The 144,179-nt window shown below is 42.1% G+C and overlaps 1 protein-coding gene across 4 annotated transcripts; it reads left to right on the top strand.

The window, feature by feature from the left end:
• Window positions 1-32,104: 32,104 nt before the first annotated feature.
• Window positions 32,105-140,015, top strand: Tbx15 (T-box transcription factor 15). 4 transcript variants are annotated; one of them, XM_026413701.2, is made up of 9 exons: window positions 32,384-32,472; window positions 35,084-35,215; window positions 90,149-90,362; window positions 95,010-95,111; window positions 96,889-97,060; window positions 98,125-98,292; window positions 109,363-109,427; window positions 125,776-125,873; window positions 137,566-140,015. In XM_026413701.2, exons 3-9 carry the CDS (start codon window positions 90,262-90,264, stop codon window positions 138,348-138,350), a joined length of 1,491 nt encoding a protein of 496 aa, XP_026269486.1. In that variant the 5' UTR covers window positions 32,384-32,472; window positions 35,084-35,215; window positions 90,149-90,261; the 3' UTR covers window positions 138,351-140,015. The 4 variants fall into 4 exon arrangements, with proteins under 4 accessions (XP_026269485.1, XP_026269486.1, XP_077659815.1 ...); XM_026413700.2 differs by lacking the exon at window positions 35,084-35,215 and having other exon boundaries at window positions 32,105-32,472; XM_077803689.1 differs by lacking the exons at window positions 32,384-32,472; window positions 35,084-35,215 and adding an exon at window positions 32,599-32,678.
• Window positions 140,016-144,179: the final 4,164 nt, after the last annotated feature.

Raw genomic sequence — 144,179 nt, 5'->3', positions numbered from 1 at the left:
AGTGGAATTCCCTGCTGATGAGTATGCATCCACATTTATGCAGAATGGTTCACGTGCTTCAGCCTCTGGGGCATCCTGAACTCATTTTTCTTCCCCCTTCCATTTCTAAGTGATGCCCAATCCAGCCACTGCTTCTGCTTCCTCTACCTATGACTTCTCTATTACCTATTAGCTTCTAGAGAAACAAAACAATGCTCCTCCCGAGACCTTCTCAGCTTCAATCCTCTTCTAGCTCAATGCTTTGAAACTCTAAGTTTATTGCTGTTAGTCACTGTATAAAATGCTCTTGCCACATTCTTCCATGACATCTTTTGGGTTTTATTACAGCCCTCCACAGTCTGCCCCACCATCGCAGCCAAGGCTCGCCTCTCCATGTGGCCACATGTGTAGGATCCTCCCTGTGCCTGTTCCATCCTCCCACCATTCTGCAGGAACTACCACTGTGTGCCTCACTCAATAGTGACAATGGTGTCAGCCCATTGTCCCTCTGCCCCAGCCACTGTTATCATGACTTCCATGCTGTTTCTTGCATCTTCTACAACTGCATCAAGCCATCTCTGCCTCCACATCTCTCTACTGAGGGAAGCACATTCTGATGCCCATTTGATATACTGGAATATGGACATGTTGCGGTGAACAGAAAGGTTCTTTGATCCATAGTACGAGCCAACTAACAACCTCAGTATTAAAACTTAATTGCCGGGCTGGGGATGTGGCTCAAGAGGTAGCACGCTCGCCTAGCGTACGTGCGGCCCGGGTTCGATCCTCAGCACCACATACAAACGAAGATGTTGTGTCCGCCGACCCAAAACAATATGTACAAATGCAAAGAAAACCCCTCTGTACCTAATGCTCAGATTTTCATCACTTTATTCATAGATGGGTCATAAAAGTTTGTAGCAGAGATTTCTATCTAGTTCCCAGTATCCAGTCTCTCCTTCTTCCTTTTTAGTAAAGGAACCCTTATTCTGAATTTTAGCAGGGTAGAGACTACATTTCCCAGCTGGCAGCAAGGGAAATAAATAGTTCTAGCCAATGGGAAAAGAGCAAAAGTGATGTGTGCAAGCTAGGGGAGGTTGTACATGCCTGTATTCTAGTGGCTCAGGAGACTAAGGCAGGAGGATTGCAAATTCAAGGTCAGCCTCAGCAATTTAGCAAGGTCCTAAGTAACTTAATGAGACCCTGTCTCAAATAAACATAAAAAGGGCTAGGGGTGTGGCTAAGCTCCCCTGGGTTCAAAAAAACAAGTGATGTGTGCAATTTCTAAGTTGTATCTATTTTAAAGGAAACTTCTCCTCCTTTCCCCCATATCCTGGAGAATGTTCAACCCATTGATGGAAAACACCAGGGAAAGACGGGCAGAGCTGACTTCCCAGCCTGGGTTCCTGGACTCAGCAAAAGGTGCTGCCTTGCTGCCCTGGACTGCCTGCCTACCTCTGAACTGTTGTGTGGTAAATAACTTTTAGCATATTTAAGCCACCTTCTCTTGGACTCTCTGGGTTCCAGCACCTTAGCCTCTACCCCAGCCAATACACTAACCTTACCAGCCTCTTTGTCTAATGTTGTCCCCTGCAACTGGGTTGCTTTAATCCAGTGCAACCAGCCTTTGCTGAGGCTGTAACTATGATCCCCAGAGCAGTAGCATTGGGGTCACCTGGGAACTTGTTAGATACTCATATCCAGACTCCACCCCATGCTGACTGAATGAGGAACTCTGGGAGTGGGGCTTGGTAATAGACTTGAGCCTTCAGGTAGACAGATTGTACAGACGTTGAGAACTGCTGCATGGGAAATAAGGAATAGAACAAATGAACCACAACCAGTCTCTGTCCTCGAGGAGTTTATTTGGACAGAGAGGTATAAATACATAATCAGGCACAAAAACATAATTATTATCTTGACTTTCTGCTATTTCCTGTCTGCTGTCCGGACCTTCCCTTTTTTTCCATCAGATTAACCAAAAATAATTTAGCTCAGATTGTTTTGGTTTATGTATATGATTATTTATAAAGACCTTGAAATGTAGGTCATTTGGGTCTGTGCAAAGCACAAAAGCAGAAATAATTTCATTTCTAAAATGAACAGAGATTAGATCACCAATATTAGAATTAATAAGGATTTCCTGAAGCCAAGAGAGACAAACAAGAAGGGGGAGCTGTTTTTACACAGTGGGTAGTAAAATTATAGTACTTATTACCCTGTAAAGGGTTATATGGCCTAGAAATAAAAACAGTTGAGCATGGATTAAATTTATGAGTGAGTAAGTCATAAAAATGCATTAAACACACGTTAGGAATGTTCAAATCATTTCTGAAAGTGTCTGACACCCATATTATAGAAGGAAACTGCCATCTTGGCTGTTGGCACCCTTACTATCATAACCTTCAGTGTTCAGAACACTAGAAGAGACCAGGCTAGACGAACGTGGTATTGGTGATGGGCTGGCAAGTACATTTATGAGAATGAAGACTCTTGTTCTTAATGTATTTTCTATGAGATCGGTCGGTGCACACATCTTATTTAATGGATCATAAAGATAGAGGAAATAGGGAGATGATGGATGGAATTTGTTTAAAAAAATATAATTTGAGATTAAAAGTAAAGTGCATTATTCTTATTAACAGGAGATAACTCAGATAATTGAAATCTGCATGTAATCCTACTATAGTTTGGAAAAGTGCCTCCTAACAAGACTTAAGATCTTTGTCCCCAGCCATGAAGCGATTGGGAGATGGTGGACCCTGTAAGATGGGGAGCCGCATGGGAGATCTTCTGATCACCAGGAGCATGCTCTTGAAGTGGATATTGGTACCTTAGTCCTTTCTCCTTTCTCTCTTTCATGTCTCAGGCATGAGGTGAACAGTTCTGCCGCATGTCTCCTCCATGATGTGCTGCACTACCACATGCCCAAAAGCAACAGAGTCAATCAGCCATAGACTGAAACCTCAAAGACTGTGAGCCAAAATAAACCTCTCTTCTTTATGAGTTGATTATCTCAGGTATTTTGTTACAGTTATGGAAAGCTCAGTAACACAAATCCAAAACCTAATAAAATATTATTATTACCACACACAGCAAACTATATCTTTGACATAGGAGCTGAATGTTTTGGATAGTACAAACATAGAATTGTTTAGCACATCCAAAAACTAGTCAAACTTGGGACTTTAGTGAATGTAGACTTCTGTGATAATGAAGAGGTTGCAGTTAGCATCACACAACTTCCCCCAAAGTTTTGTGAATTTTCAGAATAAAAGGTTTAATTCTGCCATCCACTGTTAGGAACACCAGAATGACAAGAGTCATTCTGCATATCTGCCATTTGATGCTAAAAATTGTTTTTGTCCTGGCCCACATGTTTTTAAAATCTTGCGATGTCTTTAAACTGTAATCCATCTTGGTAAAATAGAGCTACTTTGTCTTCTTCCCATCCCCTTTCTTTTTCTTTTTAAAGATACTTCATCCAACTTCTTCCAAAAACATTGTCAGTCAGGATTTCTATTTCCTATAATTTGGAATAAACGTATTTAACATTCTGGAAGCAAGTGAGATTTTTATTGCATTTTTATAGAGAGTAAATTGAACTGTGTGGGCAGGCTAGAGAGGGGCTCCTCTGTAAGACTCTAGCACAACCCCTGTTGCACCCCAGCAAGGACTCATATTACAAAAATCACATCTCTGATCTGCTTCTATTGGCTGCCCAGGCTCACCAAGCCCCTGGGCACTACCAGGCACATTAACTCCTTCTTGATCCTCAGGAACCTTCCACCAGAGGGCTTATAAGGCTCTCAGAGGTCTGTGTCTTTCTTCTTATAATTTTCAAATATTTTCCTAATATGAAGAAGTGTTTGGCAAACTAAAACTGTATTTCATCTTCACATATTTGTTTAATATATCAGTATCATTATCCCTATCTTACAGTAAGTTTTCCTTGAGTACTTTGCTACCAACTAAATTACTTAATAACCTTCTTCCCCCTGATATGTGTGAGTACACACACACACACACACACACACACACACACACTTGTTTGAGTTGTTTGTAAGTATTTAGAGCATAAATTATTGCAAAAATGGATTTTGAATTTTTAATTATTATTTTTATTTTTTAAATTATTCTCGTGTGAAGCACAATACTGGGCACAGAGTAGATGCCAACGTAATGTTTTTTTTTTTTTATTGAAAACCACACTGAGAGATTAGAGGTTACAAATTCAAATGGATTCAGGAAAGAAATAGTATGTAAATCCATTAAATCCTTTTATAAATATTTATTCAAGACTTTCAAGGTTCTGGGCACAAGCTGTGAACAAAAGAGAAAAAGATCTTCGCCCTCTTCTAATTGACATTGTAAAGAAGCAATTAAAGCCATGAAATAAATAGAAAATAAGATGGTAGGTCACCAGATGTAGAAATACCAAGAAGATGGGATGGAATGTTATGAACTGAATTGTGTTCTGCCATAATTTACATATTGAAAACCGAACCCCCAGGATCTCAAGACTAGGATTCTTTAAGGAAGACAGGCCCTTTAAAGAGGTAACCAAATTCAAATGAGGCTGTAAGGATGCCCCCCAACCCAATTTGTTTGAGGTCTTTATAAGAAGAGCTTGGCGTGCACAGAGAAAGACCATGGGAGGTGCAGTGAGAAGGTCCCCACACAGAGAGGCCTCAGACCAGCTGAAACCACCGTCTCAGACCTGCCAGCTTCCACACGCTGAGAAAATAAATGTCTGTTGTTGAAGCCACCGTTGTGGTATTTTGTTATGGCAACCCCAGCAAACTAATGCAAGCACTTTGTTAATAGAGTTGTAAAGGTTGGTTTCATTGTGGTTGAATTTAAGAAAAAACCGAATGAAGTGAGGAAGGTAACAGGGTGCTATCTGGGGATGGTTAATACAAAGGCCTTGACACAGAGCATGCTTGACTCATTTAAAGAGTGGGAAGGAGACAGGCTAGATGGAGCTAAGTGGGAGGGAGAAGACAGAAGACAAAGAACAGTAGTGAGGTCAAGGCTTCACAGGCCATTGTAGGGACTGGTTTTTACTTCATGACATTGGGATGGGGAGACATTGCAGGCTTAGGTTATGAAAGGTTCGTACTGACTTATTTATTTTGTGGTGCAAATAGACAACAGTGGTTAGAGATGGAAGTGGGGAGACCAGGTAGGAGGTAAGAGGGAAGGCTTAGAGTAGGCTAACAGTGATGGCAGTGTTCAGGCAGGATCGGGTATGAAAAAACATTTGTGAAGGTAAAGCTGAGAGGATTTACGGTTAGATTCGTATCTGAGAAAGATAGAGGGGGGAAAAAGAAATCAGGTTAATTAAAATGTCTGTGACTAGAAGAATTAGAAAGATAAAGTTACTGCCTAATGAGATGGGAACTAATTTTAGAGGTAACCCATCTGGAAAGAAGAGGAGTTTGGCTTAGGATGTTGGAGATGTTAAGTGGACAATTGGATATTCGAAACTAGAAACCAGGGAGTGGTCCGGGCTAGAGATACTAATTTGGGAATCATCAATTTATAGATAGCATTTCATAAGCCAGAAGTCTTAATGAAAGTCTCCAAATGAGTGAGTGAGTATGGAAAGAAAAAGGAGGTCCAAAAACTAATCCTATTCAGAAGTTCAGGGAAATGAGAAAATACACAGGCAGCAAAGACATTGAGAAAAAAAGCCAATGTGACAGAGGAAGAGCCAAGGAGAAAACCCTACAAGCCAAGCAGAAACGCTGTTTTCAGGGGAAAAAAAAAAAGACTGGTCTCTGTCAAGGAAGTAAAAAAAGTACCATTGAGTTTAGCAATATGTGGGTCATTGATGACCCTGATCGAAGCACATTGGTGGATGGTAAGGTCTAAAACCTAATTAAATATATTTAAAAGGGAGTGGAAAGAAACTGGAGACAGTGTCCCTGATAACTCTTTCAAGGAGTATTGCTGTAAAGGGAAACAGAGAAATGGAAAAAATATTACAGTGATAATGGAGTCCAAAGAGGGTTTTGTCACTTTTTTAGGATGGGGAAAATAATTGCATTTTTAATTGCAAAATAATTATAATTCACCAGAGGGAAAAATTGATGGGGCTGGAAGAAGAGAGGCTGCTTACTAAAGGGATACCCTTGAATAAGCGGAAGGGAATGGGATCCAGAGCATATGTGAACAGATTGAATTTAGATGGGAGACTAGAGAAAAGGAACAATATAGGGATACAGAGGCAGATGGATTCCTACACGTCTTAGAAAAAGCAAGTAGAAGTTCTCTTTCTTGCTTTAGTTTTCTTAGAGAAACAAGAATCAAGGTCCTCAGTGGAGATTGAAGAAGAGGGAGCATCTGTCAGAGATTCCAGGGAAAAGTAGGAGGAGAAGGTATGAAATCGTCAACTAGGGAAAGGGAGTGGAATGGACCAGGGAAATGCAGAAGTGCCAGGCAGCATTTAAGGGCTCTCCTGAGGGCAGGGAACATGAATTTACAATGTGAGCAGTCGGCAAAGTTGACGGTGTTGCTCCAGCCACATTCTGCTGCGTGGGTGTAGGAAGAGTCTAGGCAAAGTTGGACTTCATCTAGAGCTGGACTTTGCCAGATGATTGCAATAAAGGACCAAGAGTGAAGGAGCTGAGTAGTAGGCCAGGGTGTAATGAGTCATGGCAACCAAACTGAGCAAGTGGGGAGGTTAGGCTGTGAGGAGTGCGGAGTGGGTGGAAAGATGGTTAAATCGATGGATCGGCAGACCTGATGATGTCCAAAAAAATAATAATAATAATAATTGAGAGAGTAAACTGGAAAACAAGTTTATATGGGTCATAACTTGAAATCAAGATTATGGGGGGTGCAATTCTTAGCAAGGACAAAGTTTGGAGTATGGCCCAAAGAATGATTGTTGATATAGGTTGGAAAATATTATCTGTGGAGAAGAGAAGGTCAGAGATGACCTTGTTGAGATGATTCATTTCAATGTGAAACTATAAAAACTATACCAAGCGTAGCTCTGGAGGCAGGAGAGTGAGCCAGGAGTAAAATCTCTAAGGAGTAAGGAGACATGGTCTTCAGGCTGATGGGCGTTACAAAACCTGGATAAGAAGGTGAGGAGAATAATGATCTGGAAGTATCAATGATGTGCAAAGAAACAATTCCCCTACCTCCAACTTCCAATTGCATCATCTAGGCAGCATGGTGTTTTCTCTTGGTCTTCACTTTGTCTTGAGGTCATCCAGGGACCTGTGGTTGACCACTGGACAACTGTTTCTTAAACTATAGGTAGTTTGTCCTCATTTAAATCATCACCAGACTTTTATGATTCTACTGTTTGGACCTGCTAGCATGATTTCTGGTCTAATACATTTGTTTTTTGTTGATTTATTTATCTTTGTTTGGAAGGAGGAGTTGGGAAAGGAAGGGACTTAGACCTAATTTGTTTCAATTCTTCTGAGACCTTTTTAAATTCTCAGAAACAGGGATGCTGTCCTAGAACAAGCAATCTTTGAAATAAGGTGACCCACAATATCTGGGGTTCTCTGGGCAGATGCATACCTTCTAGGAATTTGCTCTGAATTCCTGGGGCTGCTTTGTTCCCAAGATCTGGATCCCTAGATATGGTTGGGACCAGCCCACAATTACTTTAGGCCACTACATTGCTTGCTGTGCATTCTGTCACAGGGACACTACTGAAATGACACCTTTTCTTTGTGTGAAGATGCTACTCTGCAGTTGATACTCCTGATGATTGTTGATATAGGTTGAAAAATATTATCTCTGGAGAAGAGAAGGTCAAAGATGACCTTGTCAAGATGATTTATTTCAATGTGAAATTATAAAAACTATACCAAGCATACCAAGCGTAGCTCTGGAGGCAGGAGAGTAAATTTTAGAATTTATTCCTCAGCATGGGCAACGCACCCTTATTGGCAGGCAGAAGGAAAAAAATATTGGAGTGAGTGATGATTCAGAGATTTTTGTGTGGCCAGTAAACAACCCATGAAGTCATCTCTAAAAGTGGCATTCCAAAAATGTTTTGAGTGGGTTGGGATACAGCTCAGTGGTAGAGCGCTGTCTAGCATGCACAAGGCCCTGGGTTTAATCCCATGCACAAAACAAAACAAAAAATGTTTCACAAAATCATTTGGATAAGACACAGAATCCCAGGGTAACTGTTTATTTGAATAAATAAATTCTGGTATGTAAAAAAAACCCTGTAGATTAGTCCCATTACTTTCTACTCAGTTTCTGATCCTCTACTTCTTTAAAAGTTCTTTTTTAAGTCAAGTGAAAGGAAGTCTAGTAGAGAAAGGAGAAGGGGGTCATGAAGGAGGGCAGGCGGGGGAAAAGGTGGATCACGAACTGAGATCAAATTTCATGCATGTATAAGTTTGTTGGGATAAACCTAACTATTATGTATAACTATAAAGTTCTTATAAAAATACAAAATTAAATTTCTTTTTTTTCAGTAGCTATTATTTGTTTGCATTAACTTTGACAATGAACTCAAACCTCTATCAGAGCCGTAAGTTTTCTCTCACTAATTTTTTCTTTATCAAACATTTATTTTTAAAGCATTTATTACTTTATTAAAATTATACATTATAGTCCATTCATTCTGACATTTTTCTTTCTTTTTTGGGGTGTGTGGGGGTGTTGGGGATTGAACATAGGGCCTTGCACATACCAGGCAAATACTCTACCACTAAGCTACATCCCAGCCCATTGTAATATATTCATATATGCATTTAACATAAATTGTTCCATCTCAGTCCCAGCACTTCCCCTTTCCCTCGTCTCAGCCCTGCCCAATCTCCTTTCTCTATTCTACTGGTCTTCCTTCTCCTTATTTATTTTCTGAATGGCGCATTGTACTTTTTTATATTTTAGTTATAGGTGGACATAATGTATTTATTTTACTTTATGTGGTGCTGAGGATCGAACCCAGTGCCTCACTCATGCTAAGCAAGCGCCCTACCTCTGCAGCCACAACCCCAGCCCTGCATTATACTTTTACATACAATTGGGATTCACTGTGATATGATCTTACATTTACTTGGTATTATTTGATTGGTTTTATTTTGTAATTCTTCCCCATTCCATCCCCCTCAACGCCCTTCCTCTATTTTATTTGGGGGGAGATCCCCTTTTTAAAATTCCTTATTTCTCTCTAGCTTCCACATACGAAAGAAAACATTCAAACCTTGACTATCTGATTGCAGCCTATTTTACTTAATAAGATCTTCTCCAGTTCCATCCGTTTACTAGCAAATGATGTAATTTCATTTTTCCCAATGACTGAGTAGTACTTCATTGCATATATATATGCCACATTTTCTTTATGCATTTACCTGTTGATGGACACATAGGCTGGTTCCCTAACTTGACTATTGTGAGTTGTGCTGCTATAAACATTTGTGGTATTGCTATAGTATGTTGACTTCAATTCTTTTGGTTAAATACCAAGGTGTGAAATAGCTGGGTTATATGGTGGTTCTATTCCTAGTCTTTTGAGGATTCTTCATACTGATTTCCAAAGAGGTTATACTAATTTGCAGTCACACCAACAATGTATGTGTGTTCTTTTCTCCACACAACCTTACCAACATTTATTATTAGTTATATTTTTGATAATTGTCACTCTAACTGGAACAAGATGAAATATCAGTATAGTTTTGATTTGCATTTCCCTGAAGGTGTTCAGGGATTCTAAAGATTTTGAATATTTCTCCATATGTCTGTAGGTTATTTATATTTCATCTTTTGGTATTTCTTCTTTAGTTCATTTGCCCATTTATCAATTGGGTTATATGTGTGGGATTTTGGTGCTTTTTTTTTTTTTTTTGCATATTAATCCTCTGTCAGAAGAGTAGCTGGCAAAGATTTTCTCCTATTCTGTAGGCTCTCTCTCTTCATGCTCTTAATTGTTTACTTTGCTGGACAGAAGCTTTTTAATTTGATGCCATTCCCTAAAGCTCAAGAAATAAAATTTCTTAACTGATCAAAGGAAAGAGCTGCCCTTACTGGCAATTGCTAATCACCATTATGAGAGAATGGACAGGATGTGTGTCTGAGAGAGAAGATATTTGTGATTTGTTAGATTTAGGATCAAACCCAGCACCGTCTGTCTTCTAATTTAGCCAACATTAAATTTGGCTATTTGAGACTTTTTTATGTGTTAAATCACACAAGTAATGAGGAATCAAATAATTAACCATTCATTGTTTAAAAGTCCAACACTTTAAACGTTGGCATATTTCGTGCTTCATATCTATGTGTAGGGTGATAATGAGACAGCAATTCAAGAAAGCAGAAATTTTTCTGATGGGAAAGCTTAATTTCTAGTGCCTATGTTTACCATGGGGGAATTTGTCAATTAAAAAAATAAAAAAGATGGGGCGGAGATAAAGAGTTCCCTGAAGTTATGTCCTATGTCATGTTTATTTCAGTCTGACACAAGTACATAAGCTCACAGTATGACATGGCTCCTATGGGAAAATACATTGATTGGCATAGCATTTTTTTAAAAAACAACTGTCTTTGAGCATACATTAAGGATGGCTCTCTTCCAGGTCTCTTTGGCCAAATATTTATGGGAGAGGCTATCACGGATGTACTTGGAATAAGGCATACAAACAAGCTCCCATGTGGACAGAACATTTTTGATGATCTCATTAGCATTAACCCAGACCACTAAGCTAACCAATCATCACAGCTTACAAAAAAAGCAACTAGAAGAGTTGTGCAGATGATAACATGGAAGAGTCATCCTCAGTTCATCCTATTCTCTATGGCTTTATACCCTAACCAGTAAAGTGGAGAGAAAACCTTTTACTTCTGAAAGGGTTTGAACAGGAGGAGATATGATCTAATTGAGGAAGTCCCTATATCTGAACCACAATTGCCCATCTCCAGGAACACCTGGCATTATCAAAGGAAAACCCTGCATGCTAAATTTCACTTAACCTATTCCATCTTAGGCTGGTGACTTCTTCTCCTTCACTGTTTTCTAAGATGATTGATGAATGTGTAGAGCAATGCACAAAACATTGTTTACAATGTGTACAAAGTATTCCATTGAGTCTCTGATCGAAGTATGTTAATAGTTTAGTTGGAGAGACAAAACTTAAAGTCACTGAATGTAGTCTGTCTCTTATGGTCTAGCAGAAATAGTCTTTCTTTGTAGGATATGTTAGCTTAAGAAATGTATCACAGAGGAGTTTTTAACTGAATGGAATTAAATAATCAATCATTTTTGTGCTCCTTTGCGTTACATTTCTCAAGCATTCAGTCAACAAATATTTATTGTGTGTTGCCAGTTAAGAGCCGAACACTGTTCCTGGTGCTGAGGAAACCATAGTTAACATGATTACATAGCAAAGACATTAAGACTGATAAATAAACATCCTCCCAAAAAAGTCATGATTCAGTGTGGAGCATTCTGAACAAAGGATTTTCAAATTGTGGTTATTATCTTTCCTTTGCCCTCCTGGTGTGCCTTTTCAATCTTACTATAAAAACACTGAATGTATTTTGGTGGAGTGAGGTACAAAAAACCCAAGTTTGTGGTGTAAAAGAATAAGTGGAATTGGCACTCTCTTCTGTCCCTAGAAACATGAGGACTCTGTGTGCTCTGGGGGTTCCTGTTCCTTTGGAAGCCTTCAGCTGGTCTTTAGCAGCAATGATGACATAAAGGAAAATTGCATTCTGATGCAGAATTCTGTCCCTTCATCTTTCTTCTTTCTCTCCAGCATGAAGCTAGGGGCCCATAGAGGATCTAATATCAAAAGGAAGAGGGCAATACCACTACATGGAGAGAAAAAAAAATAATTACCAAATTTCCTGAATAGTAAACAGCTTAAAAAAAGAAGAAGAAAAAGCTGAACCCTTTGATAGCTTGGCCCCTGGTCTGCCCGTGAATGCCTTAAGGATTATATCATCAGACTGACTCCAGCAGCCCGTGCTATTGTTTCAGAAAGAAAAAAAATACTAGGAAGAAGGGGAGGGGAAAAAAAAGAAGAAAAGGGGATGGTTAGAAAGAAGCATGTCTGCCTGTTGGGGAGTGGAAATTTCGATTCTGAAAGTGCAGTTATCAAATGTTAACAGTAGTAGGGCTAGAAAGACAAATTGAACGAATTCTCCAAGTCTGTGGGCAGGGGTTTTCTCGGAGCCATTTCTCCTTTTCTTGGGGGATTAACCTAAACGTTTGGATTCAATAACTTTTCTGCCAGAGATGACATGAGCTCAAAAAAAGATAATGCAACCTAAAATTGCCCAGAAATGTTATTGCCGAAAACCATCACCTGGGGGCAGTCTTGCGACTGTTAAATTTTCTCTGCCTTCCTAGATCATGCTATCAAGGATCAGTTTCTTTATCTGAGGCAGAGGGGTGAGAAAACCCAGGAAGTGGGAAGTCGGATTAGGAACTCAGCCTCCACGCTATTCAATCAGCCAGCCAGGAGCGAGGCGATATCACGCAAATGCGTAGGAGATTGTTGAACCTTCACAAAAATTTTCCTTTGGGTCTTGGCAATGGAACGCCTCCGAAGCTAAGAGGCAGTGGGTTAGGAGGCCACAGACTCTAACTGGTCCCGGAATGCTCCAAACCCCGGCGCGGATGTATAGATGCAGGTTTCTTAGTTATTTGGCACCACTGCACGCACACACCTGGGTCTCCCTGACCCGCAAGCGCCTGTCCAACTCCTGCGATTCTCAACCCCCTGGCTCCGGCCCACCACCCTGCAGATCCTGTTACCCAAAAAAGCAACGAGGCGTGGACCCTAGGAGGACATTCACAAACCAGAGCCTGGGAAACGTGGGCTTCGGCCCCAGGCCTGCTGCTGCTAAAGTTTAGCTGCAGCCACAGAGTAAAGTTAGAAGCTCTCTCGTTCACAAGCAAGCGCGTTCCTTTGGTTCGCTCGGGGCAGTTTCCTAGCCCGAATCTGGGCATCCTAGCTTCCTGGGTATTCCCGACCGGTCCTGGGGACGCAGAGCCGGCCCAGGCCCAACCGAAGAGGTCAGGCGCGAGCGGCGAAGCAGGGTGTTGCTGGCTTACAGACCGCATCCAGCGCTGTCAGAGCCACGAGACCATCTGAACTATTCGTGTTTCCTATTCAAAGGGGTTAATGTCTTAGCATTAAGAGCCCCTAAAAACCTTCATGTGCTAGAGGATAAAATCCACAAAAATGAAGCAGACAGTGTGGCCTCTGACTTGCACAGCGAGCGAGTGCGGGCCGGGTTTGCCTCTTTGTGTGCTTGTGCGTTTCGGCACCCGGAGAACCCGCCGCGAGCCAGTGCAGTCGGGTCTGCGAGCTGGGACCTGTAAAACAAAACCCGAGAGCAGTAAGATCAAACCGCCAGATCCTCGCTCCCCCCAACAACGAAGGAGATCTGGTTCCTGCTCTGGGGTTTTGAGGGGAAATTTCCTTGAGTCTGTCTCCTTTTTCTTCCAAAGGTCTACCATGAAAAAGAACGGAGCACCTTCAAGTCAGGAAACGGGGAAGTTTCTTGGGGGAAACTCATAACTTTCCGAGGGGCTTGGCCTCAACCTCAACTCTGAACCGGTCCTTGAGGCTTCCTCTGGCCACCTTCCCCACACGATGTCCGCTCCCGGCGAAGTGGGCAATCAGAACCCCAAGGTTCAGTCGCAGGCTCCATCCAGCACCCCCCAGTTCTCTAGAACCTGTGCTCTGCGAGGTAGGCCCTTTTTTAGGAAAAAAGGGGAAGGATGGTCTCCTCTCAAAATCTGAAGGAAAAAAACAATGTTTATGTTCAAATTGGCATTCTTCCCCTTCCCCTCTCGTAGACAGAGAAGAGTGCAACACCCGGGTAGGGCGGACGAGGTAAAGCGAAGGCACCGTGCTTTCCCGCTTACATGGAGAAGTTATGCGGCTGGGTTAGGAAGAGGAGAAGCTCATGAACGGAAATCTAGAAACAGGGCTCTGGGTCGCGGGGCATCAAAGTCCTTGAGCATCTCCCAAAGACCTTGGGAGATCAGATGCTGATCAGCGATGTGCTGCGCGCAGGGCAAGCATCTAGAAAGGCCTAGCAGGAGCTCCGCCGGCTACTCCCCCACCCCACCCCACTTTACTGCTCTTCCCCGCAGCGCACCAGAGCTCCCAACTGCCCGTCCTGGACCCAGGCAGCTGGGCCAGCGACGGAATATCAAGGACGCGGGGCAGGGAGGGTGGGGAGATTGAGTTTGGCGTCCTCCGCTTCTCTGGGTGCGAACTGAGCCAGACGCAGAAGCTCTGGTTCTCCTCAGACGAGAGAAAAAGCGCAGAGTTGCTGTGCAGCAGCGGCAGACTGAGGGACTTCCTGGCCCGCCTAGCTGCAGCGCGCTGACAGCCTCCCTGCCTCCCCCAAAGGCACGCACCACCGCGGCCCCTGCTGCTGAACTCTGGCCAGAGGAGGAGGCGCGCGACCAGGGTTCTCCTTGTGTCTTAGAGTTCCGGATCCATAATTCGGCTCTCCGACGGTTACAAGTGTATGAACCCGTCTCACCTGTACAGGTGTCGTGGGAATAATCGAATGCATTTAAATCTGAGGCTACTTTCCCAAAGGAGAGTAGGGAAAATAAGTAGTATGCTATGAAAAGTCGTTTTGCTTCAGTAGTAAAATAAAATTGAGAATGTTTTTCAGCTTGATAAAACTGGACGATTTTCTGTTTTTTTTTTTTTTTTGTTTTTGTTTTTTTAATCTCATTAGACATAGCTAGGATGAATGCACCATCTTGTCGAGTGCAGTTTACAAGGCCTTCTTAATCCGTAAAAGGAAAGTCTTCCGGTTGCAATGCCCTCTCCTTGATGCTTTCCGCATTAGAATTCTGTCTATCGCGATGCTAGCTGGGACGTGCTTTAACTCAGCTGCTTCAGGACGAGTTCGGGTGGCACTCAACCTCCATCCTCACTTTCCCCTCAGTCCCACCAGTGGCATTATTTTCCACTGAAGTTTTATGTGGCTGGCTACATCTCTTTGTTCGACCTGGATCGCACAATGCAAATTCACTACCCGGGAATATGCCAGGACCCGCAGATGCCTAAAACCAAAGCTTTTAAGATTCCCCTTCTAGCTCTGCTAGGCAGAGTCTGAGCATTCTATAACCAAGGAGTGTGGACTGGATTTTACACACTATTCCTTGGAGCCACAGGCAACGAGGTCCTATAACTCAAGTGTCTGCTGGCTGGTTATGCACTGATAAAACAGATAAGTTGATAAGAGCACATAAAAATTACTGTTTAAAAATTAAACGACTAGTCAAACAAAACTTCAGTTAGGAGGCATGTAAGTCAAGAGATCTATAGCACAACATGGTGATTATAATTAACCATAAGTGTTATTCTTGATAATTGCTAAGAGGTCCATGCAAGACACTGTTTCAAAATTTAAAAATTAAAAGGACTAGGGATATAGCTCAGTGGTAGAGCACCACAAGATTCAATCCCCAGTGCTCCCCACATGCAGAGAAAGAAGAGATGCTAAGAGGATATATTTTAAGTATTCTCCCCACAAAAAAATGTATGTGAAGTATGCTATGTTAATTAGTTCAGTTTAGCTGTTTCATAATGTATATGTATTTCAAAACAACATATATGTACATTATTTTGTCAATTAAATAAATTACTTTTTTAAAGAACTGAGTGGTATTTTGAACCTATTTTGGGAGTTTCTGTATTCAGAAAATAGAAAAAGCTGGATATAACTTCCTCCCATTCTGCTTTTTTCCTAGTCTGATTACATTTTATAAAGTGAATTTGTATAGTCATATGTGTACTTGTGTGTACATGTGCCATTGTGTGTGCATGTTACTGAAGTGTACAATTGTGGAAATCTGTTTTTCCTCTTTTCATAATATGCATTAAAATATTGAATGCAGGGTCTATGGTTACCAAGTTCCTTAGAAAGCTCCTGGAAGAACAGGCTTTAGGAATGGAAAACATTATTTTAAAAGGATTTAGCATACTGCTTCTCAGCATTACCCCTAAAGGTAATAGGACTGGAACTCAAGTTGTCCCACCCCCACTTCCACAATTGTACAAGAGGAAAAGCGTGAACTCCTAGGGTGTCAGCAAACTCGTTACCATCTCTGGCAATTGTGTATATATCCATCCGCAAGTCTGAGCCCCATCACTCTGACGGTTTCCAGCTGAAATCCCACAAACCTACAATGAAACCAGATTGGAGTTTACTGGTTGAATTTGTATCCGCACACTCTTGTGTACACATATTTATAAAGGAGAGTCTATGAAAATCGTGTTGTAGCCAGGCACGGTGGCACACCCCTACAATTCCAGCCTCTGGGAGCCTGCGATAGGCGGATGGCAAGTTCAAAGCTAGTTCTACAACTTAGCGAGGCCCTAAGCATCTTAGGGGGACCCTGTTTCAAAATAAAAAATAAAAGAAGTGGGGATGTGGTTCGGGGGTTCAATCCCTGGTACCAAAAACAAACAAAAAACTATGCTGATGGTAGATATTTAATGATTATTTTTGAGTGAATGAATGAGCTTATGTGCATATCTATTCTGTCCAAAGCCCTGTTTATAAAACTAAGCCTATACATGTGTATAAATGTGACAAAATTATGGGCACAGAATATAGATTTGTTTTATATCTATCCCTTGTGGCTTCCCTCCTCCACATTTCAGCTATGACTCTGCAACCAGTTGGTAAACAGATCAGAACACACTCCCCAAAGCCTGTCAGACAGTCAGTAAAAGCAAATGCATTACTTTGTCATGTCCTTCTTCATAGATCACCCTCATGTTTCTATAAAAGTCCTTCAGCTGACTTCACCCTGCAAACCCCCACATTCCTGTACATACTTTCTAGGAGGTATATTGCTTGGGTTTCACAGGTCTGCAGGCAGGCAGGTGGCACCATTAGCTTACTCAGCCTCAGGCATTTTCACAAAGTGGCTGAAGTTCTCAGGAAAGCTCAGGGTCTTAATCTGGGAGATGATCTCCAGATCCAGAAAGAAGAGAAGCCACTGCCTCTACTGCTAGCTGAGACTGGTTCTGTATTCCAGGTTTATTTTAGGAAAGTATGTATTTAGTCGCAATAGAGTGTGACTTCAGAAATGAGAGACCAGATCTTAGAGCTCAGTTGGTCTTACTCTTGCCATTCAGTGGACTCCATCCAGAGATTCTTATCTCTCTGAGAAAGCTGGAGTATCCTCCTTTACCCCAGCCAGGCCTACTGCCACCTAGAGGATGCTGATACCTTCTTCTCCCTGCTTCCCCAGACTATTTCTGAAGGATAGCAGGCTGGAAGGAGCAGCCAGCCAATGCACAGGGGAGGAACAAGCTAATTCCTGTCCCTTAGAGCAAAATCGGTCTATGGCAGCCTGCAAGACTCAGGAAAACAGGATAAAGACTTTTCCCATTCTCTTTCCTCTCTACTCTTCCTTTCCTTATGTCCCACCTCTCCTTTCATATTCCCCTTAGCATTTGATAGTCCCAGAGTCCTGTGAAGATAGTAGTCTCCAAAGATTTTGCTGCCAGATTAGCTACCTGTTTAATCAGGAGGGTGATGGGAAACAGGAAATGGAGCAGAGTCAGGACTCGGAGTAGGTATTATAGGTAGGACAGGGGTGTCTCACTTGTTTCTAATCAAACCTGGTACAAAAATGCCAAACTGTAATATCCTCTAGAGCAGCCCTGAAGTGGACACCTTCTCGCCTCCACAGAGTTCACACCATTAGTCCCCAGAACAGCATATTGAAGGATCCTCACATAAAATAAGGTTAGACCCAGATAGAGCATGGTTCTAGTGAGGCCTCTGATTGGGGGAAGGAAACCTGGGAGCATCTGTTTCTTCACCCACCAGCTTCACCCACATCAGAGGGTAAAGTCCAGAAGGGCTTTGTTATTTGCTCGTGCTTTTCTGTTTATAAAGAATAAGAGTGGTGACAACCCAAAGGCGTCTAGTGCAGGGACCTCCGCAGACTGCAGACTGCTGCCTTCTTGAAGTTCTCTGGGGGCTACTTTCTGAGTCGCTTTTAAAAAGGAAACCAAACTCCAACTCAACAGTGTTGAATCAGCTGCTCACTCTACCTGGCCCGCCCCGATGTGATCTACAGCCGTGATCGCTAATGGTCACCTAGGGACAAATTAAGGAATTGAAAATGCTGAGCTTGAGAAGTAGAATTCCTTGCACTATCTGGGGTCGTTAATCACCCAGTAGAAACAGCATGCAAGAAAGTAGCTGAGGGACGGAAAGACAGCTTAAGTCTGTGCGCTGGTGTTAGCGGTGCTCAGGTGGTTGAGATCCATATGTTAGATGTAGACACGTGTCATATGTGCTCAGAAAGTGTGCTCAAATGCACAGCTGACGGGTCTCAGGAACCAACAGCCTGCCCCAATCGCCCCGATTTTATAAATGAGGAACGTGAATCTGGAGTCTTGGGCAAAGTTAGCTTGCGACTCAAAAGCCCAACGAGTCAGATCTACACCCACATCAGGTCTACACCCGCTGTTTCCCCGGGGAAGGTGGCTAGTTTCTCCCCCACCCCCCCACAACCCCTGGTGGTGACAAGAATAAAGGATTGGCATTCACAGAATCTCTGGTTCTCTCCCGAGCCTCCTCCAAGTGGTGTGTGCTGCAAGAAGTCGCGAACCAGGGAAAGTGAACCAGAGAAAGAGATTTGCAGAAATCGAAGGCAAACATTCGCGCGCGCGTGCGTGTATATTTGTTTGTATGTATTCTGTGTAGACCAGGAAGTGGGAAGATTTACCATGGTCCGCCCTCTAGGGTGGGGGTCAGGGCAAATGCACTCTCCTTGAAACACTAGGAATCCTGGCGCTGGGATGGGGGTAGCCTGGCAAGGATTTTCTAAGGTAGATGTACTCTCTACAGGCGCTCGCTGCTGAGGACTTCAGGGCCCTTTGCCATTTGGAACCAAGTACCCAAGGACAGATCCCCTTCCTCCCGGGTCCTCGACGCCACGTGCCCACCTTCCTCGCCACGGCTTGCGTAGGCACTAAGACGCTGCGCTCTTCCCTTCTCTCTGTGCCTTAATGGTGGAGGGCGTCCGGGCACACTTCTCGCCAGACAGGCTCCCGGAAAATGGCTCCATCAGAGCTTGCCAGGCCCGCTCTTCGCAGCCCTATAGTTGTAACGACAATTTGTTTAGTGAAGCTCCTCAGACAATGGAAAGTTCCGAGATTTCCTGGACGTTGTGTTCGGGAGGCGGGGCCCGGACCCGCTGACGGCGGTTTCCCCAGCCCAGTTCCCCCCTCCCCTGCCCCCTCAGCCGCCGGGCAGCAGAAGGAGGCGGCCAGCCTACTCCTGCCCCTCGGCCGGCCGGACGACTCGAGGCTGCCGCACCCCGCCACTTCTGCACCTGCCTGGCTGAGGTGAGATGCCTGGCGCGCACAGTGAGGTTGGTGCGCACAAGCCAGCGCCGAATTACTCGGGCGGCCAGGGTCGACTACCTCAAGCGAAGGTCGGGAGAAGGGAGTGCAAAGCGGGTGGAATCACTCAGGAGGAATGGGAAGAGCACGAATTTTTAGGTGACCCTGGGTATGGGGTCCTTAGAAGTTTGCCGTTTAGGAACCTATAGGACCAATCAACGAAGCTGTAGTGACTTTGGTTTCCTTATCCAGAAATGACAATAATAACATCATGCTGCCTCCTGCCTCCCAAGGGGGTTGACAAGCAGTCTGGTGGGTGGCTGGGGAGATGTGGAACCCAGGGCAGGAGAGATCAGGAGCTCGATTATTTTAATCTATCCTACTTTAGTATAAAGCTCTTAAATTTTAAAACATCAGAAATGGTCACGCAGGGACAATTTAGATCAAGTGCAACGGAGCTGACATTGAGCACTTGGTCTTTCCAGGAAAGACCCACAGCGCTTTGGGAGAAGCCGAGTGATCTGGCTGTCCTCTGGCCGTTCTCAAAGGTCGCAAGGAGCTCGGTGGGGGACGTGGGGGTCCCCCTGCGCGTCTTGCTTGAGAGGCAGGTTCCGCTGAACGCGAGAGAAAGAGCCCTCGTCCCTTCAACTTGGCTCCAAGATAATCTCCCAGCGAAAGCGCAGAAGCGGCCAGCCCCTCCCGGGGCCTCAGCTCAGTCTGCGTTCAGCTTCTTCCGCCGAAAAAACTCCCAAGCCGTGCGAACTCCGCGCGCTGCTCTGGTGGCTTCCGGCGTGGGCGCTCTGGTCGCACTTCCGAGCCCCCCGCGTGGCCCGCGTATACCCGCTCTTGGATTAAGGAAAGGGCATGGGGCCCGAGGGAACTCTGGCCTTGCCGACTTGGCCTGCCTAGTCTCCCAGTTGACTGGGTCACACAGAAATAAACCTACAATCAAGAGCTCCGCCAACCTCTTGCTGGGAGTGACCCGGATCCCCCGAATAATCCGAATCCTAACCTAGTAGTTCTCCCCAGTCCTTGTAGCCGAGCAGCCAGCCTAAGTGCCAGAAAGCTGACACGGAACGTCCAACAGCTAGATGTGCAGGGACGTGGCAACTCTGTGGCTTTTCTGCGATTTACACGGGTATTTGGTAACTCCATGGTGTGGGACCAGCACCTCCCAATCCTACCTTTGCTTCACCACGCCCCCCCCATCCCTCCGCGAGTCAGTGTCTCTGCTGGGCCTCATAGCTGAGTCCCACGGGTCAAGACAAAGTTCCTTGGAGCGACCCAACTAGTGCGTGTTTTCCTGCTCCGCGCCCCGGAGAAGTTGGAAGGGAAGAGATTTTAAAACACAATGTCCAAAACTCACTATTGAGAACACTTTGAAGTTGGGCAACCATGACTGAGCCACTCTCCCCCTTTCCCTCCTCCTGGTCTCCCCATTCCTCCAGATGCACCAGAAAGCGGCACTTTGATCTTGCAAAGCAGCAATTTATATTTAATTTTTTTCTATAAAACGATGATTGGACCGGGGAGAAAATAATGTAATTCCGCGGGCGCATGGCTGAGGAGCAGCTTTCTGGTTCGGGGCTGGGCACCGGCAGGGGCACATCTGTTCTCTGGCGTTTGCAGCACATTATTCTTCTCCAGGGTTTTTCTTCCCCTCCCCCCTGTGGACCGATTGGTGTGATTCACCCCAGGGAGGAAGCTGGGCTTTATTTGTCTTTGACTGAGATATGCTGGTATAGTAGATGTGGAATGGTGGGGAGGAGTGCTTGAAGAAAAGCTAAGGCTGAGGCTTGGGTTGGGGAGGTGATTTGGAAGAGAGGGGAGGATGACCTCTCATAGAAAACCACCTCTTTCCTTGCAGAGGAGGACTCCGATGGAGGAAGGCTGGGACAGCAGCAGACTGGGTGGGTGGAAGGTCAATTTTAGCCGGTTTTCATCTGTCTAACTCGCCACTGAGAGCTTGGGGATTTATTGAAATAAGACCAACGTGCAACTTTACTCAGCATTTTGCCTAATAACCTCAAATTGGATAAAGATTGGGGAAACTATTAAGAGCGAGCGCCAAACACTATGGCCTTCCCAGGCCTCATACCCATTCTAAGGTACCTCCCTCTTCTGCGAGGCCAACCTGGCCAAACGTACCTATTTAGGGTCTGCCTCCTGGTCTCCCAGGTACTCTGGGCCCTTTCTCCCCATAGTTGTTTCTCTAACCGGGTTCTCTTCTTTCCTCTCTTCCAAGTCCAGGGAACTCTGTACACAGCACATCAGTGCTTGAAGTAAAGGGTGCAGGAGCAGGAGATCCATCCATGCCTGTTCTTCAGCCTGAATGGAGATGCTTCTAGACCTCTCAGGTTTCAGCACCAGTGGGCTCTGTGTTAAGAACTCTTTGCCTTAGCAGGGTACTTCAGACCACAGGCAGTAGACTAGCCTGGTTCTGCTATACCCGAAATGAGATGCTTGCCCAGAAGACTGTTTTAGGACCCCCTAGTCCTCTGCCCCATTCATCTCCAGCCTGGGGAATGCCCATCTGTTTGGGGGAGTTGAGTGAGGGTTGGGGCATTGATTATATGTTATCCCAGGGTTTAGTAGTTGAGAGGCAGCAGTTCTGCCCTCTTTCCTTTCATTTTTCTTTCCTTTAGTTTTGTTTTTTCCTTTTCTTTTGTTATTTCTGTTTCCTTTCTCCCCCTTTTCTGATTTCTGTCCTCCCCCTATATTTCTTGAGCCTTTCTCAGTCCCCAAAGTCCACAGTACACCTTCCTCAGGCCAAAAGGAGGTTGCTAATGAACCTGTCCACTTGCATGGCTAGACCTAGAGAGATCTTGTAGGGGATATGGTGGGAGATGGAGAAAAACAAAGATAGGGGACGTTGAAGCCCTCAGGGGCCAGGTCAAGGGCTTGGCCTGGGGGGTCCTCCCTGTACATACCTTTCTACTCCTTTTCCCTCTAACCCAACTTACTTCCTTCTCCAAAGTCTTCCCCATCAAACACATGCAAACTGGATTTTCAGTGATATATGCAAAACTTCAGGAAAAATGGACAGAAAAACAGCAACCAGGAATCCCAGGCTGATAGGAGAGTTGGAGCAGTCTGAAGATTGGGCAAAGAAAAAGTTTATCTGTAGCAGGGAGGAAAGCTTCTTTGAGGGGAAAACACCTGCCAATGTCACTAGTGAGTGTACTAGTGAGATGGAGGAGCAGAAAGGAGCTCAGTCCAGGGGCAACACTACATTGCTTTGACAAGAGTTTTAATCTGTATCTGAAAATAGTTAAGTCCCTCAATGAAACTGGATTTGCCATCAAAAGGGGGGGGGGAATAGCCCAGGAGAGAAGTTACAAACATTCCACTGAGAAACCTAAAGTGGGGGAAAGGAGGAAAGAAAGAGGGGAGCTCTTCTTAAATTTCACCCTCTTCCTTCTCCTGGCTTCTGCAGGCCCCCAGCTGGTCACAGGGACTGGTTACCTGTCACCCAAATCTTTTAACCACACCTGGAACTGGACCTCCACAGGCCAGTGTTTGCAATGGGTTGAGGTGTGTGTGTGGGGGGAGAGTTAGGCCTGTGGTTTCTTTGAGGGAAGGAAGCTGAAGCCACTCAGAGACCAAACACCACTAAATTCAGTCCCCCAACTAGAGCCTCCTCTGGCCCATAGGCTGTGTGGGACTTTACAGCATTGCCTGGGAGGTGCACTCTGAGAAATGGGAACTCCTGAGGGCCAGTCTGTATCTTCTGCCCAGACAAGTGTTCCAGGGTTGGTCTATGGCTCCATGGGAGCCCTCCCTGAGAGCAGAGACCTCTACTTTTCTTCTCTTTTCTACCAAATTAAGCCAAATCTCCTTCTTCCAAATCCAAGAGTTTTTTTTTCTTTAGAACTCTGATATTCTGCTTCCTATGCTTCATTCCCAAGGACCTGGGGGTTTTTTCTTCTTGTTCCTTCTCACTAACAAATCTGATTTCTGAGGCCTCAGCTACTCAGAAATAAATGATTGATACCAATGAGTGTTTGGAGCCTTCAGACTCATTTCTTACTTGTAGTTTAAGTGAATGTGAGCTGTAGGAGTGATGATTAAAATATAAGTAGTTCTCCCTCAAGTTCAGATCTGTGTGTGTGTGAGAGAGAGTCAGGGGTGGGTGGGCTTGGGAGACCAGAGGGAAACTTAGTTTGAAAACATTTGAAGACCCACTATAGGTAGCAGCATCTCAGTAGTAGCTATGAAGTTGAGATAGCCCTCAAGATGAAATAATTCCAGCCACATAACTACCCTGAACTTTGCACTCACTGTCTTCTAGAAGCTTTTAATCTGAGGGTGTCTGCCAGATACTGGGTACAGTCCACCACTATGCCAACAAATTTTCCTAGAAGGACAGGTGATTTGAACTGAGCTGGAGGCTCCAAAGACTTTCCTTTTGCATTCTAAGAGATTGTTCATTTGCCAGCCCATGTGTGTGTGTGTGTGTGGGGGGGGTCATCAGGCCAGAAATTACTGGAGGATGGGATTGGGGGTCAGGAAGCCTTCAGGGAATAGGTGACTTCATGGTTGAACAGGAAAGGATCAGAGACATGGAATGGAGACTTTTCTAAAATAAAGCTGCCCAAATCCAATGGGTACTGGGTCCTCCAGGGAAGGCCAGGTGGGCACCCCAGAGTCCAGAGAGCCCAAGAAATCTTTGAAGCATCTTGTATGATGAAGTCTAGCCTTAGTCAAGAGATTGTCCTGGGTTCACTTCCAGGAAGCAGCCACTGATTCTTGTGAAGTGATATCAGTTCAGGTGAGCACAGGGCTGCACTTCCACCACCGGAGTCAAAATTTGATGGAGGCCCCTGCCTCTTTCTCCCCTTGCCCTTGAAGAAGCTGTGCTCAAACTGGGAATCACTCCTGTGTGTATTTTACATCAAGCCAGGCAATTTTCAGCTTGTAGAAGACAATTCCACCAACCCCCACCCTCCCCCGCCCTTTGGGTGTCTTGCAGCCAGAGAGAACCTAGGTGTTCAAGTTGTGTAAGTACTATGTAGAAAGAAACTGGAGGGGGGGGGTGAGGGTTAAGAATTCTGGCTGTGGAGCCAGATTACCTGCCCTAAAAGCTGTGAGATCCTTGCCAAGTTACATAACTCCTTTGTACCTCACAGTTTTCCTGTGTGTAAAATGCGGCTGGTAATACTAGTTCTTGGCTCATAGAACTCAAATGGGTGGAGTGAGGTGGTGCCTGAAAAGCACTTAGTGCAGGCCTGGCACAGAGTAAAAGGCTCAATAAATATTAGCTCTTCAGAAGTGGTGTAGACCAGGAAAAGGGGAGATACAGAATGAGACTTGGTGGCAATAGAGGAAAGCCCTGGAAATAGATAACTTCTTATCTTTTCTCTCTCTATTTTTTCCTGGAAGGTGTGGCTGCTGGATGATCTTTGCCTTCTGTTATTCTCTGAGCTGGGTCAATGGTGAAAGCAGCCAAGGATAATGATATTTGGTGTTGGTGCAGTTCCAGCCCATCCTAGTGTCTGCTTCTCAAAGTCCTCCAACCTCCTTGTCCCCTGATGTGGAAGACACTGTGAGAATTAGAACATAGAGTCATGGATTGTTCCATTCTGAGAATGCCTTTCTTCACCTGGATTTGTAGGCTGTGGTGAGGTCCTTGCAAAGAATGTGAATTACGTAAATATTTTTTCCTGCTTAGGGACAGACAATTTTCCTACTCCAGATTTTCTAGGGTACTTGACTGAGCCAGTTTCAGAGCTATCAGTGGACTGCACCACCCCATCTCTTCCCCAACAGCCTGCCCATGGGCTCTGGCTATGCCTGCCCCTCCACAGACACCCACATAAGTATCTGCTCTGAAAGGTCAATCTCATTATAAAAGAACATGTCAATCATTTTGCAGGCTCATTTGTCCAGGGCAACCAGGCTTCTGGGATGGTAATCTCCTTACCCCAACCAGTTTCTGCATCACCAGGGATACTGTGTATACCATGCAAGAATTCTGTATCCCTTCCTATCCCCTTTGACTTTGTTTTGGGTAGAAGAGGTAGCCCATGAATTATGGGCTGAAAAGAAGGGAAACTTATCCATGACCTAACTCACAAACCTACCAGCATCTCTATCCCTACCTGAGTCCAAGAGCAAAGGAAGCATAATTCCAGCCACCTAACTACCTGAACTTTGCACACAGGAAGATGTAATTCTCTGATTTGAGCTGCATGGCTATCTTATATAGAGAGTTGTATTCTGTTCTCTTGAACAGTTTATTCTTCAATTGTTGGAGAGGGGGACACTATAAAAATCTACCAGTCAGGCTTTGTGGGTGATGGCCTTTAGGGTAGGCTCCCATTGTTCCACTGAGGACATTTTGCCCTAGGTGGCCCTTTTATTGGTGACGAATGAAATCCAGACCTTCAAGAAAAAAATAAATGTCATCATTACATCAAGGCCCTCAAGCTCTTATGTTGGTTGCCTTTAGCTACTGGTCATTGTGCTGTCCTGGATTTTGTCCTAGGTGCCCCTCTCTTGTGCCTCACTTCTGTCAGCCTCAGTCTTCCCCTTCTTTATGTCTCAAGGCTGTTGCCGAGGTACACTGAGAACTGGTACTTCTTCATCTAATAACCTTTAGATAACTTTCTCTCTTGGAAAAGACAAGAAAGAAAGAGAAAGAGAGAGAGAGAGAGAGAGAGAGAGAGAGAGAGAGAGAGAGAGAGAGAGAGAAAGGAAGGAGGGAGAGGGAGGGAAGCAAAAGAACTTATTTAACTAAGCACTTGCAAAACTACCAGGAAGAAGAGAATGGAGTCACATTTGGGAAGTGAACCTGGAAAAGCAGGGAATTCTGGGATCAGAAAGAGCCTGAAAAAATTCTCTGGAATTTTTTCCCAGGATGTATCTAGCTCCTGGATTTGACTTTCTGGTCCCAGGCTTGCTATCAGAAGGGAGAAAACATTGCACATGATTAAAAAAAAAAAAAAAAGACAGAGGCTTGCTGCTCCTACTTGGTTTTACCATTTCTCCTTGCCCATCTGCCAGAACCCTGTTCCAGGTCCTGGGGCTTTGCTAAAACCTCTGACCTCCTCCAGGCAAGGGTGGCTCTCTAAATGGGTGAATCCTTGAGGCAGGATGCTCCTTATTTTCCCCTTTTTATATAGTTCAGAGACTTTGACCAAAAAGGTAACTCTATGCAGATGAAGGAGAGGTGGTTAGTGGACAGTCTTATGGATTAAGTTTTAGGATACCAAGAAAAGCCTGAGATTACTGAGGATTGGGGGCAAGAAATAAAACCGGTGGAACTACTTGATTTCTTTAGATTTCAGGGGAAATGGAATGTGTGGGCTAGAATGTTTCCCCATATGCCTATGGATAATCCCGGGAACCCAAGGACATGCTGTTTATGCATTTACGTTTGATTCTAGAAAGACAGGCATGTGAGTGTGCAAGGTGTACATGTGCACGAGTGTTGCAGGATAGATATATACATGGTTTTGTAAAATCACTCATGATACATGTATGAACCTTAACTTACAAGATTCCTATGTAAGGATAGGGTAGTGATGATTACACATTAATTTGGGGGTTCACACGGGTAGCGTCAAAACCCGGGGGCTTTGGATGGATGTCTTCTCTGGGGTTCCTAAGCAACCTTGAGCTCCTGAGAGCGTGTAAAGTTACCTTCCAGCTTCTAGCCCAAGCAAGGTGAAGAGAGGATTTGGAAAGCCTCCCAGGAAGCCCCTTGGTCCCCAGGCCCGCGGTCCAAGCTTTGGCATCCAGAGGCAGGTTACTCTCTCTCGCACTCCGTGGGATCAGCTCAGGCTTGGAGTTTCGCTTCCTGCGAAGGTTGGCAGACCAGGGCTGGCTTCCAGCAGGGCCCGCGCACACCGAAGGCGAAGGTGGAACTGCCGCTTGCGCCCAACGCAGAGGGAAAGAGGAGCTGGGCCTGGGGGAACAGGATTTCCTTGCCTCTTGGGCGCTGCCGCTCCGGGCCAGGCCACACAAGGCTCCCTTTGTGGAGGGGCCCTGCTCCTGCGCAGACCCAAGTCAGTGAACAATAGTGCAATGTTGCCGCCCGCCGGGCCCCGCTCTCCTGGCCACACCGCGGCGGCCGAAGGCGAGGAAACCGGGTGGCGCTTTTTTATAGTCACAAATATAAAATCGGGGCTTTCCCCCCTTTCGCTCGCCTCTTGCCCCAACGCCGATAGAAAGCAGATAAATTTATGAAGGGCGAGCTAAGAGAATAATTACAGGGTGAAGGCCGTTAAATTTTATTTCCAGTCCCAAAGGCAAAACCTGCGATTTTATTGCAAACATCTGGAAGGAGCGAGAGGTGGGCACGCTGCTGGTTTAAAATAAAAATAGAAGATTTTATTTCGTGAAAACAAAAAAACATCATTAAAGACCTTTTGCCCCCACGGACTTTTATTTTTTGAAAGTGTGAGGGGGGTGGTTGAATAGTCAACGACGCACGACGGTCCCGCAGCTCTCGGGCGACCTGAACCAATCAGACGACTGGAGATGCGGTCTACCGGAGTGGGCCCACGTTGTCTCGGCGGAACTGGCCTTGGGCAGGCGATTCCAGAAACCTACTCCCTCCCACTATGCCTGAGGGTCCCAGACCACTTATGCCTACCTGTTTTATGCTTTTTTTGTTGTTGGGGGGCTCCAGTTTGGGAAAAGAAGTGAAAAAAAATGGGGGATGTTGCCTTCACATTCCAAGAAGATTTCGATCACAGCGAGAATAAAGCCTCAAATGTGACCAGTCCCCCGACCAATTTAGGACCTCTTCAGTCCCAGGTCCTGGAAACGGAGGCACTGGCCTGTTAATGGACTTGCCTAAGGTCACACAGTCTGGGGCCAAACCAAGCCTGGTCCTAGGCTCCGCTTCAATTTGGAGACCCGATTGTTTCTTCCCACCCCATAGTCGCCTCATAATGTTTTATACCTCCCATGATGGCAGAATTCATTACAATTCCCTTGCCCCCACAGGGTGTCCTGCCCACGTGTTTAGGAGCAGCCTAACACATCCTGCTGGTCAACTATTTTTAACTTTGTTTTCAATTACTCAATCAGAACTCCAATAGCAAAGCCTGCTAGTGGCTCACCTTAATATTGAGGCATTATCAGTGGCGGAATTTAAGGTGGTATTTTGGTGTGGGGTGATGGGGAGGGGGGAAGACAGATATATGCAGGATGTGGGGTTTCCTTTTTTGAGTTGTCTCTATGACTTTTGCCCGGATGATACAGAACTGTTTTTCCTTAAAAAAAAAAAAAAATCAGAATATATAGTCATGGCCAGTTTTAGGTGAGCAATCACTGTCCTGCCCTTTCTTTCCTGTGTTTTCTGCTGCTAGCATTAGGCCTGGGCTTCCATTCCTTCTGTCTATGCAGGTGGTCAGTGATACCCAGTGATCTCAGACTTTCCAGGTGCTCAACACCTAGTCTTGTTCTTTAGCATCCTACAGGGGCTGGGGTGAGCCCTTGTCAATCAGTTTCAGGTCTAAAAAAGACTTGAAGTGAGCTCAACACCTACAGGATCCACAGAGGGCATAAGGTTGGTGCTTGTAGCTGGGAAACTTGGGGAGTGCCTAGACTATTAGCTTCATCTGGGGACTCCACTCATCCCTAAGGGTTAAAAGAGAAAGATACTAGGGTAATGAGAGGATATTTTGAAAACTCTGTGAGTAATCAATAGAATAATAACAGACTACATTTTTATCTTCTTACATTTAATCCCTGCAACCTTCTTCCTATCCCCAACTGTATACTATCATACACTTGAGCCATACACATTGAACCATCCCTCTTAATCTCCTCCAGACCTTACTCTCCATCATCACAGAGTTATACACTAAGGAGTGTGTATCCCCAGGGGGGAAAAAAATCTTACATAACCCCTATACAGTGGCAGAATTTCACCTTCCCATTTACCTACAGGAAATCCCTATATTCATGATTCTTTTAAGCCAGTTTGTCTTTACTTGGGTCAGTTTTTGTGGCCTAACCTGAAATTGCAGGATATGTTGGAGTGGGAGCAACCCAAGTTCAACCTAAATAGAGGAGTGTAGGAATTCTTCCAGAACTCTGAAGTGCTTATGCTCTGGATTAGGGTACTCAGGCAGACCAATGAAAGCACTGTTCTTTGTATGTTTCTGGAACATTATGTCCAGGAACTCTTATATGTAGGTTCAGGCCTCCAGATTTGCCTTTTTGTTGGTGGGTAACCAAAATTAGTGTTTCTCTCTCTCTCTCTCTCTCTCTCTCTCTCTCTCTCTCTCTCTCTCTCTCTCATTGTTGTGGGCTCAGGGAAGAATGTGTGACCTGTGAGGAAAGTAAGAAGGGGAGAAGCTGCCAGAAAAGTGGGGAGGGTTTGGGTTGAAGAAAGACCCAGGGAAGTTTAGAGGGCTTCTCTAGCCATTTCTCACCTGGCCTGGTCCAAGCAGGCTCTAATCTGGGCATTTGCCAGGCCAACAGTGGATCAGGAGTCCAGAGTGAGGCTTGAGCCTCTGGGGAAAGGAACTGCACATTTCTGGCCTTTCTTGTCTCCAGTATTTTTGCTAAAGCCAGGTAATAGTGAAAGCAGTCACTTTTGGGGACAGCTAGTGCAAACAATTCCAGTGGTGATGGAGGTTGGAGACCCTGCACCCCACCCCCCTCCCAGGTTGTCAGAGTCTGCAAGTAGAGTGGCAGAAGTCATTAAGGGCTCAGTGCATGGTTTCCAGACTTCCTGGGTTCTTTCTCCTGGGGGATCTCCAAGTTTAAAACTCAGGTTCTTGGGGGAGGCCAGGCCTTGCTGGATCTCACTCATTCAGTGCTTTTCCTCCATCATCATCATCATCATCATCATCATCATCATCTTGCATTTGCTGTTCTTCCAGCTTTCTCTCATTAAGGTTGGAGCCCAATTTGAGGGAGATCCCCAAGTAGCCTTTTACTTTCCTCCAAAGAGGCCCAAGTCATAGTCACCACACTCCAGCTGCCAGCACCAGAGCACTTATTATAATAATAGCCAGTACTGTATTTCCCCCGGCCCTTGACAGTAAGGTGGTGAATATGGTGTTTCAGAGGTCGCTTGGGTCGTCTTTTCTCGCCCCAAGGTCGCAGGAAATGTGGGATCTGGTTCTCCAGGTCCTCTAACACACCGTGGTTATCCTCCACGTGGCCTAAACTTGTAGGTTTTCCGAACCTGCTCAAGGCCTGGCTGTTGGCGGTACTTACTTGCTTGTCCTCTTAATCTGTCGCCTGCCCCAAGGACCAGACTCTTTTTGGCTTCTTTGAGCGGGGATAGAACCGTGCGTCCTGACTGGAAGGAGAGGCTGTGTCCAGGCCGCCGCCAGCGAAATCGGAGACGTTTTTCCAGCTTGGCAGGACCAATTTCTCGGCCCTGAGCTTGCCGCGCACAAAACTGCGCTCGGGGTCTACTGCCACCCGCGACCAGTTGTAGAATGTGGGTGGGAATGTGGGAAACAGGAGTGTTTGGTAAGGGCCAGGAGTGCTGGATGTTAAATTCTTTAGATATTCCTGATGAAAGTATAGTCCTAAGAGGTTAAAAAATAAAAGAGAAGGAAAATGATAAGCGGGGCGGAGAGCCAGGCTCTGGAGGTGACCCAATATGCAGAAAATTTTGAAAAAGTGCCTCCTTAATTATTGGAGTTCCTAGCTGTCCTTGCCCGGCACCCCTCCGTGGGTTCTCTGGACTAAGAGTCCGGAATAGGCGAAGCGCAGCCCAGCGTCTGCGCCGCAGGGAAAGCGAGTATTTTCTGCCTGTGGGCCTAGCGGAGAGATGCTTTCAGAGCGCGGTAAGCCAAACGCTCCACCGCGGGTCTCCAGCTCTCAGGGTGCTTGTGGATCCTCCTCCACCAGGTAGAGCTGGAAAGAAGAAACAGTGTTTGAATTTTCAGTTACAAGACCCTGGATAGTCACGGCACTTTTTTGTTTGTTTCGTTTTGCCTTAACCAGAGTCGCTCAGGAAACGTTAAATAGGAGCATAGGGACCTGTGTGACAAAAACTGGGCAGAATCGGCAGGTCCGAAAGCACCTGGGGCGAGCGTGAGATTATAACAAGAATTTTCTAGCGTTTTTGGACAGGTTAACATTTTGTCAGAGCTACACAAATTCAGGTCTGCAGCTAAAATGATTCTGGGCTTGGAGTAGCTATGAGATCCAGCAGATTTGAGAGGAAAGGGTACGGATTTGGTATTTGCAGGAGTTTGTAACGGCGCAGATCAGACCTCAACTTCCAGTTCCCTTCCCCCATCAAGTAACCTACGTGGACCGGACCGGGAAACCAGGGGTTAAAGTCGGCCCAGAAGCGTCCAGCCGACGACCCGCACGCAGCCTTGGCCCGAGCCTCAGTCTCTCCCCTTCCCTCATTGGCTCAAGCTCTCAGGGTTTCTCCTGTTCCTTTCTTGCTATTGGTTGGGGGCTGGCTTTTTCCCCCCTCAGTCTTTTTCTTCCTTCCCCCTCCCTCTCCCTCACCCCTCGGACGGGAGCGCACTGCCTGCCCCCAGTTCCTTGGGAAGGGAGGAATTTAGGAGAGGAAAAAAAAAAAAACTTTCCCAGAAGTTTGGATCAGAGGAAGGACGGGAAGACCGAGAGGGGAAGAGGGAGAGGGAGGAGAGAAAGGGAGAGGGAGGAGAAAGAGAGGGAGAGAATTAAAAAAAAAAAAAATGAAGTCCAGTCGGCACAGCCTGTGAGCGCCTGCCCGGGTGGGTGGGAAGCAGGACTCCCGCGCTCATGCAGCTAGCGGGCGGCGCTCCGGGCGCTAGTTCCTAGAGGCTGGGGCAGCTGGGGGCGCGGATCCGATCCGGCGGCGAAGGGCGGGGGAGGACGCAGGGGGAGGGTACGGAGCCGCAGCTTCAGCCTCGGCCAGCCTTGCCGCCGCCTCTCTCGGGCCGGGCCCGGCGGGCGCTCGGAGCGTGAGGGCGCGGGCTGCTCCCTCAGTAGCGGGGGCGAGCAGAGGCCGGGGTGCGGGCGGCTAAAATGAGTGAAAGGAGAAGATCTGCAGTAGCCCTGAGCTCGCGAGCACATGCCTTCTCCGTTGAAGCCTTGATCGGCTCAAATAAAAAGCGGAAACTGCGAGACTGGGAGGAGAAGGGGCTGGACCTGTCCATGGAGGCGCTGAGCCCCACAGGCCCACTCGGAGACTCTGAGGACTCGGCGGCACACGGCCTGGAGCCCCACCCGGGTGAGTGCGTCGGGCCAGAGTGCGCGAGGCGGGCAGAGAGGGGACGCCGAACAGCGTCCGCGGGTGTGGACTGAGGCCTCGCCGCTGACGCCCTGCCTGGCTCCAACACGGGTTCCTTTTCCTTGGAGCAAATGCTTTGAGCTTCCCTAAATTCGCCCGAACCAATTTGGGAGACTGGCCCGAGCCTTACATTTCGCCAACTTCAGGCAAGGAAACCTACTGACCCGCATCCCCTTCTAGAGAGGAGCTCAGAGTTTGGGTTGCCCTAAACGGAAGGGACCGCAGGCCCCTGGGTTAGGAAGTGCGGGATCTAGGAGAAGCCTGGGCTGGCTTTGGAACGCTCTGGAGGACTGGCGCGTCATTCCCGGCACCGATACTTCAGTCTTTCTCTGGAAATGCCCAGTTTAGCTTTCAGTCTCAGTCCTCACTCTTCTTCCAACTTTTAGATAGTGGAATGTAATTATATTTCTACCACGTTTGGAAACTGGAATGGATGTTAGACCCTCTTGTCCTGAGCTTGGATCAAATTTCACGGCTCATACCTGTGTAATTGGGGGGGGGGGATTCGATTAATTGGTGTCTCGATTTATGCGTATCCTATGCCTATAATGCACAGAGAACACGTAAAATGCAGGGCGGACGTCGATGTCTGGTTTTTGCAGAACCCTAGAAAAGGGAAAAACAACTTAATGTTTTGTGTTAAGTGCCAAGATTTCAACTGTGCAAAACAGCCTGGGGGAACAGCTGTTGTCAGAAGAACTTCGTGCATACGCAAACAGAACGCTGGCGGCTTGGTTTAGCGGTTTCAGAAAATTTCCAGCCCAGACTTCTATGACCATGCTGGAGGTGCTCTTGCTGACCAGCCGGGGCTGGGGAAATAGACTCAGGTCCATGTGCTGGCAAGAGCAGGGTAGCGGGGCGGCGGCCCGCACAGTGGTAGGAGAGGCTATGGACTCTGGAGCTTGGGGATCCCAGCCGAAACTCTGGCCAAACTCGAGGAGGGACAGCTGTCGCTTACATTTTCTCTTTATGCAGTGACAGTTCAATTTCCACGCTCCTGAGGCTAATAATAACGCGATTAGCAAGTGACCTGCAGAGACTGGGTTTTATGAATTCTGCGTGTTCTTGCGGCCGGTTACGGAATTTGGGTTTAGTGCTGGGGAATTATTTTTATTAGTCGATGAAAAGAAAATTAAAAGGAGGATTTATTCCATCCATCCAAGTCTTTCTCTGTATTTGGATGCGGGTACAGGTCCATGCTGCGTGAATGATTCAGGAAGGAATAGCGTGGCTAATGTGTTTCCCTTCGATGGCCAGACCCAATTTCCTCACCTAATTTATCTGTTGTCAACATCTCACTAGGGCCTTCATATCGTTAGTGGAAGTTTTTGCAGGCCTTATACAATTTGCAATTGGGGAGGTTCTCTTTGATTTTTCCCAATAAGTGGAAAAAGCAGACGTTATTTAACTGTGTATGGCAGCTGCCCTGTTCGGGAAGACTTCACTCTTGGAAGTCTGCAGGTCGCTGAGTCTGTCTAGGGTCTTATGTTCAAAAGGGCCAATATGTGGGGTCATAATAAGGGACTGAGTTCATAGTTTCTTTTTCCGGCTCTTCTCATCTGGAAAGGAGGAGAGGAAAGTGAGGGGATCTGGGCAAAGAGAGAGGGGCAAGAACATTGGGAATTGGTTTTCAAAATTCTGTTCTATAGCTCCTGCCCCATGGGGTTGGGGTTGGGTGGGGTGGAAGACCTAATATAGAACTAACTTTATGTAACAGAGTTCAGCGGGTCAGTTCCCTTACTTTATTACCTTTTTTTTTTTTTTAAAAAAAAAGATGAACATTTTGATTACAGAAAACAAAATATATTTAGGGGCAAGGGTCCAGGAGAAGGAAGAAACGGAAATCAGGAACACTTTTGCTGGCTTTCTACAGAGTCTGGCGATGGCTTGGTTAGATTGGTTGAAGGCGGAGGAGATCCCCAAGTTGGAGCCCTGGCAATGGCTAAGGCTTTCTTACAGTGATCTGTATGAAATAAAAATAGGATGAGGAAAGATCTTTCGGACTAAGGGCGCCATGGTGTCCTTGAGATGAAGCTGTTCAGGAGCAGGGGAGGCAGAGCTGCCAGGCTCTGGATTCAGACCAGGGATTGGGATCTTTTTCAGACATTTGCTTTCTCCTCTAATATAGCGCCCTAACAGAAACACAGGGCCACATTTAAAGATGTTTATATGAAGGAGTGGTGTATACGACCCATTCTGTCCATGCCGTGCTGGACCTCATAATTCTGTTCAATTTGTTCCTCCAGGGCAGTGAGGTTGCTGTGAGGCTCACAGGCCTTAGGCCCATAGCAAGCTAGGAGCAGGGGAAAAAAATAAAAAATAAAACCAAAACAGACGGGGGATAGGGAAGGACCCCTGCTCCCTGAGCACACGGACAACCGCCTAGTGTAACTGCGTTTATGATTCTCATCTCCATGCTCTTTTGACTGGTACCACCGTTTTCAGTCCTCCCTTCCGGAGCCTGAAAATCCCCAGGATCCTCAGACAACCCGAGGCTCAGATTGTAATGCTTAACTTTAATTCAAAGACGTGGCCTTTTGCTTTTTCACAGCCCCTTTTTCTTTCCGCGTCTGGACAGAGCTGGCTTTAGTTGGCGCCTGAGCACCCGCAGCCTGGGGCGCCAACCTGTAGCAGCGGGGGACCAGCCCGGCTTGCTGTAGGCACTCACCGTTCAGAGGACACAGTATGTATTTCAAAAATTTCCACTGAGTCTGGTGGCCCCCCCCAAATACCGAGGCCCGCCAGGCTTGGGAGGGGGCTTATGAGGTACTCTTACTGTCATACCCACACCCACCCTCGCTGTCTTTTGGAGAAACCTGTAGGACTCAGCCACTACTGGCTGGAGAGGGTCTCAAGTACCATTTCGGAGGAATCTGGCTCTGGAGCCTACTCGCCCCCGCCTCTCGCTAAGCAACAGGAAACTTTCGAGCCAGGATCGGACAGAACAGCTGCTGTGACTGCGGCCTTAGAAGTGTATTTTGGGCGCGCGGAGGCGCCATCTGCGCCGGGGACCCCATCCCCAGCTCCACCCAGCCTCCCCAACTCTGGCTTGGGCCTTTCTCGCCTGAATCCTCAGTCGTGCGGCCGAGTCCGGGTCTCCTGCGGAGCGAAATAATTCAAACCTTCTGCGGAAGTATTTTCCCCTTCTGAGTTTGCAGGCCAAAACCTTGCAGCCGTGGCGCTATGCAGGCCTCAAGAGGTGGCAGCACACAGGGGATGAACACGCATAGACAGGCACCCTCAGTGACACGCAGGGGGATTGGCACTTTGTGCCCAGGTGCACACGCGCAGGCTCGTGCATTTTCTCCCGTACCCACCCTCCCCTACGCTACAGAATGAGACAGAAAAACAAAACAAAACAAGCTGAAGTCTACGCTGCCTCGAGGCACTTTCTTCTTCTGAGTTCCCCGAGATCATCTGGTCACGTGAATTAATCTGCCAGTTTATATGTTGGTTCAGAGTAAAATTCTGAGATTTTAATCCTGACATTACTTCTTTACCTGCCCGACTCCCGACGGGGAAACTGGGCGAAAAGGTGGAAGCGACTCTGAATCGATTAAGTAAGGATAATAAAAAGTGTTGATTACAAGAAGCCAGTGGGGAAAACGTGTAGTGCAGGCATCAGTCAGGACATACTAGGCTATAGGCTTAGCCTTTGTCTAGGGTGGGGGCCGGGGCTAGGAACCCTAGTTCTCTGTGCTGCGTGTGCCTTGGCATGCAAGCAGGCCTCCAGGCTGCAGGGCCCCAACCCGCCAATGAGTCAAGAAAGTGCCTGATGGACATATCCAAGGTTTTGGCCTGTTAGGTCAAAATGGCCTTCCGCAGAGGGCACCCATTTGGTAAGCGACTGAATTAGTCTTCCGTAGGTGAGGATGAGTGTTCGCGGTGGGGCATGGCTGTCAAGCGCCTTCTTCGAGTGCTGGTCAGACCCGGGCTAAAGAAGACCAGGGCTAGAGTAGAGCGGGGCTGGGACAGAGCACGGCGAGGGCTCCCGGCCGTGGAGGGCAGGTTATGGAGCTGTTCTGTGCCTGGAACCGTGGCACAATAGAAACCAGTAGAAAAAGGGAAGAAATTCTAAGCCGGCTCCATCTCTTAAGAAATGACGACAGTAAACCGCTGGAGGACTGGGAATGGGGAAAACCCGGGTGCCCGCACTTTGGGCTGTGATCGGGAGGAAGGTGAATTCTGCTGTCGTTCGCACCTTCTGAGCTTTGTCCGAGCTTCAGAAGCTAGCGGGTTAGGCTCAGGGATAACCGAGGGGCGTGCGGGGGAAGGGTCTCTCGCTCAGCGGAGCCCCTCACCTGCCTCTGCCGCCCACTTAGCATTTCGGAGAGGTCCCTTACTCCTCCTGGAGTACCTCATGCGAGGCAAAGGCTTTCTTGAGCGGATCAGCCCACAGTTTCCCTGCACTTCAATTCTCAAGTTAAATCTTTCACCTCTCCACCCCCGACCCAACGCTGTTTCTCTTTGAACACTAGGTGGGGGTTCCGGCTGGCCCCTTTGGGTTTACTGGTTTTATACATGGGATTTCCAAAAAGAAAAGTTCACGGAGCGATGTTTATGCAGGAAGGAAGGAAGTTTCTTAAAGTGGATTTTGGCCTGTAATTGTATTAACACTGATCCAATGCTGTTTTTCTGACACACCCTCTTCCCTATACTAATTATTTTAAAGTTATAAAATTTTAAATTATGAAATTTAGTTAAAATATTTTTAATACATACATAGTAAGAGGATCCAGTGAAGAATGACAAGAAGTGAGGGTCAAAACTAAACTAAAAATATCGGGTATTGATGGTCTCTCTATAATTTCCTTTGCATGTGTGAACATTAATACAAGCAAGTCTCCTTATACTGAGCCACAATGAGAAAAAGACAAATATGCTTTGGTTCAGAAGAGGTAAACATGATGTTTATACAAGCCTCTACTAGGGTGTTCATTACTATTATAAAAGAGCAGAATATTCCAAATCCATCATAATCGTTCTATTGACAAAAATTTCTCATATTAATACGACGAAAAAAAAACCCTTTTCATTTCCTGATTATGGGCTCTGATGAAACTTTATTATGTTGGAGAAAAAAACCAATTACCTTTTATATCTGTGAGTGAATTCTCAGGGTGGCTTCAGATGAAAGAAAGAAAGAAGGAAGGAAAGAAAGAAAGGCAGGGAAGGAAGCAGGCCTGACTTGTGCAAATTCCACAGGGATAAAGAGCAGATTGACATGACGTTTTCCTTCCTAGAAATGCAGAAATCCATTTGATGGTCATTCTGGAAGTATAGCTGATTATTGATTTCTTACTCTCAAAAGACTTAATACAGAGAATATTTAAGCAGCTTTCCCACCTGAGGCTTAAGTTTTGACCTTTTAGGATGCTTTTCACAAAAGGGAAAAGTAGAAAACTGGTGGAACGTGGAACCTCTTTTCCTTATTTCCTTCACCAGCGTGGTTTATTTTTGGCTTTCCTTTCACTAGTTTTTAGTAAGCCTGGAGTTTTATATGTGCATGATTGTGATGCACAGGGGTCTGCATTGGGAACAGCAATTAGCAAATTTATAAATCAGGGTCTGTTTACACTTCTTTCCAGAAGGATAATCATTAGTTAATTTAAGTGAGGCCCATGCTCTGAGTGGAAAATGAGACTTGGTAGGGAGGACCCGCTGTGAAATGGTAAGAGGTGGGGAATTTAAGCAACTGGTGAGGACTAATCAACACTTACTTTGTGTCATTAATGGCTTCACTTTGAGAAAGTATACTTTGCTGACTACAAACTGGTGATGAACTTTTGATACCAAAAGTGAAAACAAGCCTTGCAACCTCTACTTTTTATCTTACATTTAAAAAACTCGTCAGTGTCTAAGTTTGTCCTTTAGGAAGAATTGTATAAAAAGTGTGTTTAGGTGTGTTTATATATAAATTTGTGCATGTGAACACCATAATACCACGAGAATGCTTTATCTACAAAATGCCCCTTTGAGTGGAATATAGATAATATTTCAGAAACAAGAAACTGCTGTGTGTGTGTGTGTGTGTGTGTGAGTGTGTGTGTGTGCACGTGAGCACATAGCCAATTTAACAAATTGGGAACACATAAAATTTGGGAGGCCAAAAATTTTGTCACCTTTGGGTATTACTTGAAAATCCTAGAGAAACCCAGCTTTGAAACTTCTCAACACTATTTTCATTTAACTCTTAATTTAGCTGATGACTTTGACTAAAACCTCAGAGAAAACACCAGATAATGAGCCTGGACAGGGACAGTTAAAATTTTTCTAATTGAAAATGAACAGGAACAGTGGAAATTTTTCTAACTAAATTAGGCATTTAATTTTTCGAATAACGCCATCTTTATTTTGGATGGACAAAATGCTGGTTTTAATTTTGAAGAGTAATTTCGTCACGCAAAAAGTAAACGGAATAAGCTAAGAGAAATCTGGACAATAATTACGTGGATGGAAATAACCAGAGGAAACATTGCGATCTGGGGAAAGTAGTTTAAAGGCATAAGAATTACTACCCCCATTTATTTTATATTTTCTCCTACCATATAGTCGCTGAGGCTCAAATAAGCTGTTTCCAGAAAGTTACTGTATTCTTTAGGATTAAAAAACAAAGCAAAAACAAACTCAATAATCATCTCTGTAGTTTCCTTTCAAAAGGGATCATTAGAGGTCCCTATTAGATACCCAGCCCGAGCCCTAGAATTTTAACGCCCACTTCTCCACTGTGGGCACTGATTTTCTTAATCCCACCACCGCTGCCTTCTCTACTGTCCCGCAGCCAGGAACTCGGTAACAGGCTCAGATAGGGTCTCAGAAAACAGCTACCCCCTTACTTTCTCCTCCCAAATTTCCTCCGCACACGTTGAAAACGTCCATCTCCTCCGCCCCCGTTCAAAAAGTTTGCAGATGATATTTCACCGCGGAAGGAACTGGGATTGCATCCCTTCCTGCCAACCCGTCCCTGGGAAAACAGGGCAGTTTTGGTGACCTTCACCAAGTCCAAGTTGGGCGACCGCTGCTGCGTCTGCCCGCGCTCTGCTCCTGCCCAGGCCTCCAGGCTCCTAGGGGCACGGGTGGGGACGGCCGGTGGGGTGGCCGGCTGCCGGCCTGGGTGCGCCAGCTGCGAGGTCCTGCTCTGGGTCCTTCCTGGAGCGCGGCTCCCCGCCTGCCGGTCCCGGCTGCGAGCGCCGGGGACTGCGGGACTGCGGTGAAGCCTTTGAAATCAGGGAGAACGGAATCCTGAGGGATGGTCTGTGCGCCTCTCAACTCTGATTACATCCTGGGGGAAATGTGGGGATGCTGGGGTAACCGGGAAGCCTTGGTAAAAGACATCGCCCCCAAAACAGACCCCCGAAAAACAACAAATCCAAAAAAAAAAAAAAATCCCTAAACGGAACCCAAGGATCTTACACCTCGAGCCCTGAGGGGAGTTTTGAGTTTTGCTTTCATCAGGCTAAACAAATTTCCGAGGAATCAAACTGACTTCAAACATTAGCAATTAGAAACCAAGAATCCCTCGGCCTGCAGAACTTTTTAATCCCTAACCATTTCCAAATGGGTAATTCTAGGGTCAGTGAATATCATAGCCAGTCAGTTAAAAGGTAAGTCATTCTGCCATTCCGGTGGGACCCAGAGGATCCGCGGTTGCCTAAGAGGATCCTTAAAGGTAGAGATGCCCCAGTCGAAACTGGGAATCACCCACTGAGGCAGAGGGAGGGTAAATGTCCGACTGTCCTTCATGCTGTTCTTGGAGACTAAAAACAAGGAAGTTATTATTTTCTTCAAAGAGAAACCACCAACTCTACAAAGTAGAATGATAAGTGACTACTAGTCACCGAGAAATGACTTAAGTTCTGTAAGAAGCCAGTGGGAGCAATCTTCTCTCTGGACCTCAGATTAGTGGGGAGAGGGAAGCCCTATCCTAGGCACCCTCCTGGCTCCAAAGCCTCAGTCTCACCACTATGCAGGTCCCAGAATTGTAAACCTAGGGGTTACTTGCTCCTGAAAAAGAAATAATGGTTTTCACAATAGGGAGGGGCTAAGCCATTGTGAGCATAGAAATGCTTTGCCTGGGTTCCAATAGTTTCCTCAAGTCAGAAACTTAATTAATAATATGGTCTTTCCTTTTTTTGACCACGAACAAGGGAGAGGCTATACCTATTTACTATTTAGAAAAATGCTTTAGTTAGAAAAGTAAAGGTGTAAACAAGATTGCATAGGAATATTGAATAGTAAAACATTTCAGAAACCTTAGTTGCTTATGTGAATAACTATAAGTCCCTACTATACTGCAAAACTTTCAACACAGACCCTTATATTCTATGTCATATCTGTGTATTATGGTAGAAGTCTGGATTAGTTTAAATAAGGAGTCCTAGATTCTTATCACTTAGCATTTAGTAAAGTGCTAACTTTACCATTAATGTTGGAATCAAGGATATAAAGGCAGACATATTAATTTTGAAAAAAAATGCTTTAAAGTTGTTTCATAGCCACTATTCTTGGTTTGTGAGATGAGAGGGCTGGTCTTAAATGAAAACCGAGGCCCCTTTTCTATAAGATTCTTTTAACTTTTATTTTGATTATGTTAACTTTTGTTTTGTTTTTGAGTATTTTTACATATTCTCCCAGTGCACCTTGGCCATTACTTGACCCATTCCTTACTCTTGTGGAATGAGGAAAGTTTTATTGTGGTTGTAGAAAGTAATAGCAATAGCAACACAAAGCCAAAACAAAACAAAAACAACTTTTTTTTTTTTTAGCTAAAATTAAGAGCTTTCATAAAGATCTTGAAAAAGATTTATATTAATATCACATGTTCAGAAAGTCCTGGATCAGTGATTTGAAGACTGTTGGTTTTGATGTAACCTATTGTCACCCACGTGAATGATGCTAAAAGCATTCTATAGCATGAGTGAATTGAAAGGAAATATAAGTTATTCATGTTTTGAACATTTTTTTGGTCCTTCCCATAAATAACTGTAAAAACTGTGTATTTGAAAAATGAGCATTAAAAAAACAACTTTGCCATTAGTGAATTGATTTAATGGGCCAAAAAGACAAATTGGTTACCCCCTATTACTATTGGAGACTGATGGAAAGCACTAGTAACTATTTTCCATGTCTAGTCTGCTAAGCCGAGATCTTGATCTGGCAGAGATGTGAGAATGCTAAAAGGATGACTTAGTAACAGGCAAAACGCTTGTCAACAAGATAGATCAGAAGACAGCTTAGCATTCAAGACCTCTATTCATAGCAGCTGAACTTGAGGGCAGGGTCAGATGCAAGACTGAGCCCAGCACACACCTAGGAGTAGGTCTCATGTTTCTGTCTTGTGAAGTTTCATTTCCTTACAGACTTCTGCAGCTGGGTTCAAACCCCAATGATGGCTCCCCACCCTCATTTGCTGATCCCATTTGGCAAAGCCCCTGTGCAGATCTCTGTAATCATGGAGTGTGTGGAGTTACTGGTTGCTTTCTCACTACTATTCTGTAAACTGCTGTAGGTCTGAGACCTAGTTGTCATTGCCTTGTTGTTATAGGACTTAGTACAAGTGGCTGGCACACAGAAAACATTTAATTAATAATAAAATATGATAATGATAATAGTACCATATGAAAATAACAAATAGCAACATTCATTGAACCTGTGCTATGTGCCAGCCATTGTGCTAAGCTTATTTTATATATGCATATATGCATTCTAATTAATAATATGTAGCAATTATATATAGTCAAACATTTTTGAAATACTCTTATATTATAATTTCTATTTGGTGAAATGAGTGCATCAATTATACAGTATGGTATTACAAGCTCAGGTTCTTGAGGTCAGTCTGCTTGTGTCTGAGCCCCAGTTCTAACACTTACTGGTTGTATGACCTTGGGCAGGTTAATCCCCTTTAGCTCCAGCTTCTGTAGCTGTGACATGGAATAATAAATGTGTTCATCAAATGGTAGACATGAGGATCAAATGAGATAGTGTGCATATATATATAAAGAAAGGATTTAGCTAGTACCTTTTATTTCTATCAGCTGAATTAATAATTACTCATCTTAGTGACTAGTTTGGATAAGAAATGTTTGCAAATTGTAATCTATAAGGAAACACTGCCCCTTTCCCTGTCCTTTGGCTTTAAGTGGGGGGGTTGGGATTTTGAATGGGATCCTCATTCTGTTTATAGGCTATGGTTAGAAGCAGTACTGAAATTGAGTATGTGTGGCTAATAAAGTGAAATAGAATGGAGATCTGTTGCTATTCAAGTTGCAGTGAGGCAAAAAGCCAGAGCCTGAGTGGGCATCTAAGGGAGGGATGGTGTCCAAGGGTGGGGAGGACATAGTAGGAGGAAGGGTTGGGCTGAAAATGGGGTTGGGGAGACTTTAAGGACTCCCCAGGGACTGGCAATTCTTGCATTTCTAAGTACTGTTGATTTTTTAAAACTCAGTCCTCAATAAGAGGACTGAGGGGGCCTTCTCGGTGGCAGGGACATGGAATAATAGAAGTAGGTTTCTCTTTGATTAGTTTCTGATATTTCTACCTGAAGCTCAGAAATTCTCCAAAGGTCAGGTTTTGCCTAATAGGAAATAGAAAGATTCATTCTTTGTTTGTAAAGCCATATTCTGACGGAACCCCAGGATTCTGGACAAACTGAACCAGCTGTATCAACTGAGTCTGTAGTAAAGGATTAGTGCATGTTGCTTGAGAGAGAGAGAGAGAGAGAGAGAGAGAGAGAGAGAGAGAGAGAGAGAGAGAAGGAAATAAATTAAGGGAAAACCTATAACTAAGCTGAAGAACTAAGGACAGAAGAGACTGGGGAAATCTTTTTAAAGAGAAACAGCAGATGCCCCAGTCTTGTGATACCCACATCTAGCTGCCTTGTTTTGCCCACTTTTCTTCCTTTTAGAAAAAAGAAGCCTGAATTTGATTATTTATTATTATTATTATTTTAAAAACTTTTTACACCCTAGACTTTGTTTGTATTTTTTTTTCTGGAAGCAGAGGGATAAGGTATCTTCCTCAGCAAAGAGGAAGAGAGAAGGAATCCTTCTCTTAGCCTCCTTGAAGCAGCCCCCTGCCCTTCATCACAAGCTCTCAGACCCCGACTCTCCACTGAAGGAAGCTGCTCTTTCTTATTGGGATTGAGATCTCAGGACAGATGTCCCTTTACGGTCCCAATCTTATAAGTATCATCTTAGCTGAGAGTGTCCAAAACTCCAACCAAGCTTTTATGGATTGAGGGCACACTCTACGCCAGGTCCTGTGCTGGTGGTTTTATTCACATTCTCATTATATCCACTCAGTGGTGCTTGGAGGGAAGTAATTGTTTCCCCATTTTACAGAGGAGGAAATTGATGTTCAATGAAATAACTTACCCATAGTCACCTAGCTCTGGTTCATTTTAAGTGATCCAGCCAGAATTAAAACAGCCTTGTGTAGCTACAGGGTGTGTGTATGTGTGTTGTCTCTCTCTCTCTCTCTCTCTCTCTCTCTCTCTCTCTATATATATATATATATATATATATATATATATATATATATAAATATATATATATAGGGGTACTGGGAATTGAACCAGGGGTACTTTAGTACTGAGCTACATCTCCATCCCTTTTTATTTTATATTTTGAGACAGAGTCTCACTACATTGCCTAGGCTGGCCTTAGGCTTTGTATTTCCTGCCTCAGCCTCTCCAGTCATTGGGATTACAGGTGTGTGCCACTGTGCCTAGCTCAGGGTAATAGTAACCATTTGAGTAGATTGCCTGCCTGAAGATGACTCTTAAGTGTTCTAGGAAGAATGCTTTGTGGATGAAAATTCATGCTTTCTGCCTGTGCTGTCCCCAGCAGAAATTGTTCAATCATAAATGAGAGCTAATTTACAGTTTGTAGATCTCCCCACTTCTCCTTGTTATTATTGGTCCTTATATCCCTAAAGTGATGTCTCCATATCTGCTAGTAGAGGGCACCCTGTGGCAGCAGTACACGGTGGAGTTTCCATGCCATGATGTTTGGAATGGGACATAAACAGCCTTCCCAATGTGACTTGCATTTCTTTGACTTTAATGTTCAGAATTCTCAGTGTCTGAAGGGCAGTGGCTACATATTGAATTTGATCTAAAATCTCTCCATCCTAAATCCCCTTGTGCAGTGAAATTCAGGGGAAACTTTAACTGCTCTGTTTTACCCATTCCCTCCTCCATTCACAACGGGATGGATGGAATCTCATTGGTAATTGATTCAAAATGGAACAGCTTAGAAACATATCAGTTGCAGTGACTGGCAATTCGTGCATTTCTAAGTACTGTTGATTTTTTCAAACTCAGCAATCACAGCTGAAATCCCTTTGCCATGGATTGAATTTACAAAGGAAGAGATTCTGATTTCCACAGTGGCTTCTTTTTAATGCCTGAGGATTAGAAAACCGCCTTGAGGACCCACGGCAAGTACACCCTCTCTTAGAGTCACGGCTTTAACTTTAACCTCTGAGTGACTGCTCTGATTCATTTATTTTTTTTTTAACAGCTCTATTTAGAGCAGCCTTTTTTGGTATGGGATCAGTTATTTGCAGAAATCTCATTCCAACAAACACTTAAACTCTGTACTCCATTTTTCTTCTATCACTGAAAGATACCAGCAGTGAGTTTCAGAGAACTTAACAGCGGGTTTCCTTTCTTTTTTTTTTTTTCCACCTGTTCACTGTCTTTCCATCACTTTTCCTCCCACTCCAAGCAACCTTCCTCTCTTAGGAAGTCTGATGTCTCCAGAAGGGATTTGGAGAAAATCTACACTCCCTACCCCACAGATTTCCATGGTGGACTTTTACCATTAATGCATCTCTTGGCTGTTAATTGTACAGTCTGTTGAATGCTTGTCTGTTGTGTCCAATGTTAGAAAAGTGGCTTTTAGAAGCTAAAAGGAGAAAGATGTAAAGTCCATCTCTGTTTTAAAGCTTTGCTTTCTCCTACTGCCAGCCCCACTCTGTGCAAGCAAGTGATTGATAGGATTTGATACACTCTTGCAGCAATAGAAGCATATGAATCTCTAAGCCTATTTCCTTTCCCAAGGAACTTATATGGAGCCAAACTCTTGAAATATAGAGTGTGGCAGAGGATGAGATCAATGCTGCAATCTTGAATGATTTACTGGATCTCATCCATGAGATCTGTCCAATTAGAAATGTAGATTCTTGAAGATGTGCAGCCAGTCAGGTCTTGGTGATTTCATTTTTTTTCCTTCAGAGTTCAGAGCAGTAGTTGCATGACCAGCATTAATCCTTGGGAACATTAGATTCCATATGGTGCAACTGTGCATTACCCAGATTAGACTGTGACATCACAGAGATTTAAGGCATCTCTGTGATATTCAGACTGGGTGGTAGGTACTGCAGGAGGCACTCCCAACAGACACAGGCCAATCTGCTGAAGGGGGTGAGCAAATAGCCAAGTCTTGGTAAGCGTGTGTGTGTGTGTGTGTGTGTGTGTGTGTGCATGTGTGTGCGCATGTGTGTGTGTACGTGTAGGGAAGGGCTGGGGGATGATGAGGAGTGTTATGGAGAGCTGGGTGTAACGGCTCCCCAGCCTGCGTGGGTGAATTGGTTCCGGATGTTAACATTTTTTCCTTGGGGCTTGACTACATTCTTCTTTTTCTTTGCCTGTCTGTTTTCCTGCCCAAATTGTTAGGCCTCCACAGCTGTGGGGCTCATTGGTGGTGAATACTGAGTGGAAAGATCTGCTTTATTCCACAGGCAAGTTTTGGGCACATGTATAGGTGTAGACTCTTGGCGGGGGGAGGGGGTGTTTCACTCAGCATCTTTTCTGGATTTTAAGGTCCTGAGGCCATTTGATGGCCTCTGTGGGGAGATGTGCACGAAATGTTCTAGGAAGCAAGTGGCTTTTTATATCCTAGAAGCAGAAGAAACTAGCTGGTGTGGAAATCCCAAACAGTGAAGGCAATGGTGTGTTGTGGGGAAATGTGGGCTTTGGGTTGAGGGGGACTTGACTTGAGCATATGGTTCTGACAGTGTGACCTTGGGCAAGCCACTTAGCCACTCTGTGCCTCTGTTGTGTACTAAAATGAGGGTAGTAACACCTGCTTCAGGACTCTTTGAGAATTAAGTGAGATACATGTAAAATGCTTGGAACAGTGCCTGATACAAGCAAAGTGCTCCCCATATTGTCATCTGTTTACCTTGCTCCTAATTATGCTTTTGGTAAGCTGAGAAAACTTAGAAACTCCTCAGTGTTTTTATGAGAGACCATCTGGAGAGTGTTGGGCACAGGATTGTTCCCAACTCCCCTTCTTACCCTATCTGCCCTGCTGCTCTATTCGTAGTTCTTCTTCCTCACAGGCCCTCTTCCTCCATTGCCACCCTCTCTTGCTGCTTCTGGAGCACTCCTCCTCCTACTGTACCCCCTAAAATGCTGAAGAAAGTTCATCCTATTTTTCAAGACCCCTCCTAAGCACTCAATATGACAGGAATATTCCAGATGGAGAAGGAGAGGTGGATGTAAATGTTAATTGACATCATGTCCAAATAAAATGTGAGTCAGAAAAGTATGTGCCCATGCAGATTTCACTTGTTTGAGTATTACCATAATGAAGGAAAATTCTTGGATGCTGCCAATTTTATCTTCACTGGGAGTCTGCTTAGGGATCTCCTTTATGAGGGGCTTCTCTGTGTCACCACGATGCCAGGGTGCTTGCACGATTTTATGATCACAAGGGAGTCCTCGCTGGGTAATCTGCAACTTCCAAATGTGTATACAAATGCCAAGGTCTCCCTTTGGCTGCCAACATTAGAAAACTCTTAATGGGGAGGTCTTTTCTGAGCAAGGCTCTTCTCCTGCTTTGGTCTTCATAGAATAACTGCAAGCTTCCCACTACCAGCAGTCGGCTCTTTCCTTGGCAATATACACACCTGTTAAATATTATTTTTTTCCTATTAGATTGGCCTTAACCTTTAAACTATTGAATAATCAATGCTGATACCCGCGGAGGCATTGGTTTGGGTGTTCTTTGTTCTGTGGCCATCTTCCTGCACATGTTAATACGTACACAAGCAGTGCTTTCCCTTGATCTTTTCAACGTTTTAGCATTGGTTCTTAGACAAGTCAGTTAATTTCTCTATACCCTGAAGTCTCCATCTATAATTGGGATGAGACCACTGGATTTGAGTAAGGAAGAAAGATTATCTAATTGTACTATTAGAAGGAATTTTTGTAGAGAGAAATTGCCGAATACTCTGCATGGCATTTGTTCTGGAGCTTTTGCCTGATGAGGTATCAGCATTTAGAATCAGTTTAGTTAAAAATTTCATTTAATTTAATATCAGCATTTAGAATTAGTTTAATTAGCACGTTTAGTTGGTGGGCGTATCTTTGTCCCATCTTTCCCTATTTTTTTCAGACCTTGTAGCCACAGCAGCTTGTTTTCTGCCCAGCAAAGAAGAGAAAGAAGTAGAATAAAAGGAAATCTGAAAATCCCCAGTGTTAAACAGAAGTGTAAAAAATATCTCTAAATGAAAGACAGATTGCATATGTTTGCTTGAGAAGCAGAGTTGGGTTAAACTCAAACAGAATGATAGAAATTCTTTTGTTTTGTTTTGTTTTGTTTTTTTTTTTCTGCCCATGAGTAGTAGGGAATATGTGAGTGAACTGACAGGAGGTCCCAGTTCAGGGCCTAGCTCCTTGACTGGGGGAAGGCAGGTTATTGGGAGAGGAAAAAAAGGAGAAAACGCCCCTGAAGCTCAAGGCTATCTTTGATCAGGCTGAGGGGCTGAGGCATGTGAGGCAGCTCTGTGAGAATGCATTTCAGAAACAGCACAGTCATAGAGAGTAAGGGGTGGGGATACACAGAGTGCCAGGTACTTTTTTTGTCCTCATCAACTATTGGGTCTGACTCAGATGGTCAAGGAAGAAAACAGTCTTGGATTTCTATTCAACTCACTGCTGCCTGTAGCTGAAACTTGCTATACAAGAGTTCTCCAAACTTGCCTTTGGACTTTTTTTTAGCTACTGTATACCCACATTGGTGGTGGATTGTTGGGGCTGATCCAGTGTCATTATGGATTCTGCAGGGCTGGTGGCTTTCAAGTCACGATTCTAAACATTGCAGAGCGGAGATAACCTTTGAGAGCCAAACTTCCACAGGAAGCCTGACAGATCTGGGGGAGCTGATGCCTTAAGCTCCCAGCATGGGAAAAGAGTCTCTCTGCATTTTACATGTAAACAAGTAGGATGGCTGAGTCTTTCTCTAGTTGAGAGCCTTTGATCCTAAATTGTAAGAATATGTCTTCAAGATGCATCTCGGATGTCTTGATATCTTTTGAGAGCGCACCACTACAAAATGGCACTTAGTCTGGATCTCCTTTAAAAGGGAACTGTGACTAAGAATCTCAACCCAAGGAGGGGGGCACATTATTACTCCTCAAGGTCTAGCTGGAAACCCTAGAAGATCCCATTTGCCCATCTCTGAAGCAGAGTATTTTACCTGCTGGAGCACATTGCAAGTACCATAGATTGTTCATAAAGATTTGAAAGTTCCTATTCATTCATCAGCATTCTGGTTCTTCATTAAATTATAGGCTTCCTTTCAGGTCTCTCCTGGTTCAGAAAGTCAGGCTTGACCCCCACAAGGAGTAACACTAGAAGGTCCCTGCCTTGGGTTCCCTATAATAACCATACAGACTGAGACCCACTTTTCTCTGATTCACAAAGATGTGGACCCTATTGAATAAGGGGGAAGATGGGATGAATCTGAGCTATCAGATTTTGAGAGAGGTCTGTCTTTTGAGCTGCGTGATGTACAGAGAGTGAGTACATTTGCTCAGGGGATTGGTGCAGATACTTAGAGGAGAGAGATGTTTTGTACGTTGTGCCAGTTGCCTTACATGACTTGCTGAGGGGCCTCTCTTTAACCCAGCTCTTTCCCATAGTCTGTGTTAGATGATTATTGATTAGGACATTAGAGCCATTCTTTCTATCATAGGAAAAACTAAAAACTGACTTCCTAATCCCACTTATATTTGTACTTTCCAAAAGAGTTTGAAGTGCATGGTACTCAAGATAGAGTTTTGAGACCTGATGTATTTATTTGAAAAGTAGTCAAGGCAAACAAGGACGCTCTGTGTGCTTATTGCAGACCACGATCCAACATCCATCCCCTGTGCATATCTTCAGGTGGCAATGGTGGCACCAATATGCTGTTTTAGGAGCCCAAATCAGAACCACAAGACCCTCAAACTAGTTTCTATGCTAAGAGCTTTAGGGTCTTTTCTTCTTTACCCCAAAATATTGGCTAAACAGTCTACCTACGTATGAGTGTGAGATATTATCAGCACCAACTCTTCTGATATGCTTAGCACAGTATTTATAAAGATATCTGTATTTTATTTTCATCTGTGGGACTATGGTTAGGTACTACTGTATCTATTTTTGAAGTATATGCATTTTTACACAACGTATACATAGAATTTTTGGATGACAAAATTATTTTTCATTGCACAAGAATATTTCTTTTTCTTTCTTTTTTTTTTTTTTTTTAGGTCATCTAGAGTGAAATTCTCTTCAGGATAAAAAACCTTTTTTTTTTTTTAATTGATAAAATGAACTCAAATGCCTGTTTAGGTAAAGCCAGATTTTTATACACCAAATTTGTTAGAAGCTATGTTATGTTGAGTTTCATATTTTAGTTCAGGCTTGAAAATTGACTAATTTTGAATACTTGATTACTTGAATTTCACCTCCTACTTTGCCAAGATCATATATTTAGTGAATTTTCAGTGTATTTCTGCTTGAAAATAAAATTGTCTACTTTCTTTCTTTGTTACAGGAGGGCCTTTTGTTTGTTGGTTCGTTTTGGTACTGGGGATTGAACCTAGGAGCACTTAACCACTGAGTCACATCTCCAGTTCTTTTTTATATTTTATTTAGAGACAAGGTCTCACTAAATTGCATAGGTTCTTGATAAGTTGCTGAAGCTGGCCTTGAACTCACAATCCTCCTACCTTAGCTTCCAGAGCTCCTGGGATTACAGACGTATGCCACTGTGCCCAGCTGAATCCAGGGCCTTGAACATGCCAGCCCTTCATGAAATTTCTTAAGATAAAATGCAAAATACTTTTTAGAGGTGAACTTCTAAAACATTGATTAAATTGCCGTCAAGGAAAAGTCCCTACTTTCATTTTCACAGTACAATGTTAAATGGGAAGGCTCTTAAGAGGAAAAATTTCAGATACCTACTAGAAGCAGGAAGCTGGCGATATATGTAAATCTTTTGCCTTCCAAGTCCTAAGCTTCCTCTGTGAAAATGGAGAGCGCAGCATGCCATGAGTTCTCTCAGTGGTAGTGGGGAATAGTATTGCATGACAGAGATGGGCTCTGTTTCTTATTGCTCTCTTTTAGACAATTAAAAAAAAACGTTTTATTATGAAAATTTCTAAACATGCAAGTACTGTGAATCCTTATGAACCCATTATCTACCTTCAATGCCATCAATATTTTTGCCATGTTTGCCTCCAATCTCTCTTCTTTTTTCTTTATTTTTTGATTCATGCATTTTAATCATATGTAATAGTGGGTTTTGTTATGCCATATTCATATGTGCATATAACATCGTGTGATCAATCCCATTCTCCAGTTCCTTCCCGCCTCTCTCTCTTTCCCCTCATCTGTTTGCTCTACTCTACTGATCTCCCTTCCATTATTATTATTATTATTATTATTATTATAATTTGTGAATTATAATTACATATAAAGGCAGGATTTATTGCAGAATATCCATAAATGGACATTTGTGGGAGCATTTTCAAGTGAACCTCAGTTATCGTGAAATTTCATCACTAAATATTTCAGTACTTGAGTAGACTTCAAAAAAAAAAAAAAGAATGGTCATTTTCTGACTGAATCATAATACCATCATCCCACATAACATGGTTAATACTAATTTCTTGATAACTATCTTAGTCCATGCTCGAATTTCCCTGATTTGTTCAGAAACTGTCAAGCACTGTGGCCACCAGCTCTTCTATTCTGATCTGCTTATTCAGTTCTCTTAAGGAGACCATTTAGGTGATGAGGGTCTAGGTTAGCCTCACCACCAAACCTACCTGAAGTTACCTGAAGTGTGTGTTGCAGCCCAGTTTTGGGGTCCTCATTTGTGCAGTATCATTGGAGGAGGTCTGGATGGGGAGGAAGGATTGAAGTCTTTCTTTTAGAAAAGTTCTTAGGTGATTTTGTTGAGCAGCAAGTTTTGGAAACCAGTATTCTGTGCCTACCCTCTTCTTAGGGGTGCCTTCGGGACACGGGACTGGAAAGTGCACGATCCGGAGTGCTCTGGAATCTGTATTTTTGAAGCTATGGTAACCGTTCTGTCAGCGCCCAAACAAATGTCCAAACTGAGAACATTCATTACTGGCAAGGTCAAAAACTTACTTTTTTGTTTTAATAAGAATGATTTGTGGCTATTGAAATAATGGGAGGCAGTAAGTAATATCTGATTACAGACTCCCTAGGCAAATGAGGCTCAGGATGTTTTTCTGGTTGTGGCAAATACAACTTGTAATTTTCTAGAGGTCATGGAAAATGAGACTCCTTCAGGGTTTTTAACATTGACAATTGAATACGATTCTGGAAGTGAATTAAATGAGAGTGAAATCTAATTGTGTGCAGATTAACTCAGGGAAATCTGCCCCAATGTTTGCAACTGTAGAATATTTAGACCTGAATGAAACACCAAATTGAATACCACACGAGTCTACAAGTGAAGCATTTTGGTTAACCTTTTCTTTTGTCTGCATAGTTCTCACAATTTTGTCACAAAGCTTTGACATTTTTATCTTCTCCCTCATCCTTGGTGCATAGAGGCGGTGGATGAGCTGTTGTTTGACAGAATACAATTGGTCACGCACACAGAGGACCTAAAACTTGAGCTTGATGGTGCCGAACACATTATTTTAACTCATTTCAGTTGAATGATTTTCTAATAATGCTGCCACTTATAGGTCATTTTTATAATTCTAATGCCCTATGAAATCTGAAATCACCTCAAATTATTGAGTCATGCTGGAATTATTCAATTCGATGCTTGGCTAAGTTGAAACAATGCTTAACAAACATGTTGATTAATATCTAGCTGCACAAAATTACTAAACAATTTGCAGATTCTGTCAACCAATAACTGTGCCCTCTGATGAACAGCTGTTATTAGTCTGTGTACCTCGATATTTGGTGAGTCTGTATGTGGAGGTCAATATTACAGGGATCACAGGCCAGTCCTTTTTTCTTCTGGAGAACTTTGCTTGTACCTCTAATAGAATACTGCAGTGATGACATTGGAATGTGACTATGTATCTGTCTATCCCCTTTACTGACTTTGTCTTCCCTACACATCAGGAGTCTGTCTTCTTTACCTGTGAATCTCTAGTTCTCACATTCCCCTTGGCTTGCAATAAACAACCAATACATATGTGTGGCAGTAAATGAATCAATCATATTTTGGGGTTTTGTTTTGTGTTGGGGTATCATATCGACTGTTTTGATTGAACCAACTGAAAGGAAAATTTAGACACACTGTTGTCTTTCTTCCAAAAAGATCATTTGTGTAATACCACTAATATCACATTTGTATAGCAGTTTATTTTCTTAAAGTACTGTTTGTCCCCGGATGGATAATCATACTAAGAATCATGTTCACACCCGTAAAAAAATGAAGCCACTAGTCATTTTATCTTAGATGTCAGAAAACAAATGAAGACTTGTCCAAAATGGCAGTCAGGTATGAACAGAGCTCTGGGGTAGATCTGTTGCTTCCCCCATTAAGATGCCCAACCTTGGGCTGGGGCTGGGGTTCAGTGGCAGAGCACTTGCCTCGAACATGTGAGGCACTGGGTTCGATCCTCAGCACCACATAAAAATGACCAAACAAAATAAAGATAGTGTGTCCATTTATAACTAAAAACAAAATTAAAAAAAAGGATGCCCAACCTTGATGTATCCTCTTTCCTTAACAAGAGTCGTGGGTGTGGGAGGTTTAATGATGTGCTGGGGGAAGTCAGAATACCATTTTATTCTCTGAGAACCTCTGAAAGTGCAATAGGTTTTCTTCTAGTTTGATAGGGGTCAAATTCAGGGCTGCAGCCATGTCATTACCTGCAGCCATGTAGTAATGACATGCAGAGTTTTGTTCACTTTTGTTCACTCTCAGTGACCATTAGGTTACCTTCTTCAGGGGATGAATCTCTGGCTGTCTTTACATCATTGGATTGCTATTTGTTTGGCAAGTGTATTCATAGGTTTTCTCTGAAAATCTGAATCAAAGCTTGAAATCACAAGATCAGTTTTATTCTTCTTTTCTATTTTTAGTTTTTATTTTTGATACTTAGGCCCAGAGCCTCCTGCATAAGTATTTTACCACTAAGCTATACCCTCAGCAATTTTTATCTTATTTTGAGACAAGATCTTGGTAATTTTCTCAGACTGTCCTTGAACTTGCCATGGTCCTGCCTCAGCCTTCTGAGTAGCTTGGATTCTAGATGTGCAGCACCACTGTGCCTGGCTGGTTCTATTCTTTCTTTTTCCTTTTCAAATACTAAAAGTCCCGCCTCTGTGCATTAGAAGATCCTGTTGGCCCGTAGGTCTCCATTCTCTAATAAGCTGTGATAGGTGTTACTTATTCAGTTCTTTTCCTTATACATTTTTAAAAATTCAGATAATTTGTACACATGTTAAAAAATTCAAACAGCCCAAACAAAGAACTCAAGGAAAAACATTAAGTGAAAATTAGTTTCCCATTCTGAGTCTCCTAGTTTATGGTCCTGGGATGACCAGTGACAAGTTTCTTTCGCATTATTCCAGGTGTATGCATCTCAGTCATTATATGAATGATGTATATGAAAAATTATATCCACACTCACATACATGTATATGTATGAATTTTTTAAAGTGAAAGCACAAATTGTGGCATGATATGTATAGTACTTTTATGGTTTAGTTTTGAGCTATTTTATTGGAAAGCCATACTTGAGACTTCTCTTCCCCATGTTTTAAAGGTCACAATGCATTACATTTTGTTGGTCAATCATAATTTTTATCAATGTTATTTTAATGAGCTTTTAGGTTGTTTTCAATCCTTTGTTTCTTTACATAAAGTTCCATGATTATTTTGAGTACTCTTGTTGTGGCATTTATAGAGTAAATTCTAGAAGTAGAGTTAAAGTTATCGCATTTAAAATTTTGATGGGAATTCCAGATTACTCTCCCCAAAGGATGTTCAATTTACACTTCCATCCATGGTGTGTGACGGACTATTTTCCTATCTGCTTGCCAATTATATATTAGAAAACATTTTCATCTTTGCTAACTAATATCCGTGTCTTTGAAAAATGCTTACAAGTTGATTTTGTCATAAATTTTCTGCTCTCTCATCAACTTTCCCATTGTCTTCCCCCAGATATTGAGCTTTAGTTTATAGAACTGTAAGGCTATTCCTTCTCCCCTTCAAATAGGCACAGGGTTTGTTTAATCTCAAATTCCCCTGCTCCTCCATTTATTAACCATCATTACTTTAACTTTATTCTTTTAGGATCCTGGGGTGCAAGTCTTCATTGCCAGAAGCCGTCAAGGTGTTGGGTAAATAAGAAATGGCAGCAAACATTTCTTATTAGCGAGGGAGAGAATAAAGGGCATGTCACTCAGAGTTTTTGGGTGCAACTTTGGTTCAATTATCTTCAGATGTTTAAAATCAAGGCTGTTTCCAGACCATTTCAAAGAATGGCAGGGCTGCCTGCTGAGACCTGTGTGAAATGAACACCCCGTTACAACTAATTAGTGTTACTGTTTTCCTTGCAGTTGGGGGTGAGAGGAAATATATGAAGGGTGTTTATCCCTTCCTGTAGTAGGAAAGAATTGGAAAAGCCTGGAGGGGACCCAGACAATGACTCCCACTGGCTGTTCCCACCCTACTCTGAAGAATGGCTGTAAGCAGTTATGAGCCTTATTGTGTGTTCCACCCAGTGCTTCAGCCTGCTTTGACCCATGTTCAAGTGCATCAGATTGTTTTTTTGAATTAAACCATTTGATTAAATTCAACAATTATTTACTGCATACTTATAGTATGTAGATGACTAAGGAATAATCCCTATTCTAAGAACTTTAAAACCTAGGTGCAAAAGATAATTGAGTAGGTCTTTAGAGCTGCTTCAGATTTTGAGGACAATAGTGGTAAGAGCTTAGGCTGAGCTTGAATTGGGTCTCTGTTCTTTACTAGCTCTGAAAATTTGATTGCTTGACTTCTCTTGATCACAATTTCCTTATCTACAGAGGTTTGTTCTCAAAAAATTATACAAAGTCACACACGGTTAACAATCCATTAATTTTAGTAAATATTATATGATTGGGGCTGCTCCTTAGGACAATTTCTGTGAGGGTAGTAAGATGCTAAAGCATGGAATGGGGGAAGGTAATAAATGGGTGGATCCTGAGGAGCAAGTCTTCATTGCAAGAGGCTGTCAAGGTGTGGGATAAATAAGAAATGGCAGCAAACATTTCTTATTAACAAGGGAGAGATTAAAGGGCATGTCGCTCAGAGTTTTTGGGTGCAACTTTGGTTCAGTTATCTTCAGATGCTTAAAATCAATGCTGGGGCTGGAGTTGTAGCTCAGTGGTAGAGCGCTTGCCTCGCATGGGTAAGGTCCTGGGTTCGATCCTCAGCACCACATAGAAATAAATAAATAAAGATATTGTGTCCATCTGCCACTAAAAAATATTTAAAAATAAATAAATAAAATCAAGGCTGTTTCCAGGCCATTTCAAATAATGGCTTAGTTAAGTTAGGTCTCTTGGCAGTGATGAACAAACCAGGAAGGCTTGGAAGCTGAATATTTAAACGCTTATTTCTTCCCCACTATTTCATTTATCAGTTGCTGCACTCAGTGACTTAAAATAGTGGAGCACAACAACCATTTTATTTGTTCCTGCTTCTGTGGGTCAGGCGTTCAGAGCACATCATGCATCTTGCTGCATGATGTCTGCAGCTTGAACTGGGGTGTCTCAAGGGCTGGCTGAGAGGGCATAATGGGAAAATGTCTGTAGTCTCAGTTTTGGCTGCTGGAGGGTCTCCTCTGTTCTCCCTGTTCTTCCCTGTTGCTAGCTTGGGCTTCCTTACTGCATGGCAACTGGGCTCTGAGGGCATGTGTACTAAGAGGAGAAGCTTTACTGTGCAAATATGTATCAAGCCTTGCATCATGTTTACAGAAACCTTATTGGCTAAATCAAGTCTCATGACCAAACCGAGTCAGCATGGGAAAGATCTGCACAAGTAGAGTTCCTTCCTAAGGAACTTCCTTATGGACTGAAAGGGGAGGATTGATTTAATGAAAGAGTCCTTTAATTGCATGATTAATAAGAACTTAGATAAAATAATACTCTAAATCTTTCACCTTTCAGGGATATATTTTTTCCCCTCATGAAAACACAATTTATATTTTTCTTCATCTCTTTAAGTTAATATTATGGCTGGGGTCTTCCTTCAAGGATGTGAAGTCCTCCTCATGGCTTATTTTCTTGACTTAGACATAGATTCTCTGTCTTTTTTTTTTTCCCAACAAATATTTAGCCTCCACAACATCAATCTTCAAAAGACTTTCAAGGATTCAACCATTTAGTGTCAAATGCGAGTATTTAAACTTTTAAAAGAACTTGATTCTTATCTCTACTTTCCAGATAGCTCATCTTCCTGAGAAGTACTCCCTTAAAAGTCTCATTTTTCTTTTTTTCTGGAAAGTTTTGGGTTTGCTTGCTTGTTTGTTTTGTTTTGTTCTGGGGATTGAACTCAGAGGCATTTTACTATGACACTACATCCCCAGCCTTATTTATCTATTTATTCAAAATAAATTTAAAAAAAATATTTTGAGATAGGATCTTGCTAACTTGCCCAGGCTGGCTTTGAACTTGAGCTCCTCCTGCCTCAGCTATCCTAGCCACTGGTATTGCAGGTGTGTGTGTGTGTGTGTGTGTGTGTGTGTGTGTGTGTGTGTGTACCCCCCATGCTCCACTGGAAAGCGTTAATCTTAATGGAGTGAAAGGACTGATATGAACTAGTTCTGCTTTTGAGATCTCTCTCATTCATGAAACAACAAAATTTATGTATCGCAAATTTATACACATAATTGACACAATCGTCAGTGTTTCTGATTCATATTTCTCTAGAGATTGACACTGACATCAACTTTACAGATTCCCTTTGAAGTAGGAATAGATATTGTGCTACCAACAAGCAAATGAGCTGAGGAAACTGGAGAGGGGTATGGAGAAATATCTAAAAGCCCAGAGGTTGTCTGTTATGGGCCGTGAAAACTTCAGTTTAGACTTGGGACCCTTCTTGTGAGCGATGCATCAGTATTTCACAGCTGTTTGGAGGTAGCGACATATCTCACGAAAATTCATGGAGCTTCATCATTTCTCTCATCTGTCTAGAAGATTCTGAGGCCTTGGGTCAAAGCTTCGTTGTCATTTGAATACACTGGGAAGGACTGGGCGTTGCTCTGGCCACAGAGACTACAGTGGCAGGCTGGTTCACGTTTGTAGGGAGTGATGATAGTCGTCCTTCTCATGTCGTCTGAATTGTCATTGTGTAGTGAGGGTGTGTGTGTGTGTGTACTATTTGGAATGGCGGAAACTCAAGGCTGCTTCTACACTTCACCTTGAAAAGCTACAGTCAATTTCTGTTCATCGGAAATTGGAGAAATAATTGTAAGCTTACAGAGCTCAAGTTTTTGGCTAGTACTGGACAACAATATTTGAACTCTGCATAATCTTCTTTACACTTCTGAAAAACAAAAATTAACGTGCCTTCTTTAGAACTCTGGCATCAACGAAGAAAAGGTTTGGTGCTGTGGCACACACTGGTAATCTCAGTGATTTGGGAGGCTGGGGCAGGAGGATCTCAAGTTTTAAGTTCAACCTGGGAAATTTAGCAAGACCCTGTCTCAAAATAAAAAAATTTTAAAAAAAAGGTCTGGAGGTATAGTTCAGTGGTAGAGTGCCCCTGGTACCTTAAATTTTTTTTTTTATTTAGTAAGATTCAGGTTTACTGTATTAGAACTTTTTGAAAATTGGCATATCTTCATGATATAAATGTTAAACACATCTTATTCCTCATAGTGCTGCAAAAAGGGAAGTAGCCCATACTGAAAATGTGGTCTTCTGAACATTACAAGTTAGATTTTCAGAGAGCCAGAGCTGGTGCCCTCTGCTTCAGCACAGGTACCATAATCTGCTGTGATAGTGGGAGTGAGTCTTAGCTCCTGGACAATACATACCTAGTCAGGGATTGAGCCACAACCATCCTTGCATTTCCCCCTCCAAGCTCAGCCAAGATTCTCCAGAGATGTTCACAGAGGTGACTCATCTTACGTGACAAAGCCAGAATTAGATAGGAGACTTAGAACAAATCACTTGATTTTCCTAGGCCTCGAGATTCTTACATGTCAAATAAAGGGAGCTAGTGAGATGAAACTTTCGGTCCTTGTTAAGTCTCTAGAGCCAAGTTCTGCTTCAGAGAGTCAGAGGGAGGGCGCAGAAATCTGAATTTTAAATAGCAACTGGGGCATTCTTCTGATTGCTCTAGTCCCCCTATGCACTTTGAATAATGATCCTTTACCACGAGGAAGAGGGCTGCCTCATCCCAACTAGTGCTGTGCAAACATGAGGCTGATCTGCAGCTCAGCAGTCCCCTCCGTTTCAGTGGAGGGAATGAATCACACTTTCATCACAAATGAGTGTCATAAGGCTAGATTCTGAGCAGCACAGGATGGAAAAATGCAATCCCTGCTCTCAAGAAGACAGATGCATAATCAAATAAAGGTATTATAGGTTGATGGATACCCCAGCAGGATATGGACAGAATCTGGGAGCGCAGAGTCTGGTCTAGGAAAGGGGAACTAAAAAGTCATTTTTAGTTTCCTGATTCCTACCAGGTTTCTCTGCAGTGGGGCCTGGATGAAGAAAGACACTCCAATCCCTGGGAGCCCTGTTGTCCTTTCAGCTCAGGAACCCCCCACCCACTTCTCACCAGCCTTGCCTGCTATTGCTGCCTGCAAGATCTCCAGCTATGGCTGCCCAGGGTTGATGACAGCAGAAGTAACAAATTGCTCCTCTCTCACACCAAGAGGATAGGTTGGACCACATCCAGGATGATTAAATTGCACTTCCAGCTATGACTGTGTTGACCAGACCTCGGTTACTGCCCTCGCTCCTCCCTTCAAAGCAACAAGCAGCAAACATTCAGGATGATTGAGTCAGAGTGGCCACTTGTCCCTATTTCCTCACACCCTCTCAACTTCAGAACACGAAGCCCCGATCCTGAGGGAACCTGCCGGCTCACTCAACAGCCTGCTTGGGAGACTGTGTCATCTCCTATAAATGACAACCTTGTGCTTTCTGCCCTGGCATGCCTTCCCCACAGTCCTTCCCCTCCTTCTCCAACATGGCCTTCTGGTCACCCTACCATGTTGTGCAAACTTTGGCACTACTTGGGACTGGCTCCCTCTTCTGGGGTCCTGGGAAGCCAGTAGCTGTGGACATCAAAGCCTGGAGAAGCTCAGTTACTGAGTCTGGCCTCCCAAGTCTCCATCACCCCAGAGGTTAGAAGTTGGCACTGGTGGTAAAGATGAAATGCAATGCAGTGGAGAGTTGCAGGTGTTCTCTAGGTCTGATCTGCATGCAGTTGTTTCCATTCAGTTGCAAAAATGTACAGAGCTCTTGAAACCAGAGCTTCATGGTGTGAATCAGATGAAACCTGAACTGAGCGGAAGGTGGCAGGTTTTCCAGTGCAAGCCTAGCGGGTGTACATTGGTGGAAAGTCACGTCAGGCCCATAAACACAGGGAGACGGAGAGGCCGCCAAAAGCAGAGGCAGAAATAGCTGGGGGTCCCTTATCCTGCCTCAGTCACACCACCAGCCTCTGCCAGACACAGTTCTCCCTTGCTCAGACCTTCCCCCTTCCTTTTCTTTGTTTCTCTCTCCAGGGTTTGTTTTTCTCCATGGATTCTTCAGCTTCCCTACAGGGCTTCAGTTGTCTTGCCAGTCCCCAGATTGCTGGACCTTTTCTTGGAATGCAGGAGAGATTCAGAGAAGCTGGTCACTAGATTCAGAGAGGCTGGTCTCCATCAAGGGCTTCTTTTCTCAGGGAAGCCATAGGAAACATGCTCCTTTATTCCATTCCCACGCAATATATTCCAGGTGTCTGTACGAGGAGGAGGAATTGGCTCCCAACTCCAATTTTAATCAGGGTGTTTTTGGATGTGTCGAGTTTATTGCAGATATTTGTGCTTATTCTGGTTTTTCAGGCAGATTTCATCCCTTTCTTATTCAGTCTCTATATATGCTCATTGCTTACTGAACTGAGTTCATTCACTACCTAATAATGATGAATTAAGGGGCTGGAATAGGACTGACATTGTTCTGGAAAATAAAGCTATTTTGCTAGTGCTCAACATGTTAAGGTGATTTTAGGAGATGGGCAAACTCAACAGTAATGAAACAGGTGCTGTGTGGCAGTAACTCCAGGGAGGGCTCAGATCAACTTGGCAGGCATATTGTGTGTTTTTTTTTTTTTTCCAGTTACAGAGACTGGAGCCCCTACAGTGCTGACAGAGGTCAGGTACTGGAAATATCAAGGACCATCATCTCTCATGCACCAGCCGAGACACCTCATACATTTCATGTTCAGATGCAGAAACACTGAACACCTGGCAGAACACAGCCTTCTGTCTTCCAAAGGAATGCTGACGTCTCTCTCACAGATGTCTATAAATACAAACTCTTATTTGCCTGAAAGCTTTCTGGCAGAGGAGCAGAGTGCATCCTCCGCAGCCTAGCATTCAGAGTTGGGGAGGATTTGGTGAGGTAATGTGGGAAGCATCTAGCATAGATCCTGGTGCAGAAGAGGTATTTAATTGTTGACCTTCCCCTCTCTCTTCCACAATCCCTTTTCTTCCTTATTCCCACCTTCTCCCACAACTTGTGACCAGAACATCCATTTAATCTATCTATCTATCTATCTATCTATCTATCTATCTATCTATCTATCCATCCATCCATTTATCTATTATCTAATTTATCTATCTATCTATCTATCTATCTATTATCTTTTTTTTAGAGAGAGAGAGAGAGAGAGAGAGAGAGAGAGAGAGAGAGAGAGAGAGAGAGATTTAATATTTATTTTTAGTTTTTGGCGGACACAACATCTTTGTTTGTATGTGGTGCTGAGGATCGAACCCGGGCTACACACATGCCAGGGAGCGCGCTACCGCTTGAGCCACATCCCCAGCCCTATCTATCTATTATCTATCTCATCTAATTTATCATCTATTGGAAGATGTTATACCATTTAATGACTGGTTGTGCTTCTCTCCAAGGTAGAAAATTCCTATTAACTAGCTTTTAAAATACTGGGACACTAATCATGATGTTCTATTCATCCCTTACCATTCTGCCCTCTTGATTACTATTCCAGCCTATATCTTTGATTCTCCGAATATGAGACAGCTATTTAATATTTTCTTTCTTTAGAACCAGGCAATTGGAAAGCAGAATAGGTATTATGGGCCAAATGGAGTTGGCTGGGTTTTGGTGAACACTTCAGCATGGCCTAACAGGATAAGACATTGGTAAACTGCAGGCCCAGAGACCATAGGGATTTGGGTACTTCTCTGTGAGAGACGGGACTGGTGGGCATACGTAAAGAAATTAGGGTGTGTATGATTGAAGCCCTTGTGTGTGTTTCCTAGGGCAAGGCCAGAAACAGGGTGAAGCAAAACTCACTTCACTAATTAAGGAAAATGATATTTTAATGCAATACTTAAAAAGTTTAAATTAGAGGCTGGGGATGTGGCTCAGTGGTAGAGTGCTTACCTAGCATGTGTGAGGCACTGGATCCCATTCTCAGCACCACATAAAAACTAATAAATAATAAAATAAAGGTATTGTGTCCATCTAAAACTAAAAAGTTAAAAAAAATTTAAATTAATGTTAACAAATCCATGATAAGCAAATATCAAAATATCAGAGTGATATTAGAGCTTGAGGTAAAAGAAGAAATAAGTAATACTGATCCTATCTGTGTTAGCTTTCTCAGGCTATAACAAAATATAATAGATTAGGTAGCTTCAACAACAGAAACTCATAATTTTGGAGGCTTAAGTCCCAGACCAAGGTCTAGCAGGAGCCTGGTGAAGGCTCCTTTTCTGATTTGTAGGCACAACCCTCTGGTTGTGTTCTCACATGGTAGAAATAGAAATAAACTCTTTGGTGTCTTTTCTTATAAGGGCACTAATTCCATTGGACCACATCCCATCCTCATGACGTCATCTAACCTGATTACCTCCCCAAAGTTCTGTTCCCCCAAATTGTCACATTGAGGGGTTAGAAATTTGACATAAGAATTTTGAGGAGACAAACACATTCAAGTCACAACACTGACTTTATTTAATATTTTGACAATTTTTTTCATCACACATTTTCATATTTGACCTTAAAATTATTGCATTAAAATATCTTTGAGTACTGAATTTTATACGCCACCCCAGTGTCTCAGTAATTTCACACCACTCTTGGCTCTTCCTTAGGAAAACCCCAACTGCTAGACTTGGGGTGGGGACTGTGGATTAAGCCATCATTCTGAGCTAAAAGGGCAAGGTCTGACCCCCTCACTGGATTCGTCCAAAACTCCCCACGTTTTTCATTTCTTTTTTATTCTTTGCTTCATTTCAAGTGCATAGTTGCATTGTCCACACAATTAGCTTCATTGTTCTATAGGAATTTACCTTTTATCCACCACTGTAATAGTTGGGCAAATATAATAGTCAATAACCAAGTCTAAGTTCTTAAAATTTCTCATATGAATAGAGGTAGGCAGGAACCAGAGAACCTAAATTTTCAGTTTTGTTAAGCAAGTGCTGTTGTGAATTCTGAAATTTTGGAATGTTAGTGTATTTAATCTAATTTAAAAGACTTTCAAAGTTTTTAAGTTCTCTGATGATATGGTTATGTTTTCAAAAATATTCTTGATGTTTTTCCAAAATGATTAAACATTTTCAAAAATTTATCTCATCCATAGTCTATATTTAAATTTTATCATTTGTCTTAATATTCATTACTAATATTTTTTTCCTGATCCAAGATCTAATCCAATAATTATTGGATGTTAATAGTCATCTTAATTCCTTTAGACTGCTATAACTTAAATTCTGTGAACTGGGTAGATTATAAACAGGAATTTATTTCCTACAGTTCCAAAGGCTAGAAAAGTCTAAGATCAAGGTACCAGCAGATTCAGTATCTGGTGAACACTATTTCTCATTTCATATCAGGGGCCTTCTAGTGGGTCCCCACGTGGTAGAAGGGGCAGGACAGCTCTCTGGGGCCTCTTTTATAAAGGCACTGATCCTATTCATGAGGGATCTGTCCCCAGGACCTGATCACCTTCCAGTAATCCCACATCTTAACACCATCATGTTGGCACTTAGGTTTCAACATATACATCTTCAGGGGACATTCAGACCATAGAAATCACGCAATGTGTTAAATTTTCAAGTTTCGTTAGCCTCCTTTAATCTGAAAGAGTTCTGTAACCTTTCTTTGACTTTATTGATCATATTATTTATTTATTTATTTGGTATTAGGGATTGAACCCAGAGGTGCTTTATGGTGATCTGGTTATAGTTTGAAGGGCAGAGACCAGTTATTTTGTAGACTGTCCCTTAATTAATTAATTAATTTTTTCTGATGTTTTCTCATGTTTAGATTCAGGTCATACATTCTGGGTAGAAATATCTGAGCAGTATGTGAGGTGTCTTCAGTGCCCCATATCAAAGCCTTGCATTGTTGGTCTATCCCGAATATGGTTATCTTAATTTGATAACTTAATTAAGCAGTGTCAACCAGTTCTCTCCACGGTAAAGGTAGTTTGTTATTGAAACTGATAAATAAGGAGGATATTTTTGGGAAATAGTTTGATACCATGTAAACGTCTTGTTCCTAATCATACTTCAGTGTCCACTGGTGTTTTTTGTCTCCATCATTCTGTATGAATTTATTAGTTGATCTTCCACTGTAAGGAACAGCTATTCCTTTGTATTTATTTCTTTGGAGTGGACTAAATCTGTTTCTATTTTACTTAACAGATTGTAGTCTTGTCTTCTTTATTTTGAGGCTCAAATTACCCCTGACTTGGTGGTAATCCTTTCAAATGACCCCCAGTGTGCTCATTTGTGACACCAACATTCTTTGAGCACTTCCTCATCTTTTGGGGCCACAAAATATTCCAGGCTCACCTTTAATTTTTCAAAAATAATATTATTACATATACCGTTTTCTTTTTATGGGAAGTTATTCGAGCAGAGAATGGGATTTGGGCAGTCGCTTGTCTGGGTTCATCTGTCATGTCCACTGTACTAGGCAGCATATTCTCTATAAGAGGCCATCGGGATCCACTTTGAAGAGGCATCATCAGTGAGCCTTCTTGGAATCTGTTGTTTTGCTTTGGTTTTGTATCACAATCCTGGGTGTGATTCACACAGCTGTGTTCATGTATCACTTTAATTTTTAAATTGTTGGTTTATTTGGGTATGTTTGTTAAGAATTGCAATAAATTCCCAGAATATGCTTCTGTTGGTTTTGGGCTCAGCCTTTGTTGATTGTATAAAGGGTAAAAACGAATCCCTGCTCCTAGAAAGTTTACATGCTGATAGGAAAGACAAGAAGAGCCTATAAGATGACAATGGCAAATCCCATCCGAGAATATATAGCTCTAAACCATATTATTTGGGTGCCAACAGCAAGTCTATATCAGTTCTGAGGAGGAGGTTATGCCTGGAGAAGGCAGGCAAGATGCACAGCCATAACCATTAGGATGAGACCTAGGATGAATTCGGTGCCCATTGCTTTGTTGGAAGGATGAACTGTTTGGTAGATGACCTTTTATAACTGTACTATAAATATTTATGGGACACTCTTAGGGAAGAGTGGGCTAGTGTAACTAAGCCTTGGGTTCACTAAATTGCTGTAGACAAACAGTTCTTGGAACTTAGAACAGGGTCATGGATTAAATCAGAGGAGCATGACCCTGAGCCATTCTCTGACTTTTTTTCACTCCCTCATGGCCCTAGAGCAGGGAGCTCTTAACTCTGGGCGGACAGCTGTGTTTCCAGAACCTAGCAGAAAGAGTATCGTGTAGCAGTAAAGCATGCCAGGATGTTTTTCTGGTCCAACAGTTTTATATTTCCACACTGTCTACACACTATATTGTAAATGCCTTGGGGGCAGGGCCCTGAATTATACTGACATTCCCCATTGTATGTGCTTAGTAAATTATTCATTGATTTTTCTGGAACAGCCCCAACTGCTTTGGGATGTGTGAGATGGGAGATAGATAGAGTGAGATTTGTTGACTCATGTAAATATGAAGTTTTTGCTGTTTTAGGTTAACCTCATAGCCCTGGGGTAGTTCTGCACTTTCCTTTATAGAATCAAAATCACTATAGCAATTCCAGATTTGCCTTTTCCTAAACAAAAATTTTTTTAAAATATTCTCCCTATTTAAAAGACAGCCATTTAAAAGAATGGGACTTCTATATATTAAAAAATCCTTTTTAGGGGATGGGGTTGTGGCTTGGTGGTAGAGTGCTTGCCTAGCATGTGTAAGGCACTGGGTTCAATCCTTAGCACCATACAAAACATCAGCAAATAAAACAAAGGCATGCGGTAAAAAAAAAAAGTCTCTTTTAAATATAAATAAAACTACAGCCTGGACGATCTTGAATCATGAGTTACAGGCAAACAGGCCATTTCTGACAACCATCACCCCTTGCAGCCCATGAAAACGGACTCTGGAAAGATGTCCTACGCTTCTGGGCCTGCTAAAACCTGAAGCGACATATCTTGTAATTCTTTCAACCAAGAAGGTGCCGGGACTCTGCCTCTTTATGATGGTGTAGGTTCTGGTGCGACTTGAGGGCTGTCCTGAATCAGGACCTATGAGATCATGCAGTGAACCCGGCTGAGGTGCCCATGTACATTAATTATGGAAACCCAACAGTTGGATTAGGAAATCCCCCAACCTGAAATGAATATCAGCTTGAGTTTTTAAATCCCAGAAATATTTCCTGTTTTTGAGATTTGCTGGTAGGTCATGCTTGCCTGAAGTTAAAGGGTCAGATTTTCCCGTAAGCACTTGAGCTCCCTTGCTATTTTGGGTACTCACCTCTCCACACACACATATGCTTAATCAGGAGCTGGAGCACAGTGAATTTCATCGACTTTGTTCTGAGCCTGCCGTAGAATCTCTTCCTGGGCCAAGTGAATGCTCAATGAGTTTGCCCCTTCCCATGATCATGCTGTAAGGCTGGAGTTGTATATAATTCCCCCCATCATGTTAACAGGCTTTCTTCCAAGTGAGGACAAAATCTGGCTCATAGATGATAGCTCTGCCCCTGGGATCTCTTAGGGACAAGCTGGTGCTTTTAGAACTGCCTTGTGCCTTGATCTTAATTTATCTGTTGTATTCAATATCATTGGAAGCCAGGAAAAGGCCAAATACCTGACCTCCGTTCCAGGACTGTGATATTGCACCCACTCCAAGCTCCCTTTGATCCTTGCTTTGGCAAGCGAAGCCAGGGAACTCCTTAGCTTTCCTTGGTCCCCAAAGCTTAATCTGACTTTGTCAGTTGTGATATTTAGTCTTCCCATTACAGTTTGATTTGATTGCAGGTGGAGGCTTTGACAGCCCATTGGAAAGTAGCTGATCAGAGCGATGCTCTTCCAAGTGTCCATGTGGGAATTCGTGTTCCTTCCAGTAACTGCCTGAATGGTGACAATTTTTGAGAGCTAGAACCTCGGCCCCATTTGGTCTTTCTGATTATGAGAACTTAGAAGGATGAATAGAGGTCACTATTGACAGCTTACAGTACTCACCTTGGGTCCATTCCCACTCCAAATACAGACAACCCCTTGATCCTGTTAATTTTAGACTATTTAGAACTACCTATCTCCTGAAATAATGTCTACCTTTGAAGGGAGCAAGAAAATATTCATCGGTATTTATCGAGAAATTTCATGTAATAGAGAATTGTTGACTTTTTTTTTAATAGATTAAAAAAAAAGAATAATAAGAAGAAGCTAAAAACTTTAAATGATCCTGTGTATAAAGTGTTAGTTCTGCATAGGAAGGCATGGGTTTCAGATAATTTCTATGGTGTAAACTTACCCATAAGCACATGACCTTTCTTTCATCTCCACTTGAAATCATATTATATGAGTCATGAAATAATGAGACTTCATTTTAAAAGTAGAATTTTGGGTAAGTCAATTTTACCTCTCTTTCTAGTTGGAGTGAAGCTCTGAGGGTCCTGAAGCCCTAAGTGTGGGGGACAGGAGGTTGGGAATTAATGAAACGGCAGAGATCCATGTTTCTACTGGGCCTGTACAGGAGTTGGAATTTGCCCCAAGACTATTTTGTATCTCCTTATTTTTATATTCTATTTTATATTTATACTACATTTTGTATTTTATATTTGGTCGGCTGACTTAATCAGGTGTTATAGAGAGTTAAAATAAAAGGGGCGCATTGAGAGTGAATTAAATTCCAGTGACTCATTTATGAGGGTAAGTTTTACAGGACAACCAAAAGCTCACTAGTCTGAAAAAATATCAGTGGCCTTAATGAATTGAATTTAGTCATATAATCAAATCTCAAAGAGAATGCCTTTAGTTAACCATACATTTTCTCCAGAAACCAATTCTCGGCAATGTGGAAAAATGTCAGTATTGAATCTATATATTAAAAAGAAAAAAGAAAGAAATGTGTCCCTTTCCTCCTGCCTTCTTTTGTAACTACTTTCCCTATTTATATACTGCTGTAAGAGGCCTGAACTGAGGGAGGATCTAAATATGGAATGCACCATTTTTTTCAAGTGCTAAAGTTGTTTGGTGGAGGACACAGTCTTTCCTTGGTGGTTTCTTACACCTCATTTTCTGAGACAGAAGAATTTCAAGTAAAAAAAAAATTATTTGATTTCTGTCTTTTGTGGGTCCTGGTGCAGGATTTTGACCATGGCATGAAGTCCTTCTTAGATTTCTGAGTCAAAGAGGAGCAATTATTCTATTTGCTGAGCCTCCTCTGGTTGGCCTGCTTGGGAGGTTGAGCCAGACTTCACGTGGGTGCCCAGTCTGGTCATTGTGGGTGTGTAGAGAGGTACATTAAGGCAGACTGTCCAGGAGAAAGGGATTAAACACCAGGAACTGATGGCTGGTCCAGGACTGCAAAGGGTCTTCTAAAAAGAGTGGGTCTGAGGCCATCGCTCTCAGCAGCACTCTGTGTGGGAGGAGAACTCATACCTAAAAGAATGGGGAATTGAGAATCTTAGTTTTAAACTGAAAACATAGCTGATTTTATCACAGAAAATTATTTTTTAAAAAAATTTCACTCCTGTCTTACCCTTGTTTCATCTTCCACTGCAGCCCTACATTTCTGAGGCACCAAGAACCACATTCAGGTTTCTGACCAGGATGGGGGCAGGGTCCTCTCACATTTGCATTGGGGGAAGGCCCAGGCCAGAGACCTACCTTCTCATGGCTGGAGATGGGGAGAAGCAGCAAGTCCCCTCTGGGGACACGGGCCGCTGACCTCCAGGGGTTGACTTTTGGAGGACACCAGTGCAGGTTGTCAGGGATGGGCACAGGAAGCAATTTCAGCCCAGGTTAACCATGACCTTTAGGTTTTGCCACCTGGAATCAGGAACAATGGAGTGTTGCAACTTAGTCCACACAAGTGGAAGCAGAAAATAGCACCTGTGGTTGTAGCAGGTGAACTTTAAGGACTGCCAAGGAGAGCTCAAGAGCTGTGTGGAGACCCTGCCAGCCAGAGAAAGAGGACTAGGGCCTGGGATTCCACAGATCCTGCCCCCGGCCCAGAGCCTGTTATTATTGTTACTCAGACCCCACACCCCCAGGGCCTTTCTTCAGCTGGGAGAAGGAGGTGGCACAGGTTACTCCTGTTCCTCAGCTGTCCCTGTACCCTTCTCGGGGGAATTGCACATTAGCTGTTGTGTGTTTGTGAAACTCCACAGAGTTGAATGGAGGACTACTCTAAGAATTTAGAATACCAAGCAATTGGGGTGGGGGGGAAATCTCCTACTGTAGAGAGATAAACTTCTTCCCTGTTATTTTATTATCCTGACAGTTGGAGTTGGAACATTTCAAGTCTCGGGTGAGCAGAATCTTTTCTTTCTTGTTGAGGAAATTTGTTCCAAACTTGGTGTTTGATGACATTATAGATATAGTCATAGTTTATAATTTCTAATTGTTTGTTTTCTAAAATGTTCTGTTTTTTTAAAACTTTTTTTAAGTTATAGATGGACACAATCTCTTTGTTTTATTTATTTACTTTTTTATATGGTGCTGAGGATCGAACCCAGTGCCTCATGCACTCAAGGCACGCATTCAACCACTAAGCTACAACCCCAGACCAAGTGTTCTGTTCTTATTGCATATCACTACTCGGCTTTTGAATTGGGTGATGATTCTATTTGTTCTTCAGAGTTTAAACTTTTGCAGTATAAAGGTGGCTCCCGTGAGTTGTGTTTTGGGGGACAGTAGGTGCCAGTGCCTTTTCAGAGTGCCACAGGAATGTGCTGGACTTTCCTATCCTCACTGCCTCATTTGGCAGGGAACCAAGAGCACACCCAGATCTTCAGTACAAACCGACTGCTTCCCAGTGAGGAATATGAAGCATATTGTGTTGCTCTACCATCGAGCATGGAGTCACTGAAGCCTTTACTTTTCTTATATTCCTTGACCATCGTCTTTGAACTCTGGCATTCTGAGTAATATTTTCCTGTTGCAGAAGGGTGAGGAGAGGCCCATCTTTATCCAGGCATGAGTGCAGATAATCATTTAATAGCAAAATAGCAACAACACAACCACATTAGAGGTCCTGCAGTGCACGCTGGAGCCGCTCGCACAGGTTTCTCTGAGAAGGCAGCCACCTGGCCCTGAATTTGGAGTTTGGCCTGTGAGAAGGTGCCTACATATTTTCTTCTGCTGATATTGGCAAATACTTCAATGGTGCAACATATCTCTTGTCCTCATTTAAGCTATATTGAAGACCCAAATGAGGCCACATCATGTGGGCTTCTGCCACGAAGGTGTCTGAAGAAGGGGTCGTCTTCATGCCAGTGCTGGCTCGTCATTAGCTGGCTTCAGCTTGGGTCCTTCTCCTCAATCCTTTGTTTGTCCCCTCCCAGGGAAATCAGACCTGGCCTTTCTCTGACGAAGCCTCAAATCAGCAGAACTGAATGACTAGATACCAAGACTGTCAGATGGTTACCCTGAAGGGGACCCTCCTTCTCCCAAGAGCAGTCCTGTAAAACTGTGAGGTTGTAACGTTTCTTCCTTCATCCTCCCTATTCATTCCTCTGAGTTATACCATCCGGCCAGAATTTTATCAAAGCTAAAAGCAAAGCATTTATTGTGCACTCATACTGGGACTGTTTTTTTCAAGCCAGTCATTGGAAGATAGATGTATTTATTTTGTGATGATGCTGGGGAAGGAAGAACCTAGGGCCTTGCTCACGATAGGCAAGTGCTCCCCCACTGAGCTACATCCCCAGCCCAGATAGAATATTTTAAATCCAGATTTATCTTGAGGAATGGGGATTAGGAGTGTCTTGAAGAATATGGGTTGGATGATGGTTACAAAAATTGGTCCCCTAAAAGAAGTTTAAGGCCATTCTTGCCTCGTTTCGAGACTTGTGAAACTCCCTGAAGACAGTGTGAGTTGCAGATCACAAGTTGAGAGCGTCTGTGTTTTCCTCCCATCTCCTCCAGTTCTCAGGGTCCCGGCAGGCTAGACCACCTTGAGCCACTGACCCAGTGCCGACAGAGTGGCAGGAAACAGCAGCTGCTTCTGTTAGCCTCAGACTTGAGGGCCTCGGCGAAGGGCCTCACGGCCAGGTTGCTGCCAAGGCCTTTGGCTTTCTTGAATGACTTGATCCCACACTGATGTTTCAAGGCTGGGTGCTCCCCAGCTGGAGCCCTGAAAATGCTTGCACGGCATCTCTAGAGAAGGAAACTCACTTGAAAGAAACTCCCATAAAGTAAATCACCAGGACTGGATGGTTTTCATCCAAGAGTTGGGGAGGAAATGAAGTGTGAAATAGCACAGATACTGATGAAGACATTAGTTCTCCATTAAAACCACAACTGTGTCAGAGCAGAAATTTGCTAACATGATGACCTTATTGCTGGAGGAGAAAGATGAGTGGCTTCTCTGAGTCCCCTGGAAAACCTGGACCACTTGGAAAGAATAGTATAAAATACGGACACTACCATAAATTATGTCTTTACTCCCTGAGATCTGGTAAGAGGAATACCATGACAATTCATGTAGAGCAGCATTTTGATAGAAACCTGAGAAGGAATAGGATAGGGAATAGTCAACACATAGGCTGCTATTCCTTCCTTCTCTGTTCATGGCAGACATCACTAATCAATCTAGAACTTTCCCCTCTAAGCTTGGATCGGGCCTCATTCTTCTCAGTTTTGTACTTTGAACTTCCACCATCAAATGATCAGAAATGACATCTATATTGAAACTCATTTGCCCTCCCTGCCTAAGATGATATAGTTTATGGACCGCATTGGCTCATAACTAAATTACAAATAATGATAAGAAGGAAGTCTTCATACTTCGCTTAAGAACATGACAAGAATCATGTCACATTCTTTCTTCTTCCAAGGACTGAGTTGGAAGAACATCTGTCTCTAGAAATAAATAGTTTTGAGAGAACTGCATCCACCTATGTCAGCCCAATCCAAACCACCGTGGGGGTCTTTCTGGAGAGAAGGGAAATCAATGTCACTCTGAGACAACAAGCAGCATTTTTCAGAAGATCCTTTTAAGAAATGAGAACCGGTGGTAACTTCTCTCACTAAGCAGACTCGGTGGGGCAAAGAAGAAGTGCTAAGACCCAAAGGAGAAAATACACGGGAATATCGGACCTGGAAAAACCCGAGTGACTTTATGGAAAATGAACCCGAGGTTCCGTGGGCTAGAGTTTCCTTTCACACTAGGGGAGCAGAACGCCAGCTCTGCTCCAGCCTGGAATCCCATGGGCTTGTCCACGGAGCATTTTGCCACTGCCTTGAGCAAAGCCTCCTATCACTTTTCGTGAGTAAAGCAGTTTGGTTAATTATAACCCAATTTTCCTGCTGCCTAAGTGACCTCTCTATAAATGGGTACATCACAGAACTAATATCTTCAAATGAATTGCCGTCTGACCATCTAAAGAAATATCTGCCTGCTCTCATTGGGTAATGGGCTATTTTTCTTAATCAGTGATTAGTTTCTACATTTATTGATTAACAGAAAATCAAAATACAGTAAAACCACATGGGAGATGGCCAGATGCTGTGATTCAGAGGCCAAAGGAACAATGATAAGACAAGGTCTGTGGGTCAGCAGTCCTGGCTACTAGTCCACACTCCACCACAAGATAACCCTTGACCTGGCTTAATTACATCTTGCAGAATCATAGGCCAAGGTGGGGAAAAAAAATAACATTAGGGAGGCTATTGTGTCTATATCTTTGACTTACAGAAGCAAGCAATGATCATTTTCATTTTAAAGACCAGCAAGAGGAAATGAAGTAGCCAATCTGAGGGAGGTGTGGATGAGTGAGAGGAGAGAATCAGGCTCCCAGGGAACAGGACTTCTCACTTCACCACTTTGTTTCTCCGTTTCCTCATCTTTAATGGGCGCTGCATGGATGCAGCACAATCTTTGCAGCCCGCAGAGAAAGTGCTGGGGGCTAAAAATGGGTCACTTGTAGTGCTGATAACTTACGTTTCTAAAGCACTTTGTAGTTGACAAAGTGCTTCCCTCTGCATTAGCTCACTCTGCTGGTGACTCATCCAGTTGGGTAGGCAGTAGGATTCCACATCCACTGTTCACAAGTGGGTCAACAGAGTCTCTGTGGGGCTAAACGGCTTCTTCACTGTTAAATGGTGCTACCGAGAGTTAGAACCAGAGCTCACACTCTTGCTTCCAGATTTTGAACCGGGGGTCTTTCCCCCATAGAATGACAAATAATGCAGAGTTGAGTCTATTTGTCATTCCCGTTAACGACAGCAGCGTGTCTTCAGTGTCACAGGGGGTGATAAAAATAGACATTTAGCTGCGAGGACAGGGAGGTTCTCACAGCAAACAAACTGAGCTCACCAAAATGTTCTCTCCCCTGGCAGGCCAGGTTGCCCTGGCCTTTAGGAAAGGCTCGGTGTGGACAGCCTGGCTGACAGGCTGTGCTCTGCACTCTGGCTGACAGGCTGTGCTCTGCACTCGGCTTTCCCCGGGGAGCTGCTTCTCTGCCCCAGGGCCAGATGCAGGCTCGGCCTCAGAGGACACAGGGCGAGGGATTTCTTCTGGGGATGGGGACTACCGACAGACAGCACTCCCCAGGGAGAAGACTGGACGGTGTGTCCCCCCCGACAGAAAACTTGCTGTGGTTTTATCCTACATAGGAAGAAATGGCCTGGTGAATGGAGGGTTTCTGTGCCACTGGTGCTTTTTCTGAGACAAAGTGGGAAGGAGAGTGAGAGACTGAGAGAGGAAAAGCAGCCAGGCTAAAGGAGAAACCCCATTTGTTATTACATATAAAAATAGATAATTTATAATCCATTGACTTCCCCAAAAGATCTGATATGGGAATCATTGACCCTATTTCTATGCACATGTATGTATGGCTATCATAAGGATAAATTGGAAATAAGGAGACATGCAGAGAAAAAGAGGTGATCTCATGTGACTATTTAACAGTCACCGTTACACAGGAAAACACAACCACTTCATTTTTACCAGGGAGAAAAAAAATGCATTTTTTTTTATTAAGGTGCACTGTCATATTCTTTATTGTTTCTTTTGAATATTTCTCCCGTTATAAATATTTGGCTGTGAGGAAACACTATATTATGGAAGAGAGCTTGGAAAAATGAACCTTTGTCCCCCATTGAAGAAAACTGGCTAAATAGTATGCTTCTCTTCGAGAATCCCATAACTCTGATGCATCCTCTTCCCAGAAAAATACAAGCTCTTACAAATGACCATTTTAGGTGACACAGACCCCATTGATTTTTAGGTTAATAACCTCTTGACTTAAATTAGAAATACTTTATAGAATAATTTTTCCTTTCAATAAATTCACTGCATCTGTTTCAGGTGATTGTAGTTAAATGCAGGTGGGTCGTCAGTGTCACAAAATATTCTGGTTTCTATGAAATAATCTCACCTATATAACATTTGTATTTTAAATATGTACCCATTGCGCTTCACTTATAATTTTACCTTAGTCCTTTATTGCTTTTTAAAAAAGATTCTATAGAGTGTGTACTTCATTCTAATTTGTATGATAACACTTGTGTAATACTCAGTATAATAAGGAAAATCTGCTTTACTGTTGGATCAATTTTGATTATATGTAGAATATAGTATATAAAGTAATACTTTAATATATACAACAGCTCATATGCCATCAATAAGATCTCATCCTCAGACTTGTGAATACTTGGAAAAAATTACTTCCACATGTTCCTAAAACTACTTAAAATATTTGACTGGTTGGTGGTCCATTGATTCTGAATATCTGACCTGTCAAAACGCCATCTTTAAACTTCAGTGATGCATAGAGACTTGGAATTAGCCAGGGCTGAATTTATTACAGAACAAAGGGAGGTGATGATTAACACACCCATCTGAGCAGTAGGGGGGAAAATAATCCTTGAATGGATTAGATGCCATGATCCTAAAACCACATTCTCTGAGTGTTGGGTCTTTGCCCAGAAATGGGAAGAGTCCAAACACTGATGCCTTTTAAATGACAGGGTGTCTCTATGGGACTCTGCTCAGGGACACTGGGACAGAGAGTTAGGGGTCAATCTTTCTGGCTCCCGTGACCTATCAGAGTTGGGAACCTGTGTGCCGTAACCCTTGAAACCGACAGCCCACCTGATTAGTGTTATACAATTATCAGTATGCCTGTCTAGGTGGAGATTCTATTAAATATAAATAGATGAGACTTAGGTTTTTGTTTTTAACTGCTAATCAGAAATAGCTTGCCATTTTTTTTTTGAGACTCTCCTAGACTACTTTTAAGACTGCCTTTGAGGCTGCCAAGAAGATGAAGTAAATTATTATCACCATCTCATAAAGTGAAACCATGGACTGGATCTCTTTATTCACTGATAATATCTGCTAGATGCCGAGCACCCCCAGAATGTATTTCTAGGGAAGTTTATCTTTGCAAGAAGAGTCCATGAACGCAACACTGAACACATTTTCTGAATGATTTTCCCAGTATTCTCTGTTTCCGTGCCGTGTGTTGTCAGCTGTATAAAAACTGTGGATTTAAAAACATAGCATGATATCATAGTATTGATAGAGATTGATTCTGAGAATAGGTCTGCAGCAGAAGACTAGCCTCCTGATAAGAAAAACAGATCATCAGAGGAAAGTCATTTTGACCCTCATTCCCTGGGAGGAGGAGTACTTGAATCACAAGCCCAGGTGCTCAGGAAATCTCCTGTCACTCTGAGATGGGTTGGAACGTGGTGCCATGTCTGAAGCTTCTAAATACAGTTCAGGCTGGGTCATCCTGCCAGATGCTGAACTGGCACCACCACGGGAATCGAAGTGGGAACTCTGACAGTGCTTAAATGCCATGGCCCCTGGGCTCAAAGTCTTCCGAGGCCGGGATGGGGAGAGGCAGGGCAGAGCCTTATGGGGAGGAGGGGAGGAGCAGCGTTGGCAGGGAACCCCCTGCTGCCTCGGTGACACCACCGCTCCTTCTGAGGGCAACAGACACCCAAGAACACACCAGCTATTTTAGAAGCTGTCAGCTTCTGAATTGCTGACACACTTGGAGGACACTGTGTCTCCAAGGGTCACCCTGACCCGTCAAGGTAGGTAGGCCTGGGGGGGGAAAAACAGAGGCATGCTCTAGCCAAGGTGTTGACTTGGGAGCAGGTGGATTATTCAAGTGACCTGGTGGAGATGAAGGGAGTTAGAGATGGGAGTTAGGAATAACATGTTGACTTTGAAATTCCTCAACCAGCCTTCTACCTACAGAAGAAGCACTTTCTACCTCACCCCACCCTGTCCTTGGCCAGCGGGGGGGGGGAAAAAAAATCTACCCTGGGTTTACCTGGGGTTAGGATCCTTTGATGACTCATTCCCTTTTGGAAAAGGTTTTAGAAAGAAAAAAAAAAAAAACAATCCCGACAAAAGACATTCAAGAGGCAGAGTTTTACTGGAGGGTCTGGGACTATAGGATGTAAAGGTGGAATTCTAAATTTTGCCAGTGTCTTCAGCTGTTGGGGTGAGTTGTGAATTAAAAGAGAATGCTATGAATATCACGAATCCAGAGTATTTCTTTCACTCGTAGGGCTTACCCTGTGTCCTGGGAGTAGGCTCCTTTCTTCTGTGAAAGCATTTGATTTTAGGGTTTCCTGAGGGGGTGATGTGTGATGGTGGATGAGTTTCTAGTTTTGGAGTAAAGAAAGACTTGGGGCCTTATTTTCTCTCAGATGTTTCTGGGTGGTGGTGCTCGTGGGCACGATAGCTTGTCTGAGTCTCCATAATCTCGCTGGTAAAAAATAGGGTTATACCACCCAATTCTTGGTCCTCCCCCTTCTGGCCCCTGGGAGCCTCACCTAAGCTCTGGATCTTTTCTGCCTCCCTCGTGTGTACTTCCCTCTCTAGAGGCAGGGAGTGGGTGCTCTCCAGAACATAGCTGAGCCGGAGTCAGGGTTCCCTACAGCCTCCCTGTTCCTTCTGGCCTCTCTGCCTCCAGGGAGAAGTGTCCTTGGGTTGCTTCTTCAGCCTTAGACACTCTCCCTGCTTCTCTGTTCAAGGCTAGAGTTTGCCTCCATCTTTCTTCTTTCTCGACATGGTTAGTTTCCTTCTCAAGCAGTGCAAACCAGGAGATAATCCCTTGAAAGTTTCACACAAAACAGGCTTTCTTATGTGGGCATTTTCATTGTGTGTGTGTGTGTGTGTGTGTGTGTGTGTGTGTGTGTTTTGTATTCTTTTTGGCTTTTTCTCCTTCTGCCTTTTTACCATGTCTACTAATGCTATTCAATTTTAATGTTTTATTTTTCCCCATTAGGCCCTGAATTATTTTTATTCTTTTTGCTTTGTGACCTTTTCCCATTTTCCATTTTATATTTTCTTTATTGGGATATGTTTTTCTTCATTTAAAAGGACACACACTTTCTTTCTTCTTTTCAGAGATGAGTAGGAAAATTGATTGGGAAAAAAAATCTAAATCTTATGGTCACCTCCCTTTCTAAACTATGGAAAAGAATTAAATGTATTCCTGTGCTGTGCAGGGACTTTCTTGAGAAGCATCAGTATCTCTTGATTATTATTATTTCCATTTTAGATGAGGAAAGTGGCTCGAAAAGGTAAGTTGCTTGCAGGGTAGTGAGTCCGTAGGATTCTGAAGATGGTCCATGCTCTTTCCCATACCCCCCCGGGGGGCATCTCTGGAAATGCCACTTCACTGAAGTCAGCAGGGATAGTCAAAGTGTGGGGGCCTGGGGTGCAGCCGCTGTTTATCGGGAGTCCCTGTGAACCTGGAGGAGGGCATCTCTTATCTTCTTTTCCCTCAGCATCACTAGCTCTCGCATTTGTAGAAGGGGTTGATCTTCTATCCATTTTATCCTCATGAGTGTAGCACCTTTTGCTTCTCAGGTGAGTGCGGAGGTGAGTTTGTGTGTTTCCTAGGTGCTTGATCATGACGGATACTCATTCAAGTGACTGAACTCACTGCACTTCATTTGAAGACCCCAAAAGCTTTCAGGGCAGACCTTGCCTTTTAGTATAACACAAATCGCAGTCTTGAAAAGAAGAGCTGGTAGGATTCCAACAGTTCACGATATGAAGTCAGGAGGCAACCCTGGGATTTAATAGGGATTTCACTGGGAACATAGTACATAATTAAGACACTTCTTTACTAGGGTCTTCTTTGTCTCCTGGAGGAAGCCTGGAAGAACAGCATTGAGGATTGTTCATGTGGCACTAGGTACCCTCCCAGCTCTTCTCCACCTGTGTTGTTAAACAGACATTTTATTCATTCAACAAAATAACATTTTATTGAGTGTGTAATAGGTGCCAGACACAGTTCCAGGTGCTAAGGAGACGAGTGATCTGGGTATATAATATGTTGCCGTTCTCTAAACACATGCTTCTGCTACAGCTTTCTTTTTTCCTGGAAGATCCTTCTCCTCTTTTCTCATCTCTGTCTTTGCATTTCAGACTTCTCTTCCTTATGCCCACAAAAGACTTCTGGAATGGAAGAGGTTCCCCTCACCTGTAAACACCATGGCATTTTGTTCCTATTTTTCTGAGATAACAGTATATGAAAAGTAGTATTCATATGTTCAAATCTTTTTCTATCTACACAGTGTTTGTGTAAATACACAAATACACACATCTTTTTGCAATTCATAAAAGTTTTCACAAAGTAGGTATCCTTATTTTACAAATGATAAAACTAAAGCTTAAAGAGGGCGAGTGATTTGCTCAAGGTTAGGCAGTTAGAAAGAGAAGAGATGAACTGTGGACCTTCATCTTTCGGATACCAAGCCCTAGTGTGCTAGGTGTCATGCTGGGTTTTAACTTTTCTACTTTTAGTATATTTTGTAAGCGCCTACTGGCATAGGTCATATATTTTTCAATTTGGTGCCCCTCACAGCACCTGTGCATTGCCAAACCTAGGCTAGATCCTCAAGCATCGACTTCATATCGTGAACTGATGGAATCCTACCAGCTTTTTTTCCATGACTGTGATTTGTGTTACACTAATAGGCAAGGTCTGCCCTGAAAGCTTTTGAGGTCTTCAAATGAAGTGCAGTGAGTTCAGTCACTTTAATGATTATCTGTCATGATCAAGCACCTAGGAAACACACAAACTCACCTCCACACTCAGCATGAATTTACTTACTGTTGTTTTAATAGGAACATTCTAACAAGGTATAGGGTAAGAGCTTTCAGGGGCTTTGGAGGAAAGCCTACTTTTCTCTTGTTGAACAAATAAATGATTGATGGAATGAAAGAACTCAGCAGGTCACTGAGGAGGTTATTATAGGTGTTAGCTATGTACTGCTTATATTCACCCAACAGACTAGTTCTCTGTTTGTATGTCAGGGTGGGTGTATTTTAAACTTGGTGTAGCTGGAGGTCTCCTGAGTGTCATTTAAAGGGCATTGTATATTCCTGGCTCTGCTCACATGTCTATCCTACTCACATGCTTGAAATTACCACCTCCAAGGACACTGTCTCCAGGAGTCATAGTTAAATTATTCTTGTTGCTTAGCAATTGACTGTTTAGTTCTTCCCCTTTCGTACATCAGCATGAATTTACTAACTGTTGTTTAATGGGAACATTCTAACAAGGTACCGGGTAAGAGCTTCTAGGGCCCTTGGAGGAAAGCCTACTTTTCACTTCACAAAATTTAAAAGACCAGGATGGCAGTTGTAATATGGTGCTATGGCAGTGGCTGGTGGTGGGAGTGGTGGTGGGAGGTTGGAAGTCAAGGTTGCAAAGAGCTAAGTAAGCACTGGCTTGGGGATGAGCTAATGTGTCACTTTGCCCAGGAAAAATGCCAAGCCCCTCAAGGAGGGGCTGTGTTGACAGTTGGTAGCTTAAAATCAACTGGTAAATTTTCAAGGCCACTCCGTTGATCAGAATCAACTTTTGGAAGGCCTCTGGTCCAAGAGGTATTTAGGTTGGCTCTATAGCCATGTGGCTGATGGCCCATTTTGATTATTTCATTTATGTGTTGTTGTGCATTAATCAGGAATATCTTTTAAACCAAAAAAAAAAAAAATGGTCTCATCATTCTTAACTTTATGGGAAACTAAAAAATATTTGAAATCAAGATGATTTTAGATAATCCATAGCTCATATTTGTCTTATTTTTGTTGTTGTTTCCCTGACTTTGGCATAGAACCTTCTATGTTAATCTGACACGTATCTGTTTGTAAAGTTCTTTGACATACATTATTATCAGCTGAATTCTCTTCAAACATACACATTCACTAAAGACCATTAAAAACTTTTGGGCCTTGACACTTTGATCTGAGTTAAGCCTCTAAACAAACAAATTTTGCACAAATAGGAACTAACTCAAAGGCCCTGTCCTGTCTTTCATTGCTGTCATTAAACATTTCTCAAAGCCCAAATATTTTCCAAGTACTGTACCTTTTAATCTTATTTGGTTTATTGATCTAGGCTAAAGAAAAAGGGCAATTTGACATCAACAGTGATCTTCAGTGTCACATTTGGATACTTGACCCAGGTTGGACTAGGGATAGAAGGTAAAATACAACAAAAGAAGCCTTTTACACTTAAACTGAGGTGTTAAATAATGTCAGGTTGGTGAAGGGAATTAAATCATTCCCCGACATAACTGCCCTGGTACTGAGAAAGGAAATCCCCCCCTCCCCGGCCCCGGCCCCCACCTTGGTTTGGATTTGCTCCCCCCCCCCAAAGAACTGACAATGTTTTTGTTTGCATAGAGCTGTCTTCCTAGCAGTCTGCAAGTGCACAGCTATTCAGTGCTAAATCTGAAAGCCAGCCGCAGTCCACAGTGGGAAGAACATCAACTCCAGTGTGAACTGACTGGCATCCCTCTCTGACTTCTCCTGCTCACATGATGAGGGAAGTCTTCTAGTCATGCCATGCCTCTGCCTACACATTTGAAAAGTGGCAGCATTAATGCCTACTTCATAGGGTTTCTGGGAAATTTATGTAAGACCATAAATAAAAGGTCTAATAGAATACCCATTATATCTTTTCCTTTTTTTTTTTTTTTTTTGTAAATTCCCTCCACCTTCAAAGCATTCTGGAATGTGAGAGGTGAAACTTTTAGTGTCAGTGAACCTTTGCCTGTTCACCCAGAAATAGATAAAAAAAAATAATAATAACCACTGCTTCACTTTATTCCAAAGCTTCTTTAAAAGGCTTAGTTCTCAGGGCTGGGGTTGTGGCTCAGCGGTAGAGCGCTGGCCTAGCACGTGCGAGGCCCTGGGTTCGATCTTTAGCACTACATAAAAATAAATAAAGATATTGTGTCCAGCTACAACTAAAAATAGATATTAAAAAAAAGGCTTAGATCTCAGAGATGACTTCAAGTCCTTGCTGTGTTCTATGTATCACTGAGAGAGGTGCTGGTTGTTAGTTAGAGAATGCTTTAGGCAGCTAAAGAGATATGAGCTCTTAGTCTCCTTAATTGGCTTATTGGCATGGGAATTGCTGGCTTCAGGTTACCAACCCCCTTTCTCCCAAATAGAACTTGGAGGGCACGGATAGCTCAAAGACTCCATTCCATTACTGAAGTCATCCACACAGGCTTATTTGAGTGTTTGCTATTATCGTAATTTTAGTTTAATCCAACTTGGGTTATAGTTCATTCCCTTGAAGCTCTCTGGACGGAGTATCAAATTTGGGCTCAGTCCGTACTCAGGATAGTGCCAAATGCTCTGCTTCGGCCATATTTAGAATTACTCTATGAAGTTTCATCACCAGCTTTCACTAAGCTATCTGATAATTTGCACTGCAGAGGTCCTCTGGAAATAGGATTCCACTTCTACTTGATACCAAGAGTGCTGCTTGTGTATAAGATTCTGAGGTTTGCCCTGATGTGAATGGAAGACCTGAGAGGGCCATGGAATTTTGGGATTGGGAACGTTGAAATTTAGGAACTAGACCAAGGAATGACTCTCCTGCAAAATCAAATAGAAAATAACACTCAATATGGTCAGGCATCAGCCCTTGGCATGAGGGAAAAAAACAGATAAAGTGTTTAGATTAAAATTTCAGTTGAGTCTTTCTCCTTTAACTGTTTAAATTCTCTTTTTCCTTGGGGGAATAGATGAGAGTTGGTGTTCAATCCTATAGAAGTGGCATTGTGCATCTAATCTCAGAAAATTCTACCTGTGCCATTGTCTTCTAGCACCCCTCTGCCATACTGAAACCAGGCTATGATATTTCATTCACACAGAAGATGTGGCAAAGCATCAGGCTTGGCTTATGGAATTCAGAGTCTGGGTGGCAGAACCATCATCACTATAATACAAGATAAAAATTTGAGTTTGTGGAGAATTGAATGTTCTGACATCCAGGATTCTCCAAACTCAATCTGGCCAGGAATCATTCGTTCTTTGATGTCCAAAGAGCCTAGAAGAATGAGTAGAAAACAGTCAATGTTCAATAAGTGGTTGTTTAGTTGAGTTGAACCTGACTTTCCACCTTCATCTCTAATTTTCTTTACATATTATAAACTTTGGCCATATCAGTTTGCTTATCAGCCCCTTAAAAATGTCAAATCCTTATTGATGTTATTTATGCTTACTACATGAAATTCTTTCCCCACCATTCCTTGCTCATTGATACTGAACTTACAATTCAACTTCTTACTCAGATGTCACCTCATGGGCTGGGGATGTGGCTTAAGCGGTAGCGCGCTCGCCTGGCATGCTCGGGGTGCTGGGTTCGATCCTCAGCACCACATAAAAAAATAAAATAAAGATGTTGTGCCCACCGAAAACTAAAAAACAAATATTAAAAAATTCTCTCTCTCTCTTTAATTAAAAAAAATGTCACCTCATGAAGTCTCCTCAGTTCTCTTATAATTGTTGCTTCCTTCTCAAAGCTTCTTAACACATTTTTTCCCACCTTTGTTGGAGCAGCTAGCATCATTAGTCTTTTTAAGTAGGTCCTTCCTACCATGTGAGTTCCTTAAGGGCAAGAACTTGGTTTAACTGTCTTGAACCATTAGTATATAACCTGGTCTATAAAAAGTCGAACTTTTGGTGAAATAAAAATGTAATTAAATATAGTCCCATGTGTCTGAAATCCTTAGGCAGTAGAACTGATGTAATCTAAACTTTGGCATAAATGATATTTTATATATATAAAGTCTTAGCAGAGTGCCTGACACATAGTAGGAGCTCAATAGATGTTACCTACTAACATTTGGGGATAGTTCTTGTGAGAGCTCATATTCATCTCACTATTCAAAGCCAATTGTATGGTTATCAACAGAATCATTAGATTGTGTTTTGTTATAGCTACAAATATAATTTTTAAAGCTGGATCATGTCTTAGACCCTCAGCTTCTAACATTAAAGATAAGGAAACAGGTCAAATGAACCAAAGAGACTTGCAAGTTTCCCACTCCTGGTGAATAGCAGAGGCACAGAACTAAATATGCTTTGTTCACTGCATTCTTGAATGATTCTTCAAAATTATCTGTTAAGTGCAGATGCACATCAGTTGGCTGACTGTAAAAATGTGCTAAAAAATGTCTCCAATCTTGATAATAACTGTTCATTAAAATCAAGTGTAGGCAATTTAGGCATTTGTATGTATGATAACCAAATCAATTTATTGTGGTTGGTTTGCTGTTGTTAGACTTGGTGGTCTCTAAGCTGCACTACTAATCCATCCATTAAACATTAGAGTTGAAAGGGCCTTTATAGCACCTCTAATTAAATGTGCATGTGCTGTGCTATAAAGATTAAGGAAATTGGGAACCAGAATAGTTATGTGACTCAGCCAAGATCAAACATGTTTAAACCATTTCAGTTGTGGGGATGGTTAAAATAGTTGAGAAGTGTTAGCAGAATTGCCAGCTGCTTTGGCCAGGGTCAAACCTAGTTTGAGCTCAGGGACATCTGATCATTTAATTAGGAAGCAGAAGGCCGGTGTTCTACCCTGTTAGCTTTCAATTTCTCTTGGTTTCAATTTCTTCATCTACAAAATGGACATAAACATATATGCTTTCTACCTCGTCAATTGGAAGGATGTATGACATGTATAAAATATAAATTCAGAAACTGCTTTGTCACTACTATTATTTATGAATAAACTCAACTGTTTATGAACTTCATCTTACAGTATCCATTTTATCAGTGGGATAGAAAGTGAGCAGAGTGCTATGAACTGATATAAGGATTTCGGGGGGGGGGGAATGGAACTGTGTTAGTTTGACCTTACAAATCACACGATATGACCGGCTCACTATAGGTTTCCTGAGTTTCTCCTTTAACTTCTTTGTGAAATGTCACTTTATTGTTTATGTTCCCGATTTACTGAAACTCCCCATGGTGAAATGCTATTCATAAAAGGCATCTGATGGCCAGCAAAGCTTTCTGGGTCATTCAAATGAGTTCTTCATGCTTATTTTGAAAGAGCAAAGGTCTTTTTTTTTTTTTTTAATCTCTAAGACTTCAAGGGATTGTTTTTTAAACGAATGACATGATTTTATGAAGAAAATCAACTATGTATTTCTTATATTCATCACTTAGGTAGCTGGATTACATATTTTAATTTAATAACTAAATTTATAAATTTGCTTAGCATAAGACATAACTATGATTCAGAAATGTGTTCATCCAAAAGATTAAACTTTTTGTTGTTGATTTTTTCTGGGTGTATTATACTTATACATAATAGTGGTACTCATTGATATATCTACATATGTTCATAGCCTAATTCAGTCTGCTTCATTCACTGTACCCCCCCCCCCTTTCTTTCCCTTCTCCTCCCTCTGAACTCCTTAATCTACTTTAGTGTCTCTCTTCTATTTTCATGAGGTCTCTTTTCTTTTTTCTATTTAGCTTCCATATATGAGAGAAAACTCATGACCCTTGACTTTCTGAGTCTGGCTTATCTCACTTAGCATGATATTCTCTAGTTCCATCCATTTTCCTGCACATGACATCATTTCTTTCTCCTTTGTGGATGAGTAAAACACTTAGTGTGTATTTACCACATTTTATTTTATCTATTCATCTGTTGACAGGCACCTAGATTGGTTCCATAATTTGACTATTGTAAATTCTGCTGCCCTAAACATGAGAATTTGTGTATTGCTGTATCGCACTAACTTTAATTCTTTTGGATAAATACCCAGGAGTGGTACAGCTGGGTCATTTGGTGGTTCCATTCTTAGTCTTTCAAGGAACTTCCATTTTGATCTCCATAGTGGAAGTTTTAATTTGCCATTGTACCAACAGCATATAAGTGTTCCAAAGGATTAAACTTTATGTTTACCAAGCCTATTGATCTTGACTCTGAGGTTACTGTTTTAAGGGTATTAGAGGGCAGCATATCTCACAGGTAACCTTAACTCTTCTAGAAATTTAAATAAACTATACATTAGTTACTTAATATAATATCAATATTATATTATTCAAATTATGATATATAATAAACAACTGGGATTGAAAAACTTCATGGCATATTCAAATTATTGCGAAGGTGGCTGGTGCCTACTATCTGTAATAACAGTCACTAGTTCTACTTTGTGATAGTGAGAATTTTGGAGGGCAGAGTATTTCTGGGGGTGTAAATAGCTGTCTTTGTAAATTCTCACCACACTGCCTTTGCTTGCATAGATGTTTTTTCATTTCCTTACTAGTACCCATGGATTATCAGGACTGTTCCAATCTCCTCAAATTCCTGTTGTTTTTTTTTCCTTCTGGATTTCTACAAGATATTTGAGATAATACGTAATGTTGTGGAAAATAGTTATTTGTGTTATTTTCTGATTATTTATGAATATACCCAGCGCCCACTTCTATTGTAAATACCTTGAAATGGAGTCCCTTTGTGGACTTGGTATTTCAGAATCTAGCACAGTGCTGGGCACATAGTAAGCATTCAATAAACACATAATTAATCAACACTAACTAGGAAACTTCTCAAGGTCTGAAATTCTGTTTCTAATTATCTATATGGTACCTCATCTAGAGCCATATGCTCACAGGTGCTTATTGATTGGTTTGATTGAAACTGTAAACCCTTAGGCATAGCCACTCAATTCTTTAATCCCTATGATAATGTGAATCTGTTTCCCTAGTCTTTTTCCTTATTTAACCTGTCTTGCCCAAACAGGTTTAAAGTTGATGCTTCTGATTGAGGTTTCCTGGGTAATCACTTGAATTTCCTAATTTACTTTCTTCAAATCATCAGAGAGAGAGAGAGAGAGAGAAGAGATTCAAAAAGTTTTCAGTTCAGTTCTTCTCACTGCACAATGAGGAAATAGGACCTTTGTGGTTAAGCGACTTATTTAAGGTTATTTGTTAATCCTTTAATGTTAAATTTTGAGTGTCCTTTTATTCCAGATGACATAATGAGTTAAGAGTCGAGTCTCCCATTTCCTAATTCTCCAGTGACAGTCCCTATTTCAATCACAGCCTCAACTAGACTACCATTAAATATTTATGACTTGGCTCAGTGATTTCTTGCCTCCCTTCCCCCTTCCTAAACATACATTAGAGAAATCATCTCTAAAACTTCTGCTGGGCTCTACCTAGGGTGTCTACTTCCAACCTTTTCATCATGGGAGAACTCTATGGTGAGGAGATTTTATAATTCTTTGCTCCAAATGGAGATTAAGATTTTTTTTTATTTTAAAAAAACTTGTTTTGAGAGGTTTATAACAATTCATAATATTTATGGTAAATGAGGAGCTCTTGGGATATTACGGAAACAAAATGAGATTTGGAAGTCCACTTCTTGGGGAATCTGAATTACTATGTTTTGCTGAGTGTGTAATGATACGGAGTCAGGCTAAGATTTGTCACTCAGAAGCAGCTCTTATCTTAGATAAGTAGCTGTACTTTTCTGTGCTTTAAGGAGACCAAAAAATAGCTCCTGTTTGGTCCTGAGACACAAAGTTATATGCTTAGACATGTAGAACTTAATTATAAAACTTTATAGATTTAAATTTTTTTTTTTTGGAGAGGATATTAGCTGGACTAGTGATTATGGATAAGCCAAAGTTTTTGGTAAGAAACTTTTTTTCTAGGAGGTCTGGTTCCATTCTGCAGCTCTCTGAAGGTATGTAGAAGTAACAGATGAGGAACGGGAGAGGATGGATGAAACTGACACTTTGTTCCCTGTGGACACTGACAAGACTGTAAGATACTCTTGCCAAGGATGCTGCCTAAGTTTGACAGAGAAAAAAATCCAGGGTTAGAAAGAAAGACAAAGAACCCATGGGACATGTTGTTCACAGGTGTAGAGACCTGTTGCAGTTGAGTAAGGGTGGTAGCAAGATGGGTGGGCATTTTGGACCTTCTTTCTTCCATTTTACTGGTCAAAGACTGACCTGCGAGAAGCTCTGAATCTTGACAGCATGACAAAGTCACTTGTCAATTCTTACACAGACGTTGCTCACAGGAAGGCAGATGAGTGGCCAGCAAGTACATGAAAAAATGTTCAATATCACTAATCCTCCAGGAGAAGCAAATGAAAATCACAATCCCATATCACCTCACTCTAGTAAGAATGTCTATGATTAAAATAGACACTGGGAAAGTGTGGATGAGAATGTGGAAGAAAGAAAACACTTGAGTGCTCTCAGTGGGAGAGTAAATTAGTACAAACCTTATGGGAAACAACGAAAAATAAACTTAAAACTGAACTCTTATGTGATCTGGCAATTCTACTACTGGCTATATATCTAAAGGGAATGAAATTGGTACATCAAAGAGACATCTACACTTTCATGTTCTTTGCAGCACTATTTCCAAGAGTCAAGACATGGGAACAACCTATGTTCATCAACTGATGAGTAGATAAAGAAAATGCTGTGCATATGTCCAATGGAATACTATTCAGCCAATAAAAGAATAAAAGTCTGTCATTTGTGTCAACATGCATGAAACTGGAGATCATTATGTTACGTGAAATAAACCAGCCACAGAAAGACAAGTACCACATGCTCTCACTCAGAGTTCACATCTAAAAAATTCAGTCCTATAAAAATTGAGAGTAGAGTATGGTTACGAGAGGCTGGGGAGAGTAGGAGAAGGAAGGAATGGGGAAGGTGGATCGATGGGCACTCAGTTATGTTTATATACAAGCAAGAAGATTTGGTGCACTGTCACACGGTGGAACTAATGTACTGCACTCTTCAGAAAACTAGACATAAGAATTTTGAGTTTTCACCACCAAGAAATGATAAGTGTTCGAGAAGACAGATATGTCTAACCTGATTTAAACATTACAAATGTATACAAACATTGACACATCATATTACCCCCACTGAGATATACAATTTTTGTGTTTTTATAGATCAAAGATAAATTTATTTGAAAAAAGAAAAATAATGTAACCTAGCAAAAGTGATAAATATTTAAGAAGATGAAAATGGTAAACGGTCTGATTTAATCATTGTATATTGTACACATATATCAGATAACCAACACTGTCCCATAATTTGTACAATTATTATGTCAATTTTTAAAAAGTTAAAAGAAAAAGAAGTCCTTTGTCAGAGTTATATGCTTTTTTTTTGAAAAATCCAAACTTCACTCATCAATATTTACTTACGGAGGGAATGTTCAGTATTGAGGCTGTGTTATAGAAACAGGTTCTTAGGCTTGGTTTGCAGTACCCTTTGGCCTGATAAGATTGAATTAGCTAATTTCAATTTGGAAAACCTTAGAATTCTTGGCATCCAGTTCCTCAGAGAAAAATGTAGAAATTCCTGAGGAATCTTCTCTGGTACATCTGACTTCAGCCTTCTCCATCTTTCTGCCTCCTGTCTCCCCCCCGGTCCACCTACACACACACACACACACACACACACACACACACACACACACACACACACTTCTCTTCAGGAGAACAGAAGACACAGGACAGGACCATCTGGCCCAGCATGCCAGCTTTTTATTTGGTTTCTCTGAATCCCACCTTCCTGTTTGGATCAACCCTCCCCTCACCCATACTTCAGAAACCAATCAAGGTGTCTCCTGAACTCATTTATTCCTTTTGTTTCAACTGCCTTCTCGAGTAACTTTTTCCATATGCTTATATCCTTGCCTCACAACAGATATTTTTTTCCCATCAAGAATGGCCTGATTGGGTTCCTAGGAAAAAAAACCATTTACTCAAATATGTGACAAAGTGCTTCTAACGATCCCAAACAACTTTTCATTACTTTTGATGACCAGGGCATACATGAGTGGAGGAAAAATTGCTGGGTTTCAAAGCAACTGACTGATGGGGCAGGGATACTGAGTGGTGGGAAATGAAAGCACACACGTCGTCTGTAGCCTTGGATCTTTTCTACCTCAAGTGAAATTGTCTAATCTAGGTCTGGAGATTCAACCTCTCATTGATATTTTCCTTTAATTTGGAATTTTTTTTTTTGGTCACCCCAGTTTGGCCTCATTCCCTTCAACACAGTGACATTAGTACTCCTTATATGGCCTGTTGTGGACCAATTTTCTTCAGCTGTTGCTAAAACTTACTGAAATGCCAGATGTCATGTTGGAAACACGAAACCTGAAAGAAGGTCGTAAATCACAAAAACAAACCATAAAAAAAAATAATAAAATACCCTGAGTGCCGTGCTCTGGAGTTCCCAGCTTCAAGTCTCCTTTTGTTCACCCCTCTGCACAGCGTCCCCTGGCCCCCCGTCTTTCAGGGCCAAGGGTGGGGGCAGCTCAGCAGTTTCTCACCTAGGGCTTGATTGTTTATTTTGCAGATTCCGAGCAGAGCACTGGTTCAGACTCAGAGGTGCTCACTGAGCGAACCTCCTGCTCCTTCAGCGCTCACGCTGACCTGGCCTCAGGTGCCGCAGGCCCTGTGCCTGCTGCCATGTCCTCCATGGAAGAGATCCAGGTGGAGCTGCAATGCGCTGACCTCTGGAAGAGGTTCCATGACATTGGGACAGAAATGATCATCACCAAAGCCGGGAGGTAAGGATGAGTTTCTTTGGATGGAGAACCAAATCTGCAGACTCCACATATTTGCAGTAGTGTCAGTTAAGCCAGTGCAACTTGCACCCCATTTCCTAAGTTGGGACACTTGGTAATGTTGTCCTATTGCATTTACTGTGATTTGCTATCTTCCTCCAAGTACCCAAATAGAAATCACCTCTATTCTCCCAAATATTTTCCACCTACAATGGACATCAGCTGATTCTGTGGACTCATGGTACCCATGGCCAAAAGACCGATTACCAAGGTCAGTGTTTACTCTCACATCCAAAGTTTGCAAGAAGTCTGCTCCCCAAACAATACCTTACATCTTATAAAGTCATTTAAAACAATCAGATGCTTGTGTAAGAATTGTGTGCGGTGTATGGTCTAAACCCTGCTGGTTGATCCATTGCACTTTGTTGTTGGTTTAAGATTATGAAATTTGAATGGAGATCTGTGGAACCTCTTGCAAAACTGTTTACCTAAAATGATACAATCTACAAAAAGCTCCTCTTGAAAGAGATACTTTTAGTTGAACTACTCCTTTATTGACATCTTTCAATTCTCCACCGTTAGGTATTTGTTTTGTGCTGGATACTCAACATATATTATGTCCTTTAAACACCACAGAAATCCTGTGAGGTAGGACATAATCATCGCATGTATGGACAAGGATGCAAAGACTGGAGGAGGTTAATTCACTGGACTAAGGCACAGGGAGAGTAAGAGATAGTTCCAAAAGTCTACATAAATTGATGTGGCTCCAAAGCAATGGTGTTATCGACTTATAACTCTATTTTTTTCTTACATTTTATTATTTAGTTATAGTTGGACACAATACCTTTATTTTATTTATTTATTTTTATCTGATGCTTTGGATCAAACTCAGGGCCGCACATGTGCTAGGTGAGTGCTCTACTGCGGAGCTGCAATTCCAGCCCCGTAGCTCTGAACTATTAAGAAATGGTTGTGGTTCCCTCCCCTTGGATTCAGGATGAAAATTATTTAGATGAAATTAAAATTGGAATAAGTTTTTGAGAGTATAGAAGTAGCTAATGGAGATAAAGCAAAACGAATTATGCTACTTTTATATTTTTGGAGTCAGTATACATGGACTCACATGTCATGGGAACAAAAAAAAGGATCCACCTCACTGTTTGCATGAACATGGTTATATAAAATAAAATATAAATTTAATAAAATAAAATGGGAAATGAAATATAAAAATAAAATGAAAATATTTGATTTGGCCCAGTTCACCCACATGCATTTAGGGGAAACCTCTCAGTACAATTAAAATCATTAAATACGAGGTTAGAATGAATCTGAAACCTTGTTCATTTTCTCTCTCTTCTGGAGCCCTCTTCTTTAAGTTTTAGTAGTGAACAAAACCATCAAAAGTCTTCTTAGGTGGAGCAACTTTGAAGACTTATTCTCAATGCCATCACTTTCTTGTTACCTGGGATTTATGTTCTCCTCTTCCATATTTTGTGGTGTTCAGGTTTGAGAGAAAACAAAACAATCCAAGGAAAAAGTTTTTATTTGAAAGTTTTAGTGTTTTGATTTTTGGCAAGAAGGCTGGTTTAGGGAGAGGTGAGGCAAATTATTGTATTCTTTGTTTTTTTCTTTTTGGTCTAGAAGCTTTCCTAGGTGTTAGTTGGTGCTTTCACTTTGCTGATGGGTCTGTGTTTTCTAGTTGCTCTTGTCCTGAGCCCACTCTCTCACCCCTACACTTCAGTGAATTCAGTTCATTTGAGCACCTACTTGACAACTCTTTGGTAGCTGATTTCACCATTTCTTCTGCACATTTCTGTTTTTAAAAATTCACCTCAATACCTGGATATACCCACATAGTCCCTAGCACATACACAGATTATTCCTAACTCCTGTTGAAATCTTTTATTTTTATTTTAGTATTTTAATCTGGTGTGTGTTGTCGGGGGGGGGGGGATTGATCTTGAGGACACTTTACCACTGAGTTACATCCCCAGTCCTTTTAATTTTTTTTTTCTGTTTTGGAACAGGGTCTCCCTAAGTTTCCCAGGCTGACTTTGAACTTGTGATTCTCCTGCCTTAGCCTCCCAAGTAGCTGGGATTACTGGTGTGCACTACTGTGCCTGGCCTTTGTTTCTGTACTGGATGGCCTCAGCTATTGCTGCATGTAACTTTCAATTCAGATTATTCTGGACAACTCAGAGACATACCAAAAAGGCTTTCTCTTCTGTGAATTTTCTTTATCCCTTCTTATCCCCCTAGTCAATTTGTTTATTCTCACTTCATTTTCCTTCCTATGAAGTATCCTTTTTAATTTTAATTCCAACTTGCATTTACTTAGTTATTTTTATTATATATGATTCTTTGTCCTTTTTACTATTCAGATCTTAGTCACCACCCATTTCCCACACCCAAATGAATCCTGTTGATTTAGAGTTACTGCCGTCTATAGAACCCCCCATTGTTGAACATACCAACGCAATCCATGCAGTCAGCACCATGGACAGAGGTGCTTCTAGGGATTATTGGGTTGAGAAGACAAAAAAACGACTGACCTAAATTTAAGCCATAAAATTAACACCAAACACAACTCCTTTTGTGAAATATGAAAGATTAATATTTCTCCAGAGTATTCCGACTCCACTTGATATTCTGTGCTAAAATGCCAAAAGGAAAAACAATGCTTGCCAAGCTGTTAAGGGAATTCAACTTTAGTCATAGAATTTTAAACAGGGAGGCACCTTAGAGATGATCTCATCCCTTGACTTTGTTTTATAGGTGACAGGGCTAGAGACTTATTCAAATTCACTCAGCTCATTTATTTTAGAGCTTGGATACTGGGAAGGGATGGGTAGCTTCTCCATTCGAGGTCGCAAGACTGTTCCAGACAAAGCAGGTATAAAACTTAAAGACATCAAACCCCTTTTCTTGAAGTCATCAAGACAAAAGCAAAATCAGTTTCTTTCAGTGTAATGCAACCTCTGTAGGTGACTGAGAGGAACCACATTTCCTTACCTCAGGTAGTAGGTGAGAGGACTTTGTCTCTATCTCTGGAGAGATGCTGTCCAATCATACATACATACAGGGCAATTGTGAGCCACTCTTACTGAGGAGGGAATTACTGATCTGTATTTAAATGTGTTAACCAAGTATTTCAAATTTTTGGAAAGAGTTAAGGTGGCTCAAACCGTCTATTGTGAATGTTAGATTTGGTCATTGAGTAGCCAGCCATCACATTTTAATAGCCCACCACAAATCTAAAATATAAAGCTTTCTATAAGGGTAGGGGAAAAAAATCTAAAATGATTTAACCCAGAAGCTTCTGAACAGTAATAAAGTGGGAAAGAAGGAATGGTTATATGTTATATTTTGCAACTATTTAAGAATTAGCCATCATCCTTATTGAAGGTGTGTGATGCCTTTTGTATCCCTCAAATATCATGATATCATCGACTTACTGACAGAGGACATTTGCTCCTGGATTGTTTTTCCTGGATAAGTAGGGAATAAGTGACTTGCATAGAGAGCATATCCTGTAATCGACCAGCATACATTTGGAAGATGGCTGTCTGAGGTCAGAGTATGGTCTATGGCCGTGAAATGGAGCAAAGCCAATTAGGCCATATGTGGATCAAGCTTGTGACCTTGACCTCATTAGCACTGTGCTTTGCCCAGCTCCACTAACTAGCCCCAGATGGTTAAGCTTAATGCAGCATTCTGTGTACAAGTACCCTACAGCATATTCAAGGCAATCCAGATTTTTGAACTGAGCACTTTTTATGTCTGGCTCGATGCAAAAGAGCTTGGTGTTTTTCTTCTTTCTTATGGATAAAGAATGGTGAACTTTATTCTAGACTTGTTGAAACCCAATACCTCTTTTGGTCTGCTCACTCTCCTCCTCTCCTCAATTATGAGAGAAGTTGTAAAGTGCCATATCCTGACCTCACCAGCTTTGGCAAGTTTAACAAGCCATTGTGGTAGAAACAAGGTAGTGCCCAGAGGCCACTAGAATTCATTTGGTATTTGCTCCTTATTCCACAGGGTCCTTCCTCTGACACACACGTTGACAGCCTGAGAACTTGCAGAAATGTTCCTACAGTTTTATGAATTGAAAGGAACTTTGGTGGACTTTTTTTGGGCGGGGGGGAGAGGACTGATAGCACCTTCACTTTTTCTCATTTCTTTTTTGAGATTATTTTTAGAGTGACGATTTAAAAATAAACTCAGTCTGTCAAACACATTTTACAATCACCTACAATAAATTGTCAAAAGTTCCCTGGATAATAAGAAGTGGGTAAATTATTGTGTTTATCTTTGTGACGATTATAGCTAATAGGAAATGTTGTGTGGAGACATGCTTATACCCTTTCCCCCAAACACATATATTACATTAAAGATTAATTAAAAATATAAAGCAGATATAGGGCATGGCAGAACCTCTTGAGTGAATGAATGAATCGTTAAATAAGGCAATTTAAACTAAGAATAGATGTTGTTTCAGCAATATCGGTCTCCACCATATTTCGTAGTGATCATTTTTAGAGCGAAAACCAAATCAACAATCTTTAAAACTTAAGAGTAGGTTAGACTTTTACTCCTGGTGCTCCCACCCCCCACTCTGAGGAGCTTATTTCCTGTTCCTTTTCACAGGAGGATGTTTCCTGCCATGAGAGTGAAAATCACTGGCCTGGATCCACACCAGCAGTACTACATAGCAATGGACATTGTACCTGTGGACAATAAAAGATACAGGTAGGAATGGTGGGAATTGCCAGCATGCCAAGACAGTTCTTTAAACTCATTAGGTGAAACATTTTAACAGTGCACACTGTACAGAGAACAAGGATATGCCAATGGCTTGTGGCAGAGTATCAGGCAGGAAGTGGTAGCTAGAGGGAGGAAATAAGAAACAGGGCTCAGTAATAGTTTGATCTTGAATCCTTTCTAGGTCTCCAGGCAGAAAAGGAATTTATAGTGTCTCTTAGGGCAGCAAGTGTTTAAATGTATCTTGAGCCTAAAATGAATCTAGTTAACATTGAAACTGATTAAATTCTCAAATAATTTGATTTGTGAAATGCTAAATGAATTGGATTGAATTATTTTGGAGAATGGAAGGGGAAATGGGCCAGTGTAGCATATTCAATCACACACCTAATATATGGAGAATTGGGTAAGACCTCAAGAAGAACACCAAGTTAGTGAGAATTATTGTCCTTAATACGGGTATGGGTTTGCTAGATACTGTTCTCTCAATGCCACTAAAATCCATCATCATCTCCATGTCTCTTGGATGACTTGTATGCAGTTCTTATTAAAAAAAAAAAGCTGCCAAGCTTCTTTAGCATTTTAGAAAGCTAGGCATGGTGGTGCATGCCTGTAATCCTAGCTACTCAGGAGACTGTAGCAGGGAGATCACAAGTCAGAAGCTAGCCTTGCAATTTAGTGAGAACCTGTCTCAAAATGCAAAATAAATAAAGGACTGGGGATGTAGTTCAGTGGTAAAGCACCTCTGGATTCAATCCCCAGTACCAAGAAAAAAAAATCCTAGTCAAATCATTAAATCAAAGCTTATTTTTAAATATCCAAAGTTGGAAAACTTGGCCCCAAACCTATGAATTTGAAGGCCAGGATAGGGGAAGAGAACTGGTCAACAGACACAAGGCCCGGATTGCAGGACTTAAAAGAGAAGATGCTTCCGGTATGTTTTAAAGGATCTTGGGGGTTGTAATCTGGACTGAGTGCCTCTGTGTGCCAAGGTCCAGGTCTCACACAGTCCTTTGGAACTGAGAAGCAAGGAAGCACCAGATCCCTGGAGATGGCTTTTCAGTACCACCGGGAAGCCGAGGGGTCTAGAAAGCTGATCTCTTCTACTGCCAACAACATTTCGTGTTCAGTGGTGTTTATGGGAAAATAATGTGGAAGATGATCAATCTCAAAATGAGGCTCCTAATAGATTTTGGTGGTATTTGTAGGAATGGTTGCACAGAGGACCTCCATTCTCCTAGAAACACTTGGAATTCAGGCTCTCAGCAAGAAAATGGTTAATGAGGAGAGACTTAGAGGGTATCTACACATGGCTGCCTTTTATAGAACAATATGGAAGATGTTTTTAATAAGGAACCAAATCCCGAACAAGTGGCCAAGGGATTATATGGTTTGTATTTGGAAGGTGAAAGGTTGCAGTAAAATACCTCTTCCCTAGCTAGACACGCGGGCTCAGGATGCCTGTGCGCACACAGGGGTGCACGGCAAGGAGAGGGAGAAGAAAGGAAAAGGACTGTGAGAACGTTTTCCCCACCAGAGATGTAGCTTTGATCATGGACCACAACATTTCTCGGCCCTCCTCCTCTCTATTCCCTTGTCCATTTCCATGTCAGTCCCATTTCCCCCGGATACCTACCTGCCTTTCTCTTTTTTCTCATTTATATTCTCTACCTCATTCCTGTTACTTCTCCATTCTTGTCATCTCTTTGTCCTCATCCCTCTCTGCATCTGTCTCTAAATTCTCCGCTCTCCCTCTCTGTCTCAGATACGTGTATCACAGCTCCAAGTGGATGGTGGCTGGCAATGCAGATTCCCCTGTGCCTCCCAGGGTTTACATACACCCGGATTCTCTTGCTTCTGGAGACACCTGGATGAGACAGGTGGTCAGTTTCGACAAACTCAAGCTGACCAACAATGAGTTGGATGATCAAGGACATGTGAGTTAAAGAATTGTAACTTCCTCTGTCTCCCTCTTCCCCTTTCTGCTTTAGAGCTGACTAACTCCAGGCTCTATCAAGTAGATCCAAGAAGAATCATTCTGCCACTTTAAGTCATTTTAAGCAAGTGAGCACAAAAATTTTTATTTTTAAATCCAGTTAAATTTCATTTATTACAAATCTAACATTTAGCAAACATCTGCTACGCATCAGCTTGTGTTTATCAGACAAAGTCCTTTTGCTCCGGGGACTTAACGGTTCAGTCAGGGAAGCAAGACAGAAACACAAGACAAATTAAACAATGGCAGAAGAAATCACAACATTCAGTAGAATAACTCACGGGGCAATAAACTAAGGGAAACAAGTGAATGACAGTTTTGGCTGATTTGTTAAGAAATTTGTGAATTTACAAGAGAACACCAAGTCTCAAGGTTTTGCAGATATAATTGGAGGAACTGATGTTATTAATTTATCTCTGGCAAGGAAACATATACTGAATTTTCACTCATTGCAAGAATCCATACTGGGGGCTATGGCAAGATTGAAGAAGCTAAAACCATGGCTCCTATCTTCAAGGAAATGATGGATTTCTGAAGGAATGAGAACACACACCATTCATACTCACATGACATGAAAGAATGTCCATAAATTCAGTAATGAGTGCAAATAATAGCATATAGGATTTAAAGATAGCATGAACCCATGCTGAAAATGTGAAACTGGAGGGAACAGCTTGTCACACAGCAGAGGTTCTGAGACCTGTTAGTGGATTGTTGTGCTCTGGTGCTAGAACAGTCATTCAGCATTTTTCCGATTAAAGCAAACAAATCGCATCTACCATCCATGGGAGGGATGCTTTGCGGCATGTTTCCACACAATGCTCTCTATTGACTTAGTCCTTCCTATGGTGGGTGAGTACATTGATTTCCAGTTTCTGTACATCTCACCCCCAATCTGTATCCTTTCCATAATGTCCCACCTTGGGTTTATTTTGCATGAGAACTTGAAAAGATAGAGGGACCTTGAAACCCAACCTAGCGTAAGGTGTCCTTTTCTCATTTCAGATCATTTTGCACTCTATGCACAAATACCAGCCTCGAGTTCATGTGATTCGCAAGGACTTCAGCAGCGACCTCTCGCCCACCAAGCCTGTCCCTGTGGGGGATGGGGTGAAAACATTCAACTTCCCCGAGACTGTGTTCACCACAGTCACAGCCTATCAGAACCAGCAGGTAAGAGGCTGCCCTTGAGTGTCTCAGCTTTTAAAGGAGCTTATTCTTCCTTTTGGTCAGAAATGCTTAGTTCTTCTCCACAGCAGTGGGTAGACAGAATGAGAAACGCTAGACTTCAGTGCACAAAGGGCCCTGGGGGTGACAATACAGCAGTGCCTGGAGACAGCAGGTGTATCTTCATTTAGACCAGAGACATTTTTTTTTTTTTTGTACTGGGGATTGAACTCAGGGGCCCTCGACCACTGAACCACATTCCCTGCCCTATTTTGTATTTTATTTAGAGACAGGGTCTCACTGAGTTGCTTAGTGCCTTGCCTTTGCTGAGGCTGGCTTTGAACTCATGATCCTCCTGTCTTAGCCTCCCAAAGCACTGGGATTACAAGGCGTGCGCCGTCATGCCCGGCCAGAGACACTGTTCTTGACCAAGAGGACCAAACCTCCTGAGATATCCTCATGTCTCTCTGTACTTGTACGTGTGCTCATGACCTCTTCCACATCCTGTCAAGCAATCCTCATCGTTTGGAATTCCTTTGTGATTCCTTCCCTCGTATCTGAAGTTTTCCGTGCATTGCTCTACCAGTCTACATCAGCCATCGAGCCCATCAAACTCTTTAAGACTCACCACTTCCATTTACACTTGAGGATTAAATATACCTCCATATGATCACCAGCCATCTCCTAAGATCTCTTTTAAGTTTTTATGTCTGCAATACACTAATTCACCCTATGAATATTTATTGAGGCGTTACTATGTTTCAGCCTTAGTAGAGAAATAGAGCTGATCAGGATGATTCTTTTCCTTAAGAAGAATTTTCAGTTGAGTGAAAGTTTATAAATACATAATGATGATACAGTGGAATAATTTTTCATGACAAACATGTGGAAGGGATGTTTCTTGGTTTGGGGAATAAGGAACTTTTCTCGGAATTGTGACACTTTTTCTGAAATTGACACACACTTAGGAACTAGCCAGATTAATACAGGAGACGGGTGGATGGGGGAGGAGCAGAGGAAGTCACGTCTGGAATTACTGTGGGCTTCTAAACATTGTTCTTCTTTTGAAGAGAATGTGGCTGGCTGGATTTAAAATTGATCTTACTTTATGAAATTCTCTACAAGTTGCATGTGAAACCTATTTTTGTGAATCACATTTTATCTTTTGGCATATTGTCTAATTAAAAGGATCCTGTAGTGAATCCTTTTCTGAAGCACAGAGATTTTTGTTTGTCTTGATTATGAATCAGCATATTTTTATTTGGTGCCTGCTCAAAGCAAAATGAACTTATACTATTATAATTAACATCATTTGTATTGGATACTTTGTTTTGTGCTCAAAGCAAGGGAGGAAAACATTTATATCCTAGTTTTCCTCAAATAAATAATTTATTTAAAAATTTGATAAATAACAAATTTAATAAATAACATTTATATACTCGTTATTTATTAAATACTATGTGCTAGACAGGTGATGGTGAGTTATGTGGTCTTTGGCTCAGAAAGAAAGAAAATTTCTGTCTTTTCTGGTTTAACTGTACAATATTCCTTAGATTTCTTTACCCTCAGAGGAATTTGATACATGATAATTCCTTAGTCTAGTAAAGGTCCCATACTCTATGAATGTCAGACTTTCTCAGGAGGTATAAAGTGTTTTCAACTTCAGATGGTCCTTGTGGTGCCACATTTGATCCAAGGTAGAAGAGCTTTAGTTTATTTCATGTGTGATTTATAAATTATTAAACACATTCTCAAACACTTTAGATAGTGGAATTTCAGAGGCCATAGGACGGCCATACAGGAAACTTTAATAATCAAGATTTTTCAAGCTCTGATACAAGACAAAACAGCAACATAGATATGGCTTTTGTAATAACAGGAACCTTGGGATTAACCCTGGCTCAGAAGAGGGAAAATAAGAGTCTAAGTACTTTGAGCCAGGTACAGTGGTGCATGTTTGTAATCCCAGCGACTTGGGAGCCTGAGGTGGGTGGATGGCAAATTCAAAGCCAGCCTCAGCAACGGCGAGGCACTAAGCAACTCAATGAGACCCTGTCTCTAAATAAACGACAGAATAAGGCTGGGGATGTAGCTCAGTGGTCTAGTACACCTGAGTTCAGTCCCCAGTTCTCCCTACCTCTCCAAAAAAAAGAGTCTAAATACTTTGAGTAACTGATTGAATTTTTCCAGGATAACCCCAGATACTATTTTAATCATTAGTTTCTCATGAGGGTAGTGATGTAGCAATAAATATTCTGACTTTAGGACTTAGTTTGTAGAACAAACTAAAACCCTGAGGAGTGGACATTGTATCACTTCAATGAGGTCAGTTCTAGAGGTCAGGGGAGGCACTATTGCAAACAAGCTAAAAGTCAGAAATTACAGCTTTTTTCGACAATGAAAGAGGACCAAACGTGGGGACTTGAAATTCCTTTCCCTTCCTGCACTTTCTCTTGGTGTAGGCCTTGAACACCTGAGTACATTCCACACAGATAAATATTTTGCCTATATCTGGGCTGAGGAGGGGGCAGAATGCCATGTTTAAGGTCATGTAATCTGGCAGCAGATAAACCTGGCTTGACTTCTGACCTTTCCAGTGACAAATTGTGTGACCCTAAGTAAGTTCCTCAGACCCCTTTCACTTGTGTTTCCTGGCCTGAAAATGTGTCTGCCTCATAGAGGCATGAGGACTAAATTCACCCACAGAGACCTGGCATACAATTAGTGGTAGTCAGCCTGCATTGCTCAGTGACTGGGGCTACCTAGGAGCAAGGCAGAGTGGCTGATAGAGGTGAGTTTAAAGGGTGAACTGCTCATTAAGACAGAAAATGGATTGTTGGGAATTGGAGGAGCTACGGTTGGCTCTAGAAGAGATTATGATCAATAGGTTAACTGGTTTGGCTTCTCTGTCCTCACGTCCTATTGATGAATTCATGATGTGCTGACATTCAAAATAGATGAGTCAAACTCAACTTTGCTCATTTTGAGATCAAGATAACAGCTTTCGCCTGTTCAACAAGCCCCAGTCCCTGGATAAATCAACAAGCACGATTGTTTAACATTCCCTTTGGCTGTGTAGATATGATTTAATATAATACATTGCCTTCTAATAAAAAAAATAACCACAGGGGTTTTCCCCCAGGAAAAACTGAGGCCTGTATCCTATAGGTTGGAGCCATTACCTAACAGTAAATTTCAGACTTGTACTAAAGACCTGGGAAGCAGCAATTGTTCCCTTTTGTGAGCTGAATTCACCGATTGCTGTGTTTTTATTCCCTTTGACATTATAGAATGTTTACTTTGCCCATTTCTTTTTAAGGGAAGGGTGAGGAGGTCTATTGAGAGTGAAGAGAATGAAAGCCAGCGGTAGGTCCTCGGTGTCCGCAGGAACTTGTTGGGAGGAACTCAGGGAAGGAAGGACAGTAGAAGGAATGGAACTGAAATAACTGGAATGTCTCCAGCCTTCCTAAGGAAAAGCAGTATCTTGTTCCAGAGACGGCAACGTACTAGACAGCAATTGGAGACCTGGGCTTTGTTCCTGAAATTTTCACTAGCTCTCTCTGTCATTCTGAGCAAGTTATATCACTGTTTCTCTCTCTAGTCTTCCAATTCTTCTAGAATAAGGAGTTGGCCTATGATTTCCAAAGTCCCTGATAACTCTGGAATTCTAATTTCTTCTTCTTTTTTTTTTTTCTGCATGATTTTTAATGAGGATCGGAAGCAATTTGTCACCCTCACACTGAGGCCAAAACACCTGTTTTTCAAATGTTGAAAATTATTAGAATTCTGTAAACATTCATGTTTCTAAACATTCATGTCTATGAACAATTTAAGAAACTCCTACAATATTCTGGACCAATACATTCTTAGCAACTCCACATTTGAAGAGGTAGGAATATCCTGTTTTGCTTCTGAGAAAAACGTTCCCGATTCTTCTATTCATTTTTGACCCTTCCAAATCTTCCTCTCATTAAAATCTCTTTTTCGGATGGCTTCCTGTTTGTCTCTCAGGTGGGAAACCTGACTTTCCATGTGCAATCTGCTTCTAGACTCTGCTTCTACTGACAGAATATATATTTTTTCCCCTAATCTTATTGCTTCTGCCCTTATCTGGCCCTGCACTCCCCATACCTTTGCCTCCCAACATCGCTTCCAATCAGGTCGCCTGGACTGCAAGCAGAATGTCTCAAGATCCATTCCATACATCATTGCTAGATGGATCTTGCTAAAGCACAGCACTGATTGCATCAATTATCTATGAATAATTGTCCATGACCCCTTAGGGCCTGGGCAGTAAAGTCCAGGATCTCAAGTCTTTTCGTGAATGTCCTCTGTACCTAGTCATACACTTAATTTCTAGGTTCATTTCCATTTCTTTCATCACTTATCTGTAGGAGTGCAGTAGTTTGATTTTTACTGTCGAACGTTGTCGCTGCTTTGCTTCTTCTCCATGTAGTTTTCTCTCCCAGGCATGTTCTTCCCCCTCATGGTTATCTAGCTGGATTCCTTCTGCTCTGGAAGTTTGTTGAAAACGCCGCCCCCTGCAACCTCGACCTTTTTCAGCTGCCCATGAGCTCTGCCTCCTTAGAACTTCTGGGGCACTGTCCTCTCTCATGGCTCCTTGTCACATTAGTGTTAGTATGAGAACCTTAGTATGTGTGTGTCCAATCTTCCTCTCAATTTTGACCTTTTGGAGATGAATGTACCTTTTCCAAAAAATATGGTGTGTGATGTGGTAGAGAATACTAATTGGGAGTTTAGAGAGTTGCATTTCTAGACCCAGCTCTGCAGCAGATGGACAGTACAGTATGGCCTTTGACAAATCACTCTACCTTGAGATTCTCATTCACAAATTGATGGCTTGGTCCGAATCAGTGTCTGTCTATGGAGAATTTTTTTATGGTACCCTGAAAAATGAGAAAAATAAAGCCAATATAGAGACTTTTTATAGATGTAAATATTCAATTTAATAGGACTAATCATTATTCTGTTTTCTGATATAGAATGTCATCTGTTTTGTGAAATAGCAGGACAGTAGAGAGATGTTGATTTCTTTATATGGTAGAACAAAAAAAAAAATTGGGATATAAATGTTGAAGCCTCAAATGTTGGGGAGGGATTAGAATTGGCCTGTGAAGTTCTAAAGCCCAGAACTATAAATTAAGATGAAGGATTCTGGCATGTCCATAATTCTAAGATACTTGCATCTGTCCCAGAGCACATGGCCCTGATACATGCTTTGCAAATGACTGTATACCTGAGTGAATGATTAGCTAACATGCCACCGCTGCTGGTTTCTGTACACATCTGCACTTCTGCTTCTTTGGATATGAAGTATGAATGAAGTGTTTTGATTTTCATGGCTATTTTATGCTTTTCCATCTTATCTTCATATCCTTGCTGCCTAACCTGTAGATCTCAGGGTTTCTAGAATTCTGAAGTTGTTATTTACTATTATTTGCTCTCATGATGCCAACTCAATAAGTCTGCGGAAGGGGGAAAGGTATACCATGTCCAGAATCTCATTGTGGAGAGTAGGTTGGTAGAGTGGGAATAAAGGTGACTTAATACCCTCTGCTTTTTCTTGGAAGACACGGATATTGTGTGTCCTTATGGATTCAGTGGGGGGAATTTCCATTGCAGTCTTTGTCTTCTCTATGGGAAAAGACTGCTCAACGTTCATTTTTCCCTTTTCCCAAACAGGAAACTAGATTTCAAAAAGACGTAGCCCCGTTTTCCCCAGGTTACAGTCTTATTTCTTGATGAGAATTGTCTACATGAACCAGATTGGAATTCTGAAACCACCGCCAGGTTTGTGGAAGCAGATCCTATAGGATTTCTGAGTCACTCATTATATCCTGTACTCTAGAGCCAGTTTTGCTTTACCTTTCCAATTAAATCAATGCAGATATATATTTTTTTGGTATAAGCTAAGGTTTTTTTTTTTTAAATTTTTTTCCTCTGATTGATGGAAAACTGTTCAAGCAGTATGGGAAAAAAAAAATAAGAAAATCTCAGAGATTGCTAATAAGGAAAGGCCCTTTTAGCCTCAGTTCTGTAAAATCATATTCAGGTTATTCAAGGTTCACTTTCTTTGGAGACTGTGCTGTTTAAGTCTGCTCTGTGCACTGTGAGAGAAACCTTATTTATTAACTGCTTCTATGTTGCTATGTAAAAATGTCAGTGACATTGATTAAAATTAGTGGTAGCAAGTCAACACCCACCCCCACTTTACACAGTCTTAAATAACTAAGAAGAAACAAATCAGTATGAAAGGTTATGGAAAGAAAATCAGTGGGGGAAAAAAAACCTTCTTCACAGCCTCTCTATCTTCTGTCTTCACTTTATCACTGGACCACGTCTGGACACTACAGCTGTGAATAGTGTTAGCTGCATGGGGAGTTGATAGACTTTGTTCTGATTGGAAGGACATTGAACATTTCTATCTCTAATGCCTGTAGTGAAAGTAAGTAAAACTAAGAGAGTTGTTAGGTCTAGACTCTCTAAATCTTGTCATGGCTTCAAGACTGCTGATCCCTGGTTCCCACTTAGTCATTCATTCTCTCAGTATTGAACAAATATCTATTGAGGAACAGTATGTGCCATAGTAGATTCTGCTTAATAAGTTGGAATCTAAAAGAGATATGGGTCCTATTTTCAGTTCAAAGGAGAGAGAGTGAGTAATATGTAAATAAAAAAAGAAGTATATGATTATCAATTAGGTCAAGAGCAAAGATGGAATTGGAGAAGGTGCACTTAAGCTGGGTGTGGTGGTGCATGCCTGTAATCCCAGCAACTCAGGAGGTTGAAACAGGAGGGTTGCAGATTTGAGGCACAGATTTGAGGCCAACCTTAACAAATTAGTGAGGCCCTAAGTAACTTAGTGAGATCCTGTCTCAAAATAAAAAAAATAAAAAGGATTGGGGACGTGGCTTAGTGGCTAGGCATTCCTGGATTCAATCCCTAGTACCAAAAAGAAAAAAAAAGTTGCACTTAAAATGTTAAAAAGATGAATAGGTATCCTATTTTGGAGAGGGATGATCGGAAGCCATTTCTTAGGACATAAGGTTTAGATTGAGACTTAGAGCCCCGAGTCAGTTATGTGAAAAGTAGAGTGCACCGATAGTGCAAGGGTGAACGCCTCATGCAGGGAAAGAGCTCAGCACATTCCAGTGCTGAGAGCAGCTCACTTTGGCTGGAGCCTTTGGACCAAGGCATAGGAATGGGGTTGGTGTTGGAGAGTGAGCTGGAGGCAGCCTCCATAAGGAGCTTGCACTGAATTCTGCACAGTGGTTGCCCCAAGAGATCGTCATGATCCAGGTATGCATTAGCAGAGATCACCTGGGCTGCTGCGTAGAGAAGAGATTGGACAGCAACAGGAGCGGAAGAAAGGAGATCAGTTTTGAGGTCATTCAGAGTAGTTCAGTTAAGAGATGATAAGTACAGAAAAGTACAGATAAGACAGTCATATTTGGCTCTAATTGTTAAGTGTAATTGTGAAGTAGGATTAAAAATTAACTAGTCGAATGTGCTCTCTTTCTGGGTGTAGACAAATATATAGAACATATGTAGCTATATAAAATAATACATAGGTATACATACACGTATACATTTCTATAGCTGCTTCTTATAAAAATCCCTGGATCATATATTAGGGTAAGGGACAGTGTAACTTTATACTTCTTCTTTGGGTCAGTATCCCTTCGTGTGACTTGAGTCATTTTGGGTGTGTTTAGTTTTTGTTATTTTGCCCCTTCTTTGCTGTATTCCGTGACCTCTAGTTGTATGGTGCATACGCAGGCTAGAGGTAACAGATTTTTGTATCATTTTCATGGTTGCTTTGGTCCCTGAGCTATTCACTAGGTTTACTGTCCTCCGCTGTGGGGTATTGGTCTGATCTTCCTTGGTTCCCTGATGCCGATAAGTTCTGCTGCTAAGAGATTTCTGAAATTGAACTTTGTATTCTTGCCTTGGTCAGGGCCTCGTGGGTCTCCCTTGCTAGCTCAGCCTCACCTCAGGTCTTACCCAGGCCCTCTGTTTGACTGCTATTGAGGCTGTAGCACATCTGTGTCAGGGCCAGCCACCCCTAAGAGTATATGGAGGTCACTCTGCCAGTTTCCTAAGTCTCTTGGAGTTGAGAGCTAAGGCACACGACGTCTAACTGCTTGCTTTCCCCTTTCTGTCTTCTTTTATCTCATACTCCACTATGGTATGGGAAGGGAGGATTTTATTTTATGTTATTTTTTTGGTCCTAGGGATTGAACCCAGGACCTCAAACACACTAGGCTAGCATTCTACCATTGAGTATATTTCCAGCCCTTTTTATTATAATATTTTAAATTTTGAGACAGCGTCTTGCCTTGAACTTGTGATCTTCCTGCCTCAACTTCATCAGTAGCTGAGATTATGGTGTTCACCACTGCACCCAGTTCAGAGGGAAAGGATTTTTTTAACTTCCTTTTCTACCTGATAAGAATTCACCTTTTATTCTATCCTTGCCTTCCACCGGACAGCAAGCCTTACGGCTCAGCTGTCATTTGCATCTTTCTGTTCTGTGGAAGACACTCAGCAGATCCGAGTCAACTGGGCTGCCTCTTGATCTGGGAATCATGGGACTGAACTAAGGATTATTGAGGTTAAGAATACGTTGATTTAGGTCTCCAAAACACGTCCCCTGTTTCCCTTTGTACACATAGCCAAAGTCTTCAGCACCAGCATTAACTGGGATCATAATTTGGTTTATGTAACTAAAATTGGTCTCTTCTGCCACTGGAGTAATCTGAATGCTTGAGCATTAAAGCAGTAAAGGGCTTTCCATGCTGTGACCTCAAGCGAGCTTCTGGAGCCTTCTCTTTCATTGCTTCTCTCCTCGTAGCCAAGGCTCTGGTTAAGTCGGACTCTTCGGTGTTTCTTGACTATGTGCACTTCTTTCCCACTTTGACACTCCGACTGGTATTTGGCCTTTCTTATGAAATGCTTCCCCTGTCTCTTTTTCATCTTCTTGCATTTATTTATTTATTTATTTATGTTGTTAAAATCCTATGCATTTTTTCAGGGCCTGGTTCATCTACTGTCCCTCAATGAGACTTCAGTGCCCTTCAACTTGGCGTGATTGTGACTTCCTCTGAGCTGTCAGGGCACTTTGCTTCATTGGGAACCTGATGGACTTCTGTTTTATATCGTCTCTATTTGCATACATGCCTGCTCTTTTCTTGTCCATGGGGAAAGGGATGACACAACTCTGCTCCCCATAAAACTCTCCAAATCTCCCGTTAAAAGCTTTGAAACAAGGACAGAAGTGTTATGTTCTCCAACATTTGATGGTATTTGTCTATTAAATTTCCACGCAGACCCCTTGGCCTGGGCTCCAGCGAGCTGTGGGAATTAGGTTTTCAACCATTTCTCGCCGCCCCATGAAATAAGAATGTCGTTTTATTTACGGGGTCTGCGGAGGCCCCCAAAACATGGCAGCACAATCATATATCAGAAACCCCTATCATAAATGAGTTGGACAGAATAAGCCAACTTGAAAGAGAAAATAAAATATTATAACCCCAACTTGAAAAGAAAATATGGTGTGTGGTTTATTGCTGTGGATTATGGAAGGAAGAAAGAACTGATTTTAAGTCAAACACAGAAAAGCAGTGACACTCTTTAAACTCAATACAGTATTCACATGGCAGACACTGGACTTTAGAAAGCCAAACCTTCAGGCTCCTGCTCTGGTCTATAAAATAGATGTAAAATTGCTCTGGCTACATTATTAGTGCTACGTTATTAGTGTGCCGTTCTAGAAGCAAGGGACACTGAGGGAGAAAAATAACCTTGAAGCCAGCATGGTTCTTTCAAGTCAGAGTCTGTTCCTCAGAATCTCACATTGCATTTGAAAGACTTTTAAAGGCTGTGGCTTTGGGAAATTCCACTCTGACAGAGTGAGCTGGAAGAGGGACCAGGAGAGAGTCACAGCACAGGAGATAAGTGTCTTGGTCTTAAATGATAAGTTCTGCAGTTTTCAGAGAAGTGAAGATGGTCTTAGATAATGAGATTTTCTTCTTTCTAGAATTACCTTGCGTTGAGAGTGCCTTCCTGTCTCTCCACAGCTTCCTAAGCTCCCACCCCTATGGCTTGAATGTAGTAAGACATTAACATCTGGTTCAGACACAAAGGTTTCAAAATGCCTCCTATGGCGGAGGCTGAAAGTAAAAAACACTAGGGTGCATATGGAATATGTTGGTCAGGCTTGTTCTAGTCCAGAGGCAGGAGGGTGATATATGCAATCATGGCAGGGGTTGTTGGTACTAAGAAGGGTGCACTGGGGCATAAACTAGGCGGCCCTAGGGCCTGTCCAACCTAGGTGATGCAAGTGGATGTGCCAGCTTGGCTCAGCCTAAGCAGCTTCTCTATTTCTTCTGATTTGCTTATGAGTCTTGGAGACTTGCTGAGATGAGCTGCGTCCTGCCCCACTCAAACATTTACAGATTTCTCCTTTGCAGTAAAAGCCTAGCAAAAGTCTAACCACTGTCTTTTTTTGTTTGTTTGTTTTGTTTTGTTTTACAAGAACATTTCAGGTCATTAAATGAACAAATTCCTGGTGGTGAGAAAAGCACAACTTAAGGGAAATGGGAACTGTAGTCTATCATTTGTATCTTCCAGGTTGAGGTTGATCATCTGGTGGTCTGATTGATTCATTATTTAGTCACTTGCACGACATTCATTCAACATGTATTTTGAAAGTGCCTCTGTATGTCAGGTATCATAGACCTGACCATGGCCCAGTTTTTCATTTCAAGGTCTATCTAGGCAAGTGATTTATCACCATTTTGGGGCAAGGAAGGTGAGTAGGAGAGATTTTACAGTCACATACGGGGCAAACCTTGGATTTGAGAGAAACTAGTCACACATCTGCATGCCAGGCCCAAGTCCTATATCAAACTTCAATTTAAATCTCAAACTAAAAAGAAACTAAATAAAAGCAACAGCTGTTATTAATAGAATGACTTTTTTTGTTAATTTTCTGGGAGTAGCACAAAAAGAAATCACTTAATTTCAAAACAATTCATATCTGTTTGTTTTCAGATCACCAGATTAAAAATTGACAGAAACCCTTTTGCTAAAGGATTCAGAGATTCTGGGAGAAACAGGTAAGAAAAACTGGGAAGAGACTCAGTGATGTTCTTTTTCTGTATGACACAACTTTCCCCATACCTCCCTGGGGGCTAATGGCTCCTGATAGTTTGAAAATGCTGGGGTGCCCCCCACCCCGCCCCTGCAAAGAGAATTTGACAGCTGATCCAAGGACGGAAAAATCTGCCCCCTATAGGCGCATCTCCAAATTCACTGTGAACACCATCCCCATCACCAGATTCAACCTCTCATGCGGTCCTCTTCCCAATCATATTTGGTAATTCAGTTTCTTAAAACAGGGTATATGGTAATTGATTATCCAAAAGTTCCTATTTTTTTCTCGGATAAGTATCTATAAGTGCCTATAGCACTTGCAGTGATAGCTCCTACATTTTGCATGATCAGGAAATGAGGAGTTGTGGTCAAATAAAAAATTATAGAAAATTACTACCTTTATGAGCTAACGTTTATAAAAATATATTAATCTTTGTACTTCAAGAAATAGTCCCAAAATACATAACTGTTTCCTGCTTTAGAATGAAGAGTTTCTTTGGAAGCAACAACATAACATAAATTTTAGTAAAAGCACCTCTTCATACACAGGGCAGTGTTGTATTTAGGAAATACTACCATATTTCTTTGTTTTTGTTTTTAATAAACACACGATGAATTCCCAGTACTTTGGGGAAGTTTCAAAACTGGAAGCTAAGCAAATTTTAAAAACCCACTTCAAACTGCGACCAGTAGAATGCTACTTGATTGTAAAACTCAAGACTCTTAGCATTTGTCCTTTAAAAAATACATTTACAACACATGAATGTCTACTTATTCATTTTAATCTATAATATGCATAAATTCAAGCTCTAAGAAGTTCCATTCCACAACTGTGGGATGGGATTGTTAACCAACCATTTTCAAGAAATGTTTATCTTTTAAGACAGTGTGGGAAGAGAATGTAAAACTCTAGCACAACAAAAGGGATTTATCCCACAAATCATATACATTTGGGGGTTGGGTGGTAATGTCGTCCTACTGTTTGTAAAGGAACAAGCTGTTCTTCCAGTTCAAGAACAGAACCCTGAATTCCCTGGTTTTCTCCTTCTAGTCCCACTATGCCCCTGGCATTTTATCACCAGTGGCAATTACCTGCATTTAGAAGGTGAAATAAAATACCAAGTGATATTTTTGGCATGGGGTCAGGGTGGGGTGGAGAAGAGAGGTTCTAAAACATGGCCTTGCTTGATGTCCTGCCCTGTCAGTGTGACTAGGTTGTTATCTGGTGACACTCCTAGGCATTGCTGACGTTCGTAGTACTCCTGTTGTAACTGGACTTAGAGACTGTGCTTTTTTTTCTGACTGTTGATTCTTCTTTCTTCTCTCTAAATTCTTCCTATCGCACTTTTTCCTATGCAAAGTTAAAATCAGTTAGCCATGGAAAATAAGGAGAGAGCTGAAATGGTTAGGGAAGCCACATCTATGTAAGGTGATTCCATTAGAAAATTCCATCTGATTTAGACAACACCCTATCAGCAAATGTGACATGTACGTCTCTCATAGTGCGTAGGCTTTGCAACAACTCTTTAATGGTCAGATGTCTTTCATAATTTGCCGGCATTTCTTTGCATCTGGATGACAGATTGTCAAAAGTTATCTTTGGTATTCTCTCTGCCAGAGTTCTTGGATGAACCAGAAACTTATATTTAGAACACTTTATGAAATATGTCGCTAATTATATAGTCATGCACCACCTAATGACGTTTTTAGTCAAGGACATATTGCTCATACGATAGGCTATATACCACATAAGGTAGGTGAGTGGTAGGCTGCACCATCCTGGTTTGTGTAAGGACACTATAATGTTCACACAAGTACTAAATTGCCTAAGGGTGCATTCCTCAGAATGCGCTCCTGTCAGCAATGCACGACTATATTATAGCTCAGATTTATGTTAAAAATCAGTCATGGTGATCATTTCCTTTACAAAATGATTTATGCAAGCACTTCTTACCAAACTCGCATATATTCAAAACACATTTAGATTTCTGTAAAATTTTATTTACCTCAAAATTCTTAAGGTCACATTCTTTGAATAGAGAATCCACTTAAACTTCCAGTTTTCTGATAACAACATCGAGTAATATGTTCTAGGTCAAGCGATTCATTAGTGGTAGATACACTAGAACTCAGGCCTGTGGGCCTCCAGCCAAATGCTTTCCTGTTTCATGAACTTTCAGTTAAAACAATACGAAGTCCTCTATTTTCAAAGGTAAGCCATTGAAGAGTGAATACCTATTGTTTCCATTCCTTCCTCTTCTTCCCCACTAGCTTAGATTCTATGTCCAGGTCACCAAAGGCTATTTCCTGTGGCCTCTTTTCCAAGGCTCTTCGGTCTGGGCTCACTGAAGACCTAGATAGTGATGAGGAGGTAAAAAAAAAAAAAAAAAAAAAAAAAAAAACAGAAGCTGGGCTTTCATGGAAGGTTCTAGACCTGCCTGGATGGTGATTCTTGGGGTAGGACATTCATGATTGGTGGGCCTCATGTGGCCAGGGCATTTATAATCTTCAGCTAGGACTCCATGAATGGATTTCAAGTGAATTGAATTTCTGTGAATTCTAAGATATGGCATGTAAAACTGTGTGTGGATGAGCAGATACACATTTTTCTGGTGGAGAATTCTATAGTTTCCTTCAGATTTTCAGGAAGGACCATCTCCAAAGTTAAGAATTTCTGCTCTGTACATATTCTCTGTCTTCAGTCTCCAAGCCAAACCTACATGACGTTAGTTATTCAGCTATTTCTCTTTCATTCCTTCTGTATCTCCAGTAGCGTTTAATATTTATTTTCTTCTTGGCACTTAGAAAATTGTTTTTTTTTTGTTTTTTCTTTTCATTTTCTTCCTTGTTTTTCAGAGAATTCGGCCACTTTTTCTAAGGTTGGTTGATTCCTAAAGCTAATATTTTCCTATTAATGTTCACCTTACCCTTGAAAATTGCCCTCTAAATATACTTTGATGATTGTTTTTTGTCTATATTGTGCAGGTATCAAAAAATATATATGTGTTAGTTGTTGGCCAGTGTTAAGAGAAATATAAATCAGTTAAGAGGTAGGATGGGCATGGGAGCCGCTTCTGTAGGGCAGCCAGTGATAGTCTCTGTGACAGAGTGTTATGACTGATGCTCGGGAAGTATCCAGGTAGAGAAAATAGCAACTGCAGAGACAGGCATATGCTGGGTGTGTTTGCATGACCTAGAGGAGACTCTGTGGCTAGAGCATATGGGTCCCTGCTCAAGAACATGTCTGAGCGGCATGGAAACAGGAGGTACAAAGGTATGATGAAGTAGGCCATGTTGACCAGCATTAGACCTGTGCACCAGGAAACAGAGCCACACGTCCACCTGGAGAATAAAACCATTGCATGTTATAGGATTTCCCACTGCCAGGAGGTACTGATGGCATCTTAGCAAAGGGCTGAAGTCCTTCTGGCTCCTCACTGGGCTAGAAGGGACCTTGACTCATCATTTGCCCTGCTCAGGCAGAAGGTTGTTTGTCTGTCCTGCCTAGTGGGCTGTTTTACTGCATAAGGAATCCAGGAAAACAGAATCATGGATCCTCATGAGCCTAGTTCAGTGCTTCATTTATTTTTTTCTGATAGTGTGGAAAGTTTTCATTATGTCTCATCAAAATCTGAACACTACATAGAAACAATGAAATCCTGTCATTTGTGCAAACGTGGATGGAACTGGTCCTTATGTTCAGTGAAATAAGCCAGGCACAGAAAGACAAGTACTGCATGTTCTCACTCACGGGAGCTGAAAGTTGATTTTATAGAAACAAAGAATAGAACCCTGGTCACTAGAGGTTGGGAAGGGTAGAGGGGAGCGAGGTTAGAGGCAGGTTGGGTAATGGGTACCAAAATGCAGTTACATAAGAAGAGTAAGTTGGAATGTTCTCTAGCACTGTAGTGTGACTAGAGTTTACAAAAATTTAAATATTTTAGAAAGTATTAGAAGAGAGGGGAGAGAAGTTTAAGCTTCCCAATTCAAAGAAATGAAACATGTATGAGCTGGGGATATAGTTCAGCGGTAGAGCACCTGTCTAGCATGTTTGTGTTTGAGATGCTGGGTGGTTTGATCCCTAGCACTGCCAAAATAAGAAAAGAGTGTAACCGATGGGTTTCTGCAATCTGTATACGGGATAAAAATGGGAGTTCATAACCCACTTGAATCAAATGTATGAAATATGATATTTCAAGAGCTATGTAATGTTTTGAACAACTAATAATAAAAATTAAAAAATAAATAAATAAAATAAAATTTAAAATAAATAAATAAAAATTTAATATGAAATAAAAAAGAAAGAAAGAGAGAGAAATGGTGTGTGATGTGTGTTTAAGAAAATGGAAACGCTAATTGCCCTGAGCAGATTAATTGCATACATGTATTAAATTATCACTATGTGTACCACATAAAAATCTGTCAATTTAAAAAAAAAGAAAAAAAAAGAAAACCCTGCAAGCTACTTTAAGTACTATAATAATCACATCAGTTAACTGTGAATTAAAAATTATGTTTTCTGGACCCTTTATTTATGTTTTCTCTAATCTTCAAAACAATCTGTGTCTTGCAAATAAGAAAAATGAAGCACAGAGAGATTGAGCAGCTTTCCTACTGTCACACCGTAAAGGTTGGAGCAGGAATTAAAACGAAATCTGCCTGAGTTTGAAGCCTGTGCACTTTGTGCTTTATCATGCTATCAGTTTACACTTGACATTTTAATATCAATAGATAATTGAGAACATAATCCTTCCTCCACAAACTCTTCATTTACTTAAAAACACTACTCAAGTCACTCAGAATCACCTCTTTCCCAATAAAGCAACCTGTATATTCTCAGTCTGTCTCTGAACTGTACCCTAGGACTTCACCTATTACTTGTAGGCTCTGTAAACAAGGATTCCCTGGTGAAGCAGGGAAGCCAGCCTGGCCTTCTCCATCAGGTGAGGCTGTGATAGAATGATGCTGAAGTCAGAAGTCTCACAATGGGACAAGGATGAATGGTGAAACGTAGAAGCTGTTTTTCTCTTCCAGCACTCTGAGAAGCTAGATTAAAATAAGCTAGAAATTAAAATAAACTTGTTAGGGCAAGTAAAGGGCTTTTGTATTTTCCTCTTGAAAAAAACAATTTAAAATTACCTGATAATCACCAGCTGCCCAGTGATTTAATTCACACTGACTGCTTGCAGGATCTGATGGCAAGAATTCCTAATGCCATTTTGCAGATGGGAAAGATTGATGCGAAAGGATATAGAGAATTGTTTGCAAATCTCCTGGGAACTGTTGGTTCTGTGCCAGCATCAGGACCCAGTTTACCACCTTCCAGCCAGTGCCTCATCTGTTGCCTTTCTTGTGCTAACAGCTATTATAAATCTAAGATCTTCCCCATGCATTTTAGACATCAAGTGACTCATACCAAGGGGCATGGCTTGATGAGTTGCATATAAATGTACCCAAAACATACGGATTACATTTCCTTTAAAAACACATGGGCTTAAAAATTAGGGGGGAAAGTGCTTGGCCAATGTTTTCTGGTTTTGCAGAACACAAAACATTTGTGGAATACTTTGGAGTTACAGGGTTTGCCAAACCTCAAACCAAAACACGTTCAGGTTTGTCGATCTCAATCCATCCCAGCGTGATCCAGAGGCTGGGGAAGGGAGGCGTGTGAGGGGAAAGATGGCAGGATGCAGCCACCCACTGCACTTTCTTCAGATGCCTCATGAGGGTCTCCTGGGCCTGGAGCCTCTCACACTCAAAACCATCAGAGTGTAGCCCGGCTGACAGCTGTGTCCTCTGAAGCACACAGAAGAGTGTGGAGGGAGCTTGTGGCTAAGGACACTAACTGCCATTCTTCATATTTTAATATAAAGAGGTCTCTTGGGAGAAGTGTCCTGGTTTCCAGTCCCCTTCTTCTTCCTCTCCTGGGAACCAGTGACTAATCTAGTTGTTTGGGAGGAGGACTCTTCAGGATCTGCTTGTCTGCTGACAGCACGCATCCCAAGCTGTCCTGTTGGGTGGTGAGTCTAGCAGAGGAGGCCTGCAGCTGGAGGGGGTCAGCACCTTTCAGGGCAGCTCTGGCCTGCTCACGATCTGCGTGGTCCCCAGACAATGACCCCAGCCGTAAAATTGGTATTTTGGGGTTCATTGTGTTAGGTGCCTATGTGTTTCCCAGAATTGATTCTGAACTTGGAGGAAGACAAGAGGGAATATTCATTGGACCGTCCAGAATCCCAGTAGGAGCTCCAGGGAGCACACATGGTCAGCCCAGTGGTGCCACCATCATCAAAGCCTTTCATTGTTCTCTCTGCTTCTTTAGGAAGCGTCAGGCACATGCTTCGGTGTGAGAAGGCCTCCACCCTTCAGGCTGTACTTTGAGTGCTGCTCCCTTCCATGCCACGTAATTATGCCCCTGATGAGAAGTCTTCATCAAGAGCCTCTGTGTGTGTCTCTGTGTGTATGAGGATGTGTGTATAAGGATATGTATATGTGTATAAGAAGATGTGTATGTGTATGTGTGGCGTGTGTGTGTGTGTGTGTGTGTGTGTGTGTGTGTGTGAGAGAGAGAGAGAGAGAGAGAGAGAGAGAGAGAGAGGAGGGAGAGGGAGAGAGAAGGAGAAAGTGTGGGTTCATGTTGTGAGGATAATAATAATAATAGCTAGTTATTCCTTTTGGAGTAGAGACACTGACAGATTTTGTTCCTAAGAATTTTCTCTTTAATGGGAGGGAGATTGTGTTTATTTGTAAGCTGTTCCACTTCTAGATTTCTCAAAAACTTTTTGTCCTAAATCTGATTTTGAGTAGAGGTCAACGTATGTTCATTTTCATTCAGGTCTCAGGGTGCAATATCCAGAGTTACCTCTGGGAGACCTCTGCTACCAGGAAGAGATGGTAACACCTTCCTAGTTCTGGGTTCAGAAAATAGATTCCTTTAGCTTCAGATTGTTTTGTCTTATGGTCTGTGTTCCTGGGCTTCATCCCCTGCGGGAATGTAAGCTCTTAGAAGGCTGGGACTGTACCTTTTCAAGTTTATGCTCATAAATTTCTCCCACAGTGCCTTGTGTATAGAATGAAATAATTGTTCATCATTCAAAACAGTGTTGATGAGTGGCAGAGAAGTTTAGAACTGGGGACACTAGCTTGAGAAAGCCTTGTCCCAACCAAGAGCAAATTAAGGAGAGCAGCATCTGGGAGCTAGTTTTGGACATCCAGTGAGAAGGGAAGACAGAGTGAATCACATAAACATTATCAGTTAGTCTGAAAGGCTAACAGTGATTTGGATTTAAATCTGAGGCTGGTTTCTTCTGTAAGGCACTAACCTGGCCTGATTGTTGCTTAGACACCCTGGAGTCATCTGATCTGACTCCAGATAGCAGGGGGATGGCTGAGCTTCCTGGCTCTCTGGAGCAGGACATCCACCCATTTTCCGTTTCTGTGAGCCTCAGAAAAGAAGTTTCCAGAAGCTGGGCTAAAGCAAAATGAGTTTTTTTTTTTTTTTGGAGAAAGGTTGCCCAGGAGGGAACTGTGAGGTATTATGCTTATGGTGGGGGGGGGGAGCACCTCCTTTCTGAGAATACCAAAGGGAAGGTAGGGGTCAGGAAGCTGAAGAGAAGCAAACCTCTTTGCAGGGTCTCACCACTGAGAAACAGCCTTGGGAGGGACATCTACCCATAGGACTGGGGAGCCAGCATTGCTCAGCTAGAGGGAGCAACAACTGCAGAGACCCTGCCTGTTAAAGGGGGAATCAAAGGAGCAGAGGGCAAGAGGGCACTATGGGTCATCTAGACATGTCTGATGGGAGAGCCGTGTCTCTTTCAGGGGTGGCTGCCAAGATTTTACACAAAACCCAAGTCAGCTTGGGAAATTTTATTTAATTCCCAGGGACTTCCTCCAAAGCAAACACATACACAGAAAGGAGAGGATCAAAATTATGATCTGTCTGGGGAGCGAGGGGCCCTATGAACTTACAAGTGCGATGAGTGGGTTCTTTCCTGCCAGTGCCCTTCATCATACCTTTAACCTTGGGTTGTATTTGAACTCCCAGCCTCCATTCCAGCTGCAAGGAGAGCTGTTCCATCTGGCATGTTTGGATGTTCATGTTGATGTTTGCAAGTCTGAGAAGTCACTAATGTTATTTCCATGACAGATCACAGGTAGAATGGCCCATCTTTTTTTTTTTTTTTTTTATTAGTTCATTTTAGTTACACCTATTTTAGGGTTCATTTTGACATAATTGTGCAAGCATGGAATAATTTGCTCTGATTCAGTCTTCAGTATTTCTCCTTTCCCTCTCCTTCTATGTATTCCTGTTCCCTTTTCTCTCCTCTACCGATTTTTCTTCTATTTATAGCATTTTTTTTAAAAAAATTAGTGCCTGTTGATATTACATGGAGGTGAGATTCACTGTGGTACATTCATATCTATACATAGGAAAGTATGATCGGATTAATAGAATGGCCCATCTCTTGCCCAGGAAATTACCACAGCTTTTGGGGAGGGTGTGTTTTCTCTGGAGTCCACTAATGGAGGCCTGAACAATTGAGTTTCACAACTCGGGCATTGTCAGAAAGGAGCCAGGGACAAGTCCTGTCTTGTGGGAGGTTGCTCTATATGGATAAGTAATTTTAATGGGTTGCCCCCCCCCACTGAAGAAATAATAAGTATGAGGTCCAAGAGGAAATCTGAGAGTGAGCTCATTCTCAGAATGTTTCCAGCCAACACTGCTGTTTGCTGGGAACATGGCCGGAGGCAGTCCTTCGTGATGCCTTGAGTCCCAATACATAACATTTCAGGAAATGAGGATCATTCACTGCCTGGAGGGTAGATGTATCTGTTGAAAGTGGATGTTTGGTCAAATTAATACTTATCTCCAGGGAAGGAGTTATTCTCTAATGATGATGGTGAAAATATTGGGGAATAAGGGATTTTTCCAGGATCCTCACTTAAGCAGCTTAAGCCTTGGTTAGGAAATGAAGAACCACTGTCATAGGCCCAGCTGCTTCTTCCAACATCCAATAGAAAGAGGAGTGTGACAATGAGGATTTAAAGCACATAATGTTAGCAGAAAGGAAAAGAAGTATATAGGGGAAATTAGCTAGAAAATCCTAGGGCCTGTTCATTTTTGCTTAGATATGAAACCATTTTTCTTGGAGAGGAGGGGGCAAAGGATGCAGGGTGGACCCTACGTAACATCTGGAAGGACAGTTGTCTGTTATAAACAAGTAACTCAAATCTACACCTTCATCTATTGAGCTAAACATAGGAAACCGCTATATTTATTGATCAAAAATAGCAAAATAACAGCAATTTCATATAACTGAACGTCATTCATTTCTAGCCATTCAAATCATAAGTCTACAAACCAGAGCGATAATTACTGCACATAGTACCTGAAGTCCAAATTGTTCGTTTTTACCACCACATTGAAGTTGTAGCATTTCCCCTGGGGAGATTTGCCTGTGGTAAAACTGAATATAGTGGAGACTGGCTATCGGTATTTGCAAATCCAGCCAGGCCCAGCATCTAGAGAAGGATTTCGCACTCCTCTTTAGGCACAGCTTGCCAGTCAGCAGAATCCATGCCCTCATCCATCTCTGGCTCCCTGTTGCTCTTGAAGGCTCACATAGCAAACCTAGAGCCAATAAGCTGTCCACTTGCCCTTTTCCAACACACACAATGTCCCAAGTGTGTCCCTCCTGTTGAATTTCTGTTTTCATTTGTTCTCTCTGGAGCAATGCATTGGCTATATTTTTCCAGCCAATCTCATCCTGCTCTTTCCTGGCAATCTCGCCAGCCCCTGTAGATTTTGCATACTTTTTTTGTTGTCCCTGGCGTGGGTGGCTTCTGCTGCTTAGCACAGATCTATGGAAGTCATCAGTGCTGGACTCCTTCGCAAGCGCCACTGCATCTAAAGTTCAAGGTAGCTGGCCCTGTGCTGGATTTTGGCAGCAGCAGCCAGCTGATCTCCTCCTATTCACCCAGGCCATAGCTGTTCATCATGTCCCCTGGCTTGTGGTCTTTTAGCAAGTACTTAACATTTTTTCTCTGCCTTATTATTTGTTCTCTCTCCCTTTTCATGAACCTTTTCCACCATTGTCCTCTTGGCCATATGGCTTTGCCAGGGGAAGTTGGCAATTGTTTTATTATCTATGGCTCTTGCCCAGGGATGGTGTCATTCGGCAGAGTGACGTCTCTTTAATGGCTAACATATTGAAGTCTGAAATATCTGCAAGATAATGAGGCCTACAGGGGCTTGAAGGATAGCTTTCGGTTCTTTGAGGAGAGATGAGAAAAGGAATTAGGTAACATATGGTTCTGAATTCCAGTGGAGTAAGACGTATTCTGCTCTTACAGGCCACCACCTGAGCGTAATGATTTAGATTTGTTTTGCTGGAGTTAAGACCAGTGGTCCTCAGTCTTTCACTACGTTTTCTTCCTTGTTTGGGTATAGTTTGTCTTTAATCAATCTGTGCTTAATAAATAACAATTAGGAGAAAATATTATCATGATCTCCATATTATACATAGGGAGCCTTTGGCATGAAGAGGTTATATAACTTGGCCAAGGTCGCACGAATAACAAGCAGGGTTGCCATTTGAATCCAGGCAGTTTAGCTCCAGAGCCAGTGCTCTTAACTGTGATGCTAATCCGCCCCTCATGTGATTTTTAGTATTACCAAATCCAAGTAGGAACGTCCCAGTCTGCTTAGTATTATTATGGAATTTTGGTCATACTTCTTAAGGCAGTGAAAACTCTTCTTGGACTGTCATTACTACCGATTCAAACTCCAAGTCTGTGTGTGTATGTGTGTGTGTGTGTGTGTGTGTGTGTGTGTGTGTGTGTATGTGTGTGTTGGGAGTGGGCAGGAATTCCAAAGTGGGACTCACTCTGTGATGAACAATTTTAATTCAGCTCCAAGCATCTTTCCATTGGCTACTGCTTCTTCCAAGCTGTTGGAGGAGGCACATTGATGACAACTACTGGATAGTGTAAATATACTCATTGTATCAACTGAAGCTAAGATTGGAATGAATGTTTGATTTTTTACTCAATTTGCAGAACTTTACTGGGAAGTATTTTAGAATATTCCTGGACAAGAAGTATATTGAATAATCAAGATATTATTGATGTTGGAGCTGACTCCAAATCTAGTGAAAGGGAAGGAAGTGTGGAAGGTTTGACCTCATCTCCTCAATGGAGCAAGGACAGTCTAAGAATGTTGGGTCCTAGTAATAATGAAACCAGAAACAATATCCTGGTTCTGAGTCTTTTCAAATACTGGAACAGTATGAGAAAGGAAAGGAGACACACCACCACCCATGAGATGAAATCTGAACACCGAACATGGAATAAATGCCTATGGTGTCTATGTCATTTCACACCCTGAACTTCCATCACCTTGACTTATTTCCAGTTTCCAGAACACTCCTTCTCTTCCATGCCTCTAAGTCATTGCACATACTGTTTCTTAGTAGAGAAAGCCCTTAATGCCTCTTGTCTGAATGGAAGGCTGCTGAGTACATTTTATAAATAAGGTTAAATAACTGGTCCCTTTGTGGAGTCTTCCTTAAGTTTTCCAGGTATATTAAGTACTACTTGCTTGAGGTGCCATGATATCTATGTGTCTCCAGTGAATCACATAGCTCAGAAATTAGTCATTTACCCATTGTTCTCTTTTTATTGAACAGGATACTCCTAAAGGATATCAATTGAGGTCTCACCGTGTAACAGGCATTGTGTTAGACATTGGGGCATGGAAAATCATGCCCTTAAAGAGTGAAGACCCTTTATATCTCCTGATCTTAGCACATATTTTCCCCCCTGATCAAATAACTCCTTTATGATCTCAAAACCCCTGTCACATTAAGTTACCCTTAGCCTTTGAGAGATGACCAATGGTCTTATCAACCCATTGCATATGTTCCCTTTATCACCAGCAAGTAGTATGAAGCATAGTTAAAGATAAGCCAGAGAGGACTAAAGAGAAAATAAATGGAAGAAACAATAAAAAAGAAATTCCCTACCTCAAGACAAGTAGATAGCAGAAACGATGCATCAGAGTCTACTGAATGTTTTAATGATTGTTGTTTTAATTTTCAAACGTCTACTGAACTTTGGAGGGTTGATCCTGCCTGCCATTTAAAAAAAAATGAGACTGGAAGGATAGTTCTTTAACAATCTGGTTATTTTTCCAGATCAGTTGATCTTGAGGTATCAATAATTTGTGAGAGAGCTCTTTGGCTTGCTTTTCCTCCTTCCTTCCCTGCCTCTTCTGTTTAGCACATTCTCTTGGTTGACCAGCAAACACATTCACAGGTCTAAAGAAAAAAGTCCTGGAAATAAAAGAGGGAGTGGCAGCCAGAGGACTGAAGAAAGGGTGTTTGGGCATGGCTTGTGTTGTCACTGGAGCAACTGGCTCACAGGGGAAAATGAGCAAGAGCGGGACCTTTGCCAATTTGACCATCTCTGATTGGAAATCTCAGAGATGATATCTGTTGGTGTGCAACAGACCCAAAGAGACCCATTGTGGGGCATGTGTCAATGAACCATGGTTGCCTAAGGCAGCTTTTCTTCATCTCTCAGGCAACGAATTCACTTAAAAAAATAAAAATGAAAAATTTTACAAAACTAATATAAAATTATGGAGAGTAGGTAAATAATGTGTACCACAGGATAAACTTGGAATAGACATCCAAAGGACTGAAGATATTAACAAGTAGTTGGCAAGGTCTCTTATAAGAGACCTTGAAGGATAGAAATGACTGGCCTCTGGTAGGGGAACTCAGACTCTATTGAAGGTCAAATACTCCATCACTGAATCAGAAGAAATCAAAGGAAAATGGAACCCTCTCTGAGACCTAGGTAAATAAAGGAACAATTAATCATAATTAGCTATAGAAACAATTCCCAAATCTCCAACTCTAGAGGATTCCTTCCGTTGTCAGAAACTTTATTTTGTACCAAGTTGTTTTCCTAAGTTTTAGGTTTAGGAAAAAAAAAAGAATGCTAGTAAAAATTAATGCAATGATTACTCTGTTATAAGACATCTATTCCTCTACTTCCTAATTCAATTCATATCAATTGAGATCTCATCGTGTAACAGGCGTTGGGTTAGACATTGGGGCATGGAGAATCATGGATCCAAAGCCTAAGAAGGTGCATACTTGCTAGTGGTTGGAGAGAGGGGAATTTTGTAATCTTGTCATAACACTACACCAGTATAAAATTAGTGACTTCTAATAATTAGATCTGTCCAATGAAGCTCGATAAAGTTTGAGAATGAATAAAAAATATGACACACAGAAAACAAATAGGATTAATTTTTTTAAAAAGAAATATACTTTAAGTACATAAACAGATTGAGTAATATAAATCTGTGACATCTATATCATCCTACGTAGGATAGAGCATATCACAGGATAATTTATACTATCTCCTTTATAGTATAAATCTGTAAGAGATGGAGTCATAGTGGATTACTAAGGTATGGCTAGTAATGTTGTGGTCTTAGCCATTATTTGGGGAAAATCAGAACCCCTATCTAACTTAAGTCTACCACCAAAATAATCCTTGTGTGACAGACCCTTTGATGGACCATGGATGTGTTCATATGAGGCATGTTATATGTTGCCTTCTTAAGCTAAGGAAGATCTCATGGGTGAGGATGTGGCAGGCAGACTTTGTGTAGAAATGTGTACTTCTATCATTCACCCATTGATATGGACCTAAAGGGTGATTCTAACCAAATGTCAGAAAGAACTTTCTAACAGATCTAATAAAACACTGAATATTGATATGCCAACAGAGTCTGGATGACAGGATGATGTCAGAGGAGAATGTAGATAATACCCGAGACCCTTCTCAAATTTTAAATCTGGTCCTATAGCTCTGTTTTCAGTTGGATTTTAGATTTGGATACACAGATACATGGGCACTATTTTATAGTTTAAAGCTGATTATAGTATAAAGTTGCCTCAGCCTTTTGGGCTATTATGAAAATGAATCCAAAGTTCATTTTCTGTTTTTTTTTTAATGAATACAATATTGGCAGTATATTAGTGTATTATTGCCATTTTTCACAATCTTCTAGCACTTGATTATGAAATGAGAAGGGATTGTTCTTTGTCCTTGAGCTAATATTTTGTCCTCATCACTGGTACATGCTCCTGGAAAGAATGGAATAAACCCTCTGCCATTTGAGTGAGCCTCCTGAGCCACTAAAGGGAATCCTAAGATGTTCTGGTGGATCGCCAGCATTCCACAGCAAAGCAGTAAGGTCTAAGCCTATCTATTTCTTCTGTCCACCAAGGCTCAGCTTGGCTTTATCTGACTATCCCCTTATTATTCTGAACTCCCTGATTGCCTGGGCTCTTTCTCCCTACAAATAGTTTCATGCACTGTATTCAGCATTAACTTAGAGCGACTATGTGGAGATGTCTTCTATTCCTACTTCTAACAGATTAACAGCTAATAAACACCATGCGGCACTCTCTCCTCTGAACCTCTTCTTAAAATACAGAGTTTGGTTTGCCAACCTGGGTGTATTTAAAGCCTCCAAGATTCCAGGGAAGACTTTAGAAAGTTAGCTGTGCAAGTAAGGCCCATTCAGAGAGGACATTTTCCAACACAAAGAACCCATCCGAGCGTCAGCAGCTTGTGTGAGAAGAACCTCAGGGGATACTCTGGTCATTCATAAGGAAAGGATAGTTGTTCTCACTTCAAATAAAATGTCTCACTTTATTCTTGGCGTGTAAGACTGAAGAGAACCTGTGAATGTATTATCAAGGGAGTGGAGGCCTGTCTGCTCCGGGAAGGTGCATGGTGCTGCCTTCTAGTGACTTTGCAACAAGAAGACTCAGCCAGTGCTCTTCTCCACTTCCCTTCTCCTCCGTCCCCATAGTCCCCCGCTTCCTCCACCTAGATAGAAATGACACAGTTGCAAAGAAAAGTCAGGAATCAGATGCTGCGTTCAAAGCTTGAAACAGAGCCTCAACCAGTGACTGCGTTTGGGGGGATATGGAGTATCCGCAAGAATATGTTGAAATCATCCTGGATAATGATCTGAGGACCATGGATATCAGCATCTCATAAAAGATGACAGAGACACAATTCATCGAAGGGTAAAGCAGACAGTGTGCACATAGTCTGGTTGATAGTTTATCTAGTACCAGTGAACCAAAACCGTCAAGGAGTTTAACTGTAAAATATTGGTTATTTCCTAAATTCTGGCAGTTTGTAAGTCCCAAAGACCGGCTGAATGTAATCCCAGCAGCTCAGGGAGGCTAAGAGTGGAGGATAGCAGGTTCAAAGACCTGAATGTAATCCCAGCAGCTCAGGGAGGCTAAGAGTGGAGGATAGCAGGTTCAAAGCATCAGGAATTTAGCAAGGCCCTAAGCAACTTAGTGAGGCCTGAACTCAAAATAAAAAATAAAAGGGGGTGGAGATTGGGCTGAGGTTATGGCTTGGTGGTGGAGCGCTTGCCTAGCATAGATGAGGCACTGGGTTTGATTCTCAGCGCCACATAGAAGTTAATAAATAAGTAAAAAATAAAAGGTCCATCAACAATTAAAACATATTTAAAAAAAGGTGGGGTGGAGCTGTGGCTCAGTGGTTAAGTGCTCCTGGGTTCAAGACTTGGCACCACAAACAAATACTAGCTGAATTATTAGGTTAGAGAAATGCAAAGTAAAATATTTGTAGACTCTTGTCTTGTCTTGGTCTTTTGGCCTGAGGTATAACTTCTGGGACCATGCCCTTTCTTTGCCTGTAGGTAGGTATCTTTTGTTGAAATGGAATCGTGAGTGTATTTGATCACATACTCTCCTTTTATTTGTTGTCGGGCTCATCTCTGTTGATTTAAGAATTCTTAGAAGCTACAAGAGTTTGACAGTTTCATTGACTGTTTACATACCTGGGTGTGGAGTTGATGATGGCATTGTCCTGAGCTAGAGAAGCAGTCAGTGTTACTTTCTGCTCAGCTGTACTTATGATATTAGTGACCTTGACCTTTATCATTCAATATGCTCTTTTCATACACAACAGACTTCCTTTGAAGAATGGTCAGAGTAGAATTTTATCATGGTTATAAAGTTGCCTGCAAATAATCTGAATAATTAGGTTAATTTGTTCTTCCTTCTACAGTCTAGCAGCATCTATACCTCCTGCCTTTTCATAATGATTTGTCCTGATGGTGACATCTCAGTGCCTATAAAATGCCACCTGCCAAACAAACCACCTCCGGATCTTTAAAAAGTCAGTATATTATATCTCGGGATTACTCACCACTTTATTTTCTGACTTTTCCTTCTGCAGAACTGGACTTGAAGCCATCATGGAGACCTATGCTTTCTGGAGACCTCCTGTGCGCACACTCACTTTTGAGGATTTCACTACCATGCAAAAACAGCAAGGTAAAGCCCTTGGGCAGGGCGCCTGCGTGGTGACAGGGTTGGGAGGTGGGGCCTGAGCCGAGTGTAGCACATCTGGCCCCAGGCCAAGACATGGGTCACACCAATTCTCCTGGAACAAAGAGATCTCAGTAGCTCCATAAATAACCCAAGCATCACCACCAGCTTGTGCAAACAAGCTTGTTCTAGAGGCAGCGCTTCATCTGGCATTCGAAATTCTTTTCTCCCTTCCTAAAAGCATGTCTGTGTATTTATGATTACGGTGGTGATGAAATCATTGTGGAGTATTACTAAGCGTGCACATAGGCCTTGGTATTTGAAGAGACTGTCATCATAATGACATTTATTCCTCGTGGAAGCTTCAACAGCTTTCTTATTTCTAAGTTGTTTTTTTTTTTTTTAGATACAAAAAGCCTTCCCTCCAGACAATGGGAATATATCAAGTCAGAGCTCACAGTAAAAAGCGGGGTGCTTCAAGCCCATCTGAACCTTGCAATGTTGTGCTCTCGTGCTTTGCTTGTCTGAATCAACACTCCTCTCAAGTTGGTGGGCTATGTGGACTATGTCCCACTGTCTTTGTGTTTTTTATCCAATTTCTAATATTTCCTCCCGTGTAGGGCAGGCTGGGAAATCCTGGCTATGTCTCTAGAAGGTTCCTAGGTGGACTTCAACTCCTTTTCTTGGTCTACTCCTATTCCTAGGGCTACCCATCTTGGTACCTGAGTGAGAGCTTCCCAGGGTGTAAGATGGTGTATGAATGTCCTTCTCCAGCTTCCCCCTGCCTGAAATTGACACTGATCAACATGTACAGACCAAGCTCAATCTGTGGCTACCATTAATAGAGCCCAACTTTTGAATGTGGAGTTCTTACGAAGGAGGCCATTCTAGGGCTTGATAATACATTCTATTGAATTCTCTTCTCAGCAGGGCCCCTCTCGCTTTGCACACAATGAACCAGGTTTGTCACCAACATCATTGAAATCCCTTATATTTTACGATGAGTTGAGTAATTTTTTAATCATGAACTCAGGAGTCAAGACATTTTAGGGTCTTACCACTCTTCCTCCCTAGCTTTGTGACCTTGGTCAGGTCCCTCAAGATTTCTGATGTCCCATTTTTCTCTTGTGCATTATATAGATGAATATGCTAGAATACTTATTGAGAATTAAAAGGGATAATGGATTTAAAATCATCTTAAGCACTCAATACACGCTAGTTACCCATTGTCACCCTCATCAGCATCACTGTCTTCACCCCCTTATATCAGTGGACAAGCATTCCTAACAGGGATGGAGAATATGGTCTTTCTGATAATAACTCATTCAAAGCATGATTAGGCTGTCTGTCTTCATCAGGGTCTGGTGAGGTTAGCAATCCCAGAATTTTCATCTCTTTTTTTTAATAGGTGGGGAGGAACAGAAACCTTTCATATGAAGTTACCTTCTTCCCCAATGACTGTGATTAGAAGCAGTGTCCATTACTATTATTTTCTACTGCTTTGAGCCCTTCTGGCCCCTATGAGGCATAGGTTTTATTGGAATTAGGGAGGCCTGGGTCCTCACCTTGGATGGTCTTCTCTATCAAACGTTGGCAAGTTTCTTTCACTCTGAGTACCAGTGGACTCACCCACAAGTGACGGATAATTATTTTGGGGAGGCAATTTATATCAAGTTCCTTTATAAATGGAAGTGCGTTGTCCAAAGACCCCTACTCCAATCTTTTTCTGAGGTGGTTAGTTAATTATTCGCCTTCACTCTACCACTGACTTTCCAAGCTCTAGCTAAGCAGGAGTTTGGATGGTGGAGAAAGTAGACAAGGTCGGCAGAGATATTGTCAGTTCCCAAGAGCAGGCATCAATGGTGACAGTTCTGTTCACTGCTGTGTCTCCAAGATATGCCACAGGGCCGGGAACCCAGGAAGTGCCTGACAAATGTAAATAAGATCATTTGGTGACCCCCTGGCTCAGGTGGGCAGCATCGCCGTCAGCCTGTGCCTTGTATGGATGTGGTGTGGATCTGATGTGCTCACTGGGGGTGGCCACCTGCATTGCAACAGCCTGTGAGGCTGTGGGGCAGATGCAGGCACAGGAAACCTGCATGGATGCTTAGGTATGCAGTACAGCAGGTGTCGTGGTACTTCTATTGAACCTCAGCATGAAGGCTTATTATTGACTCTTTAATAGCAATTGGTTCAGGAGAAACTGAACTATCAAAGCACAATTTCACAACTATCTCAGTGACCCCTTTTTTATTGGGGGGAACAAGCTTGAATTATGAGATTCATGTGGTAGTGGAATGAGGCTAAAGGAAAAGCCAGTTTACTGAATTGTTTCTATTCAAGAGTTGATGAAATTTTCTATTAAGTGGGTGGGTTTAATTGGAATATATTTCTGAATATATAGTGAACTTGATCCAGATTCTTATTATTAAAAACTATGTGGTTTGGTTTCCTTTTGTTAACAGACTATAAAAAAAACATTATCTCCTGCCTTAAGAACTAAGAGTTCCAGTAGCTCTGGACAGGATCACTTTAAAAATGCATAAAGGAGACGTAGACATCTATGCTGAACTGCTCTGTGTCTTGGAAGGAGTAGAAAGTGATGTTGTCAGCGGAGCTTCAGTGCACACTGTCCTGTGTAATTCCCTTTTAGTGAGGGGAGAGTTGACAATGTTGGCTACACGCCTAAGATCCCAGTAGTGACTGACTCACCCCGGTCAGCTTCAAGCACAGAGATATCTGTCATGTCAAATAGTAGACCTAGGACAGGTTTGTCCTCCTACTGGTAGAGACTGCATCAATATTTCTACTTAGGTGAGGTTCAACATGCTTTATTCTCCCTGCCCTGGCTGTCATTTTTATTTTTCTTTCATTAAGACTCATATGCTGGTAAAATTCAAGAAAAACACTCTGATGAATTCATCATAGTTTTGCAGAAACTCAAATTCTTCTATTTAAAAGACCTATTGAATAGAACGTTCTGAATGGTCGTTTTTTCTTATTGGGAAAAGAATTCACAGGATTCATTGTCTTCGGCCTTTGACACAAAGAAGAAACCCAGGCATTTAGTGGTCTAGTACTATCCTCAGTTCAGAGGTTTCAGAAAAGCGGAAACGGATAATATGCCTCATTTGTTTTACAGGGCAGTTTCCACTCCTCCAGGCCACATTATTCTTACTCCCTAGAACTTTAATTTTCCATAAGAGTTTAGTTTACTCTTCTTATTGATGGTTTATTGTTCAATAGCTTGGTCATTAGCTCTAAAAAGTTCTGAATTCCATTTTTTAAATGAAGTCTATGGTATGGTCTTATCTTCAGGTGTCTTCATTTAGAACCAGCCAGGTATTTATGTGTTCAGAGAGTCTAGAGATAGAAATTCTCTTTCAGGGATGACTTCTGCTTGAGTGCTGATAGGAGCAGGTAGGAAATGAATTAACCATGTCAGCGATGCGTGGGAAAGGTGACCAGGGCAATACAGACACACAGAGGAGAAGAAATAAGAGCCCAGGTCCATTAGAATCAAGAATAATGTGACCCTGTTGTTCCTCTGGACATTCTTGAATACAGTGTGCCTCAAGTTGCTCTTTTATATGATGGAGCCATTGGCATGGCCCAAACTGAGAGAGTTTTGTGAAAAGTGACTTCAAGTGATCTGATGACCTTGTACTGTAAGGAATGGTTCTGATGACCCGGAAGCTGGCAATTTATTTCCCTACGTGGAAAGATGAGGAGACTCCCATTTCAGAAGGCTTCCCTTCTGCTAAGATTTCAACAGCATCACGTGTTTCAGTGTTTGTCAGGCAATTTTAAAGCATTAGAATTATGAGGTCTGCATCGGTGACTAAATTTTCATCTGTTTGACTTGTATTAGTTAGAGTTGGTCAGTGAGAGGGGTCCAAACAGTGAGCAAGTCACATTAGTAAAATATTGAGAAAACAAAATTCAATGGAAATCAGCCTTTGAACTGTAAAGTCACTGTAATGATTCAAATATTGTCCATTTATACAGACCTTGCTTATCTCTAAGATGAAGAATAATGCCTACCTATCTAGTTTGCAACTGTGTATTCACACACAGAATTTTTTAAAGTACTCCTTCCCCAATGTCCACTAAACTCTGTTTTAATGGGTCTCAAAATTCTCTGACAGATTTTTTTTTTTTTTTGGTCAAGTTGTTTCCAAACTACTTACTTTAAAAACGAGTAACTTAAAACTGCCACCTCCATTCAATGGTCCACAAATGGTCTTCTTTCCTTCTGAAGGTTTTATGAAGCGTTGTGATCATTAGCCAGCCTTTTACTAATTAAACTTAAATGACCAATTGAGATAAACAGTTCTAAGCTGTTCTTCCACGGCTGATTAAGACGAGGGTGACAGGTGGTAGGGGTAATATTCATTTAGCCTTCTGAGATTTCTGGGCAGATTTGGTCACCTTGCCAGTGCCAGCAGTTTGTCCGTGCTTTGATGACACCCACAACAACTGTCTCATATCACGAATAACCAAAATGACCCATAGGAGGAGAGTAAGGGAAGCTCTCAGCGCACATGGGCTTGCCTGAAGCCATATCGACCATGGCAGCATCAGCAGATTTCAAGAATTTAGGGCCATCTTCTAGCTTCTTAACAGAATGGCAATCAGTCTTTTCCTTCAGCTCGGTAAACCTGCAAGCCATGTGAGCTGTGTGACAATCCAGTCCAAGGACATAGCCGGCACTGATTTGGTCTAGATGGTTTCATAAAGCCCTCTTTTTTGTGTGTGTGTGTATGGTATAGAAGAATATTTTGATTTTGTAGAATGGTTTACACTGTAAGAATGAGATGCTCCACATGGGAGGTAGAGACCATCTCAATTCAACCCTCTGAAATAACAGTACAGTTTGAGCATTTCTCATCCCCAAATCCAGAATCAGAGATGTTCCAAAATCTAAAACTGCTTGAGTCGCTAACATGACTGTCACAAGTGGAAAATTCCATAATGTGAAACTTTGTTTTAGGCACAGAATTACTAAAAAATATTACATGAAATTACCTTTAGGCTCTATGTACAAAGTGTATATGAAACAAAAATGAATTTTAGGTTTAGGTCCCATCCCCAACATATCTTATTATGTATATGAAAATATTTCAAAATCTGAAAATATCTAAAATCTAAAACACTCTGGTCTCAAGCATTTTAGTCAAGGGTAACTCAACCTGTAATTGGTAACATTGTATTTTTTTTCCTCCTAATGTCCCTAAATGTTCAATGTTTCCAGAACTAAGTCTGCCATCCACCTCATAAACCTGGCACCCTCCCACCATCCGCTGGTCATCCTGTATATTTCTTTCCCGGTCCTACCTTCTATGAACCACCATTACCAAGCTCTGGACTCTGTCCACATCTCTAACCCCATTTCTGCCACCCTACTCTGAGCTGCTGTCATCTCTCACCTGAATGACCATGATACCCCCCAAGCCTCTATCTTTTCCTCTGAGCCATTCTCCACATCTCTTCCTTTCACCCCCTTACGCCAATTGCTGAGAACGTTCAATGGTCACAGTTTACATTCTCAGTAGAAGACATATCCTTGGCAAAGCCCACTGGACCTCACATGTTCTGTCTTTTCTGCTTCCCCTCTAACATAGAGATGGGGGCAATGAGAATTAGAGAAGTTAGTGCCCTAGATAACTGAGTGCTTCCAAAAGCACCCAGGAGTTACTAAGCATCAATGAGTGGTCCCTTTCATTATCGGTGGCTGATCTCGTTATAGCCTATGCCACTTTTCAAGCATGCTGTGCTTTTTCCTGCCACAACTTGTTCCTTTGCCTGAGAGGCTCCCTCCCATCCCCTGGCCTTTTTAGTGCTATCTATTTTTGAGAACTCAGCTTAAACCTCACTTGCTGGGGAAGTTTCTCTGCTATCTGTAATAAGCTGAATCCTCTTTTAGAGTGTGCTCTGGTGTATCTGGGTCATTCTTTGGTTAATGTCTTTCATTCACATTTTTCTCACCAATTTTTCCCCACATGATTATTACATTTCTGGGTCCAAGCACAATGATGCACATCTGTAATCCCAGTGACCCAAGAGACTGAGGGCAGGAGGATCACGAGTTCAAAGCCAGCCTCAGCAATTTAGTGAGATCCTATCTCAAAATAAAAAATAAAAAGGGAGATTGGCACAATCCCAGGTACTGGAAAAAAAATTCTGGGTACAGGCATGATATCTGGCTCATGTTTGATACTCAAAGAGTCATGGAAGGAATGAGTGAACTCAACTCTGCTGGGTGCTATATTAAGGGAATAGTGTCAATGTGTTTGGCAAGAATTCACTAACTTAAGCTAAAATTCAAAAAGAAAAGAGATTAGGGGAAAAAAGGAACAATAAAGGTATAAACTAAGAAGAAAACAATCTTGGTTAAAAAATAGTGAAGGAAGTGTCCAAGACATCCTAAGTAGAAATAACAGGAGAACTAGTTGGGGTCAATCATTTGGGATCTTGACTGTCCGTGTGTGTGTGTGTGTGTGTGTGTGTGTGTGTGATGGGAAGTATGTAAAATAAAATTGAAATTGAGTCACTTTTTCATCTATCTATTATTAGGATTTCTTATGCTGTCATAGCTAATGTTAAGTGTTTGGGTGACAGAATTAATGTCAAGAATAGAAAATTAAGGGGAAGGAGAGAAGTTATAGGAGAGAAGAGTCTGGCTCTTAGAAACAAGTAATAACATGGAAATTCATCCTTTACTATCCCAGATGGGGTTTTATCTTACTGTTCTTCAATGTTTTTTTTTTTTTTTGGGGGGGGAAGCACAACAAAATAAACCCCAAAGGAAACTGTATATGAAAGTCCCCATATTACAATCTGGAAATGAACAATTTAAAGATGCAAAAGTCAGCAGGTTTGATATTCTGGATTTTCATCATCACATTCATCTTGTATTTGTGGTACATAAATATATCCTAGGTTGTTGTCCTTGTGTGGGATCACTGCTAAACATGTATTCTTTTGGGTTGTTTTGCCTTTTAGCCTTGAATTTTGGAAGCAAGTTAATGTCAGATCTGAATTTTAATGTACCTCCTTACTTTAGTCCAGGGGTAAAATAGGATGGAGAGGAATGGGGAGTGGAGCTTGATACTAGAGCAACTGAGAGTATGAAGTTATTTATGGCGTTATATTATGGAATTATATTTATAGCATTATATTTGAGGTGGATTAAGGCCTCAGAGGATAGTGGGAAAGACACACTAATTTGTGCTCTTTCAATTTCTTTTGCTTTGCTTGATCTGTGAAGAGATGAGGCTGTGGAACAGCCTGTTTTCATCCTGGGTTGAGAAGAGAGAGGCTTCACAGAGGAGCTAGTATTGGTACAGCCTTTAGGAATCTGGCTCAATTGTCTCTTACCCAGTGCCCTGTCATTCACAGCACTGGCACTGGGACTCCTTTAGCCTGCCAGGGAAGGGTGTGTAGCTCTGTGAGGCCAGGAGGCTCAGCTCTAAGGTTGGAGGTCAACACCAAGAGACATCCTCATTGGCACCCACTGCCCTCAAGATTTCTTTCTCTTTTCTTTACTCCTTGTCTCATAAAAGAGAATACATAATGCCTGCACGTCAAGTACTATCGTGAGCGCTTTGTAATGTGTATTCTTTCATTTTTTTCCCCCCCTTGAATGTGAAGCTGAAAGCTAACTTGCTAAGGTCCCAAAGCCAGTCAGATAGCTAGGACAGGAACCAGGATTGTCTGGCTCTCCGCAGCATGTTTGATCACAAAATGAATTCATGCCAAGACTCTGAGAGCATCCAGAACCTGGCAGATACAGAGGAGATGAAGGTGACAGGCAGACTATGCTAAACAGGAAAGGGAGGCAAGCTTTTCTTTGAGAGGCAGCTCTGACCCCTTCCGTATGGCACTTCTTGGCCTAGCTTTGCTGTGCTGAGAGGTCTTCACTCATTCAAGTGTTAAAATGCAAAGGAGGTGGTCTGCCTCTTTAAATTTATTTAGCACTTGGCTGGTACTCCCAACTTGTTTAACAGTTGGCAGGTTGTTAGATCACAAGAGAATAAAGACTTCTCAGTGTCTCAGTTTTCTATTTTGCAAAATGGATACCATAGTCTCCTCTCTCTCTCTCTCTCTCTCTCTCTCTCTCTCTCTCTCTCTCTCTCTCTCTCTCTCTCAACTGTGAAAAATAATCATTATCTGTATTGAGGACTCGTGTGCATACATTTTTTCAAACTGGATGGAAGCAATGTGACCTTCTCTTGAACAGGCTTGCTTCCCCCCACACCCACCCCTTTAAGCTCAGCAGGCCACCAAATCTCATTTCCAGTGAATGTCATTTAAAAGCCAAAGCAAGCTGACTACAAACTTTTTAACATGTGCCTCTCATCTGCTCAGCAGAAATCCCCGTAACTTGTTAATAGTTCCCTTCTTATTTTTTTGTAGTGAAACCAATCGAGGCCTTAAATCAGTACCATTCGTTCCATCTTGGGCCATCTGAGAAAACCATTTAGAGTCGTAGCAAGTCCTGTGCTCCATCGTGCACTTCCTGCCGCAGGGCTAGGGCCAGTGCCTGATGGAGCATACCTATAGCAGGACAGGACAGTGTGCTGAACAGGTGGTCTCCTCGGGGGCCACATAAACACCAGATCAGGGAGAGCAGGACAGGCTTTCAAAGAAAAGACACCAGATTCCTATCTCGTAAAACACAAATCTCTTTACAGCCGGAGTCAAGTTTCTCCATTTGTGCCACAGCACTTATTTCAGTGAAGTTTATGGTGTTTAGGGTCGGAAAGGAGAAAGAACATGAATTTCTGAGCTTTCTATAAGGCACAGTGGACTAAGGTGTTTGGCTATTCCAAAACAGGAAGCAGGCGATGTTCCTCCTCCTCCTCCTCCTAGAATTTTCCCTTTCCAGAACTCCTTCACCATATCAAAATGATTCCTTAGAAAGCACTTGCGGTTGACTATTCATGCTGTACATTACTTTAAACTTCAGGCACAGTGACAGCGCTGAGAAGGACAGAAACTGAGTCTAAGTCCTCATTTCCCAACTGTGAATTCAGAGGTAGAATGTGTTGCTTGTGGTCCTGAGCAGGGAGGAGGAGGTCAGTGATCTGGAATCAGGCGTGAGCTTTTCCCACCATGGCTAGCTATAGGCTAAAGTGTGGGTCTTTTCTATTACTGTGGAGTAAAAACCATTTTACTTCTGTAAAAAGGTAATTTGTTTATGTTTGTAATTTGTTTATTTCTGTAAAAGGAACCTGAGAACCAGAAACAAGATATAAAAATTTCCTGAAATGACTTCAAAGTCAACAATTGATGGGGTGAACTCTAAATCCAACCGTATCTTGAAAGTTCATTAGGAAAATTCTTTTGACTAAGGAAGAGATGGTATTAGTTGGGCTTTATAAAAAAATTGGTCCTGGATAAACTTTAGATAGGGCAAAGGAGACGGAGGGCAAGGGAGGAGAAATGGGGTAGGGAAGATGATGGAATGAGACAGACATCATTATCCTCAGTACACGTATGGAAACATGAATAGTGTGACTCTATTTTGTGTACAACCAGAGACAAGAAAAATTGTGCTCTATTTGTGTAATATGAATTGAATTGCATTCTGTGTCATATATAGCAAATTAGAATAAATAAAATTAAAAAAGAAAAAATCATAAAAAGAAAAAAATATTGGTCGTAGAAAAAATTATTAACAAGAACCAAATTTGTACATCAACAACTAGTATTATATACCTGTGGATATAAGCAGAGTGCTTTTTCCGTCCATCTAAAAATTAAATTCAACTTCCTCTTTGAGGCATTTGATTCTTTATCCATACATCTGGGATCTCTTTCTCCTTCCCTAGAACACTGTGGGTGGTTTCTCTATAACTCAGTATCTCTGGAATCCTCCTATTTTCTTTGCAATTTTCTTGCTGATAAAAACATTTTTTTTTCTGCTTCTTTCTACCTAAAATGCCCTTTACCTTTGTAGAGTTGTAGGTGACCTAAAGGGTATAGCACCCCCTTGGAGACCATAGCAGGTGAGAAGCTATTGTGGGGCAGTACCATAATGGCAGGAGGGAGGGAATTAGACTAAGGGAGATCCCACAAGCAGACAAAGCAGATGCTCACTCTGGAATTCAGTGAAGGGCTCAACAGGTCCAGTACTCACCACCATTTTTAAATTCCATTAGGAGAGATAGGAAGCGGATGTTGCACTCTGCGACTTCTTGACCCTGGAAAAGAAAAGGCTTGCAAAGATCATTTTTGGCCTTCTTAATCTGAACACATTTAAAATAGGTTGGAATGAATTGGCCTTTAGTCTGCCTGTGTATCAACTACTCATCTAGATCTTATACCCACTTGTCCTAAGATCAACACTTTCAAATACAGATTCAAAGACTTTTAGAAGTGGAAGGATCTGGAGGTCCTTTAAGATGAAGTGTGGATTCTGGTCTTGAGAACTCATTAGAAATTCAAATTTTCAGACCCTACCTGAGACCCACAGAATTAGAGACTTTGGAAGAGAGTCAGTAATCTGTATTTTAATTAGCCCTCTCGCTGATTCTCATGCATATATTCAAGCCACAGAATCATTACTTTTGGTCCTATGCAATGAAGAATTCAGGTTGTATCCTTAGTTCCTAATTCTGGCTGAACATTAGAATAATTTGAGGAGGTTTTGATATGACAGTCCCATGCCCCCCAAACCTTCCTTTAGTTGGTCTGAGTTGGAATCCTGGAGCATCATCATTTTTGAGGTGGCAGGTCCTCTCAGCTGGAGAGCCACTGAGCTAAGTTAATTCCTTATTCCTAGATGAATAAACGGAAACCTATAGAGGGTAAGTGAGGCGTCCAGCATCATATGGGTAGTTAGTGTGGCAGAGCTTTGAGTAGAGCCCATTATCTCCATCTCGACTTTCACATCAGCTTAAGGACTGTTTGGCCTCTTGTCCCAATAAATATCAAGATTCCAAGGACTCTGATTACAGATTTGTTGCAGTCTCTAACACTGGATAGGCTCCTTGGAAGGAAGACCGGCAGAGCCTCTGGACCACAATGATTTTCTTGTGGATTAGCCTGTTTTATGATAACTTAGCTCATATAATTATGCTCAGATGTCTTTCATAAGACAGAACTTTAATCTCAGGCCTCAAGTCTGACCACCTGGTCTCTCTATTCTGCCCTCCCAAGCCTCAGTCCTGATACAGCACCCTGTTCCAGCACCTGATTTCCACTAAGATTAGAGTCCTGCATTAGTATGCTCTATTTTGAGCTGAAAGACTAAAGATAGAAAAGTAGGAAACAATCACTGGTTAAAATAGGCATTTCGTGCATTTCCACTGAGAATGGGAAAAGTTGAGCTAGTGGATTTTAATGAGGATCACTAGAGATCTTATTAAAAAGTGAATTTTATGGTAAGAAATGGAAAAATGGATATTGGAAATCTTATTATAATTGAATAAATAAGACTAAGGCTTTTACAGAAAAATTAAGAGTTTAGTGTTCTTTTGTGTCATCCTCTTTATCCTCTCTTTGCAGAATGTGTGCCTCTGGGTGTGTGTAGATGGTGGAATCACTGGGTATGGACTTTGACTGAAAATAAAGATGTGGGTCTATAGAAATCAGTCCATCTCGGGCATTTGAAGGCACCCTGTGTGGCTCGCATTTGGCCCAGGTAAACCCAACTAAAAATACTCAATGGTATTCATGTTTTATTTTTCAGGAGGCAGCACAGGTACTTCCCCAACCACCTCCAGCACTGGGACACCATCCCCATCGGCTTCTTCTCATCTTTTATCTCCATCCTGTTCTCCTCCAACTTTTCATTTGGCCCCCAACACTTTCAACGTGGGCTGTCGGGAGAGCCAGCTGTGTAATCTAAACCTCTCTGATTATCCACCTTGTGCCCGAAGCAACATGGCTGCCTTGCAGAGCTACCCGGGGCTGAGTGACAGTGGCTACAACAGGCTCCAGAGTGGAACTGCTTCAGCCGCTCAGCCCTCTGAAACCTTCATGCCTCAGAGGACTCCATCCCTCATCTCAGGAATACCAACTCCTCCCTCGTTGCCCAGCAACAGCAAGATGGAAGCCTACGGTGGCCAGCTGGGGTCCTTCCCCACTTCCCAGTTTCAGTATGTGATGCAGGCAGGCAATGCAGCCTCCAGCTCCTCATCACCACACATGTTTGGGGGTAGCCACATGCAGCAGAGCTCCTACAATGCCTTTTCTCTCCACAACCCCTACAACCTGTATGGATACAATTTCCCCACCTCCCCTAGGCTAGCTGCAAGCCCAGAAAAACTGAGCGCCTCTCAAAGCACTTTACTTTGCTCTTCTCCCTCCAATGGGGCTTTTGGAGAGAGGCAGTACCTGCCCACAGGGATGGAGCACAGCATGCACATGATTAGCCCTTCACCTAATAATCAGCAGGCAGCCAACACTTGTGATGGCCGGCAGTACGGGGCAGTCCCAGGTTCCTCCTCCCAGATGTCTGTACACATGGTTTAGAGGTCAGTCCAAACACCATGGAGCCTACGGGAGTCAAGCCCCCCAGAATCTCCGTGGGCAGATCCTCCTCTTTGGGAGCCCAGTGCCTTTGGAAAACAGGAACTGTGTATTTTTTTTTTTTCCTGGAGGGGGAAAACACATACCCAAGAACAACAAGAGACACTTTTGAGCCACTGAAGAATACTTGCAGTGAATCATCCACAGCTCAGTGGCCATTCTCCTGCCTTCCCAAACCTTAGTTTTATAAAGCATCGTCTATGTCAGAGTGGCTTTTGAAGAGACTGAATAATCGTTTTATAATAATGTTAAGAGAGATGCTAGCTTGTAGCAGCCATGAAAAGTTACACACACACACACACACACACACAGACCTACCTATACATACTTACATGCATACATACATGCACATATACAGACTTACACATACACAAATCACCCTGCACACTGACTCTGAACTGGGTGAACTCTGTGGATGGAGGCCCAGAGTGGGTGCTTTCACCAAGAATTTGTCTATGTACAACACTAGATGGACTGGGCCAGAAGTAGCCATCAGCCTTTCTTGCCTGCAGCTTAACCTGCTTCTGGAAAGAACGGTGTATCCTGGAATCCCTCTCTGCCTATGAGGGTGGAAAGACATCTGAACTACGACTGGACTTGGCTTCCTTAAATTGCTTTTAAACATGGGCTGTCTCCATGGAGTGTGCCGTCCTTGATATTCCCAGTGGTGCGGTAAAAAGGGAGTGAGAGCTTCTGAGAGAGAGAGAGAGAGAGAGAGAGAGAGAGAGAGAGCGAGAGCAGGAGAAAATGGAGAGCAAGACAGAGAGAGAGAAGGTGTGAGCAATGAGAAGAGTTTCACCAAGGAAATGCGCTAGAGTTTGTTTCCCCGCTACAGGATATAGAAGGCATCATGGTGTTACTGAGGAATAAATCTCTCTGGGACACTGTGCATGGTCAGGGCACCAGTGAGAGGGGCCCAGGCAAGGAATGTATCTCCATCCACGTTCTGACCACTGTGATCCAGAAGAGAGAAGCAGCACATGGGAGTTGCTGATCCCACAGCATGCAGCCTGGCAGAGTGGGGAAAGAGAAGAAACGTGAAGAAGGAAGAATTTTATAATTCCCCGGGTGATATTGAGAGTAGAGGCAGCAAATAGAGGCCTGGCCTCCACATGCCTCCACAGCCTGAGCTGGACCGCCAGACCACTGGCCCCCAAGGCAAAGAAACTCTGTCACGTTCCAGGGAATTACAGATGGGTCTCCTACATGTTTCCACCTGCCTGTAGATCTCCATTTTTGTCAAATAGTTCATTGCATTTTGAAGTTTGGGGTTTTTTCTTTCATCTTTCCTTTTCCCTTCAGATCCTTTAATGATAAGAAAACAAAGTGAAGCTTGGTACAAGCTAAAATTTTTAAATGGTGTGGAAATGCAAATAATGCCAAGTAAAATAATACAGATAATATTAAGATTTTTTGGTTTTGAGGTGTTGTAGATAAATGTATTTATATGCCTAGTGGGGAATCCAATATTGAATATTAAAAAAGGGGGCAATAAAAGGGTGTGTAAAATATGTATGAAGAAAAGGTGTATAAAAATTTGCCCTTATGCACGGAACTGTTTCTAAGTGCCAAGCACAGAATGCCGCTAAATAAAATCTTTGCAATTTTTTTTGAGTGTTTGTTTTTACAGAAAAATGAAATAACAGGCTTGCGTATTTGTGTTTTGCTTTACGATGCGCATGGCACATTCATGTATACTACCCTCTGTGATCTTCATACAGACTCTAGAAAGTAAATATCATTATCCTCATTTTACGATCAGTAACTGAACTGCGGAGAGATTGAGCAAATTATCCAGGACCATGCAATCCATCAGAGAGGGAACTAACACGTAAAGCCAGGTCTTCTGACTTTAATGGGATTTTTTTTTCTTTCATTTCAGCTGCAGAAAATCATGTGAGTATAATAATAATCCTTATTGTTGCTCTGTGCCAGACACTATACAATGGGTTTTACATAATCATCTCGTCCTCCAACAATTCTGTGAGATGGGTATTATTTAATCATCATTTTGTAGATCTGGAAGCAAGCTTTTAAACACTGGCTGATGGCCTCAGATAACAAGTGATGGAGCTGGAAGTCTGACCTTTAGGTCTGTGCAATTAGCACTATGTCATTTAGCCACGGCTCCAACAGTCCTGGAAAGGATGTGGATGATCAGGAAAGGAGACATGACCTAAGGGGTTGAGGCAAGAATTCCTCTGAGATTGGAGTTTGCTTGATATGTTTAATTGTAAATTGAACAAATCACTATGGCATGGGAGAAGTGGTTTTGAGCTTTCATGCACCAACTGATAATTTATTAAAAAAAAACTAATAAAGTGTTTGAGCTATGCCATTTACAAGTACTTTCACATATTTCCTTTAAGGCTCACAATAACCATGAAGGGTAAACAGGGCAGCAGGAAGCATTGTTTGTATGTGGGGAAGTAGGACTATAAAGAGCATGACCTGACCATACTTAGGTGTTTGGGGAGCAACAGAATGAGGACATGAAATCTTCTGCTCTTGCCCTACCCCAGACTATTTGCTGGTGAACAGCTATATTGGTTTCTCACTGATTCATTTTATCAGAACTTAATCTGAGGGGCTCAGGTTCCCAAGTACAACACTCTTTCATTAGAAATGGAGCTGAATTGGGGAAGCAAAAACCTTACTTAATCATTGTTTTGATTTTTGCAAATAACTTCAACAATGCCAGTTAATACGATCAACCCTTAGGTCATTGCCAACACCGTCGAGACAATGACCAACTGGTTACCTGCATGTATTTCAGGCTGTCTGGGTATGACCGGTTTTAAAACTTAAAAAGACACCCTTATGAGGAAGCCATGTATGATTCTTTGGCATAAAGGTAGACCAAAACCAACTATTTCTTTTTGATTTATTGGCATACTTAACATTGCCATTTGGCTTAATGCCCTTTGAGGTTTTAGATAATAGTCATGACATGGCAAGCAAGCCACTTGGCATAGAAATCTCCAAATTGTCATTTAATAATTAAAAAAATCATTTAAGCAATCATGTAGAATATTAAATACAGAATACTTCTGTAATTAGTATTTATTAGAATAAGCCCAGTCAATTACATCTGAATTACAGTAGATGCTTCCATCTGTACCTGAGGAAGTAATTTTTTCAGCAAACTGAATAAAGAATTGTCAAGAACATGTTCTTCCAATTCCTTTTAGTGCAATAGTGAAAATTCTTGGTAATAGGCACAGCAATTACAGCCAAAGGGCTATTTATTAAAAGGATTGTGCCACTAAAGGTTGAGATGCACCATCCTTGCTTGTGTTTCCTTGGGAAAGTCTTTCTCATCCATGTGTGCATCCCCAGTGCTCAGGACAGTTCATGGCCTCTTTACGGAGCCTCAGTACAAATCTACTCTTATTGTTCAATTTGTTGATCAAATCCATTTTTCTAGGTCAGCGCAAAATGATTGCATGACCGAATTATTATTCTCTCCAAATTAAAGGGATCTAAACTAAGATTTATTGTTCTTCATAAGGTATTCTATTATAAATTAATGTACATTTAACTTAGGAGCTAAAAGGCATCATACATAATGAAGGATAAAAAAAAAACATACATGCCACTATTTCTTTCCTGAAAAGGCTCACTTTTCAGGCAGTCGGGTTCCTCTCTGGCAAACTTTATGAAAGCCTCTGGTCATTCAGGGAAGATGCTCAGGGTAAGAAGGTGAGGCTGAAGTTGTTATTTATTTCCTTAAGGAGGTAGAATTTGAATTGAGCTTTAAAAGATGTTCAGAGTTTTTTGTAGATGCAAGGAATTGGTAGGTTTCATAATGAAATACTTTAAAAGGCAGTTAAATAACTTTTGAGGGAAAAAGATAGCATTTTGATAAAAATGAGCAATTTAATCAAGTTGGACACATTCAGAAACTTCTAGCAGACTACAGATTACCATCTTCCTCTATGAAATATTTTCTCATTAGTGGAAGTGTTGAGTGAGGGCTGAAATTCAAGAGAAAGACTGCTTGGTCAATGCCAAATGTTTGATTCATTGCTTAGTACTTTGATAATCTCAGAGAAACTCTACTGTACTGATTGCATTCAATAAGTTATGGGAGAATTGTCTTCTCAAGGAAACCCAGGAACAAAAATATGTTTTATAAAAGCATTTTTTTTTTTTGCTTATGGTCATCAATAAATAAAGAAAGATTTTATCTCAACATCCATGACCAACTTCGTTCCTTAATATGGTTCAATTAAATAAATATTTATTTGATGTCTGCTTCGCATCAAGTGCTTCTCTAGGCACTGAGAAGACATCCGTGATCAGATACGCTCATGCCTTCAAGGGGCTCATGTCCTGGTGGGAGGCTGATGTCAAATACACTGGCAAGTAATTAAATAACGTAATTTCAGATTGCAATAATTATTTTGAGGAAATTAAAATAATAGAATAATAGAGAGTGACTGGGGAATGGGGATGAAGGCCCACATAGGTAGGATTTACTAGAGGGCTGCTCTACTTGGTGACATTTGTGCTAGGACACACACACACACACACGTTACCTTAGAATTTGCTCACTTGAAGACATGCGGAGGGGGCCCTATCCTCACTGGAAGAGAGGCTCTGCTCATTTTGCCTCAGCGGAGGCCAAGCATTTTCGTCCTTACAATGGCTTTATAGCATCAATACTTATTTACCAAAGGCTTCCGTGTTTGGGCCATTTAGAGACTCCTAATTTCTGAATCTATCTTCTGTATGGACCCAATAAAGTCACATTTTCATGACTTTCTTAACAGGGATTGAGAGGCATTCCTTCTATTTGCGGCAAAAGACTAAAACTAATGATCAAATAGCAACAATCAGATTAATAATGAAAACTAATAAATAAATAAAAATAAATATGGTTTGGTATCCTACACTTTTCTCAGAACTCTTCTATGTAATATTGGGATATATGGAATGGAATTTCTACCTTGAAAGAGATTTCCACCTGCTGGAGGAGTAGAGATAGGTTCATATGGAACAGTGAGCAATCATAGTATTGAATCCATGGTAAAGACCATATATGCTGCAGAATTTCAGAAGGAAACTAATTTTTATTGAGTGTTTATTACATATTACACATTGTGCAAGGCAGTATCCCACAATCCTTGCAATCAACCTATGGGATTTGTATCTCAATCCCTATTTTATAGATGGGAAAACTGAAACTCATAGGGGTTCGTAAGTAATGTACACAAAATCACCAAACTTGAAAGTCACACTGTATTTTTTAAAAAAACGAGATTTATAGGAACTAAAATAAAGAGAGATGGGTTCGGGGAAAAGGTTAGACGTGAATGGAACTCTGAAGGATTGGTGGAAACTGTATACGCTGAGGAGAGAGGAGGGTGGTCTGGTGTGAGGGTGGGGGGCAGCGCAGTATAGACACGTCTCTGTATGGGTCATTGAGCTGTGGCTGCAGACCGAGGGTGAAAACATTCGCTGTCCTATGTCATATGTCATGATATTCTCCCTGCTGCTCCTGGCACCACGACTCTGGATTTCCTTTGCCTATGTGAGGTGTCCTGGCCCTGTAACTTGGGAAACTCAGGATTTCCTCTCGTGTCTCAGTGGGAACATCAACCTCGAAAGGACCAGTGGGGGCTGGGAGGTGGTGGAGCATCAAGTGACTTCCCCCAACACCTCCACCCCACTCCCCAGCCAGGCCCCAGGGACAGCTCAGCTGCCACAGTCCTTGGGTTGGACTCTGCTCAGAGCCCCTTGCTTTCTCCGGCCAGGCACGCAGTGCCA

The sequence above is a fragment of the Urocitellus parryii genome, chromosome 11, assembly GCF_045843805.1.
Source record: "Urocitellus parryii isolate mUroPar1 chromosome 11, mUroPar1.hap1, whole genome shotgun sequence".
Classification (NCBI taxonomy): Eukaryota; Metazoa; Chordata; class Mammalia; order Rodentia; family Sciuridae; genus Urocitellus; species Urocitellus parryii.
This window is presented reverse-complemented; position numbering and strand designations above follow the sequence as displayed.

Coding starts and splice junctions, on each gene's coding strand:
- Tbx15 (XM_026413700.2), top strand. CDS start 32,268: ATGAGTGAAAGGAGAAGATCTGCAGTAGCCCTGAGCTCGCGAGCACAT. Junction 109,428..125,775: donor AGAGATTCTGGGAGAAACAG/GTAAGAAAAACT, acceptor TTCCTTCTGCAG/AACTGGACTTGAAGCCATCA. Junction 125,874..137,565: donor TACCATGCAAAAACAGCAAG/GTAAAGCCCTTG, acceptor TTTATTTTTCAG/GAGGCAGCACAGGTACTTCC.